Source organism: Peromyscus californicus, unplaced genomic scaffold (assembly GCF_007827085.1).
Source record: "Peromyscus californicus insignis strain IS unplaced genomic scaffold, ASM782708v3 Scaffold_9__1_contigs__length_137607984, whole genome shotgun sequence".
Lineage (NCBI taxonomy): Eukaryota > Metazoa > Chordata > Mammalia > Rodentia > Cricetidae > Peromyscus > Peromyscus californicus.
The window spans coordinates 115,544,601-115,688,779 of NW_026294617.1; the positions used below are offsets into that span (position 1 = coordinate 115,544,601).

At 43.5% G+C, this 144,179-nt stretch overlaps 1 long non-coding RNA gene across 1 annotated transcript; it reads left to right on the forward strand.

Moving 5' to 3' along the window:
* The first annotated feature begins 38,064 nt into the window (after nucleotides 1-38,064).
* Nucleotides 38,065-89,957, forward strand: LOC128106541 (uncharacterized). Its single transcript, XR_008216808.1, has 3 exons — nucleotides 38,065-38,212; nucleotides 87,013-87,055; nucleotides 89,718-89,957. It is a non-coding gene; the product is annotated as an uncharacterized LOC128106541 (long non-coding RNA).
* The last annotated feature ends 54,222 nt before the right edge of the window (nucleotides 89,958-144,179 follow it).

Sequence of the window (144,179 nt, forward strand, 5' to 3'; positions counted from 1 at the left end):
AAAGAGAGGTCTCACAGCTCATTATAAATAGGCTTTGTGTTAGATGTTTCTCCCAACTGCAGGCTAAAATGTTTTGAGCAGGTTTAAGGTAGAATCAGCTGAAATATGGTGCTCAGTTAGTTAGGTATATTTATTGCATTCTGGAGATGAATTGTGACAGTTGTATTGTACATTAAGATTCTATACTTGTCTGTGTTTGGGGTCCAGTTAATGGTTTTCTCTAGGTCTTGTTAAAAAGGTGACAGGTGTTTCTCCCACGTGTTTTTGTTACTTTAGTTCAGTTTCCAGAGGAGAAAGATGAGTAGTGATTTACATGGCTTCATTTCATACCTCTTGGGAAGGTCCTCTTCTCCTTCATTTCATACGGCTCAAGGAAGGAAGAGGGTCACTTTGTATTTAGTGTACTGAATGTTCCATTGGAAGGCAGAGTTTTCTTTAAGAGATGAATTCTTGTAGTTAGGTGGTGGTGACACACACCTTTAATCCCAGCACTCAGGAGGCAGAGGCTGGTGGATCTCTGTGAGTTCAAGGCCAGACTGGTCTACAGAGTAATTCCAGGATAGCCAGGACTGTTACACCGAGAAACCCTGTCTCAAAAACCCAAAGGCCCCACAGGTTCTAAACCTAGCGGTTTGTCATTTTAAAATGCATATTTTTTTTTCTGAGTAAATATTTTAAATCTTCAGAAGCACTTTAACTTTTTTCTAATTTTATACTTATTTTTTTCAAGCTGCCCTGGAACTCGTTATGTAGACAAGGCTAATCTTGACTCACAGAAATAGACCTACTTTGATCTCTCAAGTTCTGGGATTAAGAGCATGTATCACATGTATGCAGTGCTCATGGAGGTCAGAAAAGGGTGTCAGATCCCCTAAGGATGGAGTTACAGATGGTTGTGAACTGTCTTGTGTGCTCTGGGAATTGAACCTGGGTTCTCGGGAAGAGCAGCCAGTGTTCTTAACCACTGAGCCATCTCTCTGACTCCTCCAGGCATTCATAAAGCCCCCATAAATGCAGGTGGTTGATTCATCACCAGGTTAACGGGAATATTGTCATACATATGTGTAACTTTACAGGAATTCACAATGCTATTATAAATCTGTAAATTCCCCCAGAAGTAGAGGTGAGTTCTGTTCTATCTGTAGCTTCACTGGTTGTATGTGTCTGCTCATTGCAAGTGCAATGCCACATGTATGGGACGTATACTAGGATGAACAGGTGCCTGTGCTTTATGGAGTTTAGGGTCTGCTGGGGGAAACGCAATAAATAGTGGTTCTCAACCTGTGGGTTGTGACCCCTTTGGAGTTGGATGGTGACAAGGGGTTGTATATCAGATATTTACATTATGGTTCATAACAGTGCCAAATTACAGTTATGAAGTAATAATGAAATAATTTTATGGTTGTGGGTCACCAACATGAGGAATAGTGTATTAGGAAGATTGAGAACCACTGCTATAGATGAACACAGTAATATAAACATCTCCCAAAAGGCGCATGCTGTAAAGGCTGCTGGAGCACTGTGGGAAGGGATGCTGTCCTCAGCTGGGTATCGGTGAATTTCAGAATATGAACTTTGGATGAAGCTCATGTTGCTGTAGTAAGAGCTGTGGTGAGGTGTTTGCTGATGCTCTTGGTTCCTCAGAATCAGGTGCACGAAGAGTGTAGAGCTGGGACTCTGCAGAGAGGGCTCAGCAGTTAACAGTTCGTGCTTTCCAGAGGACCTGAGTTAGGTTCTCAGCACCCACAGCAGGTGGCTCACAGCTTCTTGCAGCTCCAACTCCAGGGGATCTGACGCCCTTTTCTAGCCCCCGTGGGCACCCACCCGCACATGTGTGGGCATAGACACACATACATAAAAACTAAAATTTAGAATGATGAGCCATTGTCACCTAACATGGAAGTACTAATTTATAGTTATTTGTATGGTAGCATTTTGAACATACTTTCATAAGGGTGAATAGATTTAGACTTCTGCCTGTTAGTGTTTTGGTTGTTTTTATATATATATTCTTGACCCATTTTCCTGTCAGGTTGTTTGTGTGTGTATGTCTGTGCACACGTGCATGTATGTGGTATCTGTGTTTGTGTGTGTATGCATGTGAGTGTGTACACATGAATGTGTGTGCATATGGAGGAGGTCAGAGGTTGGATGGACCATGCATGCACTCTGATGGCGATGCACCAGAAGCCAGAAACCTGGTGTTTATTCTAAACATCTGAATGGGGGAGGCGAGTTTATAGGGAAGGAGGAAGCAGGGCTGGCTGATCTCAAGAGGGAGCTTTCTGTAGGGGAGCAGTCTCAGGCTGGAACCACCCAGGAGGAGAAAGCTGCAGTCCACGCTTTCTGCACACAATGTCAGCATCTGCACATGGACCAGGGAAAGACTTTGCCATTCCCATGGGTCTGGGGCAACGCTCATGTCAAACAATGTCAGCACTTGATTAGCTCCTTACTCGGGACTTGTCCATCCCCACAAGTCTTATTAGATGAGATGTCTCTCTCCTGAACCTGAAGCTCGCCAATTGAACTAGTCTAGCTCTTTAGAGAGCTCCAGGGATCTGCTCGTTTCTAAACCTGCCTTCCCGAACCCCCCAGTGCTGGGCTGACCGGCATACCCCACCACTCCCGAACCCCCCAGTGCTGGACTGACCGGCATACCCCACCACTCCCGAACCCCCCCCCCCCCCCCCCGGTGCTGGGCTGACCGGCATACACCACCACTCCCGAACCCCCCAGTGCTGGACTGACCGGCATACACCACCACTCCCGAACCCCGTGGTGCTGGGCTTACTGGCATACCCCACCACTCCCGAACCCCCCCGGTGCTGGACTGACCGGCATACACCACTCCCGAATCCCTCGGTGCTGGGCTGACCGGCATACACCACTCCCGAACCCCCCAGTGCAGGGCTGACTGGCATACTCCACCACTCCCGAACCCCCTGGTGCTGGGCTTACTGGCATACCCCACCACTCCCGAACCCCCCAGTGCAGGGCTGACTGGCATACCCCACCACTCCCGAACCCCCCGGTGCTGGGCTGACTGGCATACCCCACCACTCCCGAACCCCCCGGTGCTGGGCTTACTGGCATACCCCACCACTCCCGAACCCCCCGGTGCGGGCTGACCGGCATACACCACTACTCCTGGCTTCTTCGTGTGGCGGCTGAGGATCTGGACTCAGAGCCTCATGCGTGTACAAGCACTTCCCCGCTGAGCTGTCTCCCCAGCACCACAGTTCACTTCTTTTCTATTTAAGAGCTAATTAATTAGCGTTTAGCATTATACTTTCACAGATACATCATTTTTTTTACTTCAGTTGGAGTATTATTTTAACCACAAATTGCAGATAGTGTAAAGTCAAGTATATTTCCATGTCAGTAATGGATATAGATTGATGACCACTGTGTCTACATGTATTTCTATTTTCTGTGTATGATTCGTCTCTTCTGTTTATGATTTTTGAATATGATGTGTACATTGACTGAGGGCAGCAAAGACCAACTTAAACTTGAAGTAAAAACATTTTTTTTTTGAGACAGTTTTTCTGGGTAGCCCTGACTGTCCTAGAACTTGCTCTATAGACCAGGCTGGCCTCAAAACTCTGAAATCCACCTGCCTCTGCTTCCCAAATGCTGGGGTTAAAGGTGTGCACCACCACTGCCCAGTGAGATCTTTTCTTAAGAGCACCTGGGTTGAAAGAGATGCATTTTTCACGTGTGGTGGTATATTTTTTATTCCCAGCACCTGCCTCTGCCTCTGAGTGTTGGGATTAAAGGCATGCACCACTAATCCCAGTTGAAGAAAATCTCTTAACCTCTGCACTTGGATTACTTACCTATAAAATGTGGATTATTAAAAAAAAAAATCCATACCAGGGTCGGGTACCATGCCAAGATACCCTGTATATACTTGATGAGTGAAAAAATTCAGAAATAAAGATGTTCAGAGGCCATGACAGCCACTGACACCATCTCAGCAAAATGGAGTACTCACTCCAGACGGGGCTGACTCTTGACTGAACTGGTTTTTCATTGTAGTGGTAGAGGGTTTTGTTTTTCAAATACCTTCCTTCTTTCTGGAGGGGTAATGCTTTGTCTTCTTTTTCTCTTCCTGTTTTTCTCCCCCTCCGGCTTTTCCCCCTCCACTAGAAGTTTGTGTGATTTTTATTTTATTTTATTTTTTAATATAGGGTCTCAGTATGCAATCCTGGCTGGCCTGAAACGCATAGAGATCCTCTTGACTCTGAGAGGCAACTGCTGTTTCTGCCTGGGAGTCCAATGGTATCCACGTCAGAAGAGGGTTTATTCATTATTGAGATGCGCAGATGTGGGACAGAAGTAGTTAGCAATCTGTCAGTTCGTTGTGGCTGGAGATGTCAAAGGGAATGTTGATGATATCCAGGTGGCCTTCTATTAGTGACTTCAGCCCTTATCCCCAGGTTTTTGTTCTTTCTGCAAGACCCTGAACTTTTCCCTAGAATTGAAGGATGTGTTCTCAGTCTCTTTCATCTAGAGAAGCTGAAGTGGCCTAAGGTAACGCAGATACTCTGTGCCTGCCTTCCTGGGGGAATTGGTCGATGCTTAGTCTGAATTTGAAACAACTGAGCAGTGAGAACACGTTCATACTGTCACTTTCTCTGAAACCTAATCCCAAGCTCTTCATTTCAGGTTTGGTGGATCTCCACACAGGAATTTTCCACGGATTCATATGCAATATGTTTTCTAATCTTTTGACTATTTGAAATTATTCTGTTGGGTTTTTTTTGTTTTTTTTTTTTTACATTCCAAGAAACTTTGAATAGGTAGTGGTTTGGCATTCTCTGGTTGTAGTGTTTTTCTAGAAAACAATAATCACTGGGGTGGAGAACTTGCTGCGTAGTAAAAGAACTGGCTGCTACTCAAAGAATCCAGATTTGGTTCTCAGCACCACATGGTAGTTCACAACTGTCTGTTAACTCCAGTTCCAGGAGATACAGTGCCCTCTTCTGGCCTCTGCAGACACTACACACACTTAATACACAGACATAAATGCAGATAAAATGGATAAAACATTTGTTGTTTTTATCTAAGTTGTTCTGTTTACCAACAAAAACTCAGGAGTCAGATATTGGGGTGAAAACCTGCTAGATCAGAGAAACAACCACCTGACCTTCCCTTTTGGCCAGAGACCCAGCAAGAGAGTATCTCTCCTCCTGTCCCAAACCAAAAAGGACCAGGAATCTCCAAGTCCCTCCTTGCCCCTTCCTTTGCATCTCTCTATCCTTTTTCCCAGGTCGTCTGTCCTCTCCATGGCTAATTCTTTTCAACTAGTTGCTGGCTCTGCTTCCTGATCTAAGGTTAATTTTATTACACAGTCTCAAAGTTTTACAGTGCCATCAAATATCCCACAAACATTAAATTAATTACTTTTAATAACTGGGGGAAAATAGTCAACCTTGGTCATACACACCTTTAATCCCAGCACTCAAGAGGCAGAGGCAGGCAGATCCCTGAGTTTGAGGCCAGCCTGGCCTACAGAGCAAGTTCCAGGACAGCCAGGAATACACAGAGAAACCCTGTCTTGAAAAACCAAAAGAAAGAATAAATAATATTTGGTGATTCTTGACATTTAAAATCACAGTCAAGCTAAGGTTATAGCTTAGTGGTAGAGTTTTGCCAGCATGTACAAGGTCCTAGGCTTAATCCTCAGTACAATAAGTAAATGTATACATACATAAATTTTAAGTTCTTTCAATTAGCAAAAAGTGCAGTCAGGCCTACCTTTAATGTTTGTAGGGTTCAAGACAAAAGTTCAAATGAAGACCCATATACAGTATGTTTAGTTATAAAATGTTTTAATTAAGCTGATAAATTAGAAACATTCCATTTTCTTACTTTGGTAAAGAAATTTGATATGATGAAGTGCAAATATCAGGAGACTGAATTGGATGGTGCATGTGTGAATTGTACCTGGGGGTTTGGGTGAGCGAGAGAGACCATGTCTTTGGTTAATGTTTGTTTCTTTGTTTCAAATCTCTCAAGATCTTCATTTATTTTTATTCTGCTTTTTATATATTCAGCTATTTCATGGTCTTTAGAAATCTTTATTCTGAAGATTTTCAAGTATTCTTTTCTTACCTTTACTATAGAAAAATTATTTCATTACAATTTGGGGGAGGGGCTGGAGAGATGGCTCAGTGGTTAAGAGTACTGACTGTTCTTCCAGAGGTCCTGAGTTCAATTCCCAGCAACCACATGGTGGCTCACAACCACCTGTAATGAGATCTGGTGCCCTCTTCTGGCCTGCAAGGACACATGCAGACAGAACACTGTATGTATAATAAATAAATACATCTTAAAATTTTTTTTTGTTCTGATAGCAGTAATATAAAATACTTGTCTTAGTTTGGGTTTGTATTGCTAAGAAGAGACATTGACCGTGGCAACTCTTTTTTTTTTTTTTTTAATGTATATAGTGTTCTATTTGCATGTTTGGCTGCAGGCCAGAAGAGGGCATGGGATCTCATTACAGGTGGTTGCTGGGAATTGAACTCAGGACCTCTGGAAGAGCAGCCAGTGATCTTAACCACTGAACCATCTCTCTAGCCCCGACCATGGCAACTCTTATAAAGGAAAACATTTCATTGGAATGGCTTACAGTTTAGAGGCTCAGTCCATTATCATCATGGTGGAAGCATGACAGCATGCAGGCAGACATGGTGCTGGAGAGGTAGCTGAGAGTTCTGCATCTGGATCCACAGGCAACAGGGAGTGACAGAGACACGTTGGGCCTGGCTTGAGATTCTGAGATCTCAAGGCCTGCAAACAGTGACATTTCCACCAACAGAGCCACACCTCCTAATAGTGCAACTCCCTATGGGCCTATGGGGGTTATTTTTATTCAAATCACTGTACTTGTGTACATTGAAATATATTCATCAAAGATGAAAATTGAGTATTCATTTTCATGTTTTCAAAAAGTTGTCTTTTCAAAAAAATCACTTGTGTTTTGTCTGCATGTATGTCTGCATATCAGAAGAGGGCATTGGATCCCATGGGACTAGAGTTAGGGCTACCTGTGAGCCTCCATGTGAGTGTTGGAAATTGGATCTGGTACTAGTGCTCTTAACCACTGAGCCATCTCTCCAGCACCTTCAAAAAGTTCCTTTAAATTGTTAAAAGGGCTGGAGAGATGGCTCAGAGGTTAGGGGCACTGGCTGCTCTTCCAGAGGTCCTGAGTTCAATTCCCAGCAACCACATGATGGATCACAACCATCTATAATGAGATCTGGTGCCCTCTTCTGGCATGTAGGTAAACATGCTGGCAGAACACTGCATACATAATAAATGTCTTAAAAAATTATTTGTTAAAATTAAGATACAACATGAATATAATGAATGTTTTAGTTTAAGTAGAAATTTAAGTAAAAGTTTAATTTCCTGAAACTTTAATTTCTCTAAACTCTAAGTGTTATTAAATGGTTTATATAAATAAAACTATGCAGTTTTAATGTTCAGTGTTTGTCTTGTTGATAATGTAAAGGATCAGCTGTTCACTTTATACATTCATTTTCTCAGTTTCCCTCCCTCCCTCTCTTCATCCTACTTGCTCCCCATTACTCTTCTTCTTCCCTCCCTCCCTCCTCTCCCTCCCTCCCTCCCTCCCTCCGTCCCTCCGTCCCTCCCTCTCTCCCTCCCTTCCTCCCTTCCTGCTGGTAATCAAATTCAGGGCAGGCAAGTTTTCTACTACTGTGCTATATCTTCAACCCATTTTTTTTTTTTTTTGAGACAATCCTACAGTATGGCTTAGACTGGCCTTGAAATTCATTATTTAGCTCAAACTCGTCTAAAACCCATGGTCCTCCTGCCTCAGCCTCCTAACTGCTGGGATTCCAGGCATGTTCCACCATGTTCGACTACACATTACTTCTAGAACTATATAGAAACAAATGAGTAATAGTGGATATTGTAAAGTACTGAACTTTGGTTACTTGATGTGAATACTATTGGCAGTTCATTTTCTGTTTTCAAAATCTTGTTTCCGTTGCTCTCTATTTATGTCATAACAGCGCTACTATTTCACATTGCCTAGGATCTTCCAAGTCATTAAATTGTTGCTCCATCTCCAATTTATTTCCAATGGGTTACATAACCAGCTTAAGGTTTGCAAGGGTTACATTAAGCTTCCTAGTTGGTGCTGCCTGTCACATAGTGTGTCATCAACAGGCTCATACCCTGGAACCTTATCCCTTGGCTCAGACAATGGAAGTTGGACTTCTGCACTGTGGACTTGTGTTTTTCTTTGAAATAAGCAGGCAATCTGTGGGGTGGTGCTTTGCTGTGTCTCTGTCTTCTCCAGTGACTTCTTACCTAGTGTTTGAGCATGCTGTGGGAAGTGCTTCTGTACACTGTGAATATGCGTTGCTCTCATTGGTTGATAATAAAGCTGTTTGGCCAATGGTGAGGCAGAATAATGTTAGGCAGTACAATCAAACTGAGGATGGAGATGAAAAAGGGTAGGGTTGGGGCAGACGCCAGCCAGCTGCTGAGGAAGCAAGATATGTAAAAAATAAGGTGACAAACCATGAACCACATGGCAAAGCATAGATAAAAACATGGGTTAATTTTAATGTAAGAGCTGGCTAGTAATAAGCCTGAGCCATCAGCCAAGCATTTATAATTAATATAAACCTCTGAGTGGTAATTTGGGAAGTGACTGCCAGTGACTTGGGCATACAGGACAGAAAGCTCTACCTCTGTTTACATGAACATTCTCGTCTGAATCATGCCATGAAGACTTGGATAAAGGACTAAATCATTCCTTCTACATGTCTTAGATGGCATTTTTCTATAAAGAATTTTCCTTCATTATTACTGAAAACTTATATTTCTTCCTTAAAGTCAAGATCAACATTTAACTTATGTATGTATATATGTATGTATGTATGTATGTATGTATGAATGATGTATTTAATGTCTATGGGTGTTTTATCTGCATGAATATCTGTGTATTGTATGCATGCAACATTTTATTGTTGTTGTTGTTGTTGTTGTTATTGTGTGTGTACATGTGCCTTGGAGCACAACTTTGGGGAGTCAATTCTCTCCTTCCACCATATTGGTCCCAGGAACAAACTCAGGTTATCAGGTTTGGTGGCAACTGACCTTACATGCTAAGCCATCTTGCTGGCCTCTTGTTGGGTTTTTGCCTAATTTTGCTATGCTTACAGAATGAGTTTGTGTTTGTTACTTTTCTTTTGCTGTGATAAGACACCATGACTAAGGCAACTTAAAGAAGATAGAGTTTATTTGGGCTAGAGTCCATGACCATCACGGCAGGGAGCATGGTAGTAGGCGGGTGGGCAGGCAGGTATGATTTTGGAGCAGTAGCTGAGAGTTTACATCTTTGTCTGCATGCAGGAGGAAAAGAGGAATGGTGAGGGCCTTTGAAAACTTTTTATTTTGAAAGCCAGCCTCCAGTGATACACCTCCAACAAGGTCCTACCTCCCAATCCTTCCCAAACAATTCCAACAACTGGGAAACAAGCATTCAAATATATGGGCCTATGGGTGCCATTCTCATTCAAACCACCACGAAGCTGTAAGTTTTTCCTCATTTTCTATTCCTTGGAAGAATTTGGGTGGTTGGGATTATTTCTGCCTGAATGTTTGAAACAACTCATTTTGCTACCTCTGCAGAGGCTTGGATACCTACGTTTTCCAGGTATGGTGGATTTGTAATGATGGACTCTTACTCCACTGGCAACAGGACCTTTGCTTTTACACATTTGTTACATTGCATTTTTTTCTTGACATTTGTTCATTTAAATCAGATTTTCATCTGCTTATCTTTGTTAGTGTTTTAGACTATGATGTGGGATCTCTGAAGTTCTCCTCTTACCATGCTTTCATCTTGATTTGATCCAACAGATTCGTCAGTTGTATTCTTAAAGAACCAACACTTGCTTCCTCAGCACTCTGGTGTATTTGTTTTGTCCCATTCATTCTCTTATCTTTACACTCCTTTCCTTTTAGTTCTTAACTTCTGAAGATTTGTGCTTAGCTGTTTTATCTTCAGTTCTTTTTTTTCTAATATAAAATTCCCTTTTTTCCTTGGGACCTTTGGGGCTATGAGACCGAAATACTGCCTACTGTGTTTAAAAGGTGCTGGCTAAATTCCCTTACTTTAAAATATAAAATTCAATGCAATATTAATCAAAATGATGATGGAAATTGTGCAGAGTAACAGTGATTTAATTATATATGGAAATAAAAATTTAAGGATAGGCAAGACACTCATGAAAAAGAACTTGTGTAGAGAACTTGTTTGGCCAAGCATTGGGATTTATTTTAACATAGTGGGAATTTTAAAATGGTGAGTTTTGGGTACAAAACTAGAAAATAAACCAATAGAATAGAATGCAAAGTCCAGAAAGAGACTGTTGTGTCTATGAACACTTGATTGATACAAAAATAACATTGTGAAGTGGGGGAAAGATGGCTTTTTCGGCAAATGGCTTGGGCAAAATGTGATACTGCATGGAAAAAGTTGAGCCCAAACTCATAATTGTTCATAAACAGAAAGCAACTTCAGTATGATATAGAAGAAAATGGAAAGGCCAAACAATGAGGTTTTGAGAAGGTAGCATCTTCATGGCTGTTGGCAGTGGGAAAGTTTTTTTAAGAGACAGAAACACTGATGTTAAAAATTAATTTGAAAACATTAATATTAAGAGTGTTCATTTTATAAAAGGCTACTAAGATAGGTAAAAAGTAAACAAAGGAAAACCGTTGGTACATATACCCAATCAAGGACATATAATCAGACCCAAAGAAGAACTCTTACAAGCCAGGCAGTGGTGGCATATGCCTTTAATCCCAGCACTTGGGAGGAGGAGGAGGCAGGCAGGTCTCTGAGTTAGAGGTCAGCCTGGGTTACACAGAGAAACCCTGTCTTGAAACACAAACAAACAAAACAACAAGAACTCTTATAAAGCCAGGTGAGGTAGTACAAGCCTTTAATCCAAGCCCTCCGGAGGCAGAGGAGAGTGGATCCTAATTCAAAACAACAACAAAATCTAGAATTTACAAAATCCATCAGACACCTATAAATACCAACACTTGGGAGGAAGAGGCAGGAGAATCAGGAGTTCAAGGTCATCCTAAGCTACATAGCAAGTTTGAGGTTAGATTGGGATACATGAGGTTTCATCTCAAGAAGCCAAAAGAGGTGGATGTGCTGAGATGGCTCTGGGCAAGTGCCTGTTGTGACCTGAGATCCCTCGGAACCCATGTGAAAAGCTGGGTGTGGCTGAGTGTGCCTGTAACCCTGAAGCTGTTGGGGTGGAGGTAGAAGGATTCCTGGGGCTTGCTGACTGTTAGCATTGCTCCAGGTTCAGTGATGGTGGGGAATGAGAGAGCAGGACACTGGATATTCTCTAACATCCATGGGTATGTATGCACACATCACACACATCCCCACACGCACAATCAAATAAAAATGAAAGAAGGAAAGAAAGATGGACAAAAGACCTGACCAGCTTTATAAAGAGGATGCTCATACAGAAATCTATGAGAAAGTGTTAAACCTCAATGGCATTTAGAAAAATGCATTAGCAGCGAGGCAGTTAGAACCCCACAACCAGCAAAAGGCAACAGGGACGACTGAGAGGTGTGCATCTCTAATCCTTGAGCCAGGGAGTCTGAAGCAGGGGATCACGGTTCAAGATCAGGATGATATAGCAAGACTGTCTTAAAACAAAATAAAAATTAAAACAAACTACAACAACAAAACCAGGGTCTGGAGAGATGTCTCAGTGAGTTAGAGTTCGTATTAGTTTTTTCTGTTGCTGTGACACATACCATGACCAAAAGCAACTTACGAAAAAGTTTATTTTGGTTTATGGTTCCAGAGAAAGCCCGTAAGAGTGGGAGTGCCAAGTCGGCGGTGGTGGCGCATGCCTTTAATCTCAGCACTCTGGATGCAGATGCAGGCGTATCTCTGTGAGTTCAAGGCCAGCCTGGTCTACATAGTGAGTTCCAGTAAGGCCACCAAAACTACACAGAGAAACCCTGTCTCGAAAAAACCAAAAAAAAAAACAAAAAAAAAGAGTGGGAGTGCAGCAGCAGTGGAGAGCTGAGAGGGCACATCTGCAATCACAGAGCAGAGACAGACTGCCAACTGGAAGTGGGCAAGGCTACAAACTCTCAAAGCCCCGCCCCCCATGCACTTCCTCCAGCAAGGCTTCTGTCCTTCACAAACAGCACCAGCAGTTCAGGACCATGGGTTTAAATACCTAGGTCTGTGAGGGACCTTCTTATTAAAAAGACCACTAAATGTGTTACTGCTGTTGCAGAGAAAGGGAGTTTGGTTCCCAGCGCCCATATCAAGTGGTTCACCACTGAAAACCTGCAATTCCAGCTTCAGGGCATTTGGCATCATCTGGCCTCCAAGGGTATCTGCACTCATGTACACACACACATGCATACACAGGCACACACACACAAAGACATGAAAATAGAAGGGTAGCTACTTGGGAAGAGAAAATGGATTAATGGGAGTGGGAGAATGATAAGAAAGGGCAGCAGATGAATATGATCAAAATACATCATGAAGTTGGGCGGTGGTGGCGCACGCCTTTAATCCCAGCACTCGGGAGGCAGAGCCAGGCGGATCTCTGTGAGTTCGAGGCCAGCCTGGGCTACTGAGCGAGCTCTAGGACAGCCTCCAAAGCCACACAGAGAAACCCTGTCTCAAAAAACCAAAAAACAAAACAAACAACAACAACAACAAAAAAATCATGAAAATGTATAAAAGTGTCATAGTGAAACTTATTATTATAAGTGGTTAATATGTACTAACATTTATTATGTATAATTAATGAGTGCAAAAAAACGTTTAAAGGATTAAAAACCATTAAAAAGTAGAGTGATTTAGAAAGGCAGCTGATGTTGACCTTGGGTCTCTACACTGGTACATACAACACACATACACAAAGAGAATAAAGGATCATTTGGATACCCACTAAGTCGGTCTACTGTAAGTTTTGCTGTTCATTTGAAGCACAGTGAACCATAATTACACTTCTGAACACATTTTACCATGTTAGGTACCCCTTTAGCAGGTATTTCAGCCCAATGTTGCCTGAGTTATTGTATTTCCTGGGTCAATGAAATACACATGTAAAATTGGACATAGAGGGAGGGTTCCTAACCATTCAACTTTGATAAAATAGAACATACTTGAAAGCAACTATCACTTATTATGATGATAAAATAAAGTCTTAATGTTTTAGCGCCATACCTTTACAAAAGATGTGAATAAAGAGTTAGTTGAACCGGGCGGTGGTGGCACATGCCTTTAATCCCAGCACTCGGGAGGCAGAGGCAGGAAGGAGGATCTCTGTGAGTTTGAGGCCAGCCTGGACTACCAAGTGAGTTCCAGGAAAGGCGCAAAGCTACACAGAGAAACCCCTGTCTCAAAAAACCTAAAAAAAAAAAAAAAAAAAAGAGTTGAATTCCAATTTCATAAAACATCAGCTCATATGGATCTGATGTCACAAAATTCCTTTGGCCTAGGAGCCAGCCACTCTTTCAAGGTAGGAGATGGATAAATGGCCTCCCTGCCTGGACACCTGGAGCCCTGGGAGGCACGTGGCCAACTGGTCCAAGGTAAGGGTCCTTGTGGCTGATGTTCTGAGGCTTTCTTTTAAATATTGCTATTTAAGTAGACAAAGCCAGTCAGTGGGGAGCTGGTTTCCCTGGGAAAAAGGGAAGGGCAGGGCCAGTGAGGGGTACTTGTCCTAATTGCCTTGTTTGAATTTAGAACATTAAATTTATTTCAACATTGCCTCAGCCCATCAAGGAAGGACTTTGAGTCAATTATCCTTCGAATGTTGTCTTGGTGCCACTGTGACTTGGTGACATTTCACTTGGCTGCCCCTCATGACCTATTTATAGGACCTGTTTTAAATATATACTTGGCTCGGCACTTTAGAGAGACTACTAGAAATATGGGGATCTGGGTAGAAAAGGTTATGAAAATTAGTACAAGAAGTAAACAAATCCAATGAATTATAGGGTTTATTATGCAGGAGAACTTAAAAATCTCTATCTCTCTGGTCCCGAACACTGGCTTAGCAGAGTCAAGGTGAGAGCTATGGAGCAGGACTATGTTTGTGTCATTGGTCAGTGTCCTTGAGGACAAGTCCATCTGCAAACCCACAGAAGAACCAGAGTAGATCCACATTGCCTTTTGTTCGTGGTCAGCACAGCTGTATGTCAACCCCAGCACAGAGAGGACGCTCCCTGTAGCCCACAGACATACAGAATTTATGACATTCTTGTATGTCATAAATGTTGCACACCATGACTTCTCCCAGGATGTCTTAGAGGCTATTTGCCCATCTTAAACAGCTGCAAGTGTGGAGAATGGGTTATTCTGACCACATATCCCAGAATCTTCCTTAAGGTACTCTCCTAAATCCATTCTCTCTCTCTCTCTTTCTCTCTCTCTCTCTCTCTCTCTCTCTCTCTCTCTCTCTCTCTCTCTCTCTCTCTCTCTGACAGGGTTTCTCTGTGTAGCTCTGGCTATCCTAGAACTCACTCTGTGGACCAGGCTGGCCTCGAACTCACAGAGATCCCCCGGTCTCTGCCTCCCAAGTGTTGGAATTAAAGGTGTGCGCCACCACCCCCTCCCCAGCCTTATACTCTCTTGATGGGCAAATGAGGACTAAAAACTGCAGAAGGACTAGAAACATCCTAGAGATATCACTGCTATCAAAAAAACCAAGGCTCCCTTTTGGGTTTTTAGTCTTGTTAATAAGAGAATTGAAAAACAGACTCAGAAGTGCAATTTTATTAAGAGTTTGAGAAAAAATAAAAACAGGGAAGACAAGATGTAAATCTTAGCAGCTGCCCAGATGAGGGGAATAGGAAAGAGGAAGGGAAGAAGCCATTCCCTTTGCAGGGGACATTGGGAAGCAGAGACATGGCCTCAGGGCGTGGATACTTCAGAAAAAAAAAAATGAAAAAGCTCAGAGCACCAGGAGAAGCACATTTAGGCTTTCGCCAGTATCTGAAAAAAAAGGAGATAGAAAAAGAGAAATAAGCACATTGTCTTACTTAGAGCTTCTGTTGCTGCGAAGAGACTCCATGACCATGGCAACTCTTATAAAGGAAAACATTTCATTGGGGTGGCATACAGTTCAGAGGTTTAGTTCATTATCATCATGGTGGGACATGGCAGCATGCAGGCAGACATGGTGCTGGAGAAGGAGCTGAGAGTCCTACATCTGGATCTGCAGGTAGCAGAAGACTATGTACCACACTGGGTGTAGCTTGAGCATATGTGAGATCTCAAAGCCTGCTTCCACAGTGACACACTTCCTCTAAGGCCACATCTACCTCAACAAGGTCGTACTGCCTAACAGTGCCACTATCTATGGACCGAACATTCACACATGAGTCTGTGGGGGCCATCCCTATTCAAACCACCACAACATGTTATCATTAAGTGATAACCAGTCCTCCCCTTTCTTAGCATGTCTGTAAGTGGATCAAATTTTCTTGAAGCTGGGTGGACTTGGTTGTAGACTCCTGGTTAGATGATTGACAGGCTCAGCCGGTTTAGCTCTTAAAAGGAGGACACAGTATTATATAATGCTTCAGGTTGCTTCGAGTGCTTGTCTCTGCCCAGGGCCAGACGTTTCTTCCAGGAAGAAGCAGTTTTCCCTTAACGAGCCTCAATCCAGCCTAGACACCTCCACCTTTCCATGTAGTAATTTAAATTCTAAGGAAGGGATTTATCATGAGGGAGGGGTCCAATGGCCTCCAAAGCTAGGTTAGTTTGCTATCATTATGGCAGGGGCTTGGTGGGAACACGTCAGCATCCGTGGCACTGGAGAAGTAGACAGAAGCTACATCCTGATCCTCAGGCAGAGGGAGGGTCTGGGCCTCCTATGGGCTTTTTTTTTTTTTTTTTTTTTTTTTTTTGCTTTTGCTTTTTGAGCCAGGGGCTTTTGAAACCTCAAAGCTCACCCCAGTGACACACTTCCTCCAACAAGCCCACACCTCCTAATCCTTCTAATCCTATCAAAGAGTTGTACTCCCTGGTGACTAAGCATTCTGTGTATGAACCTATGAGGGCCATTTTCATTCAAACCACCACACTCATACACTCATGGACTCAACTGAAAGGAACGCATAATGTAAGGAGAGAGAGAGAGAGAGAGAGAGAGAGAGAGAGACAGAGAGAGAGAGACAGAGAGAGAGAGAGAGAGAGAGAGAGAGAGAGAGAGAGAGAGAGAGAGAGAGAGAGAGACTGAGGCACAGAGAGACTAGGTAGACTTGTTGGAAAGACACTGAGAGTTCACCTGTGAGAGTGAACATACAATTTGCTGGAGATTAAGAAGAGGCAGAAAGTGGGAAAGGCTGTGGGGGAAACAGAGTAAACAAGGTAGCACCCAGAAGCACTGGCGGCCCCCCGCTGTGCTGTGAGCAGAGTTGATGGCAATGCCCCCAGCACGGGGTGTGCTTCTTTTCAGCAGCTCAGAGAGAGGCTCAGAGGGCACCCAGGAAGTGCTGTCAGAGCTGAGACTATCTCAGCCTAGACTCTGCCTTGATAGTTCTCTGGCTGTGGGAGACAAAGACCCTCACTTCAGGATAAGAGTCCTGGAGACGGAGAGAGGTGGAAGCAAGGCACAGGTGCTGTTCTGCCATTGAGAACAGTCTATAAACCCAAACACAGGACCCTTCCCCCCGTTTTTGAAAACGAGAAGCGTGCAGTCTTATACGTCACCTGGGCTCTACATTTCTCACCGTCATTTATGTATGTCTTTCTCTCAACGAAAGCTATGTGTGGGTTCATCCCTCCATTTTACATCTTCTGCATTTTAAAGCTCACGAAGTGCACAACCTTGCAGACAAGTGTGGCTGCTCACAACGTTCTTGTCTAAACTCCTACTTTGGCGGTGTGGGTAGAGCTTAGCAGAGATGGATGGGGAAGGATAGCTAGGCCTGCAGGTGTTATCAGGGATCTGGTGGTCTCTGTTCATGTGCAGCTGAACCATCAGATTTTATTTCTAACATGGCTGAGGAGAGATTTAGTTTGATTTTTACTTGTTTTTTTAGGACAGGGTCTTATGATGACTTTGAACTCCTGATTCCCCTGCTTCTACCTCCTGAGTGCTGGGCTCACAGACTTAGACCTCCACACCCGGCTCTTATAAGAGTGGGAGTACAAAGGGAGTTTCCTCACTACCATAGTCTGGTAATTGATACTAAAATGTCAATTGCTGGAAGTAATTGCTTTTGTGAATGAAAATGACTCTGAGCAGCTGGACCTGCACACCCATCATAAGGGGACAGTCTTCACCTCACCTTGCATTACCTTCTGCTGGAAGGGGTTGGTTGACACCAGCTCTGCCTAAACCAGGCGCCGGACTGTTGCCCTTCAGGATGTTCCCTTCGATGCCTTAGTTTCTCTACAAACCGCAAATGTCTGATCTTCACATCGTAGGAAGAAAATGGAATGAAGTCCATTATGTCACTTGACTCATTAAGTTCTAACCCACAGCTAGGTGAGTTGGTATATTCCCAAAGCTGTGCCACTTAACGCAGAAAATTTCCCTTGCCCCAGGAATCCTGTACACATTAGCATTAGCCGACAGTCCCATCCTGTTTGGCCCTAGCCTCTGATCACCACGAATCAAGTTTATATGTCTGTGGATTCGCCAGCTGGACATTTCATACAAACAAAAGTCACAGTCCACAGCCCTCCATGCCCAGTTCCTCTAACTGAGCACAGCATCTGCAAACTTTGCCCATGTGAGTGGCATGCATCAGCACTTCGTTTCCTCTTTAGCTTTTCATGTCCGATTTGTGGTGGTACCAGATTTCTACTATTTTCCAGTCAGTTGATGGATATTTGGTTTGTTACCATTTTGGGGTGACTATGAATAATGCTGTTCTGAATATTCATGTTCATGATACATTTATTAATTCTCTTGAGCATTAGGAGTAAAACTGCTGGGTTTTGTTTGTTTGAGGCAGGGACTCTCTAGGTATCTGTGACTGGCCTTGAACTCATAGACTTCAAGCAGGAAAAGGGAAAGGAAGCTGGCTCTGCCTCCTGGTTGCTGGAATTAAAGGTGTGCACCACCATGCCTGGCTGAAACTGCTGGGTTCTGTAGCATCTCTATGTTTTAGCTTTTGGGGATCTAACAGACTTTTTTTAAAAATAGGCTGCGCTCTTCCCATTCCCTCCAGCACCATCCAGGGTTCCGATGTGTCCCTGTCTTGGCTGATGCTCCTCATTGTGTATCTTTTCTCTTACAGCCATGCTGTTACCGTGCTTGGCAACCAACTCACTGTGGCTTCACTTTGCGAGTCCCTATTGACAACGGGGCTAGACATCTTTCTTTTTTGTTTTTTTCAAGACAGGGTTTCTCTGTGTAGTTTTGGTGCTTGTCCTGGATCTTGCTCTATAGCCCAGGCTGGCCTCGAACTCACAGAGATCTGCCTGGCTCTGCCTCTCGAGTACTGTGATTAAAGATGTGCCACCCGGCTGAACATCTTTCTTGTAGATTGCATTTAGATAAATGTGTACTCAAATCTTTGTCCACTTTAAAATTGTATTGTTTATAAGACTATTATATCTTTTTAAAAAATCATTACATTTATGTATTTGTGTGTGTGTGTGTGTGTGTGTGTGTGTGTGTGTGTGTGTGCATGCATGTGCCTATATGCTCCAGGGCTTGCTTGTGGAGCTCAGAGGACAGCTCTTGGAAGTCAGTTCTCTCCTTCCACTATGTAGGTCCTAGATTAGACTTGGCGGTAGATACCTTTACCCACGGAGCCATGGCACCAGCCCTGTCTTTTTAAATATAAACCTTTCCCCTTAGAGCAGTTTTAGATTTACAGAAACTCTGCCAACCTAATTTCCCCTATTATTAACATCATATATTAGTACGGTATATTTGTAATTACTAGGCAGTTATTGTGTGTTATTGCTAACTGAAGTCTTATTAAGATTTAGCTAGCCCCCACCTCACCACACCCCACTTCATACCCTTTTTCTGTTCCAGAATCCAGGATGCCACGTTGTATTTACCGTGCTTTCCTAGTTCCTCTTGTTTGGAACATGCTCAGATCTTTGTTTTCAGGGATCTTGGCAGTTTGCATGAAGGATATTTTGGGGCTGAGGCTGGTTTTGTGTGCTGCTGGGGATTGAGTCCAGGACTTGTGGGGTGCTTAGCACATGCTGAACCATTGTACTGCTCCAACCTCTCTGGAGTGGCAGTCAAGGATTCTGCAGAATTTACTGTTGGAATTTTCTCTGGGTTTTCCCCATGACTAGACTGGGGTTACATGTTTTAAGGAGAAAAAAGGCATAGGTGCAATGCCATTTTTACTACACACAGCTGGCAAAACCTAATATTGATCCTCTTCGTGGATTCCTGATCTCCAGTCTGCTGGTTTATTCCCTGACACCTGTGTCATCCAGACACCACTCTGCAAGGAAGTCACCATGCACAGCCCACAGTAAGACCTCAGGATGTTATCAGAATCCTGCACATTGTATCTGTCACTGCTGCTTCCTTTGTTCGCACCTGTATGGATGCAGGGATGGTTTTTTCATGATTGGTCATACAATTCAATATGCCTTCATCTTGTTGCTCAGTTGTTTCAGCTTTCACCATTGGAAGTTATTCATTTGCCTCTTCTATCCCATTGGGGTGTGCATGTATGCATGCATGCTTGTGTGCTTACGTCTATGTGTACGTGTGTATGTGTTCATGTGTGTGTGCCTACGTGTGTGTGTATGGATGTGCATGTGTGTTTGAGCATGTGTGTGCAGGTTCTTAGAGGTGTCTGATCTTTCTGAAGCTAGAGTTAAAGGTAGTGTGAGCTGCCTGATGAGGGTGCTGGGAACCAAATTTGGGTCCTCTGTTCTTCTCAGTGAGCCATCTCAGTGAGAACTGAGCCCTAGTTTTTCCATTTTTAAAAACATTTTTATTTCTAGATTCCCAATTCTGTTCCATTGTTTGATACATTTGTCCTTAAGCCAGGGCATTGCAGCTTTGATGAATATAGTTTCGCTGGAGATTGAATTTTGCAGGAATATAAGCAATACCTTCCATTTATGGAGGCCTGTGTGTCTTGTAAAAGACTCTCCCAGAGCTGCCGGAGAGTTGTTGTACACCAAATTTGGACTGAAGTAGAAGGACGTAAGGTATGAAGGAATTGTGAAATTCCTTTAGGGCTTAATGACAGAGTGTGACATTGTTCAGACGTGTAAACCCGGCAGCTTAACTAGACAGATGCACAGACATCAGCGGGATAAAGGGAAAGCGCTCTGGGCAGAGGACATCAACTTCCTGTTACGCTTCTGAGACGCTCTTGGGGTCACTGTGTCTGGAAGCAGAGCCACACTGCCTTCTGAGTCATTCCCTGCTGACTCTGATCCTCAGACCGGGCTCTGTGGCAACTCTTGTATGCATAAAACAACTGCATGCTCCTGGTGCCTTAGAAACAAACCCATTTAAAAATTATTTTTATTTGGGGTGTGTGTGTGTGTGTGTGTGTGTGTGTGTGTGTGTGTGTGTATGTGTGTGTGTGTGCAGTACCTGTGGAGGCCAGAAGAAAGTGTTAGATTCCCTGGAGCTGGAGTTACAGGTGAGTATAACTGCCAGACATGGGTCTAGAAACCAAACTTGGGTCCTCTGAAAGAACGGTATGTACTTTTAACAGCTGAGCCATCTCTCTAGCTCCCCAAAAAATGCATTTTTGAAAGGATTTTCTTATCTGATCATTTAAATAATGCTTTTTAGACAGAATGCACAAGCTATCATTGTGTATGGAAAATACCTGGTCTTTCAGACACGTTAGAGCGCTGGAGTACTGCACTACCACTGACCTCCATTAGTTGATGGACTCGTGAGGCAGCTCACGGGTGAAGGTGCCTGATACAAAGCCTGATAACCCAGGTTTGATCCTCAGGACCCATAGCCACATGGTTCAAGGGGACAACCAGCTCCTGAAAGTTGCCCTCTGACCTTCACGTGTGTGCTGTGGTGACCTATCTGTAATCTTGACATTTGCGAGGCAGGAGTGGGCAGATCTCTGGAACTCCCTGGCCAGCCCACCTAGTGGAATCATTGAGCTCCAGGTCCAGGTTCAGTAAGAGACTCTATGTTAAAAAGGAGGGTGGAGAGCTGGAGAGGAGGATCAACAGGTGAAGACCTTTGTTGTCAAGTCACATGAACTGAGTTCAATCCCTGGGGTCGGAATCCACATGGCTGAAGCAGAGAACTGACTCCAGAGGGCTATCCTCTGCCCTCCACACACACTCCATAGCATGCACACGAACTCAGGTATTCACACTTTAATGGTAATTTTGAATGAGTCTGGAGGCTGAGGGCTGACTAGTATGAGAGTGAGATGCTCCTTAAGGTCCTGATCTTGAGGGAAGACCGCATTGTGCCTTATTCCAGGAGCCCAATGAGATTTTCATGTGAAATTTATGGCCATGAATAGGAGTTTTTGTTGTTTGGGTTTTTGTTTGTTTTTCAAGATAGGTTTCTCTGGGTAGCCTTGGCTATCCTGGAGTTTACTCTGTAGACCAGGCTGGCCTCCTTGTTTTTGTTTTTTTAAAGGCCTAACTATGCATTTTCTAACCAAACTCAGTTCATATGTTTATATAGAAAAGAATGGAAAAGAGAAATACCACACTAACATTAAATTTAAAACTCTTCAGTATCTGTTAATTTCAGTTAATACCAGTTTCAATTGCTCTCCCTCCCTCCCTCTCTCTCTCTCTCTCCTTTCTTTCTTTTCTTTCTTTTTTGAGACAAAGTCTCCGATGTAGCCTTGGCTGGCTTGGAACTTGCTAGGTGGACCAGGCTGGCCTGGAACTCCTAGAGATCCTTCTGATTCTGCCTCCCCAGTGCCGAGATTAAAAGTGCATGCCCCCCCACCTGGATCCATCTTAATTTCTGAGACAGGGTTTCCAGCTGAACCTGGAGCTCACTATTAAGCTAGACTGCCTGCCAGCAAGCCTTGGAGCCTTCAGCCTCTCCAGCTCTGGGATTAAAGACATGTGCTACCACACCTGTTTTTTTATGTCGGAGCTGGGGGTCCAAACTCAGGCTTGCATGGCAAGTGCTTATTGAACCATCTCCTCAGCCCCAGTTTGTGTCAATTTCTGAGCAGATAAGATTATTCAGAATAAAATGAGGGGCTGGGAATGAAGGTCAATTGGTAGAATGCTCACCTAGTATGCATAAAGCCCTGGTTTGACTTTTGGTATGAGAGGTCAGGGAAAGGATGGATAATAAAGAGGTAACTTTTCCAATTACACATAGTAATCCTGAACACATATGAAGCTAACAGTGAACATCAAAACACATGGTGCAGCCGGACATAGTGGTGCACGCCTTTAATCCCGGTGCTCAAGAGGCAGAGGCAGGCAGATATCTGTGAGTTCGAGGCCAGCCTGGTCTACGTAGTGAGTTCCACAACAGCCAAAGCTCTACAGTGAAACCCTACCTTGAAAAAAATAAAATAAAATAAACAACAACAATGACAACAACAACAACAACAAAAACCCGCATGGGGAAAAAGTTGATAGAGCTGAAAGGAACAAGACCATTAGGCAAATCCATTGTTGCTGCTGGAGAGTTCTACAACCCCCCACCCCCACCCCATTCACAATTGATAGAATACACGGGCTGTGAGATGGTTAGCATGGAGAAACATTACCCAGTTTGATCTAATTGATACCTATACTAGAATACTTGATTTGGCAAAAGTAGGATACACATTCTAGTCTGTAAAACACACCTTAACAAATTTAGGGCTGTAGAAATCACATTAATAATAATCCTTGAACATAATGGAATTAAAATGGAAATCAAGAAGATAGTTGGAAAATATCCAAGTGAACAACAGCTTCTCACTAGCCCGTGGAAACCCTCTACCACTAACTAAAGGCCCAGTCCTTTTGTCAAAGCTCTTCAAGACAGGTTCTCATTAGACAGCCTTGAGCTTAATCCATAGCTCCAGCAGGCAGGGCTTAGGCTGGTGTCTCTTGCCTTAGGACCCCTCCTCCCCCCGGTACCTGGGATAACAAGCTTGTGCGACCAAGTCCAGCCTCAGACTGCTTTAAATTCTATCTGAAAAAACTCACAAAGAAAAAGACTGAAAAAATTGGTCACACACAAAAAAATTGACCACAAAGCCTTGACTGTCCATAAGTACATCACATAGAAAACAGAAAGTGCTGTGGGATGTTCTGTATGGCAAATGTGTTGCTTATTAGTCAATAAATAAAACACTGATTGGCCATTGGCTAGGCAGGAAGTTACTGTGGGATGGTCTGTATGTCAAATGTGTTGCTGATTGGTCAATAAATAAATCACTGATTGGCCCGTGGCCAGGCAGGAAGTATAGGCGGGACAAGGAGGAGAATAGGGCTGAGAAGTGAAAGGCTGAGTCAGAAGACACTGCCAGCCGCCATCAGGACAAGGAAGATGTAAAGTACCGGTAAGCCACAAGCCACGTGGCAAGGTATAGATTAATGGAAATGGATTAATTTAAGCTGAAAGAACAGTTAGCAAGAAGCCTGCCACGGCCATACAGTTTGTAACCAATATAAGTCTCTGTGTTTACTTGATCGGGTTTGAGCGGTTGTGGGACTGGCGGGTGAGAGAGATTTGTCCTGACTGTGGGCCAGTCAGGAAAACTCAAGCTACAAAGTATAGGCGGGACAAGGAGGAGACTAAAGCTGGGAAGTGGAAGGCTGAGTCAGAGAGACACTGCCAGCCGCCATGATGACAAACAGCATGTGAAGATGCTGGTAAGCCACAAGCCACGTGGCAAGGTATAGATTTATAGAAATGGATTAACTTAAGATATAAGAACAGTTAGCAAGAAGCCTGCCATGGCCATACAGTTTGTAAGCAATATAAGTCTCTGTGTTTACTTGGTTGGGTCTGAGCGGCTCTGGGACTGGCAGGTGACAAAGATTTGTCCTGACTGTGGGCAAGGCAGGAAAACTCTAGCTACAAGAAAGAAACAACACACTGGGGGAATGTTTTCAGCTAATAATTTTTTTTGAAACAGGGTTTCTTTGTGTTACCCTAGCTGTCTCAAAACTTGATCTGTAGACTAGGCTGGCCCTGAACTCACAGAGATCTGCCTGCCTCTGTCTCCCGAGTGCTGGGATTAAAGGCATGTACCATCAACACCTAGCAAATACACTGACTTTTAAAGACCAATTGCTCTTTGATAGACAGCTGATAAGAGCCAACGGTCCCCAGAGCCGAGCTCAACCATCTAGTAAGTGTAAGAACACATCTAATTTTACTAGGGAGAAAAGAAATGCAGACTTTTCCTGTCAAATTAAAAAGTGATACCGTTTCAGTGAGTGGTGCATCTAATATTAGTTCATTTTAATGAAAACTTATTTTATGAAAACCTATTTTTAACAATTCTCTGCCGTGTTGATAAGGGTTTAGTAACTAAGGCACTGTCATAGACTGATAAGGGTAATTTAAGTTGGTGCAGGCACAAGCTGTCTAGAAAGCAATATAGATAGTTATCAAGCACACTAATAATTTTTATAAACCTTAACCCAGGATTTCAACTTCTAAAACATAAAAAAAGTTACACACAGAAACATCCTTTGTGTGTCCGAAAACATGGAGTAAAATTCGTAATAGATAATGCTTACAAAGAAGTCTGTTTGGTGGAACATTAAGATGCTATCAAATAATTGATTTCTTAAGTTAATTAATGACAGAATCATTTGCAGAAGGGATAAGGTGCAGAGTTGTAAATATGCAGCATGAGTACAGTCCTATATTAAGATTCACAGAAGGGAATGTGATCATCTGAATAGGAACTCCACCACAGCTCCCATGAGTCTGAGCACTTGGTCCCCTGCTGGTGTGACATTTTGGGAGGTTGCTGGCCACAATAGGTCCTTACAGGTGGGCTGTTGGTGGTTACACCGCTTATTTCCTGTTCTACCACCTGGTGAAGCCTGGTTGTCTCATGATTCTACCAAACTTCGTGGCTTTGCCTTCCCCACCACGGTGCACTGAAATCCCTAAGCCAAAAGCAGTCTTTGCCCCAGGAAGTTGCTTCTGCGGGGTATCTGTGGCATATGTCATGGTAGGTATGCCGTGATAGTGATGAGGAAAGTGACTAACACAGAAAACAAGGCAAAGTGTCCATCACCGCAGAAGTATTGCCTAGATACTGCAGTCATTTGCCACTGGATGTTTTGGGGAGGGGTGAATTTTTACCCTTTTCCATGAAAAACAAAAAAAACCCACTACTTTACTGGTCGGAGCAATATGAAGAAATCATCGTAATAAACAAACTCTAAGCTCCCGGATCCAGTCTCCTGTTGCTCCTCCAGAGCTTCCTCCACGGTGCAGGTTCAAGGCTACACCCTCTGTGAACCTGGAGCCCAGACCTTCGGCCTTCGTCAGCCCCTACTTTTATTTCTATCTCTTTGTAGCTTGCTCACTTCACAAATTACAGTGACTCATTTGTCTGTCCTCTAGCCTAAAGAGCAGAGCCATGTCTTATCATCATGACCTTTCAGGCTCCAGAGAAGCATGTGATCCCAAACAGGTGCTCAGCCCTGGTTACGGTGATTGCAGATGGCTTAGGCCACTGTGCTCTGAATCTCTCTTGGATCGCGTAGCCTTTCACAGATGATTTTCCTGAGAACCAGAGAGGGAAGATCCTATGGGGACAAGGATACTTCTTAAGCCTTCAAGGACCAACTCTGAATCAAAGGATCGGGAGCTGAGTCCAAGATGTGAGTGCCCTCTCTGTCCCTAGAAGAAACAGCTTCCTCTGAAACAGTTTGGGATGGACGTTCCAGCCACCACTGAGCCTTCATTTCTCTTTTCCACAGACAATAAATTCGTGGTCCTTTATAACCACAACCTTAATGGTAAGACACTCACACGCTGGCACCCCTCCTCTAGCTCTGTCAATCTCTGGGTCTCTATGCAGATCTATAAAAGCACATGGTCTGGATTTTTTTTTTTTGCTCCATGGATGTCAAATTCCTAAGCCAGGTATGATAGTTTAGGAAGCAGAGGGAGCTAAATCTCTGTGAATAAAACTCGAGATCAACCTGGTCTACTTAGCAAGTTCTAGTCCAGCTAGGGCTATATAGTGAGACCCTGTCTGAAAAAGGAAGGAAGGGAGGGATGGAGGGAGGGAGGAAGTCCTTTATCTTGAGGTAGTTACAAAATGTAAAAGTGTATTAACCACTGTGACAAAATGAGCCCCTTTGACATTCAAAGCTTCTTTTTCTCCTAAAAAATAAAAACCAGATTGGAAAAAATAATGAGACAAATTATTCAGACCACTAAGTGACATGACCTCAAAGAGATGAGACCTGTTCTCTACACATGTGTATCTCATTTCTTCCTGCTGCAGCTGGATTATTAGATCAAGTCATACCCCTGTGGCATCCTGCTGTTGGGAAATTAGTTTAACAGACGTGTATAAACCCCTTTGAGCTGTGGGCGAAAGGAAAGCACACTCTTATTACTAAGAAGGACTCCACGTCTTTAGGAATAAGCACTGTGTTGCTAGCCTTTCTGAAGGGGAACTCAATTCAACAGTGATCAGATTGTGATTTCTGATTTTCCTTGGACTCTTAAGCATGCTGTCTTAATTGGTTCTAGCTGTTGTAACAAACACCATGAGCTGGGTGCCTTTTAAACAACAGAGATTTATTTCTCAGATTTCTGGGGGCTCGTCAGTCCAAGGTCAGGGGTCTGGCAGATTTCGTGTCTGGAATGTTCTGTTTCCTCCTAGATGTGTCCTCTGAGGAAGGGGCAAATGGGCTCTAATATCTCTTGTTTAAGGACACTAACCCCATTCATGATGACCCTGCCCTCATGCTCTAATCACCTTCTGAAAGGCCTGGCTTGCCAGTATCAGGGTCTTGGAGGTTAGAATTTCAACACATGAATTCAGGGGTGGGGCAGATTGAGCCCCACAATCTATACTGTATTCACTTATCTCATCAAGTGCTGTCCGTCTTTAGGTACTGGCCTCCTATTCTGGGCCACCACATTTCTTCCCTAGTCACCAAACAGCGACCTCCCGGGCTGTACATAATTGATTTTGTACTGGATAATTCAGAAAGAGAATTGGAGGGGTCAGCAAAACTGCTCAGTGGTTAAAGGTGTCTGCTGCTAAACCTGAGTTCAATCCCCACGTGGTGGAAGAAGAGAACTGACTCCAGAACTTGGTCTCTGACCACCACATGCTTGCACTGCCCACCCAGATGGATAAGATCAACAAAAGTGCTTTCTCCTAATAAGACAGACAGGGAAGAGGAAAGAAGGGAGAAAAGTTCTATTTAGCCAAATGGTTCTACAACAGCAAAGATGGTATTTGGGACAGAAAGGGAATGATGTGAATTAGGACTTAAAGACCCCTTGGAAAGCTTGGCAGCATCCTGCAGATATGAGGGGCGCGGGCCACGAAGGCGTGGTTCTCTCTGCCACACAGCCCTTCATGTCTCTGCTTTAGGGGACCCTTTTGCCAGGCCTCAGGCTGAAGGGAAAAACTCTTGCGGACAGGGGCTAACTTTGCAGATGGCTGTGATGGTGACTGACAGGATGGATCTTTAGTTTCGGACTGGAAGTAACCAATGCCGCCTCCCTGTCACTGGCCCAACTTGACACCACCGAAGTGAAGAAGTAAATGCCTCTATAGAGAGAGGAAGCAGGAACACAAGTCCCATTGATCCCTGAAAGGAAACGGACACACAGACACTTAACACAGACATTGTGGTGGAAGGAGATGCTATTCCCTCTAATCTTGCCTGATAGTGATGGGGGAGGAAGACATTGAAGGCCTGGTTCCTAAACTAGCAGGGTATTTTAGGGTCTTGTAGAGAGAAAGGTTTTGGGAGGCAGTGAAAGAAATAGAAAAAGTTGGCAATAAAGACTCTGGCTGGGGTAGGACAAAAGGCACAAAGGAAGCAATCGGTTCTCTGTGACCCAAGGAGCAAAATAATAAGCAGAAAAGCTTCCCGGGGAGGCAAAAGCCCCGGCTAATAACTGAGGTTTGCCCAGCCTTTCACCCTCCGCTCTGAAGGGCTTTGTAGAGCTGTATCAGGGTCATTTCCCAGAGGTGGACTCTCAGAGTGGCATTTTTTTTTTTTTGAGAAACAATTTATTTGTGGCAGAAGAAAAAGGAACCACCACTACCAGCAGATTGGCTGGATATCTGACTAGACTGAAGACTAAGTTGGATCCCCCCACCACCCCCAAATGGTGGTTAAAAACTCCAGGGCAGTCCTAATCCCCACTTCCTTTGTAAGTGGGGATGGATCGTGCAATGTTTTCATATCTCAGTTTTCATCTTAGTGGGCTGTAATTGTTCCTTTACTATGCTGGTTTTCTATAGGGGTTTTGGTTTGTTTGTCTTAACTGACTTGTAGGAAAGTCAGGAAGGATTTTTGACATTGGCACTGTGGAGAATTCTGAGCTAGCTAGCACTGGACATGAATGAAACAGTCCTGAGATCCAGGTGTCCTGAGGGTCTCTGGGGGAAACATCTAGAATAACACAAGGGAAAAGATCTACCTGCCTCAAGGATTGTAAAGAGCACGGTCATCGGGGCACTGGGTAGAAGCATGGTCCCACCCTAGGAAAATAATTCTTTCTTTTTTCTTTTTCTTTTTTTTTTTTTGCTTACAAACTGTATGGCCGTGGCAGGCTTCTTGCTAACTGTTCTTATATCTTAAATTAACCCATTTCTATAAATCTATACCTTGCCACATGGCTGGTGGTTTTCCGGCATCTTCACATGCTGCTTGTCATGGTGGCGGCTGGCAGTGTCTCTCTGACTCAGCCTTCCACTTCCCAGAATTCTCTCCTCCTTGTCCCGCCTATACTTCCTCCTGCCTGGCTACTGGCCAATCAGAGCAACACATTTGACATACAGAACATCCCACAGCACTTCCCCTTTTCTTTTTTTTTCAAAAAGGAAGGTTTTAACCTTAACATAGTAAAACTACATATAATTTGGGAATTTGGGGGTAGCTTCTCTTACTACTTCCTGCTGGAGGGGGGTGCTGTATCTTATGGGGACACAAAGAAAATTTTAGGATTATGGAATAGTCCATGAGGCTGTATTGTCTGAGCCAGTTGCCTTGAAACTGTTCTGGATGTTGGATCATCTGGGCCATGGTGTCATCGGAGACCTTTCAGGGGGTCTTGGCTGGTCAAACCTGATGTGTCTTAATCTGGAACAAATCCATAGCCTCTGGCTTTCTGTGGAAACAAAAGCAGAGCCTCCTTTTCAAAGCAACATATCCTTACATCCAAATTTTGAACTCAAGGTACCTTTAAAATATCCATATTGGTTTAACTCAACAGGTTTTGTGATCAAATGTTTTTCTTCAGTTACAAATATCAAAGAGAACATAATCCAGATTTTCTGTGTGATAGCCATCTTTACGTGGCTTATTTTTTATATTACCTTGAACCTGGAAAAGAATTCTTAGTTTTGAGCTTGGTTGGGCTCCTTCAAAGCAGAGTGTGCTAATGAGTTTTGTCAACTTGACACAAACTAGGGTCCCCTGGGAAGAGGGAACCTCAATTAAAGAATTGCTTCTGTCAGATTGGCCTGGGGGAGCATTTTCTTGATCGGTGATTGATATAGGAGGGGACCATCCCACTGTAGACAGGACCCCCCCCCCCCCAAGGCCAGTGGTCCTGGATTGTGTAAGACAGCAGGCTGAGCAAGCCATGGGGAAGAAGTCAATAACCAGCATTCCTTCACAGTCTTCACAGTCTGTGACTGCTACCCAGTACTGAGAGACAACCATGCCTCACAGGGCTAGCCAGGGAAATTCCAACATTCAAATTTCCAGTGGTTTCTATTAAATGCATATTGCCTTCATACCACTGTAAAGTCTAGAAATCAAGTTGAACCATCATAAATCAGAAACTGTATCAGAAAAAAAAATCCTCCAAATAGTAATTGGAGACACTTTTAATGAAAGTTAATGGCTATAGCCCTGAAATGTGATAATGAAAGTCATGAATCAGAGTTTGACTTGTGGTTTCATTGTCTTGGCATAATTATTTGTTATCTTGAGGATATGCTGTTGGGACCATGTGTGGGTTTATGAGCATTTTGATTATCCTTGGGCCCCAGCTGCAAAATGCCAAAAGCTTGACTCTTCAAATACATCACTTAGTCGCAGGCACTAATGGTGTCAATGATGGTCACAGTTTAACCCAAGCAAATATTAATAACCAACAATGAGTGTGTGGGCAGGATGCTGACAGATTGATGTCCTGGTTATTTTCCCCTGCCACAAACAGTTCTTGTTTGGTATAGCTGTCACGTCAGCTTTATAGATTAAATGACAGAATGCTGGCAGAGGGCCACAGTACAGAGAGATCTGAAAAAGATTCGCAAACTGTAACTTTCAATGCTTCTATTTCTAAACACAGTGGCTTGTGGGTATTAGCAGGAGGCTACGTCTTAATTATAGACCTAGGTAAAACACACCTGGATCCATAGCTATGTTTGGATTTCAAAAGCCTTTCATTTTAGATCAGGGAGCCAAGATGGTGGGTTCAGAGGAGCGTGTGTGTGTGTGTGTGTGTGTGTGTGTGTGTGTTGGTGTTGACACGAGGTCTTGCTCTATAGCACAAACTGGCCTCAAAATCATGCCCTTCTGCATCTGTCTCCTCGGTGTTGGGGTTATAGGTACCGGTCACTAGGCAGGCTCAGATAGCTATTTTTAACCAAACAGTGAAACATTTTCTATTTTCCACTTGATCTTGCCATCTATAACCATTGCATCCACCTTTCAGTGATAACATGTATTGTGCCTCCATACACACTTGCCTGTCTTCGACTTGCTGATAATATTGTTTCTAGTGTTCCTGGTGGCTTTGGGTTTTAGCATCCATGAAGGTGACTATTCTTCTAGCAGAGTTGCATGGCGGCTTTACTCTGTGGGGTTTTCCTCACTTTTCTGCTGCTGCGCAGTCTGGCCTTTAGGGACTCACGTTCGCAAGCAATGGCAAGGTCCCAAATACCCCCAATGCCTGAACAAGAGGGTGTTCTTACTGTGGCACCGTGGTGGATTCTGGGATTGGTCTGGACCTTGTCCCACAGTGATCCACCGGCCTGCTTACTCGGTGAGGCATTTCTGTATTGCAGTGGGTCCCAGGCAGACATCAGGGCAGCAGTTATGGACACACAGTGTATGTGGTGTGGTTGGGAGGAGGGAAGCTCTGTAGAGTATTGTTTCTCCAGTGAATGGCCCTGTCCCCATTCGGATCCTTCAGCTCAAAGGCAGGACTTATCTTTAAGTCACTTTAAAGGCTCCCTTATCAAGGGTGGGAAGATGGCCAAGGATCAACAGCTGTGTTCACTGAGGGGACACAGTGGGTACTTGATAGCAATGTTTCCTAGAAAAACAGCTGCCCAGTACTGGGTGCCCCACACAGCAGTTTGGCTTTGACTTGAGATGTGGGGCGCTGCCCCCTCCCTCAGCCTCTTTATTCCCTTCTCTGGGGTCAGAAGAGCACAGTAGGAATCAGTTCTCATGGTAGCAGCTTAAGGCCCTCTACTAAGCTTAGCATGTACCAGGCCCCATGCGATGGCAAGCAGACATACTTGCTAACTTGTAGTTGGACTTTTTCCATCGAGACTGTCATCTCCCCAATAATGACATGGAGACTTATTATTAATTATGAAGGCTCAGCCGATAGCTTAGGCTTGTTTCTAACTAGCTCTTATAACTTAAATTAACCTGTATCTTTTAATGTACATTCTTTTACATGGTTCAATTAACTTTACTCTGTACTGCCCATGCTGCTTCCTCTGTGACTCCTGGCATCTCCTTCTTCCCAGAGTCCTCTGTGCCAGGAAATCCTGCCCAGTTATTGGCTGTTCAGCTTTTTATTAAACCAGTCAGAGTGACACATCTTCACAGTGTACAAAAAGATCATTCCACAACACTATCTAATCCTCCCAACCACACACTGAAGTCACACAGCAGTTACCAAAGGGGCTGGCCTTCCTGCCCTGAACTCCCTGATGTCACAACCCAAACCTGTAGCCAACAGACTCAAGTGCCCCCAAGCAGGTGCTTTATGCCTAGGGCCATTCTTACTGCTGGTGGGAACTTGCAGGAGAGCGGGTTTCCTCACTCTCAGTGACATGATATTATCCAGAAAAGAGTCTGTAAGAGAACAACTTCTTCCCCCACCCCCTCCAGACAGGGTTTCTCTGTGTAGCCCTGGCTGTCCTGGATCTCACTCTGTAGACCAGGCTGGCCTTGAACTCACAGATCCACCTGCCTCTGCCTCCCAAGTGCTGGGATTAAAGGCGTGCGCCACCACTGCCCAGCTGTAAGATACATTCTATGTCAGTATCTATCTTTCTGTCTGTGTGGCATGGTGGGTTTTAAACTGTTATTCCTGCCCCCCTCCCATCCACAAGTTTCTTTTCAGAGTCACTCATGTTAGAAAACAATTGCTTCACACTCTTTGGAAACCATTAAAACAGGAAACGCTAGTTCGTATGAGTCTGTGTTTTCTCCCCTTTAAATCGGGCTCATAATCCCACAGGAGGAGGTGTTTGTGAAGGTAAAATGAGAGACCCAAGCTCAGAGCTTTACCAACAGCAAACCTTCCAGAAGTTGCCCAAAGCTATTGCTGTTAGGAGAGTTCAATTCTGCCCTGAGGACAACTAAAGACTGGAGTCATCCCAAGACCTTAGCCAGTGGTGGTTTTGAACCAATGTGTGTAAATTTCAAGCTCCATCAAGGAAAGTGTCATCAAAGTCCTTATCAAAAGACAAAATTGTAGCAAATTTAGTTCCAGATCTCACTGGATTATAGACACCACTCATGAATAAGGGAGGCCTCTGCTCTGCAAATAGAATGAAGTCTCCCGTCAGGCAGAATGAAAAAGCAGAGAGGGTGGGGTAGAGCCGGTGTTGAAGAGCCGGCAGTGTGGAGCTGGTGGTGTGGAGCCTGTGGTGTGGAGCCAGCGTGTAGCATCAGCTCCTCTGGGCTGCTGCTATGCCAAGGATTGAAGCCAAGGGCACTTCTTACTGCTGATTCAGGTAGACCGGGATTTCTTGTTTTCAGGAAAATCTGGTCTCTTAGGAGGGGAGTATCTATTTCCTTGGGTTTCATTTGTTTCTACAGCATGAAACATGAGCAGCTACATTTTTGTTTGGTCTGATCTGTTGGGGCCAAATGGAGGGATCAGCTTAAAAACAGGGACCTCCCATGGTTTCAGTTTAACATTCACTGGGTGCTGGCAGGTTGGAATAGTAAAGGCTAGAGCTGATTATATAGTGGAAAGGCCATAGGTCTCAAGGCCAATTCAAATTAAAAATTGAACATTTTGCTTATTTATTTATTTATTTATTTATTTATTTATTTATTTATTTATTTATAGTTTTTCGAGACAGGGTTTCTCTGTGTAGCTTTGAGGCTATCCTGGAACTCACTCTGTAGACCTGGCTGGACTCGAACTCACAGAAATCCACCTGCCTCTGCCTCCCAAGTGCTGGGATTAAAGGCATGCGCCACCACTGCCTGGCCACATTTTGCTTATTATATAAATATTTCCAAGCATCAGGTCTAGATTGATAATATGTCCATTTTTTAGTGTTTGGGGGAAGATGAAAATAGACAATTTATGTGATACAGCCTTTTGAAGGGGATCAATAAATTATAGTATTTTCTTTCCTTTCTTACAAACCATGATTTTGTGAAGATTGCAAAACACATTTCCCATAATGTGTGTGTGTGTGTGTGTGTGTGTGTGTGTGTGTGTGTGTGTGTGTGTGTGTTCTATGCACATTTGTATGTACAGGTGTGTGTGTGTGTGCCCTGGGAATGCAAGAGAAACACATCAGATATCTGGCTCTGTCCCTTTCCCCCCTATTACCTTGAGAAAGGTCTCTTGCACTGAATCTGGAGCTCAGTGCTTTTAGACTAGGCTGGGTGGCCAGCAAGGCACAGTGACCCTCCTGTCTCTGCCACTCAGACTTAAGGTGTGCAAGGCCATGGCTGACTTTTTACATGAGTGCTGGTCCTTATGCTTACAGAACAAGTACACTCAGTCACCCAGTCACACTCCCAGGCCCCATTTACATACTTCTAATGAGCCATCTCTGCATTCTCAAGAAGAAAAAGAAAGCACAGAGCAGGGAGGAAAGGAATAAAGGGATGAAAGAGAACTCGTCCATGGTACAAACTCAAGGATATAAATCTTTTCATTACAAAACCCTTCACACTCGGGCATCCTCAGTCCTTTTTTATCTCATTGCCATCAGGCTCCTACAGCCACGCTCTCTTCCAGAGGTGACTGGGGAAGGCAGGCAAGTTTTAATAGTACAGCAAGCAAAACATAATTAGGGAAGTAAATCTGTGCCCAGATGTACCTCGTTCATTACAGAGCCCGTGTGTGATGTGGCCTGGAGGAGTCATTTGCAGCTTGGTATTTGGGGGTCATCAGGACCTGCAGTCAGCTCTTCACAGTGTGTGCTGGACTGACTCGGCCATTGTTTGTTTTTGCTAAGAAGAATGCAAAAATGTCATCTTCCAGATTCTTCTCTGGGCTGACACATGTTCTTGTGGTGTTTACCCGCTGCCCGGCTCAATGAAAGCCACGTAGTAGAGTCTGCATGTAACTTAGTTATAGCCTCAGACACGAGCTGCAGGTTTTTGTTGTCCTTTTGATTAAAACAGACAAGCAAACAAAGAACTCATGTAGCCCAGGCTGGCCTAGAACTTTCTCTATAGCTGAGGATGACCTTGAACTCCTGATCCTTCTACCAAGTGCTAGGATTATAGGCATTGCCACCACAGGCATATGCCATCAAACTCAGGCTCTCTGCATGCTAGGCAAGCCCTCTGCCAGCTGAGCGACACCCCAAGCCTATGTGCAAGGCTAAACTCTTGAGAATTATGAGATCCTCTGAGTTCCCCCAAAGGATGCCGATCCACTCTCTCTCCTATTCATCGCCACTTGTTATTCTGGAGTTACCTACAGAGCTATGGTCTTCAAATATTTTCTTAGATCACAGTATACTATTTTTATTTCATTTCATTTAAAAATCCTTCCCTTTGACTCACCGTATCAACAGTGCTATATATTAATCTGCAATACAATCAATTGCAAATCTGATTTTGAGAAGTCTTCAATATCTCATGAGACAAATGGAGTGACTACAAAAATTATGAGGCTGAGATAGAAAACCCATGCTCTGGAGATTTCAGGAAGTGGCATTTTAATAGCTTCCTTGTTGGAGGAGTGCTGAGGATAACTTTCTCTTGTTTTCTCACGAGAGAAAACTCAGTTGTTCAGTTTCTTGCAAGGTCAGGTTGCTGTTTACTCCAGGTAAACATGACAGGCTCTGGCTTGGGGTTCTCCACCCAAGAACAAGAAAGTCCCATGAGTGGCCCCCTTTACCTACTGAAACTGGAGGGTCCCATCTTTCCAATTCGTATTAGAGAAAGCACACAGATTAAAAACTACTTTTAATTTTAATTTAAGTTAAAAAATTAAAATTACAAGCCACTCTATTTTAGCTTCAGGCAATTTGTCTGCCTTACATATGGAGAATCTCTCTCTCTCTCTCTCTCTCTCTCTCTCTCTCTCTCTGTCTCTCTCTCTCTCTGTCTCTCTGTCTCTGTCTCTCTCTGTCTCTGTCTCTCTGTCTGTCTCTCTCTTTCTCCCTGCCTCACTCCCTCTATCCCCTGAACCAGTGTCCCATGTACAGTGCTTGCAAGGTCTCCTCTTAACAGCATTCACCTTTCCATAGTTGGAGACCCTGCAGGGATGAACACTCAGATATCATCCTTTGTCGCTGTTTTATTTGATAAGAGCTTTATTTAGTATATAATCTCCACACAATTCGGTACAACCCAATATAAAGCTCTTAGTAATATTTTACCCAGCAGATGTAAAAAACAACCTTCCACTTTAACACACAGTAGCCTTGGGAAGTTCTGTCTCAGGTGGTTGGAAGGTCAAATGTCATGAGACATTAATTACTCTAGCCCTCGGTACCTGGAGAACAGTATCTAAAGGCCGGGTGAGATGCACACGGTCCCTGCAGCACCACTGATGCTGTTCCCTTGTTGGCCCTTTCCACGCCCCCAGTTTCTTCCCCATGTGCATGAGCTGATGTCCTCTTTAGGGAACGGGAGATTGAGTGGGCAGAGGCACACAGCTGACTGTGTAAACTGACGACATGGCCGCTCCATGGTGTGGTTAAGGGGAAGGTTTTTATTGCGGATGAGAGAGAACAGCCAGAGGCATCTGGAGGAGTCCAGATCAGGGAGAGAGAAAAGTAGACTGAACATGGCCAGCAGATTGGACAGGACTAGGGGCTCCCTGCAAGAGAGGAGAAGAGCGGGGATAGAGACTAGGGAAAGCGTAGCAGAGTGTAGCAGAAGCAGGGGCTGAAAGGGGAGAAATACTGGTTACAGCTGGCCTAGAACGTGAGTAGCTGTGGGGAGGGAAGCCCATGAGCTGGAGGAGTTTGGGGGTGAGGAGGAGGTGAGAAAGGCTAGGATGCTAGCCTGGACTTTTGATGTGTTGATAGTCACCAAATATATGTGCTAACCAGAAGCCATATGTCCCTTTTGCTGGAGGTAAGGGAAATGACTCCTTTTGGTAGATGGGAACAGGCTTCATCAGTTCCTGAGGAAGGCTGGCCTTTCTCTAGCCACCAGAAATCCTCCTGGAGTCCAGGTTGAGCTGGGCCTAGACTCAATTTTGGGTGAGTCCATGGGCCTGCCCCTTTGGGGGAGTCCCCTTTGGACCAGACACAGAGGAAATCCTTCACGGCTGAGGCAACTGGCCAAGGATGGCCAAACTCTGCAGCTAGTCTGTGCATCACACAGGCTCTGCCTGTCCCTAGGCCTTGCAATCATGAGGAGCGGAGACATAGTTACCTGGAAGCTTGAGGCTTAAGCATCAGAGCTACACCACACAGTCAGGGCTAGGAGTTGGCTCAGAAGATAGAGTTTGTTACATTGGAGAACGTGGCTCAGTGGTGCCCCAGAGAGCAGGATGCTGGTTGGCAGAGAACTGGCCTATTCCTCTTGGAGGAGATGTCTGGGGGGTGTGAGAGGCCATGGGGACCCAGGTAATGAGTGAGCTGGTTCAGGTTGAGAAACTTCTTCTACGACCAGATGCTTCATTATTTGCCTCCTGCTAATCGTGGGTTCAGATTCGGCAACAACTTCCCCACAGTAACTAGCAATTATGAAAGTGCGTGTACATGTTTGAGAGTTACACAGGTGGTGCCCATGGGTTCTGCAGTCAGAATTATCGGATGAATTTGTGAATCTTCTTTGTTGCAGGAGCTGAATTAAGTAGAACGCAATGAAGAAATAGCTCCAGTTTTTTCCCATCACTGTCTGTAAGCACACTTGACCGTGTGTGTGTGTGTGTGTGTGTGTGTGTGTGTGTGTGTGTGTGCGCGTGCGTGCGTGCGTGCATGCGCCCACGTGTGTTGGATGTCTTTCTTAACTGATCTCTACTTTTTTAAAAAATAGGTTATTGACTTTTTATTTTATGTGTATGAGTGTTTTCTCTGTGTGTATGTATGTGAACCATACATACATGCCTGGTGTCTGCAGAGGTCAGAAATGGATATCGGATCCCCTAGAACTGGACCTATGGATGGTTGTGAGCCACTTTGTGGGTGCTTGGAGATGAAACCATTTAAGAGGAACAAATGTTCCTAACCACTGAGCCAACTCTCTAGCCTCACTCACTTTTTGAGACAAGATCTCTCCCTGAGCCCCGAGTTCACTAATTAGCTGGATTGACTGGCCAGCAAGTGCTAGTCATCCCCCTGTCTCTGCTGCCCAAGCGCTGGGCTTATAGCCACATGCCTCTGGGCTCAGCTTTTTAATTTAGGTGCTGGGAATTGAAATAAGGCTGTCTTGCCCATCATTTAAAACACAGTTTACTCTAAACTTAATGATTTAAAACAATAAGCGTTTATTTCCTAATTTCTGTGGGCCAGGAACTCAGGAGCAGTTTGGCTGCATCACTCTACCTCTGAATACATCGTAACGTTCCACTCCGGATGTTGACCGAGGCTGGGCTCATGGGAAGGCTTGACTGAGGATGGAGGGTCAGCTTTGAAGGCCTCTCACACAGCTGGCTTGGTGAGTTGATGCTGGTTACTGGTGGCAGGTTTCTCTCTTACCCCACCTGTGCCTCTCCATAGGACGGTTTGAGTGTCCTCAAGACAAGGCTGGGCCTTCTCCCACAGTGAGTGATCAGAGAGACCCTAACTTGGAAGGTGTGTGCCTTCTACCAAGTCACCAATGTGTTAACAGTGCCCCCTGTTGGTTGCATGGATCAGTTTTATGTACATGTTGGTAGGGGGTTAAGAATTACTAAGGATGATTGAGGTGGCTGGTTCTTACAGCCTGTTCTGTAGTCCCCAATGAGTCCTGTCCCTCACACATGAAAATATACCCATCCTTTCTGTGCGCAGTCCAGAATCCCATAATCTGAGCTTGGTCCAGGGGCAAATGAGGCCCCTCAGTGTATCAGTCCCTTCGCACCTGAAGATCTGTGACTAAAGAGATGCGTCTTCTGTCCCTCCCATTTCTGACACAGAACGAGGGTTTGTGTAGGATGGCTGCTATGGATTTCCCCATTTTGAATGGGAAACAGGACATTTGATTTAAGTCCAATCAGACAAATGCTGGAAATGCTCTAATTGGGATTCACTCCTGTCCTGGGAGGGGCTGTCCACGGCTCTTGGCTGTAAGACCTTACATTTCTGTTTTGCATTCTGGTCTTTCTCACTACGTTAAAGGTAACCTATATTTTTACAGTGGAGAGGTACCTCCTCCTCTTTCCTGTCTATTAAAGTTTGTGTGTCTGAAAGTGGGTTTTTGTTTTAATATCTTATGGTTTCTGTACCTTCATTTCAACTCTGTAGAGTTTCTTCAACGTGCTTCCCAAACTTTGTACATTTCCTGCACATGGCCTGGAGGCATGATTTATTCCTTTAGGCAATTAAAAAGCTACACCAATACATCTCTTTAAGATAAGTCTCTCTTTACAGCTGGTTTTTTTTGAGACAGCCGAAAGATAGTGACCTTGGGTTTTGTAGGAACACTGTGGTTCTCTGAAGTATTTGCTAAACATTTTCTAAATTCTGAAAACAAACTGTGAAGTCAGTTACCTCCACTTCACCCACAGACCGTGTTTGTGTGAGATGATCTTTGACTGAAAGCCGTTCTACGCTTTTATGCCCGTCACCAAACAGTTTCAGAATCAGATAGTCTCGTCTTCTCTGATTGACAGTTCTTCTTCCGTTTACCACTCCTCTCACATACTGCTCTAAGGAGCAGGAAGAATCCAAACAGCCCATGTAACGTTCTGCCAGGACATCTCCTCAGCTACATCACCCAGTTCTTTCAAGGCGCTTGTGTGTGGCGTGTGTGTGTCCAGCTTTTTAGATGTGCTTGTGGTGTGTGTGTGTGTGTGTGTGTGTGTGTGTGTGTGTGTGTGTGTGCCCAGCTTTTTAGATGCGCTTGTGTGTGTGTGCCCAGCTCTTTAGATGTGGTTGTGTGTGGTGTGTGTGTGTGTGTGTGTGTGTGTGTGTGTGTGTGTCCAGTTCTTTACATGCAGTTGTGAGTGGTGTGTGTGTGTGTGTGTGTGTGTGTGTGTGTGTGTTCAGCTCTTTAGAGGCGGTTGTGTGGTGTGTGTATGTGTGTCCAGCTCTTTAGACACAGTTGTGTGGTGTGTGTGTGTGTGTGTGTGTGTGTGTGTGTGTGTGTGTGTCCAGCTCTTTAGATGCAGTTGTGTGTGGTGTGTGTGCCCAGCTCTTTAGATGCAGTTGTGTGTGGTGTGTGTGTGTGTGCCCAGCTCTTTAGATGCAGTTGTGTGTGGTGTGTGTGTGCCCAGCTCTTTAGATGCAGTTGTGTGTGGTGTGTGTGTGTGCCCAGCTCTTTAGATGCAGTTGTGTGTGGTGTGTGTGTGTGCCCAGCTCTTTAGATGCAGTTGTGTGGTGTGTGTGTGTGTGTGTGTGTGTGTGTCCAGCTCTTTAGATGTGGTTGTGTGTGGTGTGTGTGTGTGTGTGTGTGTGTGTCCAGTTCTTTAGATGTGGTTGTGTATGTTATGTGTGTGCCCAGCTCTTCAGATGTGGTTGTGTGTGGTTATGTACACATGTGTGATGGACACAGAGGCCATCCAGATCTCTTTTTAATGGAAGAAATCATTTATTTTGGCTTACAGTTCTAGAGGAGGAGTCCACAGAAGTGAACATGAGGAAGACATGGCAGTGTTTGTTGTGGTTTTTTGAGACACTCGCTGGCCTGGAACTCACCGAGTAGGCTAGGCTGGCCAGCAACCTTCAGGAATCTCTCTCGGCTTTCCCACTGTTACGATGGCAAGCAGAAGTCACCATGTCTCGTTCTGGGGTTAAACCTTGTGTCCTCATGGTTACATAGCAAAGGCTTTACCAACTCGTCTCTCTTCCCACCCATTCCTTCCCTTCCCTTCCTCTCTCTCTCCCTCTCCCTCCCTTCCTTCCTTCCTTCCTTCCTTCCTTCCTTTCTTCCTTCCTTCCTTTCTTTCTTTCTCTCTTTTCTCTGTACTTGGTTTTGTTTTTTTTGGTTTTTGGTTTTTCCGAGACGGGGTTTCTCTGTGTAGTTTTGGTGCCTGTCCTGGATCTTGCTCTGTAGACCAGGCTGGCCTCGAACTCACAGATCCACTTGGCTCTGCCTCCCGAGTGCTGGGATTAAAGGTGTGCACCACCACCATGGCCCAGCTCTCTGTACTTGTTTTATGTGACAATGTTGCTAAATTTTCTATTGCCATCTATTACAGAAAAAAAAAATCTCTTTTCTTTTGGTTTCCAAAGCTATTTTCCAGATTATTCTTCTGAGCTTTCACCAACACTATCCTTGAAGTTCATTGGGTTTCTGTCAACAATTTCTCCATTGCATTGATGTTTTCATTTCTCCTAGTCTTTTCTTTGCCAACATTTAAATCTATAAACATAGTAAACATGAATGCATAATTTCTATGAGCCAGGAGTGTTGGAGCTGAGGAGTCTGGTAGTTCTGTCTCAGAGCCACTGAGCCACTTCAAAGACATTGACCAAGGTTGCAGTCATCTAAACTCTTGCCCAAGGCAGGAGGATCTACTTCCATATTGACAGATTCAAGTACCTGATCCCTTGGTGATGGCTAGTAGTAGCAAGCCTTAATTCCTCAACATTGTAGGTGTCTCCACAGGGCTGCTTGAGTTTTAAAGACATGGCATCTGACATCTTCCACAATGAATAGTCCAGGACTGAGCAAGGTGGAAGCTGCAATGTATTTTATGACCTTAACTGCATCTTATTGGTCACATGGCTTAGTTCTCTGTATTATAGGAGGGGACTTTCCAGGGTCATGGCTACCAGGAGAAAATAATCATTGGAGGTTATTCTGGAATCTAGATACAATAATGACAGACACCTCAAAGAATGTGTTTAAATAATCCTTAATAATAGTATTCATGAAAGAAAAAAGTAGAAACATACTGTACATCTAGAAGTTATTTAAGAATGACCTTCTGCGGCTGGTGAGCTAGGTCAGTGGTTAAGAGCACTGACTACTCTTTTAAAGGATCCAAGTTTGAATCCTAGCACCCACATCAGGAGGCTCACAATAATCTATAACTCCAGTTCTAAGGAATCTGACATTGTCTTCTGGCACACACATGTGGCACACACAGACTCATACACAAAAGTAAAAATAAATCTAAAAAAAATCACACAGAGATTTTCAGGGCTAGAGAGATGTCTCAGCAGCTAAGAACATTTTTTTTTCTTGCAGAGGACCCAGGTTGGGTTCACAGCACCCACATGGTGGCTCACAATCATCTGTAACTCCAGGTCCAGGGGATCCAACAGTCTTTCCTGACCTCCTGGGGCACCAGGCACCCATGTGGTACCCAGACATAAAAGCAGACAAAGCATTCTTACAAGACAAGAGTAGCCACGCAGGCTTCCGTGTGCTGCTCCTTTTGGTCCAGTGGCTCCATCCATAGATGCCGGCCACATTCATAGCCAGCACTCTGACCTCTACCTCTGCAGTCTCCAGTCTTCACTGGGGTCCACTCTCTGCTTTGGTTTGGAAAGTGCCCCAGGCAGAAAGCAGCTGTGAACATGATGCTTGGCTTTTCCTATATTTCCTTAGCTCAAGGATTCAGGCCTTTGCCTATTAATGCTTTTTCCCTGACGGTGAACACTTGCCACACACAGTTTACCAAACTTTATGGCTGCTTGCGGCAGAGGGGCCAGTCCACCACCAATTACTCCATGATGGCCAAACAGGAGTCAGGTGCATGGTGGTGTGCACCTTCAATTCCAGAGTAGACGCAATGGCAGCCTGGTCTATACATCCAGTTTCAGGATAGCCTAGGCTACATAGTTAGACCCTCAAATAAAAGGGGGGTGGGTGGGGAGTGAGTGGAGAGTTGACTCCCTTGTTAAGAGCACTTCTTGCTTTTTCGGAGGACCAGAGTTCCGTTCATAGCACCCCTGTCATGAGGCCAGAACTACCTCTAGGTCCAGGAAGATCTGACACCTCAAGCCTCCAAGAGGACCTGTATTCACATGTGCACACTCACACACAAGCACATATGCACACGCATGTATGCACACACATATACACATAATTAAACTTAATAAAAACATAATTTGAAGTTAAACTCTGTTATGAACACTGCTCTGTCATTTGCTGAGGGGATAAAAAATTAAACAGCCCTGCAGCTCATTATTTAAAGCAGCGGACCCTGGAAAGAACTAGAAACTATGTTAAAGTAAGGAATGGTTCCTGTAGGAGTGTAAAGACTCTGCCTAGCGGTGGTGGCTCACGCCTTTAATCCCAGCACTTGGGAGGCAGAGCCAGGCGATCTCTGTGAGTTCGAGGCCAGCCTGGTCTACAGAGCGAGATCCAGGACAGGCACCAAAACTATACAGAGAAACCCTGTCTTGAAAAACCAAAGCAACCTCCCCCCTTCCCCGAAAAGGCATCAAGACAATTAAGACACTTTTGGCAAACTTTGAAGAAACTAGGGACAGGAACAACTTCCCATTTCCATCAAGGTAAACATTAAAAAGTTCAAAACAATACAAATGCCATTCAGAAAATCATGAAACTCGGTATGGTGATGTTTCTCCGTGTCCTGAATAACACCTACAACCCGCTGTACTCTAAGACCCATTATACTTCACATCAGAAACCTCCTCCAGTCATTGCCTTACCACGTGACAGGTGAGTCCAGCCCCCAGGAGAGGAGCTTCCAGACAGCGTGTGGTCTTACAAGAAACAATGGTTGTTTTCTACCACACTATTATATTTTGATTTATTATGCAGCAATAGCTAACTGATTCAGATGAGTAATTTATTGAGTATTCACTACTTTTTTCTATTTCTTTAAAAATGATTTGATTATTATGCTATGACAGACTCCATCTTACAATTCAGCACATTGAGGCTAACGTTCAAAGCATCACACAATTTTCTTTTTCACATGCCTATAGCATCATAAATGTCCTGGGCCATAGATAGGGATAATATTATTTTCTCCATGTTGCAGGTGGAGAAGTTATAGTTATTCCTCTGGTCTGGCTGAACCTTTATGCTCATTGTCTAATCCCAGCCCCTGAGCCCCAGGCCCTAGTAACCAACCTTTTAGTCTTTGCCTGTTTGAGTTTGAGATTTTAACATTCCGCATGTGAGTGAGATCATGGAGTGCTTTTCTTTCTGTGCCTAGCTCATTTCACTTAGCCCAATGCCGTAACAATCAGGGTTTTCTTCTTTAAGGCTGAATAGTATTCCACCATATAAAGGTACTACATTTCAAGCCAGAGGTGGTGGTGCACACTTTTAATCCCAGCACTTAGGAGGGAGAGGCAGGTGGATCTCTATGAGTTTGAGGCCAGTCTGGTCTACAGTCCAAGTTCCAGGACAGCCAAGGCTGCACAGAGAAACCCTGTCTCAAAAAAAAAAAAAAAATAAATAAATAAAATAAAAATAAAACAAATAAAAAGGATACCGTATTTCCTTTATCTGTTCATTCTTTGACAGACATTTGGGTGGTTTCCATGTCTTAGCTATTGTGAGTAGTGCAATGAACATGAGATGTCTCTTTGATATATTGATTTTGTTTCCTTTGTCTGTATCCCCAGGAGTGGAGTTGCTAGATCATATAGATCATAGAGTTGTCTTATTTTAAACTTTTTTTTTTTTTAAAGAAACGTCTATCTACACTCTTTTCTGCAATGGTGGTATGAACCAGGTGAGACTGTTGTGAGGGTCTTTTTTTTTTTTTTTTTGCGACAGGATATCTCTGTGTAGCTTTGCACCTTTCCTGGGACTCACTCTCTAGCCCAGGCTGGCCTTGAACTCACAGAGATCAGCCTGCCTCTGCCTCCTGAGTGCTAGGATTAAAGGCGTGGGCCACCACCTCATGGCTGAGGGTCTTATTCTTAACAGCATTACATACAGCCTCATTGGCCAGGGAAATTCAAGTGTTACAGATCTGGAGGGGAAGGTATCCTGACTGTCAGAAGTCAGGCTATACCTGCAGCTGTGGAGCGAAGGTGTCCTGGATACCTACAGCTGTGAGGAGAAAGGTGTCCTAACTGTTGGGAAATCAGGCTATAACTGTAGCTGTGTTCCAGTGGGGGATGGTCTCCCTGCAGGATGTAGCAATCCTGCTCCTCTCCAAGAGAGCGTTCCAGTTCAGCTCCGCTAAAGGAGTTTCCCAGCAGAGATGTCTGTGGCTTCTCTGCTCTGGCCCAACTTGTTACTTCTCTGCTTCACTCTCTTAATGGGAAACCTCTGCAGAAATGTAGCAATCTGCTCCTTCTCCAGCGGAAGTTGTTACTTCTCTGCTCCTCTCCAGCGGAAGTTGTTACTTCTCTGCTCCTCTCCAGCGGAAGTTGTTACTTCTCTGCTCCTCTCCACTAAGGGAGTTTCCCAGCAGAGATGTTCATTGCCTCTCTGCTCCTGAAGGTCTTCACCCCAAACTCATTCAAGAGACTCATTGGGAGGGAGGAATCCAGGAGAGTGGCTGCCTCTCCTGGGGTGGAAAAGGGCAATTGCCAACCGAGCAGGCACAGGGCTCGTTTAGGGCTTCTTAGAGGTGGAGTTTTTCCACGGAGAAGATTTTTCAGGGTGGGAATAGGTCAGATTTCAATCCCTGAGCTTGGACAAGCTCAGAGAGTGCCTATATTTTGTGCTCAGGGATTGGTTGGTTTCATGCTCAGTTGGTCAGGGACAGAGTGTATTTCTTTGGCTCCGGTTTCAGGGTCAGGGTGTGTTTCTTTGGTTCTGGTTTCAGGGCCAAAATGTGATTCTTTCACGGTTCTGGTTTCAGGGTCAGGGTGTGTTTCTTTGGCTGGCCCTTTTACCCTACAGAAACCACATGGCCACAGAGGACACTGTCCAGTACGTGGTCATAGGAAGACACTCAACACTGACTCACTGATACCAACCTTGGCATGATTATTGTTGCTTAACTCTGTTGCCACTCACCACTAGGTTGTATAACAAGCTTCTACCATACCTACTTACTTTCAGAGTACGTCAGTCACCTTAGAAAAAAACAACCTCAGACTGCAGAGAGAAGAATTTTGTATAGAATTTTCCTTGAACGTTTTAAATCTCATAATAGGGACGAGTGCAGCTACTCATTAAAAGGGAAAAGTCTGTTTTGCTTTCTCTCCACTCCTTCCCTTCCCGCCTCTCATTAGCTGGACACAACTGCACATAGGACTCTGTGTTGATGGAGCACTCTGGAGCCTGTGTATTTATTACCGTGTATTTATACCACCTTCCCCGGCGATGTGCTGCTTGGGTTTCTCTGGAGGCCAAGGGGAAATGGAGAAAAGGGCTAAGAGCAAAATGCAAACGAGACGAAAAACAAGCTAAAAGCTGGGAGGCGGGATGCGAGTGGGCACCGGAAGGGGACGAAGACGCCAGCAATATTTTGGTACCGGTTAGAACAGGTTTGCACACTTGTGTGGACTGTGAAAAGCCACTGTGTTTTGTTGCCATTTCTATTGGGTTTTATTTCCCCACCCCTCACCTGTGGAATGCGACATCCTGACAGAACCAGAAGGAGGCATGTCTTTCTCATCAGTAGCTACTGGTCCATCCATTTTCAGGCTACCAAAGCAGGCTTTAGCATCACCCAAACAGAAAGAAGCAAGGTTTCAGAAGAGCATGGTCCCATCATTCCCATGAAAACACACATCGGCCTCTACAGGCTCCCAGGCCCTTCATGCTCTGGGCCCAATACTGGTTATTCTATTGTGCCATGTTAATTTGATGTCTGGGCCCCGGTTCTCCTTAAAGTCTGAGATCACTATGACTGGGAAGTTCCCAGAAGTCATCCGGCCCAGACCCACTCCAGAACTGACTAAAAATGAACTGGAGAAGTGGAGTCTAGGGGTGCCATCAGGCTAGAGCTTGGCTTCACTTCCAGTCCAGAGTGCATCACATCACCTTTTCCTTGCCCTTGTGGTAAGGCCATTTCACCAAACAGCAGCTGTCCTCCGAGTTGCTCCGAAAACACCAGCTGCGGGGCAGGGGCATCATGCCGGCCTCTCTCAGCTACTCTCTCTCTCTCTTTCTCTCTGCCACAAGCTGCTCTTTTCATGGAAATGCTAGCTCCAGGATGTGTCTGTCCTCATCAGATCCATCCAGATGTGCTCAAATCCTGTTTAGGCTCAAAGTCCCTCCCAGCTAAAAGATGGTGCATCTTATTTTATCAGCGCAGAGTCTCCATGAAGTAAACAAAGCCTGGGTCTGCCTCTTGCCTTCTGCTCACCCACTTTAGCTAACCCTGAGGGTACTTCTATGAATAGGAGAGTCTCCAGCAGCATTCAGCAACGGTGTTTTCTCCTCTAGTTAAAAGCATGGCATGAATTACTGTAATTCTACTGCTATTTTGGAGTTATTCAAAGTGATTCATTTTGTTAGGGTGGTCCTAAAATAGTCCATCACTCTGAGCACATGTGCACACACACACACACACACACACACACATACACCACACACCACACACACCACATATGCGATTTGGTAATAAGATACAGGCTGAAGTTTCTTTAGTTTAGGGATTAGCAGATTAGCATGCTTGTGACTTTACCTCATCTGGGGCTGAACTCAGGAAGCTGCAGGTGCTGCTGAGTGATTACGTCAACTAAGTAACCAGATTCTCTTATGTCCCATCATTTATCAATTCATTCATTTGCTGAACAAGTGAGTCCTGACTTCCATACACTCAGTAAGCATCTCTGTCAGCGGTCCTTGGTCAAAGGAAGCAAGCTCTCTGCACTATAGGCTTCACAAATGAACCATCAATGTTTGGCCAGTGTACAAATTTCATCTTAATACCCATGACAGCAGCTGGGCCTGCAGTGATGTCCACTCCTGATATTGACAGTGTGGAGGGGACACAGTGAAGAATGACAACAAATTGGTTCCTGGTCACAGGAGCTCATCAGGAGTGTGGCCAGGGCTATGTACAGCTTCTCTTCACCAGCAATGCTATTCTGCAGAGTGACCACGTGAAGGCTGCAATAACCAAGGTTTTATGGACGCTATAAAAGGTGCTAAACTGCAGTAGTGATTCAGTAATTTATTGTTGGCTTCTGCCTCAGCTCACAGCCCAGGCTGTACACAGATAATTACAACACAAAGGACTTAACGAAATGCCAGGCTGAGGCACAGAGGAGGCTGAATTTCATGAAGTCACCAAGGGCAGAGAGGGCAAGTGCCCACGGTCAGCAGAGGCTATTCCAGGCTGACAAAAATCACTGGAAGGGGCAGAAACTTCTAAGCATCCCCCATGTCATGAAGAACATCTGTTCAGGTAGATTACAGAGCCCACACCCAGATCCTTCCTGTGGAGCCCCCTGGCAGAGTGGCATCATCACACGAACAGGTCTAGGTCACAGGGGAGTAAGTGGCAGCTACGTGTGCGACTTCTGAGTCTCCTTATAGACAAAGCCACTGACTCTGGCATTTCTGTCTGTCAGACAAAGCTTCATCCCAGTGGATAGGGAAGAAACGGGATGTTGGGAGCTTGCTTCCCCAGATGGCCATGTGGTACAGTGTTGTCCTGGCACCTAGGATCCACTTGGTCCTGGACTACTCTGGGAGAAACCAGGCATCACAGTGGAGGCATCTCGTTGTCCCTTTGTTACGGCACTTGATCTGGAGTCTGCCTGTGCGCAAGGGCTCAGGATGTGAAAGAGCATTGCGGGGGCGTCCTTGCTAGTGGAACATGGAGGAACAAACTGGGTGTGGTGGGAAAGGCGTGCACAGCCCAGAAGGCAGTGATGAGTTGTCTGAATCCAGGACTGATCTTGTGTTTGGGCAATAGTGGCAGCAGTGAGCTATGTAGAGAGAGGTCCGGCCATAAAATGCCTGAAATGAGATCTGACCCCAAAGCCAACAGCTGGCGATACTTATACACCTGCCTCTAACAGCCTTGGTCTTGAATAAGGGACCATGCGTTGTCATCATATGCTGTATTCCTGTTCTTCATTGTGTGTGTGTGTGTGTATGTGCATGTGTATGTGTGTGTGCGCACGTGCGTGCGTGTGTGTGTATGAGTGTGTGTGTGTGTATGTATGTGTGCATGTGCGCGCGTGTGTATATGTGTGTGTGTGCGCGTGCGTGCGTGTGTGTGTGTGTGTGTGTGTGTGTGTGTGTGTGTGTATGTCTTTCAGTCCAAAGCCTCAATATTTTCTAGATTCTTTCTGACCCAGTGGCCCTCAGTCATTGTCCTGCTTATCCACCTACCTTTGCACCCACCTCAGACTGTGTCTGTGTGTGTGTGTGTGTGTGTGTGTGTGTGTGTGTGTGTGTAGGGGGGCTCCCACTGGGTTCCCACACAATGTGCACTGCAGTTTGCTAGGACATTCTGAAATGTACAGCCTTTTGACTAAATCTAACACTGTTCTATTTCCAGAAAAATAACAGAATCTCTCCGAGGATACTCAGTGTTACTACTGTGTTGTTTTCTAATTTCCCTAGGCTTCATTTTCCTTCTTCCTTTCTTTTATCATTTCTATTTACTTTTGCATGACTGGGGATTGAGCCCAGGGCCTCATGGATACTGTACAAACTTCAACCACCAAGTGTACCCCCTTTAATCCCAGCACTACAGAGGTAGAGTCAGGCAGAGCTCTGTGAATTCAAGGCAAGGTCTGGTCTACATAGTGAGTTTCAGGACAGCCAGAGCTACATAGTGAGACCTTGTCTCAATAAACAAACAAATAAACAAACAAACAAACAAATAAATCCCATGTCAATAATTAAGAAAGCTATTCTCTTCAGTCCTAAATGGGATGTCTTCATCAAACCTTCCCTTCAGGGCTCAGGGACCTTTGTAGAAGAGGAGTTGGAAAAATTATAAGAGCCAGGGGTGATAGATGACTCCAAGAAGACAGTGTCTTCCATACATAACAGGATTGATGCTCAGAAGAACTCACAGAGACTGTGGCAGCATGCACAGGGCCCGCACAGGTTTGAGCCAGACAGGGTTCTAGTGCTGAGAGGGGAAAGGTGATACAGGTTCCCATCTCTAACCACAAAGCTGTTTTCAACTGGTACCTGCTTGTAAAGGAAAACGTAGTTTTCTCTAGTGGAGTCTCACTGGGTACATTAACCATACTTTGCTGTAGGCCCCATGCCCAGCAGCAGATGGTCAACACAGAACCAGCTCTGGTATTTTTGCAGACTTTTTGTCTCATAGTGTTTTGTTTTGGTATTTTTTTTTTTGTCTTATTGGTTTTTTGCTTGCATATTTTGGTTCCTGGTTTTGTGGGGATTTGTGTGTGTGTTTCCTGGGTGGGTTTTTTTTTTTTTTTTTTTTTTTTTGAAGAGAGAAATAAGTGGTATGGAATTGGGTGGGCAAGAGATGGGGAATATCTGGGGGAGTTGAGAGAAGGGAAAGCAAGATCAGAATATATTGCATGAAAACAAATTACCTTCAATAAAAACGGTACTCAGCTTTAAAAAAAGAAGGCTGTGCTCTATGTTTCAACTTCCCTATTCAATTCTGTAACTGCCTGTTTTCAAGACTCTCCAGTCTGCTCCTAGAATGTCTCTGCCCAGTTATAGTCAACGGCAGCTCCCACTGTTTCTATGAAGTTTAAGTGTTCACTGCAGTAACATCTCTCTGGTGGCTAAATCCATCCGCCCCTCCAGCTTCTCACCCTTCTGCCCCTGTTCCGCACCCTGGGAGCCAAGCTGTAAACTTCTGTAAACTTCTTCAACCTGAGAGACGTTGGCAGGGAGCCAAAGCTGCAGGTAGCAGGAGGGTTTGTCCCCATGTCCACTTCCTGTGGCTTGCTAAGCATTGTTTATAGAGGGCTGTCCCCTTCTCCCAGAGCCCACAGCTTCTATCAGGCAGTGGAACTTGGGGCACACACAACTCTGACTTGGAGTCTGGCTCCAATCTCTCCTCACCTCCCTTCCTAACAGTGCTGCTTCCATGCCGCTCGCCAGTGGGCGCAACCCTCCTGGGTTTCTCTGCACCAGTGGTTCTCAACCTTCCTAATGCTGAAGCCTTTCATACAGTTCTTCGTGTCGCGGTGACCCCCCAACCATAAAATTATTTCATTGTTACTTCATCACTATAATTTTGCTACTGTTATGAATCGCAAAGCACCTGATATGCGACCCAAGGGAGCCACGACCCACACGTTGAGAACCACTGCTCTACACTCTGCCTTGGTCAACAGTCCTGTAGTTTCTGTGTGTTATTTGAGTTTCCTGCTGGGGGGGCTGGCTGACTGCAGGGGGCTGTTTCAGCTTGTGGATCCACTGGGGACTCCCAGGACATCAGATGCCAACCAGGCTTCACCTCATGTTAGGCCATTTCTTCAGGATAGGGAACTAGGTTAAGTCCAGCTTTCACATGTACGTAGATTGTCTCTGGCAGAAAGATGTTCCACAAGCAGAGGGGGCTCGTGCCTTCTTCCTTTCTCCAGAAAACTTTTACTCCAAAGATCCCCCCCAAGTTCTTTATGAATCACTTGAATGTAAGTTCCATCATAGTACTTTACCTTTGAGTACATCAGCATCTGCTCTCTATGCCCACAGCACAGATCCCAACTCCATCAATTTGCGTAGACCTAATGCTCTCAGCTCCCCTGACATTCTGTTCCCAGTTCGGTGTACTCCTCTAACAGTGTTCTCTCTAGTCTGTCCCCCTTCACCACAGGATCCAGCCTAGGATCTGAGTGGCATTTGCTGCCATGCTCTTTCCGACTCTCTTAACCTGAACCACTAACTTTCCTGACATTGACTTCTTTTAATGAAGACTTAAAAATCGTAGAGGACTTCTAATTTACAACAAAATTGAGAAGGCTCAAAAATATACCCTGTACTCCTCCTCCGACAATGCTTTCCCTTGATCAGTATCCTCCGTCCTCCACCAGAGTGACCTTGGCGTTTTTGAGGACAGAATTCCCTCTCCCACACATGCACCATTCCTTTAGAAAACACAGCAGTCTTCATTTTTGCAGCTGCCTCTTTGTGATCGGGCTGGGGCTACGTGTTCTTGTCCACAAAGCCACAGAGGTGATGCTATCTCTGTCTCTGGGAACCACATTGGGAGGCACACGGACCCCATCTGTCATCATTGCTCTCTGAATATTTTTTCCCACCTTGAACTATAGAGCAGTCTTTGTGGAGATACGTCATGACCACTCAGATCTAGTGCTTGTCATCAAGGCCCCAGGCCAGCCTTAGTGCCTACTGGCATTTCCTGCTTACAAGAGGGGTAGAATCCTGTGTCTCCACTCTGCTTTCCCTAGAGACACAGCCCGTGCTGAAAACTACTGGAAGAACCTCAGCAAGGTATCAGAGAAGGGAATTTCTCCTGGGAGGGGTCGAGACCAGGGAGCGACTTTCTAGGGCCTTCAAAACATACTTCATCTCTGCCCCTCCTCCTGGGAGACCGTCCTCATCCCAGCTCACAACAGCTCTCCCTGCCAGGGGGAGGATTGGGGCGCACACTTTCCTCTAAGTGCTTCTCAAATTTCTCTCCCACCGCCACCGCTCAGACACTTCCTCTTAGCCACAGAAAGCAAAGAAATACACACTGCCTCCCCCCCCCCCCCCCAGTCCAAGGGATGGAGAGTCATTGCTAATATGGAGGATTCCCTAGGAAATTTTGTTATCTCAAAGCATACAACATGGTTACAGTGCCCCTCAGATAAGGTGTTCTCTCCCGGGTAAGGCAAGGAATTCCAGATAACGGTGCCTCCCACAGCTCAGATCCCATGCTTATCTTTGGATGACTGTCTGCGTGGCTTTGGTCAAAGTGTTTTTGTTCTGTTCAGACAGTGGGGACACAGCCGTTGGATCCTTGGCTAGAGATAACCCTGGAGTTTTCTGTACATGTTGGGAGTACTAAGGGAATCAGCATTACAGACCCTTCTAGAGAGAGGAGTGCCCATCCCACATGAAGAAGGGCATGCTGGAAACTATACTGGGTGGGCACCGCTTGCTTTAGTGCCGGGTGAGTGGAGTCATCTGACATCAGGACACACCAGCTTCCCTCTTTAGACACTGACAGGGCTCACGGCCAGGCGGGCTGCAGCTGTTCAGGAACTTGGAGGCATAAGTGTCTTGTGGTGGGTGGTCTGTGCCGGGCATTCCTCGGGGGCACTGTGACCCACAGCCATACTTGCATTGGTCACAGTGATCTGAATGGAAAGCGCAGCCACAGGAAATGAAAGAGCTAAGGAAAGGCCCTGAACTCTGGAGAAGGGAAGGGAGGCAGGCTGAGGGGAGCCGGGGACTAGCTCTAGTGTGTCCTTCCCACAGCAAGTCTGTCTGTTTCAATGCCCTGAGTAGGACCAGAGGGACCTATGTCTGTAACTGGACTCCAAGTGCGTCTCTCCCTGGATCCACACTCTGCAGGAGACAGGAGAAGACAGCCTGAACTCAGCCTGGCACTGTGCCCTGGCCAATCTCTTCTCATAGTCCTGGAGGACGTGCAGCAGGCTGCCCTCTGTTCCCAGCCTCTCCCAACACGGTGGCTTTGCAGTGGGTTCCATTGCCCACTGTATATTTATCACTGCCCACCAGGAAGCAGCGCGACAGGAAGCAAGCAAGGATAATACATGCCCAAGGGCCTGCCTGCAGTGACCTCCTTCCCCCACTTTGACCCTACTTCCCAACAGTTCCTGAACCTCCCAAAACAGTGCCACAAGCTGGGACCAAGTTTTCAAAATGTGATTTTTCTGGAGGATGTTTCAGATCCCTACCCTAGCACTTTCCTCTAGGGCTCAGAACAATATTTAGTTCCTTGTACCAGGAGCTTGTGTATCGGCTTGTCTAGGCAACTGCACTGTTCACTCAAACCTGGCCCTACTGTATCCACGGTGCAAACATGTTTTAATAATAATAACAACAGTAATAAGAGACATTCTGACAACCAGATTGTCAACACGGCGCTTACACTTCCCACATTAATTTGTTACAGCTGTCACGACAAAGTACCACACATCGGAGGCTTAAGTCAGAGAAATGAGTCCTCTCACAGCTAGAACAGCAGTTCTCCACACCACTCAGGAGCCAAGTTACAGTTATGAAGTAGCAACGAAAATAAATTTATGGTTGAAGGTTCCATCGGAAAACATATTTCAGTGACCACGACCTACAGGTTGAGAAGGGCTGGTCAAGAGGCTAGAAGCCCAAGCTCAGGGTACAGTCAAGATTGATGACTTCTGAGTTCTCCCCTTCACTCCAGATGGCTGTCTTTTCCCTGTGTCCACACCGTGTTTCTCCTCTCTATGTATCTTTTCCTGATTGCTTCTGTCAAGGGCACACTGGCCCTATCATACACCATAAGCCCATGCCTATCGCAGGTAATGCTTTAGAATTCCTGTCTCAAAACACAGTCTCATTCTGAGGTGTTGGAGATCAGGATTTTAGTGTGTGATGTCAAGGAGACACAGTCAGCGCATAGTACTTACTGCCTCGTGGGTGCTGGATCTGGCTATGTGTAGTTGACTGTAGATGTTTCCCAGAAGGCATTGCTCCTGCCTCCAGCCTGTCCTGTCTAGTTACAGTCAACACTCCTTCCCTGGTGTTTTTCCTGCTCAGTAGCTCTCTCCAGTCTCCATCAACTGTAAAGAATAGAATCTTCCTCTAGGTGGAGACAAGCACTTGTCTCCTCCCTTAAGGGCTAACCCAGTGGGCCAGGTCAGGGACCTGGATAGAAGGCCGCTCTTAGGAAGGTGGGTTCACCTTACAATAATGATGTAATTAGTCTTATACTTTTCCTTCTCAGAATTCTCACCCCTTAGTGCTGTGCCTACAAGCCAAATCACCATGAGGTCCAGCCTCGGGGACAGGCCTTTCTGAGCCCTGGCTTTATGAAACCATGTAGCCCCCCCTCCCCGGGGTCAGGTGGCTGACCTCCCCGCCCCCTTATCCTGAGAAGCAGTTTTTGTTCATTCTCTTCACCCTCCTCCTCCCTTCCAGGCAGCTGATAGATTACCATGTGCCTGCCCTGGGAATTTTCTTTTTACACTCTAATAAATTGTCCATGAGCTTCTGTTTGTGTCCATTCTTAAATTATTTTATGAATGACACTGGGTGGCGGTGGTGGCAGAGGCCTTTAATCTCAGCACTTGGGTGATAGAGGCAGACAGATCTCTGAGTTCAAGGCCGGCCTGGTCTACAGAGCAAGTTCCAGGACAGCGAGGAAAACACAGAGAAACCCTGTCTCAAAAAAAAAAAAAAAAACCAAAACAAACAAACAAAAAATTATTTTATGAATAAGAAAAAAAAACTCAATAGGGTCCCCAATTTCTTGTGTATCATATGCTGGCTCTGCTGGGGTTTCTCAGGATTTCTGGTAACACTTTTTTCTTGACTTTACTTGGCAGAGAAAACAAAACTGTTTCTGCATCTCTAGACAACATCATAACTAGGTCACCTCTGGGTCAGGCCTTCAGGGAACCTAATTCCTTTGATCTGGGCAGCAGTCTGGGCCACAGGGTCAACTCCCAACTCCTCAAAAGACAGTACCATTGTTACAATGTCTAAAATACAGTCTGGGCTCAGCTCAGGCTGGACTCTGACAGGGTGAAAAGAAGGATTGCTGGTGGTAGGTGAAAGCTTATACTCAGCATTCCTCAGGAACCCATGAAAAGGGTCTTCATTGTCAGGAAGAGCCATTACGTCCCTTATCTTCCTACCTCTGGCAAATTGGACAGTTAGCTCCCTATTAGCACATACCTGTAACACATATCTAAGCCCCACACTAGCTCCCAGGCTGTTCTGGCTTACACATCTCCCACCACCCTGCAGCTACCTGCTCTCTCTAAAACTGGCAAGACTATTCTGTCTGCCCAAGAGATAGTCAAGTGGCAGTTTTATATTACAATAAACCTTCCTTCCACCCATGGAGTGGTCTTGTTTGGCGGTCTCACTGCACCCTCACTTAGGGGCCATAAAGCTCTCTGGATGGTTCTGCCATGTCGCTGAAGTTAAAAGCAATAGACATGGCCTCCTCCATTAAGCATGTAGACATAGACAGTGATTCAGGATGAAGGCTCAGGTTCTGTCCTGTGGTGCGTTGCAGAGATGGTGGAGGGAGGTGGAAGACAAGAATGGAGAGCGGATCCTGAGACAGTTTGACAACAATCATTGGAGTTGTAAATGCTTTGTTTGCTGAGTGGAGAGTGGGATTCCAAAAAGATCTTTCTTTGGCTAACACTGCAGTCAACAGTAGATACTTGATAAAAGATAGCTGAATGAATGAATCGATACATGAATCAATGATGATGAAGCATCCCTGTCCACCCAAGCTTTCCTCGCCAATTCCTCTGTCACAGTGTATCTAAGTTAGGGTTTCTATTGCTGTGAACAGACACCATGACCATGGCAACTCTTATAAAGGAAAACGTTTAATTAGAGCTGGCTTACAGTTTCAGAGGTTTAGTTCATTATCTCCATGGTAGGAAGCATGGTGGCATGCAGGCAGACATGATGCTGGAGAAGGAGCTGAGAGTTCTACATCTTGATCTATGGGTAGCAGGAAGAGACTGAGACACACTAGGCCTGACTTGAGCTCCTGAGACCTCAAAGCCCACCCCCCAGTGACATACTTCCTTCAATAAGGCCACACCTCCTAATAGTGCCACTCCCTAGTGACCAAGCATTCAAACACAATCTGTGGGTGGCATTCCTGTTCAAACCACCACACAGTGTCATCTCTGGTTGTTGTATGATTCTGGATAAAAAATTAATAATTTTTCTTTCCATTTGCTCTTTTCTATATATCTTAACACTTTACTTATACATATTGCTTTAAATTATTTCCAGGTCATTGATTAAGTACCAGTTTTCTGTAATTTGATAATTTTTCTGTAGCCATCATTGTAGGAGCTGCATTTTTGGGTCAGGAAAGATAATGGCAGTTTGATCTCTCTAGTCTCAGTTTCTTGAGACTAAAATTACATTTTATTTTTGTCTGTTCTGATATGCGTTCCAGTTTCTAAAATTTTGTTTTCAGTTTATTTTTTTCCCAAATTTTAGCCAGACCTGCTGGGATTTGGTTGATTGCTTTACTTTTCTTCCACTAATCAAAGCAACCAGTGTCCAAAGTTTTTTTTTTGACAAATAATAACAATAAAACTGTTATTATTCTTCCCTTGAGATAGGGACTCATTGTGCAGCTGTAACTGGCCTGGGACTTGCTATATAGACCAGGCTGGCCTTGAACTCACAAAGATCCACCTGCCTCTGCCTCCTACTGCTAGGATTAAAGTCATGTACCCCCATGCCCAGCCTAACAACCCAACTTTCAATGAGCACATATTTTCATCTGGACATTGACTTAAACTCTATATGGGTTGTCTAATTTTACTATTAAAGTGATTCTGTTTTGTGGCCCTACCACAGTTCCCATTTTACAACATGAAAATGTCAAGTTTCAGAGTTTATCCGAAGTCATACATATAACAGTTGCCAGAGGCAAGATCCAAACCCAGGCTGTGGCCCTGGTGTTCTTTCTTATCATGAGAAAACCATTGCAAGGTTAAAAAGAAAGCCTAGAACCACATAAAGTTACTGTTTTATTAATTACAGACAAACAAAATAAAAACTATTACTGACGTAGTTTGTGAGTAATGGTTCTCAAAGTCCTTGGATGGCCACAGAAGGTTTGGAAATCTGGCAGTCCGTCTTTGGACTGAACTATTGTCGTGCAAGGTGATCCAGCTTCCAGGAATCGTGGTGAAACCCACCCTATGTCAGTTGAATTTGTTAGTTTTGCTCCCAGCAGGAACTACAAAGTTCATAATTTTATGAATGAAGAAATGTCGCTTCATACTCATTAAAGGCTAAAATGAAATATATTATGGAAAATGCCAACTGTGGATGATGAGATAGAATCCTGTGTAAGGCCCTGTGTTATCCTAAAGCATACTCTTGGATAGTTCCCATAAGAATCAATGACTTTAATTGTTTTAGGAGAATTGTTCTCACTGCCACGGAAACTGAGATAAAAACTTGATAAATCCAGGGAACAGCTTGGGACGATAGGCCAACCCCACTCTCCATGTTTTCCAGATCCAAAAGCCTCGGAAATCCCCCTTAGCCCCTCCTTCTCTCTTCTTGTCCCTCTCTATCTGATTTCCTTAGTCCTCCAATATCTCTATGGCTAATCTTGGTCAGCTAATCGCTGACTCCATCCTTGATTCAAGGTGGCTTTACTGGCACCACAGAATGGCTGTGTGAACAATTCTCCTGCAACATTTAATTTTTCATATTATTTTATGAGAAGGAACACATGATCATCTGAATGCCAAATTTTAAAGGCATTTGATAAAATTCAATACACTATGATAAAAATCTTTGATCTAATAATAGAAGAAACCTTCCTAATTTCATAGTTTCTATTAAAATTCATTCAAAACATCATATATGAGGATGAGAAATGAAAACATTCCATTAAATGGGACAAAATATCCACTATCACTCTAGCTATTAAATATAGAAGAGATACTTTTAGACTAGTGAATTTGAAAGTATTAAGTCAGGGGGCTGGAAAAATGGCTCAGCAGCTAAGAGCACTTGCTGTTTTTGCAAAGTAGCTGGGTTCAGTTCCCAACACCTACAATACGGCTCATAACCATCCATAGACACATACAAGATGTACATATATACCTACATGCAGGCAAAACATTCATACACATGAGATGAAATAAATAAATCTTCAAAATACATTAAGTTAAAAGTACCAGATGAGGGCTGGGGATGTAGCTTGGTAATAGAGTGCTTGCCTGGATGCATATGTCCCTGATTCAACGTAATCTCCAGCACCAGAAACAAAACAAAACAACAAAAGAACCAGAAAAAACAAGGCAAGAAAAGAATAAAAAGCACGTGGATTACCAAGAAGTAAAGCTGCCATTATCTACAATATGATAGTCTTACGATTCATAAGACTTACTCTACGGTACTCTACATAGGAAGTCCAAAATAATCTGTAGTCTATGAGAGTTACATTCCTATACATTAACAACAGATGCATTAAAAACATAAGAAAAATGACTTTTAAATACCAACAAAATGCCATGATACTTAATAATTTTTTAAAAAGATGCATAGGACCATTTTGGTAACAATTACAATATTATTGTAAAAATTGGAACCTACTTAGGCTTTGGGTGGGAATGTTCATTGTCTTTTTTTTTTTTTCAAGATAGGGTTTCATGCTCAGAGATGGTGATTCACACCTTTAATCCCAGCACTCGGGAGGCAGAGGCAAGCAGATCTCTGTGAATTCTAGGTCAGCCTGGTCTACAGAGTGAGTTCCAGGACAGCCAGAGCTACACAGAGAAACCCAGTCTTGAAAAAAACAAACAAAAACAACAAAGAAAACAAAACAAAAAGATAGGGTTTCTCTGTGTAGCCCTGGCTGTCCTGGAACTTGCTGGGTAGACCAGGCTGGCCTCGAACTCAGAGATTCGCCTGCCTCTGCCTCCCATGTGCTCGGATTAAAGGCATGCACCACCACCACCTGGTTGTGTTCATTGTCTTAAAGCTATCAAATGCCTCTAAATTATTGGCCTACATCAAACTAACCCAGTCAAAATCTCAGCAGGGCTCCCCCATCCCCTTTTATTGAGAGGCTAACTATAGCATGTGTAGCTTAAAGGATAAAGGACAAACAGTACCAAAGAAAATGTCAGGAAAACAAAAACAAAACCAGCAGGCAGATACCATGCTTATGTTGTAGCTTACTACACTCAGTAGTCATATAAACAGGGCGGTTTTGGTGCACTTGTGGAACAAAGGACACTGGCCAGAACAGACAACCAGCAACAGATAGATCTGTGAGCATGCGCACAGTGGATAGGAAACAAAGATGGTCATAGGTTATGTTTTCAGGGCATTCTCAGGTTTTATTTTTTCTGTCTGTAACTTTTGTTAGATTAAAAAGAAAATCTCTGACAGGATCTTGCTATGGAGACCAGAGTGACCTCAAATTTATAATCCTTCTGCCTTAGCTTCCCAAGTTCTGGGATTAAAGACAAATACCACACCTGACTCTGCTTACAATTAAAGCAACACTTTATTTGTTGTTATTCTGTGTGTGTGTGTATGTGTGTGTGTGCATGCATGCGTGTGCATGTGCGTGTGCGTGTGTGTGTGTGTGTGTGCGTGTGTGTGTGTGTGTGTGTGTGTGTATGCGCGCGCGCGCGCCTGTACCACACAACACAGAGGTCAGAGGACAACTCATAGAACTCAGTTCTTTCCTTCTACTGTGTCAGTGTTGGGAATTGAACTCAGGTCATTGGACTTGGTTGCAAGCGCCTTTACCCACTGAGCCATCCCTCTGCCTCCAATTTTAAGTGCAGTTTGAAGCAAAACAACATGATCCCTGAAGACATTCCCTGCTTAACAGTCCACTGCTGAAGACACTGCCCTCACACTCTCCACCACCCAACCCGACCATGCCTTCTTGTTATATTTTACTCACAAACTCAATTTGTATGGTTTTTAATGCTGTTTCTTATATTCATAATCTTCCTAACACTGTCCAACTGAAACATTTTATTGTCAGGCCTGCTTAGTGTCTGTCTGGTTTGTTACACGGCACCTTTCCCATTAGAAATCGAGGAAATATTTAATTCACCTTTTCTCTGAGCAGTAGGTTTTCATAATAACCTTACCCATCCTCAGGAAGGTGGATATGGTATATGGAAGCCTTGGTCTTTTTGTCTACATGGCAAGGGAGTCCTGCCCTAGTTGGGAGGCAGGACACAAATAGAGGAATGGGCTGAGAACAAGAGGAACAGAGCAGCTGAACACAGGACACAGTTGGCTCTCATGATGGTTTAATTATCCAAAGGATTGCTATTTTTACCAAGTAGAGTTGGTGTGTCAGCATGCCGACATTCAGGACTCAGGCCAGCTCTGTCAGGAGAACCAGAGTACGGCATCTAACCAGAAGTTGTCTTAATCAAGTCTTCCTTTGCTTGGTGACATGTGGTTTGCAGCAGAGTCCAAGTCTTTCCTCCCAGCCCCGCAACGTGATGCAAAAGACACAGTTTTCCAAGTCCTGGTGTTAAGAAGTGCACATTCTGCATAAAACCATGGTCCTAGTGAGGGTTTCTGCTGATGCAATGAAACACCATGACCAAGAGTAAGTTGGGGAAGAAAGGGTTTATTTGACTTACACTTCCACATTGTAGTTCATCACTGCAGGAAGTCAGGACATGAACTCAAACAGGGCAGGAACTGATGCAGAGGCTATGGAGGAGTGCTGCTTACTGGCTTACTCATCATGACTTGCTCAGCCTGCTTGCAGAACCTAAGACAACAGCCCAGGGAAGGCACCACCCACAATGGGCTGGATCCTCTCTCATCAATACTAATTAAGAAAATGTCCTACAGCCAGATCTTGATAGGGGAATTTTCGCAAGTGAGATTTCCTCTTTTCAGATGACTCTAGCTTGTGTCAAGCAGACATAAAACTAGCCAGTATAACCACCCATAGTAGACAGTGTCCAGTGTTATTAACAATAATAGTACCAATACAACCAAGTTCTAACTGTGCCAAACACCCCACCTGTATTGTCCTGTTGAGTCCTCACCATACCACCATATTCAGCATCATTGTTATACCATCTTACCATTGAAGCCACCAACATCCCACTGTATGATGTACTCCAGTCACAGAGCTAGAGTATACCTAGGCTCTCAGTTTCTGCTGTGCCTTGGAGGTGGCTCTTGGGAATAAAGGATAGAGGATGATGGGAGATGCTCACCAGCCATTCCCTACAGTCTCTGGTGAAGGAAAAGCCGAGCATCCATCTTATTGGCACTCAGTCATACAACCTTGCATTATGGGAGAACCGCAGGCTCTCTTGGGTTTGTTGAGAAGAAATGGTCTGCTTCTGCAGGGAGAGGACAGAAGGAGAATCAGGGGACAGATGCGTAAGCTCCAGGGAGTGACAGGCAGGTATTTCCTCTGAGGGCATAGGGCCAGGACAGGCAACAGAGTGACTCAGGGATGGAAGTTCTGCTGACTAACCTTTCTGTCGCTGGCTCTGCTGTTCCAGAAGCTGTTAACCAATGTCTCAGATCAGGTTCAAATCCTAGCTTGGGCACTGTTGACTGAGCCTTGTTCTCTGAGCCCCAGACTCCTTCCTCCTTAGTAAGAGGCCATCAGACTAAGTAAACTTGAAAGTGACTAGTAGTCTGACTTCTCTTTCACAGCTTTAGCATTTCCACATGTAGGCCTGTTGACTTTAGAAGTAATTTTCAAACTCGGTTCCATGAGGGCAGTTCAGAAGTTCCCCAAACAGTACTTATTATCACAAAGTGCCACCCACGGAGAATGCCTTTGCGTTATGTGCTGGTACTTGAAATGAGGTTTAATTTGGAAATAAAGAATTCTATTGCCGTGCACTTTGAAAATCATGCAACAGAAACCTGTGTTTGTTGTGTTGAGAAAGGGTCTCTCAATGTAGCCCTTACCTGTCCTGGAACTCGCTATGTAGACTAGGCTGACCTCAAACTCACAAGAGATCTGCCTGCCTGTGCTTCCTGAGTGTTGAGATTAAAGTTGTGTGCCACTGCAGGTCAGCTAGAAAACTCTTAGATAAGATGAACTTTCAAGTCTTAAAGGAATGGCATTGAAATTTAGGAGTTTCACACTGAACGTATGGTGTGCTCCCCCAAGGGAACCTATAATCATGCTACCTGAGACCTTTCTCTTGCCCATCCTGATGCCATGCCTCCTCGACTACCCAGCTCAGTGGATATCATTCATCTGGGAGAGACTCTTTACAAGCAAAGGCTCTGTGGAAGCCACTGGCTGGCCAGCAGGATTGTCATCCAAGACCAGTACTCGCTCAAATGTCTCCACACTTCTGGTGATACCCGTCGATATAGGAACAGCTTATGAGAAATGGAATAACATTGGATCAAATGTAATGCATTAGTTTCAAGACACATTTTCATTTTTAGAAAATTACAGTGTAAAGAAAAATGGGTCAGGAGTCAGGCACCGGCAGCTTTCTTTGCCGGAGTTCCTGCTGTGCAGTAAGAGGCAAGGGACTGTTTTCCTGGGCGTCTTCCCTGGACCCAGGAATAAATGTAAGTCCATGTCAGCAGCCCCAGCCTGTCAGCAAGTGTCTCGTGTCCCTGTGAGTGTAGGGTCTGTTTCTGGATAGGAAGCTGCAAATGAACTGTGACGCCCAATTAAGGGAACGTGGCTCTCAATGACCCGTTTGGATAGTTTGCTTGTTTTTCAAGACAGGGTTTCTTTGTGTATCCCTGGCTGTCCTGGAACTCACTCTATAGACCAGGCTAGCCTTGAACTCAGAAATCTACCTGCCTTTGCCTCCTGAGTTCTGAGAATAAAGACATGTGCCACCATGCCTGGGTCATTTTGATATTTTCATCCTGCTCCTGTGATGAAACTGATTCTGCATTAACATGATTTTTTTCTACGTCATGTCAAAGAATAGGTGTTCACAGTGATTCCTTTTACCTGCCAGGGGTGTTTGCCATTCCTGCAGCTGCTCAGTGGCACACTAAAGGCAGGAAAATAGTAAGTATCTGTTAGTTTCTTCGCTCCATTTCTCCCTATAGGGCAGCCTCTGGACTGGTGACTGATTCTTTATTAGTCTGTGACGGAACGGTGGGGGAGCAATGACAGAGAGCCGATGTTCGCAAGCCTTTTCCTTTCTAGTCCTCTGCCAGCTCCACTGCAACAGGATTTGATCTGGTGGGAGCAGTGGAAGAACAACTCACAATGATTAAAACCATAAAGAAAACCAGACTAGAGCTGCCAAAGTAGGTCCCAGGGTGACCAAGCACAGGCTTCTTCTCCACTTTGTCTTCAGCCATCCTCTGCACTTCCTCTGGATCTAGATATCTATATCTATATCTAATCATGTCTATGTGTACATACATATACATATCTGTGTGCACACAGATATGCATATCTATGTCTATGTGCGCGCACACACACACACACACACACACACACACACACACACACACACACGCACACACCATGGAAGCAGAAAGGGAACTATCTGTGGGTGGAAGGGACCAGCAAGGGGAGGGAGAGGGATGCAGTGCAGCCGTAGAGGACTGACTATAAGCAAAACTTGACAACTGATAAATGTGCATGAACATGCAAGAATGAAGCCCATTGTTTTGTTTACTAATTAAAAAATTGATAATTTTTAAAAGAGAGAAAAAGGTAAGCTGCTTTCTTAATCTCGGAATCAGAAGTCATCCTATCCTGATAGAAACTGAAGAAGGAACCATTTTTTTCTCTTCTCTTTAAGTGAGCTAAAGAAATGTCCCTAGAATCCTATTATTCTAGAACAATCTGTGTCATCTCATTTGCTAAAACTGGGTCATGTGTCCTTATAAAACTGTCACTTTGTGAAGACATAGGACCACTGATTGGCTTAGTTCAGACAAGCTTGATCTGACTCGGCTAAAAACAAAGTAACAGCAAAACCCTGGACCTGACAGAATGGGCGTAAGAAGGGAGTGTTTGCTTAGCAACCGACACTGTCTGCTTGTAAAGACTAGAGCCAAGGGGATACCGACCTGGACCAGCAGCTTTTTCTTCAGTGACAGGCTCTGAGAGAGTGGACCAGGGGGTGAGAGGATAAAGAAGAGAGGAAAGCTGGGGTGAGGAGGTCTTACACAAGCTGTGTCTTATGCTAAGCAAGCTTCCTAAGAAGTACAGCATCTTATATACAGTTTGCGGGGGACATCGGACAGAGTCAGCAGAAATCTAGCATGCAATGGTACAAAGTCAGCAGGAAGCTCATCAAACAATGTCACACCAAGGGAATACAGGATATCTCAAGTCCATCTCACAGAGCAAACAGCCAGCTGCCTTGGGACTGATAACTACAGCCCCTTAGGGTGAATTAGGATTAGAAAAAAACTGAAATGCTCAGCAATCAAGCTATGCATGTCATGACTTATTCTCTTGAAGTCTTGAGCTAGGGATGCAGCTCAGCATTAGAGTGCTTGCCTAGCAGGTGCAAGATTCTGGGTTCAATCCTCAGCCCCGCCCCACCCTGGAAAACTAGTAAGGCATAATATTAACAAGTTCCCATGCTGCCATTTATTTCCAAGAACTATTAATAGCTTATCCTCAATATCTAGAATCCTTGAATTTCACTCCGGGAATGGTAGCCTAATGCTACATGGTATCTTGTTAATATATGGAATATTTCAACAACTCATTGGAAACCATAACTATGTCCTTTAGCAGGGTAACCACACATTCCCAGTTCATCTGTTATACTTCTAAAATTACTACAAGTGCCTCTTCTCACTCTTAAAAGTGTCCTTGATCATGAGTCCCCTCAATCCTCCCTGGCACCCACATATATAGTGTTATATAAAGCAGAAATGCTTCCCTATATAGCTCATATGAATATATTTGAATAAAATTCTGTTTCTATATGTGGTTTCATATGGGTATTTTTCCTATGAATATATTAGCCACTTCTCATTCCCACCCTGTATTACGATGCTATGATTTGGATCAGCTGTTGATGTTGAAGGCTTGGTGTTATTGGGAGGTGATGGGAAGTTCTGCCACTGGGAACATGCCCTTGAAGGAGATGTTGTGACCCTGACACCTCATCTCCTTATTCTTTGTTCTCCTTTGTTCATGAGGTGAGCAGCTTCCTCTGCCAAGCCCCTCTTCTCCAGCTGTCCATGATGTTCTTCTTCACCACAGTCCCACAGACATCTGTGCAAAGCGACCATGGACCATAGCCTCTGAAATTCAGCAAAACTAAATCTTTCTCTTAAGGTGATTCCCGCCCCCCAAGTATTTGTTAAGTGACAGGATACTGATTAATACACATGCAACACAGTGTCATCATTAGCCCATATAATCTGATAATCTGATCACATTTATAATTTTTCATTATTCTCATTTAACCCTAAATCAAAACCAGCAAAGTCAATGATGAGTGGTAATGCTTTGTGGGTGAAGGAATGCTGGGGTCAAATATTCAATAGCAAATTCTTTTATCATTATAACACCCCCGTCCTGGATGTCCATATCTGTTAGCAATGACCCAATGACTCCTGGACCATGTCATTTCTCACAGAAGAACTTACAATAAAAATGTCTCCTCTTTAGTATCATAGGATTTCAATAGTGAGAGGAATAAGCACCATCAAGCATTTCTCCCCTTTAAGTAGACAGCATGCCCACAAAGTCTTCATACTCATCAGATCAGAGGTCCCATCCAATTGAAAGAACATCTACCAAGAATGTGGGACAATGTTTCTACATCACATAACATCCAGTGACTTGGGGCTGGAGAGATGGCTTAGAGGTTAAGAGCCCTGGCTACTCTTCTAGACGACCCAGGTTCAGTTCCCAGCACCCACATGGCAGCTCACAACTGTATGTAATTCTAGTTCCAGAGTATGCGACACCTTTACACAGACATACATGCAGGTAAAACGCCAATGAATATGAAATAAAAATAAAATTTAAAAATCTAGTGGCTCCATTTGATAGAAAATATTTAATAATTCAGTGTTTTCTGATTATTTAGATATTTTAGTATCTAAAAACGGATTATAAACTTGGCAGTAGTATTGCCTATATTTAATTTTGCAATGAGGAATAAAACTATGGATGATGTCCTAGCAACATTGGTATCTGCTTTTCATGACAAAATACATTGTTCCCTCCAAAAAGTCATCATTAGAACTGGTACTAAAAACTTCATTAGTTTCTAGAAAAGTTACTCTTCTATATTTGAAAATTGTGGGGAAGCTCTGTTGGCTTCATTTAACTTTTGGGCAAAAATTTAAAAACCCTCTATCAAGGAGTAAATAGTTGTATAAACAGTTTATTGCTGCAGGAAAACTGGATTAAATGTTTTCATCCTGTGTGCATCCTTTTTGCATTTTCTTCTGGGTCACGTGTGTGAAATGATCTTATTTGCACATCATCCTGAACCAGCACATACAGATTCTTCTTTTCCGTTTGCTCTGTTTTTGATCACTGCCTAGAAAACTTTTCTGAATTGTCATATTTATGGAATATTTTATAATTCCTTTTCTTTAAGAAAGTGATTTTAAGCCTGCGGTCAATTTTTACCAATTGGAGGAATACATAAACAAGGAATGACATTAGATGGGAACTGCCTCATCCGGTAAAGCAGAATGAAGCTTTAACAAGGATTTGCCTTTAAGTCTGTAACAGCGTTTCTGTGAAAGTCACAATTTCATTTCAAATGTGTAAAACATGTTTGTTGAGCATAAGTCTGTTCGCTCTCCCCTGTGAAGCTACCAGGACTATGAAGAGAGTATGCACTCATTGGCCGGATTTTTAGGGTGGTGCTCAGAGCAGGGTTTGACCAGTTGATGTCACACTCGTCTCTAATCATTTTCCCTCCTAAAACTCTAGAACCAAAAGTCATTTTTGTGGGCTTTGTGCTAAAATATCACTTTAGCCTAGAGAAAACTCAGCTCTCAAATGTATTCCTAAAAAGAAAATCATCTAAGTTTCCTTGGTAACGACCGGTAATGCTTTCCGGTCCTTGATGCCTGGAAGCGCTCTCTCCATCGCAGAAACAAAGACAGCCCGACCAAACAGCCGCGTAGGTCACCAATCACAACCAAGACCCATGTAAAGCTGAGAGTGCCACAGAGGTGCTCTACAAAATAATGACATTGGTTTCACAAAGACACATGGGAAGATCAATCTCACTAAATTAACCTATTCATTTTTTTTTCATCCAGGCAATGATCCTTAAGTGAACATTTATTGAATTCTTATTTTCCCTTTGCTTTGACCTTAATTGCAAACTCCGTTTTACCCTCCATCCTATTTATCCCACCAATTAAGTCTTTGGGAGCAGATTCTGAATAGGACTTAAAATAATTTTATGGTTTTGTTTGTCTGTTTGCATTTTGAGACAGAGTGTCACTGTGTAGCCCAAGCTGACTTTATTCTCATGATCCTGTCACCTCCATCTTCTGACACCAGGCGTAGGCACAGGTGACCATGCTGGCTGGTAAGGCTTAGATTTCAATCTTTCTGCACAAGTGGTGGTATCACTTACACACAGCATGGGTACAGATTTTAGATGTACTATTCAAGTAGTTTTGAGAAACGTGTATGGAAATGTAAGACATTTATATGAATTTTAAATTATAATTACTATATCTTTAGTATGAAATGGCCTCATTTAGATGGTTTAATATAAGGTCATATTTTTAGATCTCTTGAATAGTATATTAAGATATAGCTGTAAAGTACTGAAATAGAAGGTCTGTTTGAAAAACTTACCTAGACTATGCACCTACACACAAAGAATGGGAAGACTAAGGAGTATGGGGTTGTGCATTTATTACATATAAAGAATTCTTAAAACAATTATAAAAATACAGCCTGTTTTAAAAATGGGCAGAGAATTTCAAAAGGACATATGCAAATGTTCACTAAGAGCTGGGGATGGCAGTGACACATAGTGTACCCTGCCTGTAACCCCAGTATTTGGGAGGTAGAGGCAGGAGGATCAAAATTCAAGGTCAGCTTCAGCTACATAGCAAGTTTGAGGTCAGTGTGGGTTGCACAAGCCCTGTCTCCATACACAAATAAGCAAATGCTACATGAACACATACTCAACAAAGTTTGACCTTTAGAGAAACACACATTAAAACCACAAGGAGATACAGCTCCTTGCCCACTAGGATTATTGTAATAGAAAAGTAGAGGAATTGGAGGCCTCCCTCATTCACTGCTGGTGAGATTGAGCACAGTGTCGCTGCAGACAGAGTAAGCTGATTGGCTCAAAAAGCTAAACCTGGAGGTACCATTGACCTATGTATATACTTCTGTGTGTGCATCCAAGAAAAATGGGACTATAAGTCTTCACAAAGCTTGTATATGAGCATTTATAACAGCAATATTCAAAATAGCCAGAAAAGAAGCAGAAAGTCCATGTCCATGACTGGTGAATGGATAAACAGGATGCCATAATCCACAAATGGGATGTCGTATGGCATAAAAGAGTGTGAAGCACTAACACATGTTACAACTTGGGTGTGTCCCGCCTCCGCTTGCCAGCTGTGAGATGCCAGTCACAACTGACCACAAACTGTATGATTCCATTTATATGAAACACTCAGAACAGGCTACAGAGTTGGAAAGTAGATTAATGTCACTCAGACTTCAGTGGGAACAAAGAGCAAGGAGAAACAGGAAGTACTAACAAGACCCAGTTTGTATTTGGATGCCACAAATTTCTATAATTAAATTGCGCTAGAACTTGGAGAATATATACATAAGTAGGAGGGAGCTGTAATTTTACATGTATGAATTATATACATACCAGTACGCTGTCTCAAAATGTGATAGACAAAATGTTAGAAGAAATCTAGAATATGGTCTGTTTTCCCCTAGGTAAATAAAGGACACCTTAAACTGGTCTCCACATTACAAGCAACCAAAGAAGTTACTGGTAAAATTTTGTCCATTGATCTCTAACTGCCACAATTAACAATTTCTGTTGACAGAAAGCACCAGAAGGAAGTTGGAAGGAGAGGATGTCTTAGGATGTTTGCAACAAGAGGTCTGTCTAGTCATGGTAAAATGCAGAACACTTTATGTTCTAGTCACAAGGCACCATCGTTCTGGAGCCAGCTGAGGCTTTGTGGGGAGGGGTCAGCTCTGGTCAGTGTTACTGAGCTGCAGTGTGACTGGGCAGTTGTGCAGCAAGAAGGTGCAGAGGGGTGAGGAGAACCCTGTGTTCCCGATGCTGGAGCAAGGTGACTGACTGAAGGAAGTTTCTCTCAACCAGGAGGCTCTTCTGACCTCAGGGCCCCAAAGGCCACCATCACCGCCTCAGTATACCTCCCCCAGGGTGTTCACAAACAGTCCTAGTTTATTGTGCCCAGGATCATCACACTAATATGTCCCTTCAGCTTTAAAGGGAAATATTGCTTTAACAAATGCTATCTGTCGCCGGCCGCCACTGTTTGGGATGGTTGTGCCATTTTATATTCTTAGCAGAACTATGAAGGAGTGAGTTGTAATCACGTCACTATCTTGCCAAGACATCGTCAGTGTTTAAGATGTTGGCATCAGTGAGACTAGTTAATAGACATATCATTTGGCACATTAACTCCTATGTTGTCGATAGACACCCAGCGCAAGCACATGTTAAAGGAAGTCTCGGGCATGTGCACCAGGAGAGAAAACATCCATAGCAGTGCTGTTTGTGAAACGCAGACATTGCAAACCACCGCAGTGCCCAGTGGATGAAGAGGAGATGTAGTTTAAGCCATCCACACAGCGGACTGCTGTACATACAGCAAGCAGGAAGACAATGAGATGGTACGCATTTGCTTTACAAGTATTCTGATGAGAAAAACACACCCAGCCACGTAGGCGTGAAATCCCAAGCCTTACAAAAAGATATTTACTATTAATAAATACATATGTGATGAAAGCAAAGACAAGCCAGAAAGAGTTCGTGCGAACTTTAGGATAGCAAGCTAGCAATCTTTATTTGTTTGTTTAAGGAGTGAAGTTTATTTAACCATGAACATCAGCCACTGGTTTTATCTTGTAGATTGAATATCGGAAGAATTTATTTCATTAGCATTTATACTGCTTATGCTCATATTAAAGTCTTCTGTGTCCAGATTCTTCCCTGTCTTCTCCGGTGCCCCACCTTTTGGGTCTTTGGTAATAGGGTCTCATTCTATTATATAGGGTCTCAGGCTGGTCACAGACTTACAGCATGCTTCATGCTTTCAGCCTCTCAAGTGTCTACAGGTGTGAATCACCACACCTGGTGAAATTTCCTCTTTTTATAAGCACACCAATCATATTGGCAAAGAACCTTCACTCATGTTTTACCCTGATTACTTTGTCTCTGTCCCCAAACAAGGCTGCATTCTACCCCTTGATTCCTGAGGATTAAGAATAGGATATAACTCTTTTGTGGGGGAGAGTAAAATTCAAGGCATAATAATGTTGGGTTTATTTTTATTGTGTTGAGCTTGAGCTTTCTTTGGTGCTTTGGAGTAGACAGCTTGATGCCTGAATCTGGAAGCTAGCGGACAGGCCCTGAGGACTCAGAAGTGCTCCATTGACAGCCATGAGGGTGGAGATGGTAACTGAGTCTATGGGGTAGGTGGGGTCATTTGGGAAGAGGATAACAGGTAAGAGACATAGCTGAGAACAGGACACTGATGAGCGGGACAAACCCACCAAGGGGACCCTTGAGGAGGTAGTACACAGGACAGGAAGAAGACAGGTCCGGAAGGAAAAGGGGAATGAGTCGTGTGAAGTAAAACATTAGAAAGCTGGTGACTGGAGGGGGGGCTTTTCAATGGCGCTAGCTGAGTCCTTGGCTGGAGTGACATGGACGGAAGCTCTATTTACCTAAGTGGTGTGCTAAGTGGAAGATGGAGTGGCCAGGAGCCTGCAGAACACTCTTCAAAACCCTGCATTCGAAAGGGGGAAGATCATAGCTGAGAAGTGGAGGCCATCGTAGGTCCAGAGAGAGTTGTTGCCTTGGTTATTTTTAAGATGGGAATGGTTAGGGCATGTTAGAATGCTGATTCAAGGTTTGGGATAGATGGGGGTTGAAGACAGAAAAGGGACAGGTATTGGTTATGGCTCTGAGTAAACAAAGGGACAGAACCAGAGACTAGGGAGAAGATCCTCTTCTCTTCCAAAGGAGGGAAAGAGGAGAGTGGGCATGGCTCTCAGCGTACTGCCTGGACAGGAGAAGGGTGAGAGTGGAGGAGCTCCCATGGCCCCTACTTTCTCTGTGCTGTAGGAAGCACAGTGTTCTCCTGAGAGTGAGTAGAAGGATAGATGGCTAAAGGACTGAAGGTTTGGAGGAGTCCTCTTGACCAGCAGACTCTTGAGCTGATAGAAAAGCAGAATACTGAGCGAGCAGGATGGCTCAGTGGGGTAAGGCCCTGGCCACCAAGGCAGACAGCCTGAATTTGACCCCAGGGCCCACATGGTGGAAGGAGAGAACCGACTCTCATAAGTTGTGCTCTGACAACCACACGTGAGCTGTGGCATGCATACCTTCAACCCTCACTCACCAAAATAAATAAATAGAAATGTAGTAAAGATTTTAAAGAGCAGAATATGGATTCTGAGATTATAGAGAACCTGATGATGATGATGTTGTGGGATTTCTTCAGTGACATCAAAAAGACCTAATAAGACTAACTTACAGCCCCCAGTTCTCAGCAGCTAAATGCAATAAGCCTCATTTCATAATCAGCTTTCAGTCTAGTGGGAGTGGAGGTGGAGTGGGGAATCCCTTGCCATTCAGGGACCCCAACTCCTTCTGTCTAGTGGCTCTTCCATCTTCTGGAGCTGTAGTAATTTTCTTGCAACCTGAAAGAATGTATAGAAGGAGAAATCGTGCAGAGTAGATTGTGGGAAGTTTTAAGGATCAAGTCTGGCAGTGGGTGACATAATTTCTGGTATATACCATAGACCAAAGTTTAGTTCCACTGTCCCTACTGAGTGCAAGAATGGCGTGGATACTTTTTAGAATGTCAAGAAGGAACTCCAGTAAGCGATTATTTAGCCTTTATTACAGATGCACACAGTCTCTGAGTCCTAGTGTCCATTGCTGTGAAAGCCACACCTGCTCCAGCAAGGACGTACCACCTAATCCCTCCCTAGCGACCACTCCCTAGTGACCAAGCATTCAAATACACGAGTCTATGGGAGCCATCCTCAAACCACCATGGTTGTCAGTGGTCTTGTTGGAGGAGGTGTGTCACTGGGGGTGGGCCTTGAGGTCTTAAATGAGCTCTCTCTTCCTGCTGCCTGTGGGTTCAGATGTAGAATTCTCAGCTCCTTCTCCAGCACCATGTCTGCTTATGTGTTGCCTCGCTTCCTGTCATGATGATAATGGACTAAACCTCTGAAACTGTAAATCATCCTCAATTAAATGCTTTCCTTTGTAAGAGTGCCATGGTCATTGAGTCTCTTCACAGCAGGAGAACACTGACTAAGACACTCTGGTTGAGGGACTTAGGGCTCTAAGAGGTTAAGTAACTTATCTAAAGCCACAGATGTGATAAGTGGCTGAGCTGGCATTCAGGCTCTGGCTTCGGTGCCGAAGATCTTACCTACTACAAAAGCAGACAGAGACATATCAGCTCATATCCAACAGGATAAGGATCAGAGGATTCTGAGAATGGGATGCTTACATTCCATGATAAGGGCTGAGAGCCAGGAAATTCTTTACAGTTGCTGGCTAGAGCAGGATGTTAGGGCCGAGCTGGCTGGGTTTCATCTCAGCTCCATCTCTCATGAGCTGTTTATGCTTGGAAAGGTATTTACCTGTTTGTGCTTGTTTTCCCCATCTGTAAGATGGGGGTCACCAACACTTATCTATGTAGAGTTGTATAGAGTGAAGTTAGTTAGTATGAATACTCACAGTTACCACTAAATTACTTCTGGGATGGATGGGTAGGATAAATAGCGTTCCATGGTGGGGGAAACACATACGAAACAGTATTTTCAAATGATGAATTTGGGAAGTGGAGTGTGCTCACATAACTGTTGACTTTTCAATTTGGCTGAGGCAAAGAGCTAATACTGGGCACAAAAGACATACAAACTAGAATGCTCAATTGGAATCTTGTAGATGTCCAGCTAAGGAATGCCCGTGTAAGTTCAGAGAGAATATAGAACTTCCAAAGGTTTGGGGGAAGTGGTATAATAACATTAGAATATCATTTTTAATTTTTTATCAATTTTTATATGTTCGTGTATGAGTGTGTCTGTGTGAGTGTGTGCCACACGTGTGCAGGTACCTCTGTAGGCCGGGAAAGGACATCAGATGCCCTGGGGCTGGAATTACAAGGGGTTGTGAGTGGTCCACATGGGAGCTGGGAATTGCACTTGGGTCATCTGCAAGTGTACTATATTTTTAAACCACCAAGCCATCTCTTTAGTCCCTGGAATGTTTTTTCCCAAGTATGATTTCATATGTCAAGCAAATGTACTGAACAGATGAAAAACTTTCTCAGTCTACTTGGTGGTTATATTTCTCAGGAGAAATTAATAATATAATCTTGTGCTTCATAAATCCATCTACCCACTGACCTACCCAACAATGAAATGCTTATTACTTTAACACACACTTCATTCTACATGGACCTAAGAAGACTGTGAACATATACAAATGGAGCAGATAAATAATATATGAAAACTTAACAACGTATAGAATTCATCAGAAGGTGATTATCTAGGATTAGGATCTGAAATAAGATGCAGAATCCAACTAATTGCACATTCCCTCAGCCTTCTGAAAATACAGACATAAAGGGAATATGCAATTCTTATTACCTTATAAAAATTCTAGTATCTTTTGGCAAAACTGGCTCTTTCTTCCTGGAGCTCAGTGGAAAAATAGCGTGTACTTTCTGTTAATGTCCAGTTTTTAGGAAGTGAAAAGTCAACCTTCAAGCAGTCATTTCTGATGACTCACTGTCAGCAGCAGTTCCCCAACCCCCTGAGTCTGATGATTTCTTTGACTTAGTAGAAAATGTTTTCTCAGCCTACACCTGGAGTTTATATTGGAAGCATCCTCCCAAAGGCCCATGTGTTGAAAGCCTGGCTGCCAGCCTGTGACACCACTGGGAGATTGTGGGACCTGTAATAGATGGGGTCCGGGGAGAGGAAGTTAGACATCTCTAGTGTCCTTGAAGGGGATCTGAGAGCGCATGCCCATTTCCTTCTGGCTCTTTGCCTCCCAGCTGCCGTGAGGACAGCTTCTTCCACTTTGCACCCTGCCATGTCAGTGAGTCATCACAGATCAGAAGCAGTGAGACCAAGTGATTGTGGGTGCTGAGGACTGACCTTGAGTCCTCTGGAAGACCAGCCAGTGCTTTTAACCACTGCGCCATCTCTCCAGCCTTCACTCCCCGCTTTGAAAAGTAGATTGTCACAGGTATTTTATTGCAGTGATGGAAAGCTCACTAATACAGTGCAATGCAATGCATTGCAATGCAATGCAATCCAATGCAACACAATGCAATGCAATACAACTCAATGCAACACAATCCAATGTAATAGATGTGTATTCTGGACATTCAACTTATAAGTTGCTTCCAATTTTCCGTTACTATAAACAACACTACAAAATATCCTAACATATATTTCCTTGAGAGGTGTGCAAACAATTCTCTACAGAATATAATCAGAAGTAGAATTGATGGATTGTGAAGGATGACTAGCCTTATTAAGTAATGTCGACTTACTCTCTGGATTAACACCCACAGACTAGCAGGTGTTTTAACACTTGGTGCCAGAACACATTTTAAAGAAGAAGCAATGTATGACATGGTAGCCGTTGTCTCAGCACCACCGCTCTTGAAGGGGATTGTCTTTTCAAGCATTTCTTGGCTGTCAGGTGCAGTCTTCCATCTGTGAAATGTCTGAGCAAATCTATAATATTTTTAGACCTGTCCATTTGTGAGCGAGGGTCATCTGTGTTCTGGTAATCCAGTTTTGGGCTACATGAATTTTAAGCATATTTTGTCTGTTTGTGCATGTATGTGCATGTGAGTACAGGTGATCGCAGAGGCCAGAAGAGGGTGTTGCATCCCCTGGAGCTGGAGTTATAGGTAAACCATGAGACACCTGATGTGGGTGGTGGGAAACAAACTCAGGTCCCCTGCAAGAGCAGTTTGCCCTGTTATCCACCCAGCTATCACTCCAGCCCCTGAAGCCAATTTTAAAGAGTTGGATAATGCAATATATGTTATGGATCATCACTTAACCAGTACTGAGTTAAATCATTGCTTTATACCATATGCCAGTATAGATTCCAGATGAATCAAGAAGCGAATTGTCAAAATGAAAGCATATAATTATCAGAAGAATATAAAATTAAACACTTACTCATCGCCTAAGGAAAAAATGGAAAGTTTAATGGAAAAAATTTAATTAAGAATTTTACATAGTTTCTTCATGGTTCCTGATGTGGATCTTTCTATGGAAGAGTCTTTCCCTTGAAGGATGCATACTGACCAGCTGAAAGAGCTACAGTGTAGAGATAAGAAGGGAATAGACTTGAATTTACTTTGTACAATTTAAGAAGAAAGATAATATAGTGAGATTATGGGCAGTTTTTACCTTTTCTCTACAGTGTTTTTCACATTTGGTTATTCATTGATACATGCACACTGAGATGGCTTAATGGTTAAGAGTTCTTGCTGTACAATGATGAAGGCTTCAGTTCAGAGCCAAGCACCCATAAAACTGGCCAGGCCTGGCCTCACACACACCTGTAACCCTAGCACTGTTGGGAAGACGAGAGAATCTCAGGGGTTTGCTGCCTAAGAAAAAAATTGAGAGCTCTGGGATCAGGGAGAGACCCTGCCTCAAAGGAATAAGGTGAACAGTACAGAGGGAGACACTCAGTGTCCTCCTCTGGCCTTCAAGCATACATGCAGGCACACACACACACCACTCACACCACACATATATACACTTTTCAGCATGGAAGAAAATATGTACTTTTGAAAGTAACTTGAAGGCCAGGCAGTGGTGGTGTACGCCTTTAATCCCAGCACTCAGGAGGCAGAGCCAGGCAGATCTCTATGAGTTCAAGGCCAGCCTGGCCTACAAAGTGAGTTCCAGGAAAGGCTCCAAAGCTACACAGAGAAACTCTGTCTCAAAAACAAACAAACAAACAACAAAAAAAAGAAAGAAAAAACTCGAAGGCTTTAAAGTAGACTAAAGAAACTTGAAAACCATCTTAAAAAAATACAACATTCATCTCGATTTGAAAATAGGCAAAGGAGCTGGCTATAAAAAAAACGTAGTTCATTAAAAAAGTAAAAGGGCCAGCAGGCATAATAAAATATATTTTATTTCACTGGTAATTCGAGAAATACAAATTAAATAATTATGAGCTATCACAGTGGCCAGGGAACTGGCAGAGATGAAAGGGAGAGAGAGAGAGAGAGAGAGAGAGAGAGAGAGAGAGAGAGAGAGAGAGAGAGAGAGAGAGCACATGCTGCACCAACAGAGGTCTTCAGAAATGGATATAATCAGGACCACTGGAGGTTATACAACCGCTATTAAGAGAGTTTGGCAAAGACATCAGGAGCTTTAAATGACACCAAAACTTTGTCATCATTTTCCCCTCAGAAAATAACCAAGTAAGTACACCAAGATTCCGAAAATGTTAAGAGTGAAAATTAGCAGCTGTCTAATGCGCATCACAGAGGAGGGACTCAGTGAGTGGTGACATCCTTGGAACTGGAATACTGTTTCATTTGAAGACAATTACCTCCAATTTACTTCAAGTGGAAATGTGGTCCCAGAATGGTGGAAAGACAGAGTACACAGGATCTGTGTTGCCATTGCGTTTTTGGAAGTGTGTGTAACTGGGCGTGGGTGTGTGTGCATTTACAAACAAAATACACTGGAAAGAAACATCCCCTTGCAGTAGTAAAGAGCTCTGGCTGCTCTCCCAATGGTCCAGGTTCAATTCCCAGCATCCACAGAGTGACTTCATAACTGTCTGTAATTCCAATTCCAGGGGATCTAACAGTCCTTTCTAGCCTCTATGAGTACCAGGTTTGCACCTAGTACACAGACATGAAGGCAAAACACTTATATACATAAAAGAAAAAGTTAAACTAGAAGTTTAATATATTAACATATATTTAGTACACACTCAGAAAACCCGAGGGTAAATGAATCCCGTCTTCTATGTACTCACCCCTTTGGGGTATTTCAGATCCTACCCTTGTTTACTTCATGTTTATTAGACATTACGGGTTTTGTAATTGTTTCAGAAGGTTATCAGGTGAGAAGCTGAATGTGTATGAGAGCCCCTAACTCCCAGGGCCCAGGGAAGCACATACTGTGAGGCTCTTGGCTCATACATTGGATCGGATGTATGGTTACTCTTCGCAGGTATATTGGATGTGAAGTCCATCTTTACGCTCACGAGACTAGAAACAGAGTTGAGCTGTGGTTTTTCAATGTATATAAACCTTCAAAAATAACTGGAATTTATTACTGTCCATTTATCGCCGTTCTGATGGTGGGTTGCTCGTTTTCATAAGAGTAACAAAGTGGGGCTGGAGAGATGGCTCAGCAGTTAAGAGTACTTGCTGCTCTTGCAGAGGATCTGGGTTCAGTTCCTAGCACCCACATGGTGGCTCACAACCACCTGAGGCTCGGGGTCTAGGGTATCCAATGCCTTCTTCTGAACTCCCCGGGCACCAGAAATGCACATATTGTCTATACATATGTACAGGCAAAACACTCATACACATGAAATAAAAACAAAAATGAGTAGTAAAGTAAAATATATACATGTAATTAGTAAACTATCTATTTTATACCTTTTTGTCATTTCATGCTTATTTCTGTAGATAGTGATTCCTCATCTTGTTATGAGGAATATTTTTTTACCCAATTTATGGTTGACTGCTAGTAAATACTTGTGGATGAAAATTTAAATATTTTATTCAAAATATACACAAATTGCTCATATTTTAATTTTAATAGTACACTACTAAATACCTAAAAATTTTCAGTTATTTTATATTTAAAAAGATGTTTTCTTCCTAGATACTTACAAACATAAATTATAATACATAACTTTCTCAAAATCAGATTTAAATATGACTAAGCTTTGAATTTTTAAGTAAACTTAACCCAATTACATTAAATGTTTTCACAAAAATAAAATCCTTTGCAGCTCCAATGCTAAGTTTATTACTGAGTTTCTAATGCAAAGAACCAGAAAGATCACACTTGCACTGTTTTACCTGGGCCTGAGTTCTCACAATTGTTGGTTTTAAGACTCCTTGAAGTTATTAAATTATTGAGAACTCCAAAGGCCTTTGCTCATGTGGATAAGATCTCTCAACACGTGCATGTTGTAACTAATACTGGAATAGTTTTTAAATTTGTTTTTATTATGTGCACATGGGTGCCTGAACACCGGTTTGTGCATGTGGGTGCAGTGCCTATGGAGGCCAGCAGAGGGAGACAGATCCCTTGAAATTAGAGTTGCCGCCTGTTGTGTGCGGCCTCATGTGGGCACTAGAAATTTAACTTGAGTCCTCTGCAAGAGCAATATGCACTCTTACCTGCCAAGCTATCTCTCCAGCCCCCACTGGCATGTTTTTAAAGCAAAAAAATATGTAAGCATAGCTCCCACTAGCTCTCAGAGCAATGATGGCGTTACGTGTCTTGCAGCCTTTTGGAGAACTCCAATGTGAAAGCACGAGAATTAAAAAGGCAAAACACATTTAATATTATTAAGAAAAAGACCCTGGAAGAGTCTTGCATCCCTGGGAGCACTGGTTTAAAACATACATGCCCCACATTTCAGGGTGCTTTAATATGTTGACTATTCCCACTCGATCCTTGCTACCACTGTGTATATTGGGCTAGTCTGTGGACACCTTTGGAGCCTTGCCCAGGAGTCTGAAGAAAACCACAAAAATGGCCATGGCCACTACCTCTTAATGCTTCTTCATTATGCAAGAATCTATTTCTAAGAATCCTGTCTAATTGGATGACCCCAACAAGTTACTTTGCCTTTTTTCCCCTCCCTAAGTGCTTCCTCCGTGTTCCCTGGGGCTCCTGAGTGGTCTTGGTCTGGGACCGTGTGGCTCTCGGTGTGCTGCGTTCTAGGTGGCCTGGGCCGAAGCCAGTGACCTTTCGGTACCTTTTAAGCTGAAATGCAGTTCTGTGGAAACATCTCTTCCTCAGAGTTTTCAGTCTTCCCTTTTCTGGGGCCTCTGGGAAACATTTGCAAAGTCCTTGGTGGACTCATGAAGGGAGGACAATGGGCTCACAGGCCTCCTCCCCCGCTTTGGCCTTGTTCCTGGAACACAAAAATCCAGATACTTGCTCCTGTTGGATGGAGGTGGAACCACCTTCAGAGGCTCCCTCTCTGGGAGCTGCATGAGCTCTCGCGCTCTCTCTCTCTCCACCTCCCTCCCTCTCTCTCTCCCTCCCCCTCCCTCCCTCCCTCCCTCCCTCTCTCTCTCTCTCTCTCTCTCTCTCTCTCTCTCTCTCTCTCTCTCTCTCTCTCTCTCTCTCTCTCTCTCTCTCTCTCCATGTAAAATACCCCGGATCCCCTTTTAGGCCGGGAGCAGTCTCTGGACCTCTTTCTCGGATCTTTCCAGGGCCCTCAGTGCCTGCACTGGGTGCCTTTCCTCTTTGCATCTGCATTCTGGTTCTGCGCCTCTCCCGGAGCAGGAGCAGGCACAGGCTCCCGGCCTCTGATGGTCTGCCACCACCCACAACTTAGTCCCTAGATTTTGCTTTCCTTTTCCTTGTCTTCTTTTTCGGCAAAGGTATTATGTTAAACATTTGGATCATGGCTTATTCATGAGCACAGATCAGCAAAGCACTCGATTTCTGTTTGAGGGTGGGGCTGTTAGCATTTCTGGCACCTCTAGCCACCAGGAAGCCACTAGAGGTGCCAGAAATGCTAACAGCGGCAGAGTCTCATGTAGCCCAGGCTTACCTCAACTATATAGTTGAAGCTAGCCTTGAACTACTGGTCCTTTTCCCTCTACCTCCCAAGAGCTGGAATTGTGGGCATGTGTCATCCTGTCAAAAGCTGCTTTTCTTGATTTTTTTTTTTTACAAAATGTACAAATAAATGCATGTAGAGGTCAGAGGATAACCTGTAAAAGCTGTTTGATCCCCTGATGTCTGGCATGGCGGCAGGGACCTTTATGCACAGAGCCATCCTGACAGCCCAAAGGTTAATTCACTGTGGCTTAAGAGTACTGTTCTAAGAACCACCGTGTCTTCTGCCCTCTCGACTGCTGCAGGAGGGAAACCGGATGTATGTATGTATGTTTTCGCGCTGAAGGGGGCCCCTGAGGCTGGGCTCTCCGACTTGTCACTGTAAGAAAGCTCGCTCTAGCTGGTGCTAAGCCATCCTGTCTGGTCTTTGGCAGACCTGTCTACCTTGCAAGGCTTTCTCGGAGCCTAGTTGCTCCCCTGAAGGCTTTTTCAAAGGGCGTCTTCCGTGTGCACCCTTCCAGGATTACTTCAAAGGCTCCGCAGCCTTGGGAGGAGGGAAGGATGACAATACCGGAAATACCAGCTGCGGAAGGCTTTGCTTTGGCAGCTCTTTGATTGTGGTATAGGTGGAGAGGTGGCCGCTCTAACCCTCCGCAGCTCGCTGGCCCTCACAGCTCGTTACAGATGTTTTCTTCTGCTCTGCTTTCTCCAGGGGCCCCCTCTGCCACTCTGAGCCACTACTTCTCAAGGCTTATGTAAATTTCCCGGGGCCTTTGCTGCTCCTGCCTCCGCTGATCCCTTTATCTGTTGCCAACACTGGAGTCTCCTAATCTTGCTTTGAGCTGAGAGGCATCCACAGTCGGGTGGGGTGAGGCTCCCCTGCTCAGGAGGTGGGACCTTCTCCTGGCTGTGTGTTTTATTTCAAAGTTACTGAGCACAGCAGGAAAGAGTGTGAGCGTCTGTTCAAGGAAGACACTCCGGAGACACTTCATGGGCCCCAACCTAGATCTGAAACCTTACCGAGTGGAATGGAAAAAATTGTTTATTTAATTAATTAATTGTTTGTGTTTTTTTTTTCTGTGTAGCCCTGGCTGTCCTGGAACTCTCTCTGTAGACCAGGCTCGCTTCAAACTCAGAGATCTGCTTGCCTCTGCCTTCCAAGTGCTGGGATTAAATGCATGCGGGACCATGCCCGATATGAAAAAAAATGTTAGAGTAAAAGAAATGTTTCCCATTTCCCTGTGGATGTGCAGACACCAGCCGACGGGTATTCTTTAACTGGTACTATTCTCAAGGGGACTCTGAGCTTAGGGAAATGAAAACGCCTGCTGTCCATGTATTCATTTAGTTCTCTCTGGAGGGTGCATATCTTTTCCAGAAAGTTCTCTAGGCTTGGCTTCGAGGGCTTGCTGCCTTTTGCTTCCCTACTGAGTCACTCAACCTTGAAATGTCGGAGCAGCTGCCCAAACACCAAGTGCCCATGTTAAAACAATGAAGGCTTTTCGGAGCCTTCAGCGAGCTGATGTGAGAGGTTGCTTACTAAACAAAACAATCCCACGGAGGCGCAGCCACCTGCCGGGAAACACTTCCTGCCTGTGTGTAAAATCTGAGAACAGAACCTGTTGGGGTGTGTTCTGTAAACTGCTCTGAGCTCTTGTTTACACTGAACTAACTCCAGAAAGGATCGGGTAGTGAGTGAACAACCAGGTTAGACACAGATCAGTGACACAGTTTGCAAGAGTCCCGATCCCAGGCCAGTGTGCGAGTGTGTGTGTGTGTGTGTGTGTGTGTGTGTGTGTGTGTGTAGCTGCACATGAATATATGTGCTAGGAAACCTCTAAATTATCACAGAGAGGTGAAGATCACATTTAGTAAACTCTTCTCCAGGACCAGTACTGTGTACGGGTCACCCGGCGAGGTCTAGGGTCAGGGAATAAGCACAGCGGCTCTGGCTGGGGCCGAGAACCTCCAAGAGGCTAACGCAATGAGTGCGAGCGGGGTTACCAAACCTTTGTTTTCTTTGGAGATCTCAGAGCAGAAGTGACGGCTTAACAGAGAGCACACTGAGTCCTGCCTTCCACGTGTTCCACCTTCCGCCATCCTTCCCCCCATCTTCCACTTCCCCCATTCTCCAGCTTCCCCATGCCTCCCACTGCCCCCCTCCCCCCACCCCCACCCGTTCCCCACAGCCCACACCCTCCTGCTTCCCATCTATCAGCATGTCTGATGTATCCTTCAAACACCGAACTGAATTTGAGAGCATTTTTTTTTTTTTAGTACACGTTTGAAGGCACCACCAATATGCTAGCTTGCCATGGAATTCCCACACCTGGCCCAAACTCATTTCACCCAGAGTTTGCCATTGTGGAGATTTGACTAGTTCAAACTGTAGAAAGGGCACTTTTCATCTGAAGATGGGTTTTGTTGTTTTGTTTTGCGATAAGGCCTTATCATTTACAGTCCAGACCAGTCTAGAACTCGTTGTGATCCTCCTGCCTTAGCCTCCTAACTGCTGGGCTTAGGAGATTTTACTCAGGCATCGTCTGCACACTTCACCCTGGAGTGTTTGATGTAGGTGATTTGAATGCGACCCGCTTCTACAGACACCTGCTGAGAGTGGGCGACAGATGCAAAGGTGGTAAAAATGATGTATGCATTGGGGAAAAAGAGAGGAAGCAGGAACTTAGCCGAGTGTCATGGCAACAGGTACTGCACTTCCTAGTCCTGACCCACATCTCATTCTGATGAAGACTTGCCTGAGCCGAGTTGGCTCCATGTCATACCCCCGGGCCTCGAACCCGAGGCTATGACCAGCAGGAGTGGGGACTGTTGATGACGGTAGACGAAAGGGGTGCTGGGAAGAGAAGTGGCATCTGGACCATGAGTGAGACACTACACAGAAAGTCCAAGTTTCTTTGTCCTCCAGTTCCTATAAGCCGTACATTGATCCCCCAATTCCTATGCTGAAATTTAGTTGCCTTCAGAACCGATCAGATCACAAAGGCAGAACCCATATGGATGATTAGTTGCCCTTAAAGAAGAATTTGACGGTGACGTCTCTGTCTCCCCCACCTCGTGAATGTGCTTTGTCACAAAAGCTAGGGGCCATCTTGATCTTAGACCTTCCAGACCTCAGAACTGTGAGCAACAAATTTTATTTTGTTTTGTTTTATTTTATTTTATTTTATTTTTGGTTTTTCAAGACAGGGTTTCTCCATGTAGCTTTACGCCTGTCCTGGAACTCATTCTGTACCCCAGGCTGGCCTCGAACTCACAGAGATCCGCCTGGCTCTGCCTCCCAGGTGCTGGGATTAAAGGTGTGCACCACCACTGCCTGGCTGAGCAGTAAATTTCAATTCTAAATTAATAGTTGTGGTGGCTTGAAAGAGGGCTCCCAGAGGCTCATAGATTTGAATGCTTGGTCACCAGGGAGTAGCACTATTTGAAAGGATTGGGAGGTGTGACCTTGTTGGAGGAAGTGTGTCACTGGGGGGTGGACTATGACATTTTAAAAGCCCAAGCCGGGCCCAGGATCTTTTTCTTCTTGCCGCCTAAGTGAGGAGCTGGATGTAGAACTCTCAGCTACTTCTCCAGCACCATGTCTGCTTGCCTGTTGCCATGCCCTCATCCTGCTGATAATGGGCTAATCCTCTGAAACCGTAAGGCCCAATTAAATCCTTTCCTCTATAAGAGTTGCTGTGGCCATGGTGTCTCTTCACAACAATAGAACACTAAGTAAGACAAATAGTCTAAGATAGTTTTGACACAGTGGCCTGAATAGGCTAAGACCAGTTATTTGGTTGAGATCCCTTGACCCAGAATTGAGCTGAAAAACTATATTCTTGTAGGTCTTTAGAACAAACTAGCTCAGAAGTTGTGAGCTCTGTCTTGTGTCACTTGCCATTGTCCTGCTCAAGGCCCCAGCTCTACAGCTGGGCCTCTCTTTTCTCTTTTTCTTCCCTTTAATGTCTTTATCTTACGTAGTCACAAGGACTGCCATTTGTTAGCCCCTCTCCCCAGGAAAGGATACACTTTTTGCTCAAAGCTCAGGCTCAAAGCAGAGTGCCCTTCACAATGCCTGCACAAGGAACATCCGATGCCTATGTTCACACCTCTGCCTCCCTCTCACACTCTCCACCCCTGCAGAGGGAGGAGCCCACACTGGGCTTTCCTCTGAGTTTTTCCTCAAATAGAAGCCAGATTGGTTCATTACAGTTCACCTTTTAAGAAGCAGAGTAAGAGACAGAATTTCAGAGTTAAAATGGAAAATTTGTGATCAGCCATAGACATTTTTAAAATGAGGGAGTGTGGATTTTCATGTGTTTATGTGTGTTTCCTTAGCCCTTAATTAGTGTCTGAGGTTGCTCTGATGTTTGTGAGCATGAAATTAGAATTTTAGCTGTATAGAGCAATGGTTCTCAACCTGTGGGTTGTGACCCCTTTGACAAACCTCTATCTCAAAAAATATTTACATTATGATTCATAACAGTAGCAAAATTGCAGTTATGAAGTAGCAATGAAAATTTTATTGCTGGGGGTCACCACCACATGAGGAACTGTATTAAGGGGTCGCAGCGTTAGGAAGGTTGAGGACCACTGATCTGGAGGGTTGGGATTATTTAATCTGGAGACAAATCCAAAGAACAACAGCCAGAGGGCTGTCACCACCAAGTAACAGGCACTTTGGTTTAAAGGACGGAACCGCTCCAATTGCTGCCCCATGGATTTGTATTTTAATGGCGAACTTTACAGTTTGGAACAAGTTACATGGAGAGGATCCAGGATCTTTTCTCAGGGTCATTAAAACAAAACTTGTCATGATCAGCCGGTTCTGTCCTGGTCCAAACTGAGGGAGGAGGGGACATTCCCCTCTATTTTTATCTCAAGGGAAAGAAGAATTCCTGGTGCTGGTTCTTCCTGTCTGAACTGAACACTTGCCCGGCTGTGCTTTTGTAACTGGGGACAAATGATTGTACTAGAAAATCTGTCTTCCTAATACATTATTTATGAGGAAAACTAGTGTGGACTAGTATAGAAAAGGAATTTTTAAGTGTATGTATAATTTATGTATAATCATCGCTCTGAGCTCCAATTTTAAAACCAGGCCCATCAGAGGAAAATTGAGAGGAAAACATCCTCTAGAATCTTGTACACACTTGAAAATGATTTGCGTTTTTAGGTTCTAGCCCCTCGTTTCTAGAGCATCGCCATGCTCTGTAGGGTTGGTGTGGCAATGACTTCAGATCTCGCTGTGTCTCTGACGCCTGGTTCTTCCTGTTTTGTCTCTACGCTGGAAAAAAAAAAAAACATCAGGATGAGACTCACTGATTCCTAGGTAATTAGAGCATTTCTAAGTGTTTATAGTAGATTGCGAAGGGGTTAAACTCTCCCACCCTCACAACTGAATTTAAATTTCCGTTCTCTGAGAAGGGCAAAACAGGTGTCTTTTCCACAAAAGGCCATTTATCCACAAGGCCCTTACATTCAGGGACGAGGCCTGAGCCAGCCTCACAATATCTCAAGGACAAACCCAGCAGCCCCCTTCTGAGTCACGTCCGAACTTACCCAAGTTTGTGCAAGTATGCCCCAAAATAATAAGACTAAACCTCAGTCGATTAAAAGTATACTAATATAGCTGCTGCTTGTTTAACCAATCATATTTGAGATGACCTAACTGTCACCGAAACTTCTCTTAGCTGTGCTTAAAAGGAGCCTACAGGCTCCTCTCAGGGTCGTCGCCATTTTGTACAGGTGAACGACCCCACATGCATGCTGGAATATTAATAAATGCTCTTTGCTCTTACATACTATTTGAGTCTGCGGTCTTCCTTCAGCATTTCCTTGGACCCTACAATTGTTCAATAAAGAATTCCAGGGAAATTGATTGGCTATTTTGAAAAATAATGGAATTAGATCCTTACTTTATTATATAAAGCAAAAGAGATTCCAAATCAACCAAATATATGAAATGGAAACACAAGAGAAGAGATCAGTAACTACTGTGTAGTCGATCTTTAGAGAAGGAAAGACCACTGCACACATAACGCTAGAGATGGCAAATGGTGAAGCCAAGATTCATGAAAGTTAGAGGGTGAATGTTAAAAACTCTGGTGGGTGAAGGCACAGTCCAGTGGGGAGTACACGTCTAGCATGCACACGGTCCTGGGTCAAGGAATACTATCACAATTTTTGTGTGTGTGTGTAGATTAATAAATACACAAAATAAAATAAAAATTATAATCTAGGAAAAATCTTTCTAACATGTGTGGGAAAGTGCTTGTTAAAAGATAAAAATGGTTTCCAAGATTGAGTGGAAGGGACTCACCACCAGACAGTGGACAAGAAGCCTGTATAATTGGTGGTCAGAGAAAGGACGGCAAAGGAGAAGTTGAGATATGAACAAGTAGTCACTCACGTGACTCATGAAGTTACAGAACAAGTTTTTCACATGGATCAAATTTCTTGTTTTTTGTTTTTCGAGACAGGGTTTCTCTGTGTAGCCCTGGCTGTCCTGGAACTCATTCTGTAGACCAGAATGGCTTCAAACTCACTGAGATCCACCTGCCTCTGTCTAACATTTATCAAATTCTAATTGACAAAATTGCGTATACTTATGTGTTCAGTGTGTTATCCTGGTCTGTGTGCACGTAGTGAAACTGTTAAATCAAGGTGCTACATCATTACCTCACCTATGTACATTTCTGGGTGATGAAAATGTTTAAGGTCTTTCTTAACAGCTCCCAACCATGACACTGCTATAGTCATCATGTTGCACAGCACACCTCTAGAACTTATTCTTGTCTGACTGAAATTATGTCCCTTGGGCCAACAGATCCCCACTTTCTTCTTTCCCCTTCAGCCCTGGTAATCGCCTCCGGCTTCCATGAGTTGGTTTTCATTAGGTAAGTGAGATCTTATGATATTGAGTCCTGTGCCTGGCTGACTTCACTCAACACAGTGTTCTCCAGGACCTTCTGTGTTGTTGTGAATGGCAGGATTCCCTTGTTAAGGTTGAATGGCAGTCCATTTTATTAGCCTATCCGTCTGCTGATAGACATTTAGCTTGAGCCCATGTCTCAGTGGTTATGATCAATGCTGCAGTGAATGAACACAGGGCGCAGATGCCCCTTGACAAACTGATTTCATTTCTTTTGGATATGTACCCAGAAATCCGACTACTGGACCAAATAATTGTGCTTTCTCTCTCTGTTTCTCTGTCTCTCTGTCTCTCTCTGTCTCTGTCTCTCTTTCTGTCTCACTGTCTCTGTCTCTGTCTCTCTGTCTCTGTCTCTCTCTCTCTCCCCTCAGACGAAGAAGGATTTGTCTGCGCTCAGGGTTCAACAGGGTGCAGTGCAGTGGGTCACAGCTGGGAGGGCGTGGCTGGGACCCTTCCACGGATCAGGAAGGAGAACACAAGGGGTTCTACCACTCTGCTTTCTCCCTTTCCCCTTTTTTTCCAGCCCGTGGATTGGTTCCACCCACATTTGGGGTGGGTCTTCCCACCTTGGTTAAGCATTTCTAGAAATACTCTCTCATACATTCCCAGAGACGAGGCCTTGCTATGTCTCTGAGGCCTGGTCCTTCTTGCTTTGTCTTTGCACTAAAAAAAAAAAAAAAAAAAAAAAAAAAAGACACATCAGATTATGATGGCCCATTCTCCCCTTGGAGCTGTGTTTTTTAATCTCTCGACCCCTCTCCAGGAGATGTGGAAGCTGCACTGGCAGAAGTCTGCTTGGCTACCTGTTGTTATTTATAGATAGTCTAATAGAACCTTCTTACTATAGCAACTAAAGAATAGTGAGTTGCCTAATGAATAGAGTTTATATAGCCCCTTGCTAGAAAAATACTGCATAAGAAACTGTAAATCATAAAAAACTGTTTGCTACTTGTAGACAAACTGATTACTCAAATTCAAGATGTACATGAACTTTTAGGCCAGATTCCTCAGCCAAGAAAGCAGGGAAATAGCCCATATTTTCTTCCTTTTACTTTTTTGTGTGCAAGTATTATTTTTTAATTAGTAACTTTGTCCAGCAGTGCACAAGCATCCTGCCCTTGATTAGGGGCAGCAGATTGACACTTTCTACTCTGTCATATTGGTAAAAGCACTGGGGAAAGCCACTTGCAATAGTATAATGTTACATGACCATGATTCACAGGGCAGAGGGGTTCCACAGACAAAGAATACACACAGGATGTTTTCTTCACTCTGAGTTGTTTAGTGTAAAAATAGCCACTGAATAACAGCAGTTTGTCGCTAGAGTTTTCCTGCCTTGCCCACAGTCAGGACAAATCTTTGTCACCTGCCAGTCCCACAGTCCCAACCAAGTAAACACAGAGACTTATATTGGTTACAAACTGTATGGCCATGGCAGGCTTTTTGCTAACTGTTCTTATAGCTTAAATTAATCCATTTCCATAAATCTATACCTTGCCACGTGGCTTGTGGCTTACCGGCATCTTCACATGCTGCTTGTTGTCGCGTCTGCCTCGACCAGCAAGGAAGACACAACACCGAGCTCTTCTTCAAAACTGTTTTATTCAGGCCTTTTCAAATCTATTTCCTTTGTTCTTCTCCCCTAGGGAGAGCCCGCCCCAGCCTTATATAGGTCTCAGTCCACCAGCCACCATGTGCCACATGGGATTCCTGGATAGGTACACGTATGCCTTAGCAAGCCAAAATCTAAAGCCAAGCCAAATAAGGAGTTGTTTAACATAGAGAGCACTCGCCATCGGGAGGGTGGGGGGCGGAAGCCAGCGCCATCTCAAGGATGCAGCTTCACGCAGCTCTCTACAGCTTGTCATGGCGATGGCTGGCAGTGACTCCCTCTGCCTTCCTGTTCTTTCTTTTCTCCTCTCTGTTAGTCCTGCCTATACTTCCTGCCTAGCCACTGGCCAATCAGTGTTTTATTTATTGACCAATCAGAGTAATTTGACATACAGACCATCCCACAGCAGCAGTTGATACCAGAGTGACAGGCATTTAAACATTCTTGTACCTGGTTCTTAGTTCTGAGGCCTGAATACTGGCTTTTCCTTTCGAGGCACTAAGAACAGCTGGGCTACAAGTCATTTGGAATATTTTGCAGGACTTTTGCAATCAGGTTTAAACTTCTAGTATACATTGTGAAATAAAATTATATTCACAGTAAACCTGAAGGAGAAATATAAAAAGAAACATTTGGAATTAGGCCCAGTTCAAATAAGCACACATATGAATGATTTATTTTTAACACATTGTGTATATATGTGTATATGTCTGTGTGTGGGTAGATGAACATGTTTGCAGGTGTGCACGTGCCCCTGAGGTTAGCATGTGTCAGATCCCCCAGAGCATGAGTTCCAGGCTGTTGGGGTTACCCCATGGGGTGCTGGGAACCCTAATCCCTGAGCCTTTGCTCTGACCCCTTGTTTTATGTCTTATTGGCTATATGGCTTCAATCTGTATGAGTTTTGAGCCTCCTCAGCTGTAAAACTGAAAGAATTGTGACTAAATAGTTATGGTGGTTATAGTTTTGTGATGTCTTTTCAGATACATCATCATTGTATTTGTTTTCTCCCAAGGGAGGATGTAGTGGGTAGCCGTTCCAGCTTTGACCTGGAAGTACCACCCTCTTTGAGGCTTCAGTAACTGTCACACCTACAAGGCAGAGCCGAGAGAGGACCCCTGAAGACCCGAGATGGAGATGGGCCAGCTCTCTTGGTTCCTGGACCCTGGACGCTGGAGGTAGACTGAGCAGAGTTCTCCAGAGAACACTGCTGGACTGCGCTTCACCTTTCCCAGACCTGTAACCTATCCCTTTACTTGTAAGTTACCCTACAAAATAAACCTTCCTTTTAACTACATGGAGTTGCCTTAATAGTTAAACCAATAGGAAGATGCTATCTGTAGCCTACAAGCGAGGAAAACTGCCCCTCAGACTTGGGAGTACCTTTCCCTGAACAACACTGGAGAAGACGCTAATGTTCTGATTTATAGTTAGGTGATGATATTTTATTTGTGCATCTCAATCTTATCTGGGGATCAGAGGAAAAAGCCAGCCACTATATTAAACATAGAAGTCAGGCAGTGGTAGCACACGCCTTTAATCCTAGCATTCAGGAGGCAGAGATTCATCTGGATCTCTGTGAGTTCAAGGCCACACTGTGAACAGAGCCAGGCATGGTGGCACATGCCTTTAATCCCAGCACTAGTTAACCATAGAGGTCTGGAGGTCTGTACAGACAGACAGGAAGTGATAGAGCTGGGAGGAAAGAGGAAGTGATGTAGCTGGGCGGAGAGAGGAAGCAAGATGGCAAGGGGACAGAAAGGCATAGAGGTGTGAGTATACAGGAAGTAGCTCTCTCTTGGCTGAGGATTTTCTAGGGTAAGAACTTGTGGCTGTGGCTTGCTCTGATCTTCTGATCTCTAGGCTTTCACCCCAATATCCGGCTCCGGGTTTTTTTTTTTTTTTTTTTTTTTTTTATTAAAAATAAGACCATTTAGCAATTGATCTTCCAGTGTTATGCTCTTGCTTACAAGAGCACACATGCTTTTCTTAACCAACCAGCAAAAGAAAAACAGAATTAAAAGAGACCTCCGAGTGCGACTGCTTGCCAGGGGCCCAAGCTTCTACTTTTGACTAGACTTGAAGATCTGGTCTGGCTTGTCCTTCAGGGTGCTCTGTGAGGGGAGCCAAGCCCACAAACATGCGGGGGGGGGGGGGGGGGGGGGGGGGGGGGGGTGGTTGGGGGGGGGGGGGCGGGTTGGAAGGCCACCCTTCACTTGCAGGTGTGAATTGGATTCGATCTGAATTGGCCCGAATCCATTAGGGAGCTCTGATCTACCTATTGGAAGGGGATTTTCCACACTGGCCGTCAGAAAATGGCGCTAGCACAGAAAACGTTCTCAATTAGCTCATGTGAACCGCACACTGGATGTAACCTTAGACCGAGGTTTTAACGGGCGATGCTGTGGAGGTTTGGCAAACAGAGCCTGAATTCCTTGAAGCAGGTTTCCATTTTGTGTTCCCCGGGGTGGTGTTAGGATGTTAGGCAGTCCGCATCATTAACTCATTTCATCACCTGTAGGTCTTTTTACTCTCCATTGGATCGGGTTCCTGAAATCTCTGCCTGATACTCTATGATTTAGGAGCCTGGAAAATGTGAGATTTGTGAGCCCGGGGTGTCTCTAGTTATAAAATACAATGCCCTCATTTCCATAAAATGCTTCAGGAAAACACTGAGAGATAAATTTTGTTACAACACAGTAAGACTGAACTTTTTGGAGGGTTAAGTATCTGTGCTTTCATGCTCAAATTCCCTTTCAGGGTGGAATGTTCTGGAGAGCTGCAGTGAAAGCCTGGGCTTTGAAATAAGGCACACCGGGTTGTAAATTAGCTCTACCTGTGCGATCTCGGGAGCGCTCTCTAACTTTCCTCCATAGGTTCAGTTTTCTCATCGGAGAAGAGGGGTAATATTTGTACTCACCTCAGAGAATTACAACCAAGATTTAAATGACGACAACCTGGGCAATGAACTCAGTGACCCCCAGAAATCATCCAGATGTCGTCTTGCTGATGTGATTGTCCTCAGGTTCCCCATGTTGGGCCACACTGCTGCCCTGGAACCCACAGCAGACCACAGGCCTGGCTTTTCTCTGGGTACCAAAGGGCCAGTGCTGATTCACTGTAAGCACTGGGGAGGTAGGTGGCCCTGCTGCAGGTCCTGTAGGCAAAGCTGAGGACCTGAATCTTTAAGCCGTTTTGTTCAGAGATCCAGCAATCTGAGAAGATAGTAGCTCAGCATCCCACAGATCTGTCTGCATCTGTCTTTAGCCAGCCGATTAGAAAGTCGGGGAAATAAAGGCAGTCAATCAGTCATCCCGGGCTTCAGTATTGTCCCTGTGGTCAGGTGACCAGTCTGCTTTTCTCCTAGGCTGTCTCCCCTCTGTAGCAGGGGGAGGGTTCACAAACACCAAGGTCACTGAGTCTAGCATTCCCACTGAGCCAATTGTCTGGCCGACATCCAGATTGATGGTTAACGCAGAATAAACAAACCATTAGCAATGTGTGCATTAGACTTCTTCCTAGAGAACAAATGCAGCTGAGTTCTTATGATATGGAGCATGCCGCGCCCGCCCCTCACTGTGCCACTAGCAGTAACAATTAGCCTTGGGCAGCATTTGCAGGAGGCAGTGGAGGAACTACTAAAGATCCCAGCTTGAAGCCGAGGGCCTAGTCACAAAACAAGCTCCCTAACTAGAAAAATCAGCTGGTTGGGGCCTTAAAAATCTTTACATTATAAATTGTTTTAGCCATGGAACTTAGAAAAAGCAACCATCTACAGAAAACTGGTCAAGAGCTCTATGTTAACACTTTAGGAGCAAAATTCACAGAAAGTAAATACAAACTGTGGGAAAAAATGACTAATGCCTAAAGATGGGGTTCATGTAACATGCTGCTCTCACTTCAAAGGGAACAAGAGAAACTTTGTTCTGAGCCAAACATATGACCATAGCCTGGGAATATGGGTGGACCTGATTATAGCATGTGCTATAGTGTGGAAGCGTTACAGGAGCTTTTCTAGACAGAACAAAACAAGGCCGTACATCAAGGACCTCCCCGATACATCCATGGGAACATTAGGTGGGCTGGTTATAAACAGGAGGGAAGGAAACTTGACTATGGGTTTAGGCGTGAACCTGATGACATTCTGAGAAATGGTTGGTGGAAGCTGGTGTTCTGTTGATATGTTCCAAATGCTTTACCTATTTGTTGAAATGATGTTAGATCAGATAGGGCTCTCAAGGGACTAGCAATAGCCCAAGTTAATTTGGCTCTGGATCTTCAGCATTCCAACTCTCTGCAGATGTGAAGGTGTAATCATTCGCCTGGCCTTGTAGGACCTTTCCTCTGGGTGTGGCTTTTCCTTCAGTTCTCAAAGGTATAAACAGAAAAATCCCTGTATATTCCTTTATGGATTCTTTTCAAACTTTCTGTGAACATGTTTAAGGATTATTTTAGACAGACTCCTTTTTCTATAGAATTAGAACTTAAAGTGTCTATAAATGAAGCATACGTGCCCTGTTGACACAAAAACACAGCCCGCATCTTAAAGGGAATAAAATGTAGTTTATTCTGGAGCCATCTTAAGTAACTATGGACCCGGAAACACAAATTTATGTTACTTCAAATTCCATGTTCCAACATGGAAGCAGTTTCATGAAGTTTTGTAGTTTTTACAGAACAAAGAAAGTCATAAATCCAGGTGAGTTTAAAATGCATTGGTGTGTACATTGAAGAGGCAGGTGTGCAAGACGAGGGATGCTTTCTGTAGGCCTCAGATGCTATCTAATGACAGTCTTGGCTTTTGGGTTGGTGGAAGCTAGTGTTCTGCTTAGTTAATAGCTTCCAAAAGGTTTTTTACCAATTAGTCACAGGATGTTAGTTCTGACACAGAGATGGGCAAGGAATGGCTCTTTAGGGGGCTGAAGCTAGCTCAGGATGATGTCATTAGCCTCTGGATTTGCAACAATCCAACCTTTCCACATCCCTGAGTTCAATCAGTCAACCAGTCTTTGCAGACATAGCTTCTTTCTTACCCACACCTCTTATCCAGTTCTCAAGTTATAAGCAAGCCTGTGTCAAATTTTTGTCTCAATATTTCTACAGAAGAAAAGGCCTCCTGGAGAAATTTAAAACACAACCTCTTGGTAAGACATGTTGTAGAAACAGAACGTTGTCATCATTGCTAGGCAGGAAGACAAGAAAAGGAGTCTTAGTTAGCCATCATCAGATTCTTGGCTCATAGTAAACTAGGTAGGTAGGGAATGATAAAAATGTTTCCAGAACTATCTTGGTTCCATTAAAAATTTAAATTGAAAACCTTTTTAATTTAAAAATGCTACATTTTACCAGGTGTCTTGGTTAGGGTTTTTATTGCTCTGATGAAACACCATGACCAAAAGCAAGTTGGGGAGAAAAGGGTTTATTTGGCTTACACCTCCATATCACTGATCATCATTGACAGAAGTCAGGACAGGAATTCAAGCAGGCCAGGAACCTGGAGGCAGCAGCTGATGTAGAGGTCATGGAGGAGTGCTGCTTACTGGCTTGCTCATTGTGGCTTGTTCAGTCTGCTTTCTTATAGAACCCAGGACCACCAGCCCAGGGGTGGCACCACCCACAATGGTTTGAATCCTTCCCCATCAGTCTCTGATTAGGAACATGTCCTACAGGCTTGCCTACAGTACTGTCTTAGGGAGACATTTTCTCAGTTGAGGTTCCCTCCTCTCAGATGACTTTAGCTTGTGCCAAGTTGACATAAAACTGTCCAGCACACCAAGGATGCCTTTATTTCTTCCTGCTATGAGGGTGTAAATTAAACCAGACCCAGATGAGACTGGGCCCCTTCTCACATCTTCCAGTTACCTCTTTCCTCCTATAGTTCTCACTCTTGAATGATTCCCCCCACCCCACCCCCCAGAAGTTCAGGGCTGACTTGGGTCACATCTGAAAGTCTGTCTCAAACAAAACAAAATACAACGTCAGCCTGGTTAAACTGTCAATTCACTGTTTTTGCACCTACTGAAACTATTGATGGCACTTACTATTTTTTTCCTGCTGTTTCAATTATGGGCTTCCATTTTATTCTCTAGCCATATCTGTATCACACAGTATTATTTTTAATGAGGTCTTTTTAAAGATGACCTTTATGATCAGGAAAAAAGTGTTTAAAATTCTAATGAACCAAGGTTAGCCTATAAAGGATAGCAAAGCCATCAAAGTGTGAACAAGTTTCATGTTATTGAATGTGGTGTGTACATATTATAAAATCGCAGTTATTAGAACTATTAGAAACTTAATTGAGGTAGCTGGCTATGGTGATGCACACTTGTAATCTCAGTGCTTAGGAGTTAGAGGCAGGAAGATCAAGAATCAGAGAAAAGCCAGGCTTGGCTACAGGGCAAGCCTAAGACTAACTTGGGTTACATGAGAAAAAAAAAAGGAGAGGTATTATGTTGAGATTTTTTTTTCAATCTGGAAGTAAAAATAAAGAATTGCTTTGTGAAGCTGGGTGGTGGTGGCACATGCCTTTAATCCCAACACTCGGTAGGCAGAGGCAGGTGGATCTCTATAAGTTTGAAGTCAGCCTGGGCACAGAGTGAGATCCAGGAAAGGATCCAAAGCTACACAGAGAAACCCTGTCTCAAAAAACCAAAACAACAACAACAACAACAAAAATTGCTTTGTGGCCACAAACCTCCCCCTAGTAGGTGGGAAGATGAGATTTCCCGGGTGACCTGGACACTTAGTCTGTGCCTTTTGTCCTCTAGTTGTATTAGCGGGTTTGAATAACAAACTACATGGTCACCATATCTAGAATGGACATTTCTTACAAGGTCCTCCTCCTTCTCAGGCGTAAGAATCCCTTCACCCCATAAGTATCCTATAGTATTCTTATAGGTAGGTTGGACCTACTTCACTTTTGGTCTCGTGACCCCACCACCCTCCATAGGCAGATGCATGCCTTGTGAGATTTCTCCCATCCATGTTGACACGTCAACTTGTGGTGTCATTCTGTGGGTTCTGTTTAAGTGACCATATTGTTAGGATGTCATGGATGCAATACCCTGTGATATACAGTGTAGCTGGAGAGTTTTCTCTCCGGGTTCCACTAAGCCCCGGCAGTCCAACAAAACACACAGACGCTTATATTATTTAAACTGTTTGGCCTAATGACTCAGGCTTCTAGCTATCTAGTTCTTACATCTTAAATTAATCCACTTCCATAAATCTATACCTTGCCACGTGGCTCACCAGCATCTTCCCATGCTGCTTGTCATGGCGGTGGCTGGCAGTGTGTGGTTCCCCCACCACTCCCCGCCTTCCTGTTTTCTCAATTCTCCTCTCTGTTAGTCCCTCCTATACTTCCTGCCTAGCCACTGGCCAATCAGTGTTTTATTTATTGACCAATCAGAGCAACACATTTGACAAACAGACCATTGCTGTGGGATGTTCTGTATGGCAAATGTGTTGCTAATTAGTCAATAAATAAAACACTGATTGGCCATTGGCTAGGCAGGAAGTGTAGGTGGGACAAGGAGGAGAATAAAGCTGGGAAGTAGAAGGCTGAGTCAGAGAGACACTGCCAGCTGCCATGATGAGAAACAGCATGTGAAGATGCCGGTAAGCCACGAGCCATGTGGCAAGGTACAGATTAATGGAAATGGATTAATTTAAGCTGTAAGAACAGTTAGCAAGAAGCCTGCCACGGCCATACAGTTTGTAACCAGTATAAATCTCTGTGTTTACTTGGTCGGGTCTGAGTGGCTGTGGGACTGGTGGGTGACAGAGATTTGTCCTGACTGTGGGCCAGGCAGGAAAACTCTAGCTACAGACCATCCCACAGCAATACAGAAGACACAGTCTCATAGGAAATATCCTGGGCCTCTGGCCCTTACAGTCTTTCTGCCCACCCTTCCACAATGTTCCCCGAGCCTTCGGTGTAGCCATTGTGATGTATCAGCTGGGGATAGGCATCCCACAGTCAGCTGTTCTGTGCATTTTGATGAGTTGTGGATTTCTGTAATGGTCTCTGTCTGCTCCAAACAGTAGTGGTGAAGACTGTTCTTATCTGTGGGTGTAATTGGAAGTATTTAGAACTTTGGGGAATTTTACTGGTTTAGGAACGTGACAGTAGTAGGTTCTCTTCTAGGGTCCATGACTTCGCCAGCTACAAGTAGTTGTAGGTTTACAGTACCAGGTATGAATTCCTTCCTATTAAAAAGGCCTTAAGTCCAGTTAAGTGGCTGTTGGTTACTCCTGAGGTATAATTGCCACTATTATGCTTGGTATATTTTGCTATAATGGTCAGTGTTGTGGGTTTATAGCTTGGTAAGAATTTTAATTGCTTTTCTCCACTGGCAGTTTGCATAGACACTTTTGGATGCTGTGAGAACTAGTCCTCAGGGAGGAAACTTCCAGATTAGTTCCAGTTCAACTCTGCAAAGTCCTGTGTCCAAAGTTTATGATGTCTTCAGCAACAAGGACTTAACTTCAAGTTCTAGGTAACCAAAACCAACATCAACAGTCTGTATTGTTTGGGGAGTCTCTTGGACCCATTGACCAATGACTTGAAGGAAGATTTCCCATGCCTGGCACTGGGGTTTTTGTTAAGTCATCTGTAGCTCTTGGGGGAGCATTATCACACCAAGGGCCATAACTTTATTTAAACTATGTATATACACACATACATACATACATACATAAAATATGTTGTAGGGGCAGAGAAAGCCTTGAGTGAATGTGTAAGGAGTAGATGAAGTGTTGTTAACATGATCACAGACATGTAAAGATCCCAATGCCTCAGACCTGTGGGAGTGGCAAAACCTTCCCTTGGTGTTGCTCACAGGGATGTAGAACCTTCCTCTGGTCAGAATGTGTATATTGACAGTGTAAATAGAAACTCAACCACAGCTTCCTCCTCCAGGATGACTGCAGCCTCAGTCTGCTCCCTACAGAGACCTCCTGTACCTACAGAGACCTCCTGCTCCTACAGAGACCTCTTGTACCTACAGAGACCTCCTGCTCCTACAGAGACCTCTTGTACCTACAGAGGCCTCCTGCTCCTACAGAGACCTCCTGCAAGGGTTAGCAAAACCTGCCCCCTTGCCCAGCTGTGGCCATAAACTCTCCACCTTATTCAGCTGTATACAGTAAACTCGCCTCCTTGATTCACACATGAAATAAACATGCTGAGGTTCCTGGCTGTAGTTGATGTGGTCTATCAGATCATGTGGAGTCTGCCCCATCCCAGCTTCTTGGTACATATTTCTGTGTGTCTATCCTTATAGACACATAGTTTTTTTTTTAATTGATTTAATATATCATTTTTAATGGCATTGCTTGCATTATTTATGTTTATGTCTGCGAAGATATTCCTGGATATTACAAATTTTTTATTTTATATAAGAGATTTTCTAGTCGTTTTGTATATCATACTCCCCTGTCCTCCCTCCTCCCACCCCCAGCCTTCCCAAGACACATAGTTTTAACCCCTGAGAACATGCAGAGTTTGGCAATGTATACTAAGTAAACATAAAATATGTTCCCCTATGAATTTTCCAATAATCCTTAATTGTCTTTATGTCCCTCCCTCTCCTTTAGCACTGCCCTCCCCCTTCCTTAAACACCTGCTCTCATTATTCCCATTCTCTCAGCCATAGCACCTTGATCCTGCTGTCTCCCTTTCTAGAGCTCCTTCTCCCATCTCCCGACCATGATCGACATGTCTGGGTTTTGTTTTTGTTTTTTTTTGGTGTGTGTGTGTGTGTGTGTGTGTGTGTGCAATGCCATGCTGTTTTAATTACTATAGTTTGGTAATGTAGCATGCAACCTAGTATGGTAATCCTTCCAGCATTGGTTTGTTTTCCCCCCTTCAGGATTGCTTTGGCTCTCTGGGGTCTTTTGTGGTTCCATATGAATTTTAGGACTTTTTCCCTATTTCCGTGAGGAATGCTGTGGAGATTTTGATTGGAATTATGTTGAATCTGTAAACTGACTTCTTGTAGAATGGTCATTTTCACAATATTATCCATTCACGAGCATGGGAGGTCTTTCTATTTTCTGGTGTCTTCCTCAATCTCTTTCTTCAGAGATTTAAAGTTTTTATTTAAAGGTCTTTCACCTTCTTGGTTAGGTTTATTCCTGGATCTTTTATTTTCTTTGAAGCTGTTGTGAATGGAAGTGTGCCATGATCCCTTTTTCCATGTTTGTTATTGGTATATGGAAAGGCTCCTGGGTCTTATAAGTTGATATTTCATGTTGCCACATTGCTCAAAGTGTTGATATTTCTAGAAGTTTTCTGGTGGAATTTTGGGGCTTTTTTATGTATAATATAATCTAAAAATAGGGATAATTTGATTTCTTTATTCCCCAGTTTCCTTCTCTTGTCTTATTACTTTGGCTAGTACTTCAAGAATTGTATTGAAGAGTGGGGATAGTGGATAGCTCCATCTTGTTTCTGATTTTTTTTTTTTTTTTTGGTTTTTCGAGACAGGGTTTCTCTGTGTAGCTTTGCGCCTTTCCTGGGACTCACTTGTTAGCCCAGGCTGGCCTTGAACTCACAGAGATCTGCCTGGCTCTGCCTCCCGAGTGCTGGGATTAAAGGCGTGCGCCACCACCGCCCAGCCCTTGTTTCTGATTTTAATGAGATTGCTTAGAGTTGTTCTCCATTTAGGAGGATGTTGGCCATGAGTTTACCATATATAGCCTTTATTATGTTGAAGTATGTTCCTTCCATTTCTTGTCTCTCTGGGATCTTTATTATAAAGATATACTGAATTCTGTCAAAGGCCTTTCCTGCATCTATTGAGATGATCATGTGATTTTTCTCTAATAGTATGCTTTCTATAAAATTGAATGCTCCAATGTTAGGTGCATGTATGTTTAGGGTTGTAATGTCTTCTTGGTTAATTGTTCCCTTGATTGGAATGAAGTTTTGATCTTTATCTCTTCTGATTTCTTTAGTGTAAAGTCTATTTGTCAGCTATTAGGATAGTGACACCTGCTTTCCTCTAGTCCCATTTACTTGGCATACTTTTCCTCCATTCTTTCACTTTGAGGTGGTTCCTGTCTTTGAAGATGAGAAAGTTCCTAGTAGACAACAGAAAGATCAATTTTGTTTCTTGGTTCATTCCACTAAACTGTCTTTTGATTGGGGAGCTGAGGACATTAATATTTGCAGTTATTATTAAAAGATTGTGTTGATGACCGTAATTTTGTTTTTCTTTTCAGTTTGTATTCTTAGTCTTATTTTGTGTTTCAGTGATTACAGCCTCATTTGTTTTCTTTCTATAGTCTTTTAGCCAGCCTTATTCTTTTCTTTAGTCCAAAGTATTGCTTCCAGTATTCTCTGTGGTGGACATGAATTGTTTTAGCCTGTTTAGATCATGGAAAAAATTTTATTTCTCCTTCAGGCACAGCAGATAGTTTTGGTAAGTACAGTAGTCCTGGTTGGCATCCATGGCTTTCTCTCTTTCTTTTTTTCTTTCTTTCTTTCTTTCTTTCTTTCTTTCTTTCTTTCTTTCTTTCTTTCTTTCTTTCTTTCTTTCTTTCTTTCTTTCTCTCTCTCTCTCTCTCTCTCTCTCTCTCTCTCTCCCTCTCCCTCTCTCTCTTTTTAATTCTTTCTTTCTTTCTTTTTTGTTTTTCTAAGACAGGGTTTCTCTGTGTAGCCCTGGATGTCCTGGAACTCGCTCTGTCGACCAGGTTGGACTCGAACTCACAGATTTGGTCTTTTAATGATACTTTACAGTTCCTGCATATTCATTTTATGTGTTTAGAATACTTTCAATATTTCTTGTTTGTGTGGTCTAATTCCTCTACTTTATCTTAAGTCATCTACTTGTTCTGTTCTACTTAGAAGGCTTTCCCTTGAATTTTCTACATACATTATTGAGTTTTTCAATTCGATCTCCATTGCAGCTTGAGTTCCCTGAAATATTCTACCTCTATTGAATTCAGTGTTTAAATTTTGAATTCTCACCATGTGTCCTTCAGCTGTATGCTGTGGGTTTTTTTTTCCTAATCACTCAGGTATTTATTGATGTTCTCTTTAAGTTCATTGAGCTATTTGTTTATATCTTTTTAAAATCTCTAAATTCTTTGATGAAGTTTATGTTGTTCTTTTAAGTTCTGTGTTCTGAGGTTCATCTAGGCAATTCTCATTGGTGGACATTCTATAAGACTGATGGATTTAGGGGTGGCATATTGTCTTGGCTTCTCATATTGTTTGTTTTGTGATGAGACCAGCTCATGTGGACTTTTCCTTAGATACTTACTAATGATTTTATATTGGAGGAACAGGGGAGAATCCAATTCGGTGGTAAATAAGAATGAATGCTAACTGGGACAAACAGATCCATCTGCTTGGGCTGGTGTGCAAGCTGTGCTGCCTGAGCTAGGCCTGGGAGGGTGAGGATGATATAGGTGGGCTGGGTCTTGGGCACTCACCAGGCTAGGCTGGCATACAGGGTGTGCAACTGAGGCTGAGCCTTGAGACCAGCATGGGCCAGTAAGGGACTCATCAGGCTAGGGTAGCACACAAATGTGCATTTCAAGCTGGGTGTGGGGGTTGGGCATGGTGTAGGTAGGGTAGGGTCTTGGGAATTCACCAGACTTGATCAGCACATAGGATGTATGACCTGAGCTAAGCCTGGAGGTTGGGTGTGATGTGGGTGGGCTAGGGTCTAACAGATTCACCAGACTGGGCTGGTGCACAGGGTGTGAGACCTGGGCTAAGCCTGGAGGTTGGGAATGGTACAGGTGGAATTCCCCATACACAAGGAGGCGGCACACATGATAGGAGACCAAGCTAAGGTCTGGGGATCAGGGAAGCTGAAGGCAGGCTAAAGTTAGGCAAGAAGTACTGATCTGGACTAGAAAACAGGATGTGCAGACTGGGTTGGGACTGGATGTTGGATATGGCACAGGTAGGCTGGGGATGCCCGGACTCAGGTGGGCTAGCACCTGTTCTTTTAGTTTAGTTTAGTTCTCTCTCTCTCTCTCTCTCTCTCTCTCTCTCTCTCTCTCTCTGTCTCTGTCTGCCATGTACATGCAAACACATGAAGAGGCCAGAAGCGGGCATTGGATCCCCTGGACTTTTAGGCAGTTGTGAATGGCCTGATGTGAGTACTAGGAACCCAATTCAAGTCTCCTGGAAGAGCAGTCCTCACTTTTAACTGCCAGGTCACCTCTCTCCATTCCAAACCTTTGTTGTTGCCTTAGTTGACTATTTCAAGCATTTTGTTACAGCAACACAGAATGGATTAACAATAAAATGTGTGCATTTATTCCATGCGTGGGGATATCACATGAAAGGAAACGCATACTCAAAATCCTGTGAGGTCTAGAAGCTCACTTACCCTTCTCATAGGTGAGAGGGGAGAAGAAACAGACAGTTCAGGGGAAAGTGAATGATTTTACGGAAGATGACTGGGCTCTTAGGAACAGATGACAGCCTATGGCACAATCTGCCAGGGCACAGTGTCATCAACCTCTCGTTTCCTCTCCTACGATCCTGCTCACTAGGCTGTGCTTGACGTGATTCCTGACAATTGCGTTGTCTTTGCAGAATCTACCGCTAAAGTAGATATGGAGGACTTAGGAAAAAGTCTGCAGCCTTTGCTTCCTAAGTCCCCTTAGTGCAGACTTGTCAGCACAGCCCAGTGGTGTGTTCTGGAAAGACATTCCTGAACTGCTTCAAAGCAGAAACTTTTGTATTTCTTAGAATGTAAGTCACCCTAGTTGGTAGGTCTCCCTCCCTTCAGCTCCCCTTCCAGCGTGAGATAAGTTGAATAGTATACAGAAGCCGTAAAAGCAGAGATAGTCATTCTTAAGTTTTTGTTTTTGAAGACAGGATTTCTTTGTGTAGCCCTGGCTGTCTTGGAACTCACTCTGTAGATGAAGCTGGTCTCAAACTCAGAGATCTACCTGCCTCTGCCTTCCAAGTACTGGGATTAAAGTCGTGGTCTACCACTGCCTAGCTCTTAAATTTTTTAATGGTTTTAATGGAAGAGATAAGCACCAGCTAGAACACAGTATTTGTCAATAAATCAGCACCTCTATATAACAGTCAGGGAGGAAGCAGGGATTTCGAGGTGCAGCATACACAACACACAAGGGCAGTTAAAGGACAGTGTACTTGTTGCGTATTGATGAGGATGGAGCCTGCAGTGAACAGTCTTTGGGGTGTGCATGGTTTTGTTGGTAAGATGTCTAATTCTCACCTTCCTCATGACCCCAGCCCTGGCCCCAACACCCCTCCTCTGAGCAACATCCGGAATGCAGGAGATGGCAGGGACTGAGAATCTGGGCTGAGGTGAGACAGCTATTTTGCATAATTACTTGGTAATTTGGGAAAGCTGAAAATGTAATCACCTTTAGGCCAATTCAAAACACCCCCATTCAAAACACCTGCATCTAAGCAGGAGCTTGCAAGTGTCAGGCCTCAGTGGGTCTCCTTCCTTCTGGCTTCATCCCCTTATGTCTCCAGCTGGTCTTCTGAGAGAGTTCTGTGAGATACAGGCTGGATCTAAGGACCTCATTTGAAGTCCTTCTGGCTCCTCCTCTCCCAGCCTCCCAGCTCCTGTCACAGCAGGATGACAGTTCTCCCACATGCCATGAGTCATGCCTGCCTGCCTTTGAAAACCCCTCCCTCTGCTCAGAAGCCCTCCTCCCTCAGCACCTCGGGTGGTTTCCTCCTGGAAGGACTCCTGTGTGCCAAGAAGGGGTTGGTTAGGGATTTCCTGTTCTGAAAGGCAGAGTTATGATCCTTGAACCTCCCACTCACCGAGTGGAATTATTCTCACATTTGCCTGTTTGTGTTTCTCACTGGGCCGTACGTGCGTCTGTCCACCTCAGTGCAGGAAAGATATGTCTTCTTTATCTTTATAGCCGTTAAACTTGGCGAATGTCATCACAGGGCAATCTTCCGATGGATGTCAAATGAAAGGAGGAACGCGTGAGTAACAAATGGGCAGTCAACCGGGCGCAGGAGGTCATCAGGGCAGTCGTGCTAGGGTTTTTGTTTTGTTTTGTTTTTTTCAAAAATACACACTTCTCAGCTCATGTGAAATGTCTGGTTGCTTTAGCTTCCTGCTACCCCAAGTTTCTTGTCAACTTGACACAAGTCAGGGTCATTTGGAAGAAGGAGCTTTAAGTGAGAACAAGCCCTTATTACGTTGGCCTGTCGGCAAGTCTGGGGCAGGGGCATTTTCTTAATTAGTGATAGATGTGGGAAGGCACAGCTCTCTGTGGGCAGTGCCACCATCGGGCAGGGTTCTATAAGACAGCAGGCTGAGTAAGCCATGGGGAGCAAGGCAGTAAGCAGCATTCCTTTATAGCTCTTGCCTCCAAGTTCCTACCCTGCTTGAGTTCCTGCCTTGTTTTTCCTCAGTGATGGACTGTGATCAGGCTGTGTAAGCCAAGTGTGATGGGTGATGTCACTCTGCATGCTATGAATATGTGTTGCTCTGATTGGTTGATAAATAAAATGCTGATTGGCCAGTAGCCAGGTAGGAAGTATAGGTGGGGCAATCAGACAAGGAGAATTCTGGGAAAAGAAAGGCTGAGTCAGGAGATGCCACCCTGCTGACCAGGGAGCAGCATGTAAAGCACACAGGTAAAGCCATGGAAAACATGGCAATACCTAGATTAACAAAAATGGGCTGAGTTTAAGTGTAAGAGCTAGTCAGTAGTAAGCCTGAGATAATAGCCAAGAAGTTTTAATTAATATAAGCCTCTGTGTGTTTACTTGGGTCTGAGTGGCTGCGGACCAGGTGGGACACAGAAAAACTTCTGACTATACAAGTCCTTCCTGAATTGATTTTGCTCATAATCTTTATCACTGTAATAGAAACCTAACTAAGGCATCTGCCTTCCACACAGGAAGTGAAGTTTGTAGCTGGGTGGTGGTGGCCCACATCTTTGATCCCAGCACTTGGGAGGCAGAGGCAGGAGGATCTTTGAGTCTGAGTCCAGTCTGGTCCACAGAGCAAGTTCTAGGACAGCCAGAGCTACACAGAGAAACCTTGTCTCAAAACTATAACAAAAAACCAAAAACCATTCTTGGTCTCCATTGTCTAACCTGCATAAGCAGTTCACAAGCCTTTATTGAGCAGTTTCTCTGTCAGGGACTGATCTAATGCTAAGATCCCACAGTAAACCAAACAGAGTAAACACTGTCCTCGTGGGGCCTGTAGTCACCATGTGACGTTCAGCAAACTGCCTCACTGTGGCCGAGAAGGTTCAGGAGGTGAACTTGCTGCACAAGCATGAAGTCCTGAGTTAGAGTGCAGTTTCCGTGTGTAAGGCCTGTAATCCCAGTGCTGGGGAGGCAGAGAGAAGCAGATCACTGGCTTATTGACCAGCAGCCTGTCCTATTCAGTGAGCCCCAGGTCCCAGTGAGAAACCGTTGTGGAATAATCTTTTTGTACACTGTGAAAAATGTGTCTTTGCCAAAGTGCTTTCTGATTGGTTTAATAAAGAGCTGAATGGCCAATAGCTAGGCACAAAGAGGTTAGGCGGGACTTCCAGGCAGAGAGAAAAGAAGAGGCGATGGATCTAGGTTTGAGAGAGATGCCAGAGGACACAGAGAGGAAACAGGACATGCAGGAGGAGAGGTAAAAAGCCACGAAGCAAAACTTAGATTAATATAAATGGGTTAATTTAAGTTATAAGAGCTAGTTGGAAACAAGCCTAAGCTAAGGTCAAGCTTTCATAATTAATATGATGTCTCTCAGTCATTATTTGGGAGCTGGCTGGCGGGACAGAGAAAGACTCGTTACAAGAAACCCTATTTCAAAAAAAATGTGGAGGACCTGAAGAATTAGCAGCTGAGAGCAACCTCTGGCTCCCATGCACATACATGTATTCCTGCACACACACCAGGACACTCACACACTCTCACACTCTACTCACACATGGTTAAGTAGTGGAATATGCTGTGATCGAAAACTCACAAAGGAAACGATAGGTCAGAGTTGTGATTTTTCAATGGAGCTCCCCTCCCCCAAAAGGCCACGCCCAGCAGATAGCATTTGAATGAGGACCTAAAAGCAGACAGGAAGCAGAGAGGAACAAAAGAGTGAGGGACTGTAACAGGAATCTTTTTTTTTTTTTTTGGTTTTTCGAGACAGGGTTTCTCTGTGTAGCTTTGCGCCTTTCCTGGGACTCACTTGGTAGCCCAGGCTGGCCTCGAACTCACAGAGATCCGCCTGGCTCTGCCTCCCGAGTGCTGGGATTAAAGGCGTGCGCCACCACTGCCCGGCTGTAACAGGAATCTTAAAGAGTCTTATTAATAAAATCAAACCTGAGCCAGGTATTGGGGTGAACACTGGAAGATCAGAGAGACAGAACAGGCCACAGCTAACCTCACCTGGCCAACTTCTCAGCTGGTCTTGTTTCCTCAGACTGGAAGCCTCTGTGTCCTCATATCTGAATGGCTCTCAGCTGAACTGTGCTGCTAGAAGCCTGAAAGCTTAACCAGCCAAATGATTCTCGTTTCTGGTCCTCACGCCTTATATACCTTTCTGCTTTCTACCACCACTCCCTGGGATTAAAGACTCGCTTTCTGGGATTAAAGGCATGTGTCACCATGCCTGGCCGTTTCCAATGTGGCCTTGAACTCACAGAGATCCAGAGGGATTTCTACCTCTGGAGTGCTAGGATTAAAGGTGTGAGTGCCACCATTTTCTAGTCTTGTATCTAGTGGTTGTTCTGTCTCTGACCCCAGATAAGTTTATTAGAGTGCACAATATTTTGGGGAACACAATACCACCACAGGGGACAGAGACCCGGGCTGTTTAGCACTGCAGGAGAGGAGTTGAAAGCAGCATTGGGGTCAGAACCCAGAGGCCATGGTAGGGACTGGCTTTTCCTCTGCAAGCTTGCTGGAGGGTTCAGGGCAGAGGCATGATGAGGGCTTGCAGTACAAAGTGAGACTGACTGCTGTGTCCAGGGGCTGAATGAGAAGGGTGGAGGCCAGGAGGGCTTGGAAGGATTCAATGCAGGAGGTAAAATGCACTCTTATGCCCTGTAATCAAGACGTTTTTCTTCCGTCTCTTAGAAGACTGTTATCGCGTGCTTACTTTTCAGAACAGCCAGCTGCCAGGAAATGATTGCACATAGTACACAAATCTATGGGGCCTGGAAGTAGAAGCTCATTTCCTTTACCTTGTTGGTAGACAGCCTGGACTTTCATTCCAGTTATTCCTGAGAAATGGAAAGGGAAGGATTAGGAAGACTTGGAGGTCTTTAATGTAAAAATGGGAAGGATGAAACTTCTGGAAATTGAGAAGGGTAAAAGCTGGGCATGGTGGCACATGCCTGTAATCCTACAGGAGGTAGATTCAGGAGGAACCCAGGCTTAAGGTCAGCCTGGGCTACAGGGCCAGCCTGGGCTACAGGGTCAGACTAAGAAAGGTAAGGCTATGAGGAAGATTTGAGGTGGGACAGACAGGTGATAGGAAGGATCTGAGATATGGAATATTGATGATAAGAACATGGCCTGTCCTGTGTGATTGGTGGAGGACAAGCTAATAGATATATGCATGCATTTCTTTTTATTAAAGATTTAATTATGTGCTTTGTGTATATGTTTTGTCTGCATGGCCATCTGCACACCAGAAGAGGGCATCGGATCCCGTGGGAATACAGTTATAGAAGGTTGTGAGCAGACATGTGGGTGCTGGGAATTGAACTCAGGACTTCTGAAAGAGCAGCCAGTACTCTTAGCTACTGAGTTATCTCTCCAGTCCAGTTTATGCTACATCAAAGCACTTCCTGTGTATAGTTGCTCAATAAATGTTAGGCATTACTTATAAGTAGGACTTTTAATCAGATAATTAACGAGGGTCCCATGGCTAGACCCTAACTGAATGTGACCATTGTCCCTGTAAGAACAGAAGGTGGAAGCATGGACACACACAGGGAGAACCATGAGATGTCAGGGAAACCAGTCCTGTTGGTCCTGATCTCAGACTTCCATCTCCATAAACAGGAAAAATAACTTTCCTTGATTAACCCTAAACAGGCATTATTATAATCAGGTTCCTTACATTTTTAATATTTGCATTTAAGTTTAGTTGATATGTATATATACAAATATGTACAATTGCATGTGCATGTATGTAGACACAGGGTGAGTCTGCTGTCATTACAGGCAAGATATTTCCAAGCATAATTCAGTAGTTTTATCCCAGACTAATCTATTAACAAATTATAAATTAAAAGGTTATTTTAAATAAATAAACATATAATATATATTAATATGCATATTTAAGTTGTGTGTGTCCATAAAGCCATGTAAGTGTGTGTTTGGAGTTCTGTTTGCCTTCCAAAGTCCTTCCTCCTCTTCCCTGGGGCATGCATGGGCTGCCTTGCCCTGATAACATAGAAACAAGCAAGGCTCCATTTAACAGTAGAGTTGATTCTCTTTCAAAATGCCTGTTTCTATCCAGACCTGACGAATAAGACTGGTCAGATGGAGGCTGTAAACATGGAATTAAATTTTTGTATATATTTCATGCAACATCACTGAAGCAGAGTATTTTGATGTGACTGTTTAAAAATTACCCTGTCAGCATGTGAAAACATGCTTATTACAATCAGACATAATGGGCTTTTTGGGAATCCTCCTGCGTGTTCTCTGGACCACTTGAAGCTATACTAATGTAAGAGGGGCTTCAGTAAGACGGGGCTGGAGGTGTAGCTCGGTGGTGAAGTGTCTGTCAGGCCCTGGGTTAGAGCCCAGCACTGTGTACAATCAACATGGTGGTGTATGCCTATAATTTAAGCACATGAGAGGCAGAGGCAGGAGAATCAGGAGTTTAAGGTTGTCCTTGGCTACATAGCAAATTTGAGGCCATTCTGGAGATCTTTGACAAGACAAAGAAAAAGAGGAAATGTCATATAGTGCTTGAGATTGGGCACAGCCAGAGAATTCCACAGAACATGGTTCACTGGGCACTGTCATCCCATCTCTAAGCTTTAATCAGGTTGCTGGATTTGTGTATTACTAACTTTAAAAGCTCAATAATGAGTGGTGAGTGCTTTATTTTTTTTCTTTTTTCTTTTTGTTTTTTTGAGAAAATTTCTCTGTGTAACAGCCCTGGCTGTCCTGGATGTCTATAGACCAGGCTGGCCTCGAACTCACAGAGATCCGCCTGCCTCTCTCTGCCTCCTGAGTGTCGGGATTAAAGGCGTGCACCACCACTGCTCAGCATGAGTGTTTTCCTAAGTGCATTGACTTTTGCACATCTAATTTGAAATATATATAGTGTTGTGTGATATTTTGTTTGTGTTCTGACAAATAAAGCTTGCTGGAGATCAGAGGGCAGAACTAGTCGTTAGTTAACCATAGAGGCCAGGCTGCTATGGGATGGTCTTTCTGTATGCTATGAATATGTGTTGCTCTCATTGGTTGATAAATAAAGCTATTTTGGCCAATAGCCAGGCAGAATAAGTGGTACAAGCAAACAGGAGATGAAGAAAGGCAGGGTCGGGCAGATGCCAGCCAGCTGACAAGGAAGCAAGATGTATAGAAGATGAGGTAACAAGCCACAAACCACACGGCAAAACATAGATAAATACTGGTTGCCGGGCGGTGGTGGCGCACGCCTTTAATCCCAGCACTCGGGAGGCAGAGCCAGGCAGATCTCTGTGAGTTCGAGGCCAGCCTGGGCTACAGAGTGAGTTCCAGGAAAGGCGCAAAGCTACACAAGAGATGCCTCCTGCATAAATCTATACCTGATCTGTCTGCATAGTTTCTTTCCAGAGTTCTATTTCAGGAGATGTTCCCTGACACTCCTCCTGCACCAGGGGCCTCATCGTACTGTCCTTGACCACCTTACACTTCTTCGATGGCAGTGCTATCCAGTAATGTGTCTCCAGATTGTCAGCTCTTGGTCACCAGTGATTGCCGTCTGGACCAGCTGTTTCCGGGATCTCAGTGTCTTGTCCAAGGCATTGGAAAGGACACACTCCCGGGAAGGAAAGCAGCAGGAAGTTTTATTAGGAACTAAGTGAAAGTTTGTTTTGGTCACATGGCCAGGAGAGTTGGTGGGTCACCTGAGAGAGTACTCGGGGCAGGGGTAGAGGGGCTGGATTATTGTTTGGGTTTTTTTTTTGTTTTTGTTTTTGTTGTTTTTTCAAGACAGGGTTTCTCTGTGTAGCTTTGGTGCCTGTCCTGGAACTCGCTCTGTAGTCCAGGTTGGCCTCAAACTCACAGAGATCCGCCTGGCTCTGCCTCCCAAGTGCTAGGATTAAAGGCATGCGCCACCACCGCCTGGCTTGGGGTTTCTTTCTATGGTGTCAAGGGGAAGGAAGGGTTATGTGCTATTTGGGTGGTTTTCTATATTGATATATTTAAGTAATATAATCTATTTCTATTGCATGTGGCTTCCTATATTGCATCTGATTTTAATCACATACATACCCATTAGGGATAGGTATAAGATGGTAAATAGGGAGTTTTCCTAGATGTTTTCTCAGAGGACACATTTGAACTCTGTGCATGTATCATAAACCAGTCTAGGCTGGATTGGAGTCTTATCTTCCATGCTCATATATGCTCTGAATAGAAGGCATGTGTACACATCACACACATGAGACTCACCAGTGCACTGTTTGCGCATAGCCCAAGCCAAGAAGAGTTAAAGATTGAAAAGCTATTCATTCCCCTGCTTACCTGCCTGACTGGAGGCTAAGATGTTCTATTTAACATGGGAACCCCAGGGCTAACACACTTCTTGAACCGTTGCAATTGTTCAATAGACATGTAACAAGCCTCTGTAGCTGAAGCTTCAAGCACAGCTGTGAACTGCCTGGCATGGATGCTGGGAACCAAACTCGGGGTCCTCTGGAAGAACAGTGTGCACTCTTAACTGGTGAGACATCTCTCTCCAGCCTACCTCCCTTTTGAATGTGGCTTTTGAGAATTTATGGAGATGTAGAATTGAAAGGGATCTCCTTGTCCAGTGAATTGCCCAAACTACTCCAGACTAATGGTTGTTGAGCATATTTTCAAAGCTCCCCAGCGATGGTAATGACAGAATTTAATCACCTTTGTGGCTGAGTTCTGCCTTGGGTCAAAGAAAACTCTTTTGTTGCATCCTTATCCAATTTTCTCATCTCTATAGAGATGGAGGAAAGCCAAGTAGCATCTTTCTCCGACCACACCACCGTATTCCTGATGAAAGTTATTAGCCCTCAGCCGCAGTTTCCAAGGTGAACTCCACTCAGCTCTGCTCACCTCTCCCCTGGTTTTAGCCTCCATCCTCTTAATGGTTTTTGTCACTTCCCTTTGGATCTTTTCCAATTCCTCTTTAGCTCCCTAGAAATCCAGAAACCAAAGCTTGACTCAACACTAATGAGGGCTGGACCAAGGTTAAATATAGAAAAAATTAAAGGTTCTCAGACTGGGTGTGTCATACTCTGTCGGTGCATGTCAGGGCTTGATTACAGTTTCAGAGGGTTTGTCTATGACCATCAAGGCAAAGGACACACACACACACACACACACACACACACACACACACACATGCACAGAGAGACAGAGAGAGAGAGAGAGAGAGAGAGAGAGAGAGAGAGAGAGAGAGAGAGAGAGAGAGAGAGAGAGAGAGAGAGAAGAGACTGGGCCTGGTATGGGCTTTTGAAACCTCAAAGCTCACCCCTGTCAATGCACCTCCTCAAATAAAGCCACACCTTCTAATTCTTCCTAAACAGTCCACCAACTGGGAACCACATAATTTAAGGATATGTATGGTGATATTTTATTTGTGCTGAAATGTGATTTTATTTGTATGTTAATAAATAAAAGTGTCTAGGGGTCAGAGCTAATAGCAAGCTATTTAGCAGAAGTCTGGTAGTGGTAGCACATGCCCTTAATCCCGATCACATGACAGGCAGATATCTGTGTGTTCAAGGACACCACCAGCATGGAGACACATGCCTTTAATCTCAATACCAACCAGAGACCTGGAGGTCTGTATAGACAGGCAGTGACAAGGAGGTCATGTGGTTGGGTTTACAACCAATGAGAAGGCAGAACAACAAGTCAATAAAAAGACATACACACAGGAAGTAGGTCTCTTTCTCAGGGGAAGGATGGCAGTGGCAGTGGGTGGTAAGAAGACCGTCTCAGCTCTTAGCTACTGCTCTGACCTCTGGGGCTTTTAACTCTGCATTTGGTTCTGTGTTTCTTATTTAATAAAACCGTTCAGAATTACATCTACAGATATGAGCCTAAGGGACCATTCTCATTCAAACCACCACAGACCATGAACCTCTGTTCTGCATAATTTCTAAATTTTGCCACTAATTTTTATGTTTTGATCTCATTTTTTTTATGCCTCCCAGGATCATCTTTACTCCCCCAAGTCACTCTTTTTCTTTCTTCCTTTTTTATAAAATTGCTTCCAAGGCTGGGTGTGGTGGCGCACACCTTTAATCCCAGCACTCAGGAGTAGAGGCTGGAGAATTCTGTGAATTCAAGGCCAGTCTCATCTACATAGCAAGCTCAGGACTACATTGAGAGACCCTTTCTCCAAAATAATAGTGCTAATAATAATGATGATAGCAATAATAATAAATTTTAAAAACTTGAAAGTCACTTTCTATTCTTTTTAAAAACATCTATATACACTCCATTGCAAAGGCTTTATTCGGGTTCATTAAATGCTTTCTTTAGTTATGTTTTTTTCCTCAAGTAAATTTGTTGAATTTAGATTTACTCCAAGCTTCCCTAATGATGGAGTCCTGTACAGGGTCTTGGTGCTTGCATTGTGGTTGGGTGGTTGTTCCAAAAAACAGGAAGGAGGGGCAAGGAAAAGAGACAGACTGGAGTACAGATCACCATCACGTGTTTCCACGGTCCAGCTACAGACACCACCACTTCAGTTTTATACTAAGTCCTCCTGGGACTCTCCCCTGGATGATCAGAGACAGAGTGGTGTGTCTCTCAGCTCTAACCTCATTATTTTAGGAACAGGGTCCAGGGGCATTACGCCTCAGACAGTTCTGGGCTGACTATCATATTCTATTTGTTCTCTTCCACTCTTTGAATGCTAGTCTAGACTGGATAAATTGTTTATGTGATCTGTGAGCAGGTCACAGACTATAGTTGGAAACCACTGCTCTGGGGCACTGCAGATTTGCACACACAATTCCTCAACTGGTTCGTTTCCTTGTGTGTCATAAATCAATGTACATATGATTTGTTGCCTGCCCTCACACTGGAATTGATTTCTTTCTTTCTTTTTTTTTTTTTTTTTTTTTTTTTTTTTTGGTTTTTCGAGACAGGGTTTCTCTGTGTAGTTTTGGAATTGATTTCTTATCCAGCCCTTTTCCTCCTACCAAATCTTTTCCCTTCAGCCAAGAGTATTACACTGTCAGGTCAAGAAGGATGTGTTGTAAAGCCCTACAAAAGAAGGTTCTGACTTTAGGTACTTCAGGTTGCAAATAACAGAAATCCAGCTGTCTTAAATAACACAGAAATATACTCTCCCCAAAATCACAGGTTCAGAACTACATTTTATCGGCTCAGTGCCTCACTGAAGTCACTCAGAACACCTGTTCTTGCTAGCCTTCAGCTCAGCCTACCTCCATACTGGTTTATCCTCAGATTGATACCAAGGTGGTTGCAGATTCTCCAGGTACAATTATATCCACAGGAAAGAGTGGCTCGCTTCCTTTAAGAGACAAGCTCCCAGCTATGAATTCTCATATCCAATTGACTGTTACCAGGTCACATGCCTATTCCTAAAGCAGCAGCTGGTGAGAATGTTGGTACCTTTAAACAGACCAGTTTGTAAAGGAGAAAGGGATACCTGCACAATTTAGTGAAAATCCTTAACGTTAATCTTTTTTAATTTCTAGTGATGGATGGATGGAACATGAGTCCTGGCACTGGACAGGCAAATACCCTATCACTGAACTAAATGCCCAACCCCTTAAGTTATCTTTCCCAAAGAAATTATAATATTTATTTAGTGTATACAAGTGTATATATGCACACACACACACACACACACACACACACACACGCACGCACGCACGCACACAGTGGTGGTGGGTGTACATGTCTCACGAGACATATGGAAGTTAGAGAACAACTTGGAGGAGTTGGTCCCTCTACCACGTGGGTCCTAAGGATCAAATCAGGCCACTTGGCTTTGTAGGCAATTTCTTTACCTGCTGAGATATTTCTCCCATCCATAAAGTTATTTTTTCTTTTAAACATACTTTATACGTAATTTGCCAAGGCTTGATGATTCTATCTCAAGGTATGTTCAGAATCAGGATACTTTCTATGATATCCAGTGTGACCTGTACAGACACAGGATTGATTAGTCATTTGGATTTGGGTGCATTTTATGAATAAGAGCAACACAGATGTGCACTCTGATAGGTAGAGATTGGCAGCTGTGAAGATATTCATCTGTTCAGTGGTTCAGGGTGTGGACCCCACTGATACATTTGTGATAGGATAGAACCTCTGTTGACTTTTTATGAAAAATATCACAAATATTTTAAACAACTAAGCCCTATCTATCCAGTATGTCCAATTACAGTCTAACAAAGAATTATCTCTGTTTGACGAAGGAAGAAATCAGACTCAGAGATTTGCAATGATCTTCCCATGTCACACCATTTCCACAGGCCTTCTTTGGGAGCATGAAGCATCTCCAAACCTCACCTTTAATGTGGCTGTCTTCTAAACGTAGTGCCTGTATGCATCATAGCAAGACTGTCATAACCTGCGTGACTAGTGATTTCCTTTTTTTTTTTGGTTCTTTGAGACAGGGTTTCTCTGTGTAGTACTAGCCATCCTGGAACATCTATATAACAGACTGACCTCAAACTCAGAAATCCACTTTCCTCTGCCTTCTGAGTACCAGGATTAAAGGTGTGTGCCTCATCACCAAGCAGTCATTTTCATAAACAACAACTAGAAATATTTTAATATTCATTTTCACTCAGCTCAAGGAGTCTCTTGAATAGATACACTATTTAATTCCATTCATTCATAGAAAGCACAGGCCAGGAATCATCAGTAAGGAACAAACAATGCATGTTTTCTCTCCTACTTTACACACTCTGATAGGATCCCATAATAGACTCTGCATTCCATCTAAGTAATTAAGTCAATTGATGTTGACATCGAGCTGTCCATTATTAAATACAAAGCAAATTCTAATATAAGAAAAACTAACTTTGCACATATACACATGCGTGTGGGGGTGGGGATGTGAAACGTAATCTAATTAATCTTATCAATAAAAAATCAGGAGTCAGATATTGAGGTAAAAACCTGAAAGATCAGAGAAGCAGGGGAGCAGCCACTGTTGCTTCCTACCTCTCTGGTTCCTCTGTTCTAAAAGGCTACGATCATCTCTCCACCCTGCCTTACTACTTCCTGTCTCCTCTGTCTACAATCCTCCAAACCATTGTGATTAATTTTGGTCAGGTGGAGGCTGGCCCCACCCTATGATTCCAAGCAAGTTTTATTTGTCAGAACACAAACAAAATATCACATATTTCCCCCTTTTGTCTAAATAAAAAGTGAAGATTTTAACAAAGTAAAACTATATACAATAAGTACAATAACTATATACAAATATATATATATATGTATTTATATACATATAGGCAATAATTACATTAACAATGTCCAGTCCATTTGCAATTGACAAATTCAGAGAAAATACTCCATTATCTATTCTATCTTGGTAAGTTCAAAGTGTTGTACCTAATTCATTTTTTATCCTAACTTATATTTCCAACACAAAACTATCTTTTTATGTCTTTCAACCTTATACACTTTACACCTCCTTTGTGAGTTTCTTTTCTGAATTTGGTAACAAAGAAAACTGTAACTATAACTATCTAGTCTTCAACTCCATCAGAGACCTGAGAAGGAAATAATATTACCTGAATAAACAGGAAGTGCAGAGCAAAACAACTTTCAAAACTAGGAAATGACAGAAACAGCTGGCTGCCTGGACAATCACCCAAGACTCCTCTGTAATGTTGGGGTATCCATCTTCAGCTTACAGGCCTAGAAATATCTGAGACTTCTCTGTGAAGCAGGATTTTTGAAAGACTATCCCACCTTATTTTGGCAAAGTCCAGCAGTCTCTTTTGTGTCCTGCTTGTTCAATTTGGACAGCATACTGTCAGCAGTTGAGGCAAGGGAAGTTTCTAACTGCCCAGTAGTTAACTTTTGCCATAAGGAAAGTAAACTCCATGTGGTGTTTCTTCAATGCCCATTTGTAGCTAGAGTTTTCCTGCCTGGCCCATGGTCAGGGCAAATCTCTCTCACCTGCCAGTCCCACAGCCGCTCAGACCCGACTAAGTAAACACAGAGACTTATATTGCTTACAAACTGTATGGCCGTGGCAGACTTCTTGCTAACTGTTCTTACAGCTTAAATTAATCCATTTCTATTAATCTGTACCTTGCCACATGTCTCGTGGCTTACCGGCATCTTCACATGCTGTTTCTCATCGTGGTGGCTGGCAGTGTCTCTGACTCAGCCTTCCACTTCCCAGCTTTAGTCTCCTCCTTGTCCTGCCTATACTTCCTGCCTGGCCACTGGCCAATCAGTGATTTATTTATTGACCAAGCAGCACACTTGTCAAGCAACACACTTGACATACAGACCATTCCACAGCACCCATTATCTTCTCTGAAGTAGATTGGTGCTGCCAGGAGCAGGCATGTCTAATCATCCTTAAAAAAAAAAAAAAGAACCTTATGTTATTAGAACATCTTAAATGTCATATTCTGTAGATCTCTGAAGTGTTTGAAGACCGCCTGTCTATCTAAAATATATGTTTGACCTTGAAAACATACCTAACATGACTATAAGTTTGATTGTAATAGATGACTAACCACTAATTTGCATTTCTTTATTATCCTAAATAGTTTATAATAATAACTTTCAAGGACTAGAAATTTACATTACATTGTTAAATGAACTGTACAGGTACAATACCTTAAACAAGAATAGAAATGTATGTACAGTATATTCTAACAAAAATAACCTTAAATTTGTACCAATATACAAAAATACATTAAACAAGAGTAGAAACATATCTACAGTATGACAAAATAACCACAAATTTATATCAATACTCAATGTAAAATATTTAAGACTAGTAGTTGCTTTTTTGGTTCAAACATGGATTTAATAATGTTTATTATTTAATATTTAATAATTTAATAAAAGATTTAATATTTAATAATTTAAATAATAAAAACCCTTTTGTCCTATCATTTCTAATCTAATCTCCTTTGTTCAGCTTTGTTCCTGACCATTACCAATAACAACTTGTAACTAACCCCCCTAAATGATGGCAAATATTAATAACCCACTGAACAGCCAAAAGCTGCCCACCCCACCTCTTGGGAATTTGGGTGTCTTGTTTTTAAAATTACTTCCTATTGTCTGGGGATGAAGATATCTTTAGGGGACCCTGAAAAAAAAATTGGGTTAATTGTCAAGTCCTGGGAAAGCTAGCTGTATCATTCATTGACCAGTCTCTGTGTAGTGGGAAAGTGCAGGGCTTGTCTCAGGTCCTGGCTAGAATAGTGGGTGAGGCTGGACTATCTCAGCCAGCCACCTTGAAATTGTCCTAAGCAGTTTGTAGTCCAAAGCCGATCTTTGGATGGTGTTTCTCAGCTTAGTGGTGTTACCACAATCCAGGCAGAATTGTCATTGTGGGGCCCCCATCCTCCTTTTGGAGAATTCAAAGGTTGCTGTTAGACATGGTCATAGTTCACTACAGAAAACTTAGACATTTTAAATGTCATATGCAGCAGATCCCAAAGAGGTTAAAGGACCATATTTTGTTATGTACATCCAGAGTACAAAAACTTAATTCCTAGTTACCTGATAGAAATTCAAACTCAAAATCATGTACAGGAAGCTAGATGAAGCCTTTTTCTAGAATAAGTTAGTACTCTACAGGACCATTAATATCATGACAAAAAGTTTAATATATATATATATATATATATATATATATATATATATAAATCTTATAAATTTTGAGATAATATTTATACCTTAAGAAAAGTTTTAAGTGTCAAAATAAAAACAAAGGATTATGAGATTAGTGGCAAAGAATAGTCCCTAATTTTGGTTTTTCTTCTGTGCCATACCAGGTGGCTTTTCTGACATGAGACAGAGATTTTGGATTTTTCTTTTAACAAGCATGCTTGGGTTTAAAGAAGGAGAGAGCCATGCTCCAACTTCAAAGCCAGCTTTAATTTTTAATTGAACTGGGACTATACAAAGACCATTTGTATTATATGTCTATAGGGCACAGCAGAAACAAACATTTGGGAAGATTTATGAAATTTTATCCTGTTGGAAATGTGATATACCAATAGGCCAATTTACTCTTTTTCTTAGGACATTTTTCTCTGGATGATTTATTTGTTCTTTTTCTTCACATGTCTCATTTGACCAGTAGTCTTCAGATTTCTTAGTTGAATGCCTTCATTCTCAGATTTCTTAGTTGAATGCCTTCATTCTCCTGGAAAGACAAAAACAAAACCCTGCCCCAACTCTAACTTTGGGGAATTTCCCTTTTGGCAAGTTATATCATATCAAATGAAAAGCATTTGTAAGTCCTATAAGTTAGTTTAGATTTAATGGTCATGCTCTTTGATGAACTATCACTTCTTCTAATCAAGAGGTCTCTCTTGTTCAAATCTAATCTTTATCAATTTTGATGGTGTCCTTAGCTTTTCTTCTCCCATGGAAACAAAAGCAAGATCTCTTCCCCAATGTAATACATATCCTGGTTTCCATTCTGAAGTCAACACATCTTTAAAGTATACAGGATGATTTAATTCTGTAGTCTTTTTATATATTATCCAATGTCTCTCCACAGCTGTCATTCCTTTCTCATTAACATTTAGAAAATTTAAAGTTAATAAAGCATCTACAATCTATCTCTGGGGAGTCTTTATTACCTATTTCTGTTTATTAGGCATATCTTTTAGAGTTCAATTCGATCTTTCTATAACTGCTTGCCCTGTAGGATTGTGTGGTATACCTGTAATATGCTTTATGTTGTAATATGCAAAAAACTGTTTCATTTTACTAAAGACATATGCTGGAGCATTGTCAGTCTTAATTTGTACAGGTATCCCCATGATGGCCATAACCTCTAGTAGATGTGTGATTATAGAATCAGCCTTTTCAGAACTCAAAGCAGTTGCCCCTTGAAATCCTGAATATATACGTTGTACATATTTTAATTTTCCAAACTCTGCAAAAGAAGTACATTTATTTGCCAAATTTCATTTCTTTGAGTACTCTTTGGGTTACTTCCTGCAGGTAGTAGAGTTTGGTTATACAAAGAGTAAGTAGGACATTTCCTTATATTTTCCTTGGCTTGTTGCCAAGTGATAGACATGGTGACTTGCTATTGACATGGTGTTTCTTATGAAATTCTGAGGCTTTTAGCACATTTCCTACCAATAGTTGATCAATTTCATCATTTTTTGTGCTAGAAACCCTGGTAGACATGTATGGGACCTAGTATATTATATTATATATTGTATTTCTGATTATTTCTTGTAATTGAACAAATAACAAAGTCAATTCTGAATCATCTGGAATAAATCCAGCAGTTTCAATATGTAAAACAACTCTTTTTTTTTTTTTTTTTTTTTTTTTTTTTTTTGGTTTTTCGAGACAGGGTTTCTCTGTGTAGCTTTGCGCCTTTCCTGGAACTCGCTTTGGAGACCAGGCTGGCCTCGAACTCACAGAGATCTGCCTGGCTCTGCCTCCCGAGTGCTGGGATTAAAGGCGTGCGCCACCACCGCCCGGCAACCTACTGGTATTTCTATGTGTGTACTTGGATGTGTAAGCACATATATGTATGCATGGACGCTTGTGTGTGTGCATGTATATGGCAGCCAAAAGACAACCTCAGGTGCCCATCTTCAGGACTGTCCACCTTTTTGTTGTTGGGGGGCCGTGTTTTCCTTTTGATAAGGTCTCACACTGTTGTGCAGCTGTTTATGTACAACTGGAACAGTTGGTGACTGTTCTTTGTAATAGCTTTTAATATTTTTCTCAGAAATGTCATTAGTTTATAGTTTGTTTCTGAGATTGGAGGAATGTTAATCTGGGTGTTCCATTGCTGTAACAACTCATGTCCCCATAAATTGCTATATTAGCCACATATGGCTTTAATTTTCCTCTCTGTCCTTCTGGCCCTATACATTTGACCCATTTTGTGCTTTGTTTTACCTGAGATAAAGTTCCAATCCCTAAAAGCTGAATGTTTACCTCCTGAAGAGGCCAATTTGGATGCCAAGATTCTGGTGCAATCATTTTTACATCTGCCCCTGTGTCTACAAGACCCTCAATTACAATGTCATTGATTCATATTTTTAACTTTGGTCTTTGATCATTTATAGAAGTTTGCCAAAATATTTGCTTTATGGTTTCTCCTGAAATTTTTGTTTTATCTTCTAAAGCTGTTCTATCATCTAGAGCTGTATAGTTTTTTTTTTTTTTTTTACAATAGGCATTGGGTCCTTTAATTGCACTTGGGAGAAGTTTCTACCACTGTGACAAGGAATGATTAAATCAAATTTGACATGGTGGCCTGTGAGAGGCCTACCAAGGTATTTTCCGATGGCAAAGGGTTACCTTGTCTGTCCTTTGTTGATCTGCATTCATTGGTCCAGTATCGGCTTTTGCCACACATTCTGCATATTCCAGAAGGCTGGGGCCTTCTGTTTTGGTTATCTCTAGAAAAAACATTGTTTCTAGAAATGCCCTGCCTACAATCCCTTTTAAGATGAGCTTGTTTACCACAATTAAAACATTTGATATTTTGATTTTTCTTCAAGCCTTTGGAAATCACCACTCCTATCCAAGCATCATCATGGTTATGAGACTCAATATTGACTGCATGTTGGATAAATTCCTCCATGGGTGCTGATCTTATCTTTAAAGGCCCAATTATCCCTTTGCATTGTGAATTAGCATTTTCAAAAGTCAAAGATTCCAATAATATTTGTCTAAATTCTGGATCTGATATTGTTCTATTTACAGCTGAAGTCAATCTTTGTAAAAATTCAGTGAGGTTTATTTTGGGCCTTGCATAATTTTAGCAAATGGCTCAGTCCTCTTTCCTGATTCTTGAATCTTGTCCCAAGCATTCAAAGCTGCTGTATGGCATAGGAACAAGGTGTGATTATCAGATGTAACCAGATCAGCATGATGGCCCTCACCAAGGATTTGGTCTTGGGAACTCTCATAACCTCTAACCCTACCTTGCTATTCAATAACCCTAGCCTCATCTCTCCACCAAGTGTTCCACTGTAGCTGAGGGCCAGCTTCCAATACTGCTATAGGTAGATCTTTCTAGTCTTGTGGAATAAGTCTGTTCCAAGTGGACCATGAATTTAACATCCGCTTCACAAAAGATGAATGCATGCCATATGAAATTATTGCTTCCTTAAATCTCTTCAAATCTGCTGGGTGGTGGTAGCACACACCTTTAATCCCAGTACTCAGGAGGCAGAGGCAGGCAGATCTCTGTGAGTTTGAGGCCAGTCTGGTCTACAGAGCGAGTTCCAGGAAAGGCGCAAAGCTACACAGAGAAACCCTGTCTTGAAAAACAAAAACAAACAAACAAAAAAACTCTTCAAATCTAACATTTCTGTAGGTTCCCAGTTAACTTCTGAATAGCCTTGGGGATGCCTGTCATCTGATTGTCCTTCTTGAGTGGTAACTGGATAAATTAAGGTTGGTTTCCTAATAATGTTGGGCTGCTCTTCTTCAGTTTCATAATGCCCTGGTGTGGTAACTTTAGCTCTAAACTCCTCTGTCTGTGTGTGAATATTTTTCTTAGTTACTTTAGTCTGTCTTTCTGAGGATTTTATCTTATCAGTCAATTTATTTGGCACTGATACCAAGTAGCCTTTTTAGGGATAAAATAAGAATTACCAAATTGATAATTGACATCATGTCAATCCCAGCTCAGTTGATTACCCCTTCATTTAATTGTTCCATTTTCAAACCATCCATTGTAGAACAATACAGAGATCTAACTCTGTGTGTCATAATGTTTCCCATTTTTAACATGGGGGTAAAAACTCTTCAACTTCTTCTCTCCCCCCTTTTTAAAATCGAATTCCCCCTTTAAGAAGTCCCAGTTGTGTAACCAAATCTGTTGACAACGACGGTGACGTGGTGCTAGCTGTCACTGCATAGCAAGCCTGGGTGGTGAGAACACAGGCGATGCACAGCCTGGTGGAGGACAGCTGCTGCTGATTGTGTGGCAGCAGCCTGAGGAGGGGGTCCAGGGGAAGCCCACAACCCAGGAGGAAAAGGAGCAGAAGAGCCAGCCATCTGAAAGGTGGACACAGGGAATGTGCAAAAGCAGCACATTGTGTGGTGAACAGGCAGGAAGTGAGAGCGCCCAGCACCCTGAAGAGCGCTGGCTGGCCATGAGGGGCTAACTCTGGTGGAGTTTGGAGCCCAGGCACCTGTGGAATTTGGGGCTTGTGGGGATTGCTGTAGAGAGGCTGCAACAGAAAATCCCAGACTTGCGCAGAGGGCTTGTGGAAGAAAAGGAAAAGCCAGCTGGTGGCATGGTGACACCACATGGTGCAGTTCCTGTGTGCAGCTCCAGCAGGTGCCGGTGGTTGCAAAGCTATGGGCAAGTGGCTAGCTGGTGAATTTGTGCCCTGGGTTGGACACCAGGTGAAACATAATCTAATTAATCTTCTCAATAAAAAAATCAGGAGTCATATATCAGGATAAAAACCTGAGAAATCAGAAAAGCAGGGCAGCAGCCACAGTTACTTCCTACATCTCTGGTTCCTCTGTCCAAAAAGGCTTTGATCCTCTCTCTACCCTGCCTTACTACTTCCTGTCTCCTCTCTGTCCACAGTCCTCCAAACATCTATGGTTAATTTTGGTCAGCTAGAGGCTGGCTCCACCCTCTGACTCCAAGCATGCTTTATTTGTCAGAACACAATCAAAATGTCACACAACAGCGATGGGGATGGGGGTCATGGTCTTGGGGCAGAAAGATAAACTTAGGAATTTGACTACTAAGCACTCTAGCCCCATGACTTCCTAGCCACATGACTTTGGACAAGCCATTTTTCCTCTCCATTTCTGCTTTTATGAACAGGTCACAGTGATGAATGTCTCATAGCATTTTAACAATATGATATAAGACAGCATATATAAAACAATTGGAAGAGTCCTGTTGTACAGCAAGCATTCAATCACCATATGTGCTCATCATCTCCCTATGGTGATATTTTATTTGTGCTGAAATGTGATTTTATTTGTATGTTAATAAATAAAAGTGCCTGGGGGTCAGAGCTAATAACAAGCCATTTAGCAGAAGTCTGGCAGTGGTAGCACATGCCCTTAATCCCTATCACATGACAGGCAGATCTCTGTGTGTTCAAGGACACCACCAGCATGGAGACACATGCCTTTAATCTCAATACCAACCAGAGACCTGGAGGTCTGTATAGACAGGCAGTGACGAGGGGGTCATGTGGTTGGGTTTACAACCAATGAGAAGGCAGAACAGAAAGTCAATAAAAAGACAGACACATAGGAAGTAGGTCTCTTTCTCAGGGGAAGGACGGCAGCATCAGTGGGTGATAAGAAGGCAGTCTTGGTCTCAGCTTTTGACTGCTGCTCTCTGATCTCTGGGATTTTAACTCTGCATTTGGCTCTGTGTTCCTTATTTAATAAAACTGCTTAGAATTATATCTACATCTCCCCATGGAAACCCAGTCTTTGTTTTAATGATGTTCCCCTATTGTTCCCTCCCCTTGCAGCCAATGACTCAAAGGATGAGACTTGACCTTCTGATATTTCTAGGATGTGTTTGGTTTGCTGTGACACAAAGTCTCACTTGTGTCCCAAGCTAGTCTCAAACTTGCAGTCCTCTCACCTCGAGTGCTGGGATTGCAGACGTGTACCATGGTGCCTCACTTAGGTCTTTAACACCATTGGCAGTATTAGCGGGGAACTCAGTCTGGGCTGCTTGACTTTCGTTTCATCGGTGGCTACACTTAGGAAACCACTCAAAGCAATACAGAACCCAATACTAGATGCTCATTTCATGTAGTTTTTTAAAAAAACAATTAAAGAGTGGTCTGGAGAGGTAGCTCAGTAGTTAAGAGTATTCTCTGCTCTTGCAGAGGACCTGGATTTGATCCTCAGTATCTGTATGGTGGTTCACAACCATCTGCAACTCCAATTTTAGGGGATCTGATGCCCTTTTCTGACCTCTGCTGGCACCACACACAAACATGGTAACATGTATATTACCATAATAAGATGTATTACCACACATATATGTGCCATGTATATTGCCACATATATAATGCATATTGCCATACAAATACATACATACATATGCACACATATAGATGCAAGCAAACACTTATAAACATAAAATAAAAATAAAATAAATTGAGACTTCTATTTTCAAGAATCTGCTAGATTTGTAAAAACTTAAGGCTAGATGGTGACATTTGATGATGGAGTACTTGCCTAGCCTACCGGGGCCCTAGATTCAGTTCAGGTCCTAGCACCTCAGGGACAAGTCAGCAGAGTCCTGGCATGCTGTGGAGTCCTGCGTCTACCATTTGTCCTCGAACACATTAGACCTCAGACTGTTTATAAATGTGGCTTCCTCCATGAGAACGCTGAATGGTTTTGTGCAACTAACACTGGATAAATGAGCCCACATGCTCATGTAAGAATCATGACAACCTGTGAGGAAAGACCACACTTCCATACTTGGAGCAAGCAGCATTTGGTGACCACGAAAGGGGCAAAGAAGGGAAACAGAGTTTAGAGAAGTAGTTCAAACCAAAGGGATTGGGAAGAGATAACCGATGATCCAAAGCAGTATTTACCCTTGTTTGATTATTTAAGTCAAGGGATCAAGGAGTGTGGGTGACCTCCTCCTCCTTCCCCAGTGGAGATGCAACATAAAAAGGGCCTCATTATGGTGTAGTAGGTTGAATGTCATTGGTCCCCATAATCTCATGGGGAGTGGTACTATTAGGAGATGGGCTTTGTTGGAGTGGGTGTGGCCTTGTTGTTGGAGGAAGTGCATCACTGTGGGGGTGTGGGGGTGGGCTCTGAGGTTTCCTATGCTTAGGATACTGCACAGTGTCTAAGTCAACTTCCTCTCGCCTGCAAGGTGTAAGACTCTCAGCTACTCCTCCAGTATCACCTCTGCCTGCATGCTGCCAAGCTCCCTGCCATGATGATAATGGACTGAAACCTCTGAAACTATAAAGCCATCCCCAATCAAATGTTTTCCTTATAAGAGTTGCTGTGGTCATAGTGTCTCTTCACAGCAATAAAGGCCCTAAATAAGACTTATGGCTTTATGAATAAGAAATTGAAATGTTTTCTGGTCATTTTTTGTCACCAAGATCAGAGTTCCTTTTAGATGTGGATAACGGTGAGCACATAAGCTTGAGCAACTTAATTCCTAATTCTAGAATCCATACATCAAACAGTTTCATCTGTCCACCTTTCTGTTCCCACCATAAATTACGTTAATAATGCATTTTCTCCTTTAGGAAGAGTAACAGAGCTGGCTGGCTGTGGTTTGTTTTCTAAGTCCTGGTGCACTGGATCAGAGGCAATCAACAAGTGTAATAACATGTCAGCAAGTCAATGTGCATTTTGAGGCTGCAGATTCTTTGATTTCATTCACATCCTTCAGAATCCCTAACTACTGGGTATGAGGAGGTGAGCTCATCACATGACTTTCAGGACAGAATCAAGGCTGAGACTCGGCCTACAGGATCTGCCTACCTGGACAGTGGCTCTGCCATCTGTGGCTATCTGGGAACCTTGGAGTCTGTTGGAGGCTGGCAGCTTCTGTAGACAATGCAGGGTGGTAAAATGAAGGGTTCCAGTTCTTGGCATTTGTAGCTTTACATAGTCCACAACCAGCCCTATGGCAGGCGACAGTTTATGCAGTTTGTGACGTTAAAATGGATGAAGGGAAACCTGTCCTCCAAAGGTCAGGAACCCCGTGTGTTGATAGCTGCTCCTGGTCACCGAGGTACCGACAGAGGTGACAAACATTGCTGTTGACTCTCCCCTCTCTCTCGCAAGTCACTTCAGCTTAGGCTGAGGTGATTTCCAGGGGACTGAATGAACTGAGCCTCTTCCCTGCAGTGCACTTTTCTTTCCCCTCATTTAGAAGACATCTAGGACAGTGGTTCTCAACCTTCCTGATGCTGTGACCCTCTAATACAGTTCCTCATGTTGTGGTGACCCACGGCCATAAAATTATTTCATTGCTACTTTACAACTGTAATTTTGCTACCTCTATGAATTTTAATGTAAATATCTTTTCTGATAAATATGTTTTCTGATGCTCTTCGGTGACCCCCATGAAAGGGCCATTCTGCCTCCAAAGGGGTTTCGACCCTCAGGTTGGCAGCCACGGCCCTAGGTCATCTAAAAGCAGCTGTTATGGTTGGAATCCGAAGGTCTCTGTTTTAGACCTTTGTCCCTCTGTTCGTGGCACCGCCTGTGGATGCTTTAGTAGAAGTGGCCTACCTAGTGTGCTGCTCAGGAGTGGGTCTCGTAAGGCTACGTGTGGCCCCTGTCGCCTGCTCTAGCTTCCTGTTCTGCTGTGCCATCAAGAGTCTCTGTCACACCCTCCCGATGCCATAGGCTGAGCATCTCTGCCATACCTTCCCCTCCTTGATGGACTGAAGCCACGAGAGAAGAAATCTTTCCTCCCTTAAGCTATTGCTGTAGGATACTGTGGTCCTCGGAATGCAGAAGTAAAGAGCTCGTGCTCATACAGGGAAAGTTAGCAAGTGATCGCTCACGTGCAGTAAGATTCACGTTCAGAAAGGAAAATCTAGAAAAAAAAATGATCCAAAAAAGAAGTTCTGAAGCTGAAAAGTCAGTAGCTGTGATGAAAAATATTTTGGTGGGAGGAGTCTAAGGAATATTTAAATAGGCAGAAAAGATCACCAGCAAATTGGAATGCAGAGCTGAGAAAGTCCAAAACTGAAATAATTGATTCTGAGGAAGAGATGAAAAAGGATTGATCAATTAAGAGCAATGATTTAAGAGGTGAATGTATTTAAAAAATAATCAGCCAGAGCAATGATTTAAGAGGTGAATGTATTTAAAAAATAATCAGCCTAGGGCTGAGTGTCACATCATAGAACTAATGAATGCATTTGAGAGGTGGAGGCAAGAAGATCAGGAGTTTGAGGCCAGCCTCAGTCACATAGTAAGTTTGAGGACAGCCTTGGCTACAGAGTAAATTTGAGGTCAACTTGGCTACCTGAGATTCTGTTTCATTAAAAACAAAAACAAGCTGGGCAGTGGTGGCACATGCCTTTGATCCCAGCTCTCAAAAGGCAGAGGCTAGCCTGGTCTACAGAGTGCGTTCCAGCACAGCCAAGGCTACACAGAGAAACCCTGTCTTGAAAAACCAAACCAAACAAATGAAACAAAACAACCTCCCCCCCGCAAAAAAAAAAAAAACAAAAAAAACAAACAAACAAAAAAAAACAATGGACTGGCAAGATGGCTCAGTGGGCAAAGCCATTTGCTACCAAATCTAACAACCTGAGTTTGAACCCCAGGACCCACATGGCGGGCGGACAAAGGGAACTCCCACAAGTGAGTCTCAATCACAAACAAACAAATGTAACTTTTAGAATGTAAGCAAGCACACAAACCCAAACATTGCCAACCTGTCTCTCTCCAGCAAAGGCAGCTTTAAAAAATGATGATGATGTTTAGTATAAAGCTACTTGGCATTTTACCCACATCTTTTTCTTTGTAATTAAAGGACTAATGCACTTTAAAGGATAATAGGTTCATCTTGTAAAGAGTCTGTAGGGTAGGGATGCAACTGTGATGTCAGCAGCAGTAATAGGTAGGAATGGAGGTAACTGGGAGCAGTGCCTCTGTAGATTTATTGACGTTAAACTGCTATTAATCTATACTAGATTGTTGTGGCTTTAGGATAAAGTGTAGGATTAAGTGTAACTCATATGTTAGCTACAATGAGTAGCTAGTGGGTATACTTGAGAAAGAGTATAAATGTCTCATTGCAAAAGTATCAACCAAACACAAAAGAATATAAAAAACAAAAGCCAAGGGTGGTGGGGCATGCCTTTAATCTCAGCACTTGGGAGGCAGAGGCAGGCAGATCTCTGTGAGTTCAAGGCCAGCCTGGTCTACAGAGTGAGTTCCAGGACAGCCAGGGCTACACAGAGAAACCTTATCTGGAAAAAATAACAGTAACAACTAGCTATTGGCCAGTCAGCTCTTTTATTAAACCAATCAGAAAGCATCTTGGCAAAGACACATCTTCACAGTGTACAAAAAAGTTATTCCATAACAACAGAATGGAAACATAGTTTTCCGACTGTAGCTGGATACTGAACTACCTGACTCTCAGTAATGAGCAGAACAGCAGACACAGGAAAGAGGAGGCCATACAGTGAGCACACTGCAGCAGACAGCCCCTGCAGAGACGTCCTCCTGACAGCAGTCACTCATCTCCTCTGTTCACATAGCACTTTCATCCGGTATTCCTCAATGCTATTCCGCAGATTGTCTCAGCAAACTTAGGGGGCTTGATAGCAACAAAAGATGAAGTTAGAGATCAGTAGCCTCAGTAAAACTGGAAAAGTCCTGGATTTAGGGACATTAAACATCACATTTCTAAAAATCCAGTGGGTCAAAGACAGATCCCAGGAGAAATTTAGAAGCAGTTAGAGCTGGATGCAAATGAAATAACAATTCTCCCACGGTGTACAGTGTGTACTAAACGCAGAACAAACTGAGGGGAATTTACAGCTATGAACACTTGTGTTAAAAAAAAAACAAAACAAACAAATCCCAAACAAATCTCAAATCAACAACCCAACTCTCCAATTTAAGGAATACCAAGTCCACTAAGGAGAAATCACAAAGACACAGGAAGAGACCTACAGCAGATATATTATTAAAAATCCATATTTTTAATACTTACCTGTATTGTGTCTGACTATTATAGCCATCACTGATAATGTGGCATTGAGGTCTTTAGCTGTTTGCAGGACTCCGTTTCTCCGGTCAGTGGTGTGAGGTTCTGCTTCAATACATTTTGATGATCTGTTATTAGTTGCATAATCAGTAATTGAAAACTTTTCTACAAAATTCCTGGGCCAAGTGTCTTCACTACTGAGTTCACTTAATGAGGAACTAAGGCCAGTTCTTCTAAAAAATTTCCAAAAACTTGAAGAGGAGGAAACATTTACTAGATCATTCTATGAGGTTAGCATTACCCTGATCAAAACCCTGATAAATTACAAGAAAGGAAAACTACAGACCAATGTCTTTTAGGCTCTATGTTGTAAAATTCCTCCACAACATACTAGCAAAGTGAATTTAACAGCGTATTTGGAGGACCGCACTCCACAACCAAGGGAGACCTGTCTCAGGTACTGTTCTATTGCTGTGAGGAGACCAAGGCTGCTCTTATAATAGAAAGCATTTAATTGGGGGCCTGCTTACAGTTTTAGGGGTTTCATGGCAGCAGATGTAAGCATGAGCGCTTACATCCTGATGCACTGGCAGGCAGAGAGAGGGAATGGGACTAGTGTGGGCTTTTGAAACCTCAAAGCCCACCCCCAGTGACACACCTCCTCCAACAAGAGCAAACCTCCTAATCTCAACCTTGGGGTCAAACAGCCCTTTCACAGAGGTTGCATATCACGTATACTGCACACCGAATATTTACATTTGATTCATAACAGTAGCAAAATTGCAGTTATGAAATAGAAACAAAGATAATTTTATGGTTGGGGGTCATCACAACATGAGGAACTATATTAAAGGGTTGCAGTATTAGGAAGGTTGAGAACCACTGTCCCTATCCTTCCAAACAGTTTAACTGGGGACTAAGCATGCAAATATATGAGCCTATTGTGTGTGCATGGAGGGTGAGTATTCTCATTCAAACACCACAAGAATTTATTAAACACCAAAATCCCATGCAACAATAGTTTAACCCATTAAAACTGGTCAATGAATACACACTACCAGAATAATTAGAATAATTATATCAATGAATTCAGAAAGAAAGCATTTAACACAATTTAATATACTTCATGATAAAAATCTCAACAGACTAGGAATAGAAGGTATCATTCTGTAATAGGCATTTAAGGAAGTTAACAGCTAACATCATAAATTATGCTGAAAAGCCAAAAGTTTTACCTATAAAAGCATGAGTAATTAGGGCTGCCTTTGTTCAAAACTTTTTATTAACACACTACTGGAAGTTCTAGGTGTAATAGCCAAAAGAAAAGAGATGAAAAAAGCCATAAAAAATAAAAGAGGAAATGTAGCATGAATCTTAGAGAGTCTTATTAGTAAAATCAAACCTGAGGCCAGTTATTGGGGTGAACACTGAAAGATCAGAGAGACAGAACAAGCCACAGCTAACCTCATCTGGCCAACTTCTCAGCTGATCTTGTTTCCTCAGACTGGAAGCCTCTGTGTCCTCATATCCAAATGGCTCTCAGATGAACTGTGCTGCTCAAAACCTAAAAGCTTAACCAGCCAAATGCTTAACCAGTCAAATGATTCTAGTTTCTGGTCCTCACACCTTATATACCTTTCTGCTTTCTACCACCACTCCCTGGGATTAAAGGCGTGAGTCACCATGCTTGGCTGTATCCTTGAACACATGGATTTCTGCCTCTGGAATGCTAGGATTAAAGGCGTGTGCTACCACTGCCTATCCTAAGTATCTAGTGGCTTTTCTGTTCTCTGACCCCAGGTAAGTTTCTTAGGGTACACAGTATTTTGGGGAAAACAATATCATCACAGGGAAATAAAAGTTCTATCCCTCAGCACTGCATTTTCTAGGCATGGTGGCAAACGCTTATAATCCTAGCATTCACAAGAGTCAAGAGGATTGGAAGTTCAAGGTCATTCTCATAGCTAGTTCAAGGTCTCCAAATTAAAAAAAAAAATCACTTCATGAGTCATTTCTTTAGTTCAGGATTTCTCAAAGTATGATTTAGACAACTCCAACCTTAGGCACGGACAGCTAGATGAAGATATGGACTCCCTGAGCACAACTCCAGGCTGTGGAGCCAGAATGTAGGAAGAGAAACACTTGAATTTTTCTAAACTACTTTCATCTGGAGAGGTGGGGTACTGCAGCACTCGTGTGGAGGTCAGAGGACAGCTTGCAGCAATCAGCTTTCTCTTTCCACCATATGGATCCAGGAGATCAATCCCAGGCCCTGAAGCGTGTCAGTGGAGAGATAGCTCAGTGGTTAAGAGCACTGACTGCTCTTCTAGAGGACCCAGGTTCAATTCCAGAGGAGAGGGGGGAGAGAGAGAAGGGGGAGAGAGAGAAGGGGGAGAGAGAGAAGGGGGAGAGAGAGAGGGGGAAGGGAGAGAGGGGGGAGAGGGGAGAGAGAGAAAGGTATATAAGGCATGAGGACCAGAAACTAGAAGCATTTGGCTGGTTAAGCTGTCAGGCTTCTAGCAGCAGTTCAGCTGACAGCCATTTGGATATGAGGACACAGAAGCTTCCAGTCTGAGGAAACAAGATCAGCTGAGAAGTTGGCCAGGTGAGGTTAGCTGTGGCTTGTTGTCTCTCTGACCATCCAGCATTTCACCCCAATAATTGGCCCCGGGTTTGATTTTATTAATATGAGCCACTAAGATTTCTGCTACAAAGAGGAAACTGTAGTCAGGATGTAATATATGAGAGAAGAATAAATTCAAAGAATTGTAGCCCTGGCCAATTAAGATATACGCCTATTGTTTTCCTTTCTTTGCTTATTTAGCTCTGTGTTATGTGCAACTAATCAATAGTATCTAATGTCCCATATATTATAATTGTTTGTTGAATACTATTTCTGTACCAACTAGCACTCATATATACACAAATATGAGCTCTGGTATTGGATGTTCTAGGTTTTAACTGAACTTATTTTTGTTATTAATGATAGACCTTGAAGGCAATTACATACCTTTTATATTTCTCAGCATTATTTCATGAGGATAAGAAAGATATATCTGATATGATTTGCCATGAGTTGCAAGTAGTCTGAATTTCCCACACATATCTGTGGTAGAAGGCTTACTGCCACTGCACAAGAAAGTGCCCTTGCATCAACTACTGACAGTATACTGTCCAAAATGGACAAGCAGGACACAAGACAAAGGACTGCCAATCCTTGCCAAAACAAGGTATGAAGGCTCTTTAGAAAATCCTGCTTCACAGATGAGTCTTTCAGATATGCTACACCTGTAGGCTGAAGATGATGCCCCAACATTGCAGCGAAACCTCAGGTGACTGTCCAGGCAGCCAGATGTTTCTGTCATTTCTCAAATTTGTTGGAAGTTGCTTATTTGCAATTCCTCCTTACTCAGTTAACATTATTTCCTTCTCAGGTCTCTGAGGGAGTTGAAGATTAGCTATTTATAGTTTTCCTTGCTAAGAAATTCAGAAAAGAAAGTCACTAAAGAGGTGTAAAATGTATAAGTTGGAAAGACATAAGTTTTTGGTTGGTAATACAAGTTAGGAGGGAAAGTGAATTAGCTACATTTTGGACTTAACAAAATAGGATAGATAATGGAATATTTTTTCTGAATTTGTCAAATGCAAATGGACTAGACATTGTTGATATATTTATTGCCTGTATATATTGTATATAGTTATTGTACTTGTTGTATATAGTTTTTCTTATATTAGTTATATTTTTTTATTTTAGACAAAAAAGGTGAAATATGGTGATATTTTCTTTGTGCACCCCAATAAAGTTTATCTGAGGATCAGAGGGAAAAGCCAGCCACTTGTTGCTGGAGTTTTCTCCAGTCCTGCCAGGCCCACAGCCACTCAAACCCAAGTAAACACACAGAGACTTATATTACTTATAAACTATATGGCTGTGGCAGGCTTCTTGCTATCTAGTGTAGCTTGAGTTTTCCTGCCTGGCCCACAATCAGGACAAATCTCTCTCACCTGCCAGTCCCACAGCCGCTCAAACCCAACCAAGTAAACACAGAGACTTATATTGGTTACAAACTGTATAGCCGTGGCAGGCTTCTTGCTAACTGTTCTTACAGCTTAAATTAATCCATTTCCATTAATCTATACCTTGCCACATGTCTCGTGGCTTACCAACATCTTCACATGCTGTTTGTCATCGTGGCGGCTGGCAGTGTCTCTCTGACTCAGCCTTCCACTTCCCAGCTTTATTCTCCTCCTTGTCCCGCCTACACTTCCTGCCTAGCCAATGGCCAATCAGTGTTTTATTTATTGACCAATCAGCAACACATTTGCCATACAGAACATCCCACAGCACTTCCCCCCCCCCCTTTTTTTTTTCCAGAAAGGAAGGTTTTAACCTTAACAAAGTAAAATTACATATAATTTGGGAATTTGGGCGTAGCTTCTCTTACTACTTCCTGCTGGAGGGGGGCGCTGTATCTTATGGGGACACAAAGAAAATTTTAGGATTATGGAATAGTCTATGAGGGTGTATTGTCTGAGCCAGTTGCCTTCAAATCGTTCTGGATGTTGGATCATCTGGGCCATGGTGTCATCAGAGACCTTTCAGGGGTCTTGGCTGGTCAAACCTGATGTATCTTAATCTTGAACAAATCCATAGCCTCTGGCTTTCTGTGGGAACAAAAGCAAAGTCTCCTTTCCAAAGCAACATATCCTTATATCCAAATTTTGAAGTCAAGGTATCTTTAAACTATACATTTTGGCATAACTCAACAGCTTTTACAATCAAATATTTTTCTGCAGTTAAAAATCCCAAAGACAACACAATCCAGATTCTCTGTGTAGTATTCATCTTCACGTGGCTTATTTTTTATATTAATTTTACTGTCTCTTTAAAGACTTTATTTTTTAAAACTATGTATTTGTTTATATAACTGTATATATCACCTTTTTTGTCTCTTTCAAGCCTATGTATCTTTTACACACATTGTAAACTATTACATCTGAATCTGTCTTATTTTGAATCTATTGCTTTAAACTGCAGCAGCTGTGACTGCTGGCTCCACCCACCTCAGCTTCCTAACATGGCGGTGTTACGTTTTCCACCAGCTCTGGGAGCTATTGTGGGTCTATGCTTTTAGCCAAGCAGCGTGTAGCCCAGAAACCTCTTTTTTTTTAAATTTTGTACTAGCAAAGTCTAAATCCACCATGCAGCTTAATGTGCCACTTGCAGAGGCCTCATTCCCGCCACAGGGCGTATGCTAGGAACCCACAAGTAGCTCAAACCAGCAGCTGCTGCTCATTTGAGAGAGACAACTAGGAAGCTGTTTTTAGCTCCATTTTAGAATCTTTTTTCTCAGTTTTTAGGTGGAAACTCTTGCCACCACGTTGGGCGCCATTTGTAGTTTGAGTTTTCCTGCCTGGCCCACAGTCAGGGCAAATCTCTATCACCTGCCAGTCCCACAGCCGTCAGACCCAACCAAGTAAACACAGAGACTTATATTGGTTACAAATTTTATGGCCATGGCAGGCTTCTTGCTAACTGTTCTTACAGCTTAAATTAATCCATTTCCATTAATCTATACCTTGCCACATGGCTCATGGCTTACCAGCATCTTCATATGCTGCTTGTCATCCTGGCGGCTGGCAGTGTGTCTCTGACTCAGCTTTCCACTTCCCAGCTTTATTCTCCTCCTTGTCCCGCCTACACTTCCTGCCTAGCCAATGGCCAATCAGTGTTTTATTTATTGACTAATCAGCAACACATTTGCCATACAGAACATCCCACAGCAGTCCTACCTCTCCGAACCAGAGCTACCCCTGTGTTAAAGTCTTTATATAGAGTTCCTGTCCTGCCTTCTCATTGGTTGTAAACCCAACCACATGACCGCCTCCTCACGGCCTGTCTGTATAGGCCTCCAGGTTTTCCATGATTGGTATTGAGATTAAAGGCATGTGAATCCAATAATGGCTGTATCCCTGAACACACAGAGACTTACCCAGCTCTGCCTACCAAGTGCTGGGATTACAAGCGTATGCCACCACTGCCCTGCTTTCCTATGGTTTGCTAGTAGCTCTGACCCCCAGGCAACTTTATTTATTAACATACAAATAACATTTTAATACAAATAAAATATTACCATAATCTAGTTCTCATATCTTAAATTAACCCATTTCTTTAATTCTATACCTTGCCACTTAGCTCATGGCTTACAGGTACTTTACATCTTCCTTTTCATGGTGGCAGCTGGCAGCATCTCCTGACTCAGCCTTCTATTTCCCAGAATTCTCTTCTTTGCTTGTTCTGCCTATACTATACTTCCTGCTTGGCTACTGGCCAATCAGCATTTTATTTATCAACCAAATCAGAACAACACATTCACAGCATACAGAGTGATCAATATCCACAACAGCCACTATAGTAAACATAGAGGTCAGGCAATGGTAGTGCACACCTTTAATCTTATCACTCAGGAAGCAGAGATTGGTCTGGATCTCTGTGGGTTCAAGACCACACTGGGAACAGAGCCAGGTGTGGTGGCTCATGCTTTAAATTCCAATACTAGTTAACCATAAAGTTCTGAAGGTCTGTACAGATAGACAGGAAGTAATGTAGATGGGTGGAGAGAGAAAGTGAGATGGCAGAACAGAAAGGCATGTAGGCTTGGGTATACAGGAAATAGGTCTCTTTGGAAACTGAGGTGTAGCAGGAATCTTAGAGAGTCTTATTAATAAAATCAAACATGAGGCCAGTTATTGGGGTGAACTGGAAGATCAGAGAACCAGAACAAGCCATAGCTAACCTCACGTGGCCAACTTCTCAGCTGATCTTGTTTCCTCAGACTGGAAGCCTCTGTGTCCTCATATCCAAATGGCTCTCAGATGAACTGTGCTGCTCAAAACCTAAAAGCTTAACCAGCCAAATGCTTCTAGTTTCTAGTCCTCACACCTTATATACCTTTCTGTTTTCTACCACCACTCCCTGGGATTAAAGGCGTGAGTCACCATGCTTGGCTGTATCCTTGAACACATGGATTTCTGCCTCTGGAATGCTAGGATTAAAGGCGTGTGCTACCACTGCCTATCCTAAGTATCTAGTGGCTTTTCTGTTCTCTGACCCCAGATAAGTTTCTTAGGGTACACAGTATTTTGGGGAAAACAATACCATCACAGGGAAATAACGTTAATAAATAATTGTTCAATGCAAATCACAAAGGGACTAAAATTACCTTTCCTTACAGATTTGAGATGCTATACATAGACAATCCTAAAAATTACACATTTGTACACATGCACACATATACCACACACATCTGCTAGACACATATAAGTAGACAAAAATGGTCGAATTTCTGTACACTAACAATGAGTCATCTGAAAAGGAGATTTCAAAAATAATCAAATTTGTTAGAACATCAAGAATAGCAAAATGCATAGGGATTAACCAAGGTGAGATTTATATAATTAAAAACATAAAACATTGATGGAAGAAATCACAAAATCATAAATAATTGCAAATTCATCTCATGTTAGTGGATTCGGAGACTTTACCTTGCTAAGATGTCAATACTGTTTGTATTAGTCACTTTCCTCATCTCAATACCTGCCCAGAGGCAATTTAAGGAAAGATGGGTTTGTTCTGCTTACGCTTTGAAGGGATACATACCATCATGACGGAAAGAGCATAGTGGCCAGAGTGGGGGGCTGGCTAATTACAATGCACTGGTAGTGTCCAGGAAGCAGAGAATGAATGGGAAACAGAGTGAGGCTATACAACCTCAAAGCCCACCCTAGTAACCCACTTCCTCCAGTGAGACTCCATCTTTTAAACGTCCCCCAGGTCTCCCCAACAGCACCACTGTTGTGAAATGGGACTCAAGAGGCCTTGGCAGGTTTGAGCTGCCGGCAGTGGCCAAGGGGGCGTGTCACGGTGGAAAGTTACTCACACCATGCAGGCACGGCATCCACATGGAAAGTTTTATTAAAGGAGGAGACGAGAGGGAATAGAGAGAAAGAGGGAGGGAGAAAGAGAAAGAGGGGGGAGAGAGAGAGAGAGAGAGAGAGAGAGAGAGAGAGAGAGAGAGAGAGGAGAGAGAGAGAGAGAGAGAGAGGGAGAGAGAGAGAGAGAGAGAGAGGGAGAGAGAGAGAGAGAGAGAGAGGGAGAGAGGAGGAAGAAGAAGAAAGAGGAGGGGTTTTTTTCCTCTTAAAGACACGTTGGGCGTGTCCCTAAGGGGCAGGCCTGAATGCCAACAACCACTAGCTGGGGAACTACAAACTGACCTATGGAGGACATTTCCCATTCAAACTACAACACAACCCGAAGCAATCTGTAGGTTCAAGGCAATCCCAGTCCAAATTCCTGTAATATTGTAGAAGAAAACTCATCTTAACATTTATATGACATCTCATGTCACTCTGAATAATCACAATGGTCATTAAAAAGAATAAATCTGTAGTGGAGGGATGAGAGTCACACATTTTGACACTAAAGTTTACGACAAAACCACAGTAACCCAAACCTAAGAACATACATATGGACCAACAGAATAGAGTGGAGATCCCTGCACATCTAAGCAAAGAGGTTTTGGCAAGTGTGCCGAGAGCATCCTCTGAAGGAAGAAAGTCTCTGAAACTAGGTATCCATGAGCAAAGAATGAAAATGGACTCCTACCAAATACTGTATGTAATAATTATATGAAATAACCAAAAGTTAATTCAAAACTGATCAAACACTTAAAACTATAAAGCTTCTGAAGTAAATATAGGTAAAAACTACACATCATTAGATTTGGGAATGATTTCTTGGATAAAACAAAAACAAGGTAATGAAAAATAGATATATTGAACTACACAATAAAACATAACATTTTGTGCATCAAAAAACCCCCAAAAAACAAACAAAAACCCACTATTAACAGCCAGGTGGTGGTGGTGCACTCAGGAGGCAGAAGCATGTGGATCTCTGTGTGTTCAAGAACAGATTGGTCTACAAAGCAAGTTCCAGGACAGCCAGAACTGTTACACAGAGAAACCCTGTCTTGAAAACAACAAACAAACAAACAAACAGAATAGCAAGGCAACCCACAAAATGAGAGAAAAAATTTATAAAAGATATATATGTCTTTGTTAGGATTTCTATTGCTGTGATGAAACACTATGAACAAAGGCAACTTGGGGAAGAAAGGGTTTATTTCACTACGTCTCCATATCACAGTTGATCATGTAAGGCAATCAGGCCAGGAACTCAAGCAGAGCAGGAACCTGGAGACAGGAGCTGATGCAGAGGCCATGAGGGATGCTGCTTACTGGCTTGTTCCTTCTGGCTTACTCAGCCTGCTTTCTTGTAGAATCCAGGACCACCAGTGCAAGGATGGCACCACCCACAGTGGGCTGGGCCTTCCCCTGTCAATCACTAGTTAAGGGAACACCCAGCAGGTTTGCCGATCTTATTTATGTCGAGGTTCCCTCCTCTCAGATGACTCTAGCTTGATGTGAAGTGGATGTAAAACTAGCCAGGACATTATAAAAGTTTCTTATCCACAAGAAGTAGAGAACTCCCAAATCATGAATCACTTGATTTAAAAAAATGGCCAAGCCGGGCGGTGGTGGCGCACGCCTTTAATCCCAGCACTCGGGAGGCAGAGCCAGGCGGATCTCTGTGAGTTCGAGGCCAGCCTGGGCTACCAAGTGAGTTCCAGGACAGGCGCAAAGCTACACAGAGAAACCCTGTCTCGAAAAACCAAAAAAAAAAAAAAAAAAAAAAAAAAAAAAAAAAAATGGCCAAAAGGGTTGACAATAATTTCTCCAAAGATCTGCGATCACCTGCTACATATATAAGAATATGGTCAACGCCGTGAATTATTGGTGAAATGCAGATTAAACCAGCAGATGAATATCGCCTTACACAAATGGGAGATGGCTATCAAAAATAAATAAATAGGAAAGAGAAAAAGGAAAGGAGAAAAGAGGAGGCGAGAGAAGACCTGGTGAGAACATGGAGACATAAGAAGCCCTGTTCAGGGCCGGTAAGAGTGTAAAAAGGCCGGGCGGTGGTGGCGCACGCCTTTAATCCCAGCACTCGGGAGGCAGAGGCAGGCGGATCTCTGTGAGTTCGAGGCTATCAAGTGAGTTCCAGGAAAGGCGCAAAGCTACTCAGAGAAACCCTGTCTCGAAAAACCAAAAAAAAAAAAAAAAAAGAGTGTAAAATGGTATACAGCTGTGGAAAGCAACATGGCCATCCCTCAAAAAACTAAAAAGAGAATTATCTTTCTATGATCTAGCAATTCTAATTTTGGTTTTATCCCCCAAAGAACAAATAAAACAGGGTTATAAAGAAATATTTATAAACTCGAATGATTTTCAATAATTAAAGTATGGGTACAACCCAAGAGCCTGCCCACAGCAGAACAGGTAGTAAACTTCGGGACAGACATGCAGTGGCATCTTGTTCAGCCTTGAAAGGAAGGAAATTCCAGCACAGTGACAAGGTCAAGGACATTTGAGGAAAATCTTTGTTAGAGGCTATAATGTGACTCTCTCCATTTCTCTGAGTTGAGTATCTTGTTTTATTTAACCGAACATTTATTATTTAACACTCTACTTTGGCTTCCTCCAGTGTCCCATAGAATGTGGTATTAGTAGGACAGAAGCAGAAGAAAACTCATGAACTTAGGATCATTTTCTCTATAATTTATAGTAAATCAAGCTTGCAAAGCTTCCAGCACAGACTCTTCAGGAATGTTAATTCTGTGAAAGACATTTGTGGTTTTTTTTTTTTTTTTAAATAAAACTTGGAGATCTCATCTATTTCCCCTTCCCAGAGCAATCCATGTGTCCCTCTTAGGGTTCTCCTTGTTATCTAGCTTTTCTAGGAAATTGATGGGATCTCCATGAGCAAACTGGGGGTGATGGGGGGCAATGCAGGGTAGGGGATGTGAGTTAAGAACATAAGGGAATAGGATGGTCGAGCTGGAACAGGGACAGAGTGGGAGAGCAAGGAAAGAGATGCCATGATAGAGGGAGACTTCATGGGAAAAGAGAGAAACAGGGTGCTGGGGAAGTTCCTAGGAATCCACAAGGATGGCCCCACCTTCAACTACTAGCAGTAGTGGAGAGGGTGCCTGAACTGACCTACTCCAGTAATCAGACTGGTGACTACCCTAACTGCCATCATACAGCTTCCATCCAGTAACTGATGGGAGCAGATGCAGAGATACACTGTCAAGTACCATGCTGAGCTCAAGGAGTCCAGTCGAAGAGAGGGAAGAGGGATTATATGAGCAAGAGGCATCAAGATCATGATGGGGAAACATACAGAGACAACCAAATCAAACTAGTGGGAACTCATGAACTGTGGACCAATAGCTGTGGAGCCTCCATGGGACTGGACTAAGCCCTCTGCATAGGCGAGACAGTTGTTTAGCTTGACCTGCTTAAGGGGCTCCCTGGCAGTGGGATTAGGATCCTTCCCTGGTGCATGAGCAGGTTTTTTGGAGCCCAGTGCCTATTGTGGGACATCTTACACAGCATTGGTGCAGGGGGAAGGGCTTGGACCTGCCTCTACTGAATGTGACAGGATCTGCTGACTCCCCATGGGATGCCTTGCCTTGGAGGAAGTGGGACTGGGGGTTAGGTGGGGGGGGAAGCTGGGGGTGGTAGGAGGGAGGAGAGGGGGATCTGTGGTTGGTATGTAAAATAAATAGAAAATTTATTAATAATTTAAAAAAATAAAATAAAATAAAATAAAACTTTAAATGTTTTTTTGTGTCAGTTTTCAAGTTTAAACCAATACTCCCCCCTTCTTACCACTGTGTGGTTGGAAGGAAACCTTATCACCTAAGAAATACCTGCCACTGGGGCACATAATTGGGTCTGCGTGCCTTTGTCTTTTTTTTTTAAGGTTCATTATTTAATTATTTAACGTGTATGCGTGTGTTCCTGAGTGTATGTATGTGTGTCACACATGTACCGCACCTGCAGAGTCTAGAAGAGGTCGTTGGATCCTCTGGAGCTTGAGTTATGGGCAGTTGGGAGCTGCCCAGTGTGGGAGCTGTGAACTGAACCCTGGTCCTCTAGAAGAACAGCAAGTGCTCTTAGCTGCTGAGCCATCTCTCCAGCTCCTGCCTTCACTTTCTAACTTCAGGTGTGGTGTGATGAGGCACTCCCAGACCCTTCTGCATTTAATGCTCTGTACTCAATATCCCAAGGTCTTAATGGATTGTTTCTAATTTTAGGAGAGGCAAAAACAAAAACACTTACTGATCCTGATAAATGCAGTGAAAGAAGCCAGGGAGTGAGGCAGTTATCAGTGGAGACTTTCATGACAAAGTCAATTAGAGGCTGTCTTAGTTAGAGTTTCTATTGCTGAGAAGAGACACCATGACCACAGCAACTCTTACAAAGGAAAGCATTTAATTGGGGCTGGTTTATAGTTCATAGTTTAGTCCATTATCATCATGGAGCATCATCATCTGCAGCATGCGGGCAGACATGGTGCTGGTGAGGTAGCTGAGAGTTCTGCATCCCGACTGCTGGACAGTAGAAAGAGACAGTGAGCCACTAGGCCTGGCTTGAGCTTCTGAAACCTCAAAGCCCACTCCCTAGAGACACACTTCCTCAAAAAATGCCACACCCTCTCCAAGAAGGCCACACCTCCAATAATGCCACTCCCTATGAGTCTATGGGGCCATTTTCATTTTCATCAAACCACCACAGAGGCATGTCTTAGTTAGAAGGAACTCAGCGGAGTGAGCCAGGCAGGAGCATGGATGTGCAAATGCCTCGAGTCTAGAAAGCTCAAGGTGTTCAAGTTGTATAGACAATCAGTGTGACTGGGACAGTAGAGTGGGAGGAAAGGACTATGGAGACAAAGACAAGGGGCTTCTTGTTTGGGGTCCTGTCAGCCATTTGGCTGATCTGGAGTGTGAGGGTTTCTATTGGCTCTCAGTTAGAATCACCTAGGAAAGGAGTCTGGGCATGCCTGTGAGGGGTTATCTAGATTAGCCTCTGGACATGCCTGTGAGGGATTTTATTGTGAATGTGGGCAGCACCATTTCATGCTTTGAGTACTAGGCTAAGGAGAAAGGAAATCCAGCAGCAGTGGTCACTGCTCTCTGCTTCCTGTGTCACCATGACTTCCCCCTGTGGCAGACTGCACCCTGTAAGTGGGAGCCATAAGAAACTTTCCTAGTCAGCTAACTAACACACAGGGTTTTATTCAATGTTTGGCAAGAAGTCATCAAAAAATTGAATGTGGCCCCCAGGCACATTTTCAACTTGGGACTCAGTGCTGACTTCCAAGCCTCAGTTTACCCATGGTCTTTTTAAGACTCTTTGCAGCTCCAGGGCTTTGGGTCATGCACAAGACCTATGCAAATTCAAGCCGGATGCAAACCCAGCATGGGGAGGCTAGGGCACACAGTCCCATCTCTATCCGAGGAGCTATTGGCTGTTGGCAGCTGTGGGGAGAGAGAGTCAGTTTTGGAGTACAGCCCATGGTAAGTTGATGGTACTCCACTGGAAGACCACACATTCAAGAATGATAGCAGCTCGGATTAGACTGGCCGGGTTAAAAGAAAAACGAGGCTAGAAAGTTAGGTGGTTCAGGAAGGGGGCTGGATCTGCGAGGAGTGGGGGGATGGGAAGGGGGTGAATATGATCTAAACACATCGTGTAAATTTTTCAAAGAACTAATTAAAAGATGGGGGAGGGGAAGAGAAAAGGGAGAGGGACAGGGAGAGGGAGAGAAAGATAAAGCACAAACTGGAAGTGGGGTGAAGTTATAAATTCTCAAAGCCCACCCCCAGTGACCTACTTCCTCCAGTGAGTCTGTACCTCCTGAAGGTTCTAGAACCTTCCCAGTGTTCAAATAGATGAGCCTATGGGAGACATTACTTATTCCAACCACAGGTGGAGTTCATCATCGACGTGAAATAAGACAGATTTGGTCATACAAAGATTATTGTAAGGAGCCCAACCTCAATGGGCACATCTACATCACAGATCTTGCATCTGCGGCACAGGTGACATCTTGGAAGAGGGGGTGGAAAGATGGTAAGAATCAGAATACTGGGAAGTCTACTATGAAACGGTCTCTCCTAGAAATGGCTGCATAAGCATGAACCAGAACAATGGCAGTATCAATAGACATGCTAAGGTAGAAGGGGGAAATTTTCACAGAGTCCCACCCCAAGATAAAGAACTATGGGCAGCTAATGATTGCTGAGTGAGGCAGGATTGGCCTCTCCCAATGATGAGCTTCCATCTTGGTTGGTCAATACAAACTTATCAGTCCCGAAGCCATATGTGCACAAACAAAAAAAAATGGACTCTGTGGGTTGTGTTTATACATGTGCATGCATATACAAACATACATATGTATATATGTATGTATCTAACAATAATAATGAATGAAGAAGAAGCTGTCAATTGGAGGGGGGCATGGAAAGAGTTGGAGGAGGGGCATAGGAGAAGTTGGAGGAAAGGTATATGGGAGGGGCTGGAGGGAGGAAGGGGGAGGGGAAAGTGATATAAAATCTATTATAAAATTAATAAAAACCTTCAGGATTATGTCTTTTCTCCCATACATGGAATCTTTTTTTTAAAAAGACATGAAGGGGAACTATTCGGGAAGAGGAAGGGTACTGATGTTAGCACAGTAAGATCAAAGTACATTATATTCAGGCATGCAAATGTTAATGACATTTATCTTGTATAATTATATACATATAAAACTAGATAAATAAAAAAGAGAGAGAGTGCACTAAGGAGAAGCAGAAAGATGTATAATTGCTGGTCTAGAGCTAAAGACTAGAGACTGTAGTGGCGTTAGTTGGCAAAACTGTATGGGTTTTTTTTTATGTCTATTCCTTAGCTTTATGAAAAAAGATGTTAATTAAACAAAGTAAAATATCTATGTAACCATTAGAAGTTGTCACAATGAATATTTAATGACAAGGAAAAATGCTGTTTCTGAGGCTGAGCTCTTTGCTCAGAATCCATTGGCATTCATCTCCATGCACAGCTCTGTCCCTGAGAGGCTGCCTGCTATGAACACCAGATACTCTGCCTGGGGCTTTCCTCTGGCCAGAAATGAGCTGGAAGTCTATGCTAGGGGAAAGCTCAACCCTCCTCCTCCTAACCCTCTCCTGCCCCAACCAATTGTTGATGGGAAGTTGACAGTGAGCAACCTTACCTTCCTCAACTTCCCCAGGGGCAATTGTGAGATGTTTTCCACACTCAGGTTTCTAAGATTTTACCATCAGAGCTCAGTTCTGATTATAACATAGTATCCATTAGATTAACTACCTAGAGTTGATCGACTTACTGTGACTTTTTTAAATCAAATTCCTCTCATGAAGTGTTTACATCTATGTCCTCCCCTGTCCTTTGGGGACATACTGCTTTAACTAAAAGACGAAGGTAGAAGTGACCTTGTGTGGATT